At 46.2% G+C, this 144179-nt stretch overlaps 2 protein-coding genes and 1 non-coding gene across 4 annotated transcripts in view; 1 reads left to right on the top strand and 2 right to left on the bottom strand.

Annotated features, from left to right (window-relative positions):
* Positions 1 to 18958: 18958 nt before the first annotated feature.
* LOC138640019 (5.8S ribosomal RNA) lies at positions 18959 to 19112 on the bottom strand. Its single transcript, XR_011313541.1, has one exon. It is a non-coding gene; the product is annotated as a 5.8S ribosomal RNA (ribosomal RNA).
* A 14145-nt stretch (positions 19113 to 33257) lies between these two features.
* Positions 33258 to 91627, top strand: IRAK1BP1 (interleukin 1 receptor associated kinase 1 binding protein 1). Its single transcript, XM_069726466.1, has 4 exons — positions 33258 to 33564; positions 57172 to 57237; positions 89077 to 89207; positions 90407 to 91627. The coding sequence occupies exons 1-4, from the start codon at positions 33280 to 33282 to the stop codon at positions 90654 to 90656; spliced, it is 732 nt and encodes a 243-aa protein (XP_069582567.1). The 5' UTR covers positions 33258 to 33279; the 3' UTR covers positions 90657 to 91627.
* A 34649-nt stretch (positions 91628 to 126276) lies between these two features.
* Positions 126277 to 144179, bottom strand: part of PHIP (pleckstrin homology domain interacting protein) — a 298049-nt gene continuing 280146 nt past the window's right edge. For both annotated transcript variants that reach the window (XM_069726464.1, XM_069726465.1), the window contains exons 36-40: positions 139251 to 139403; positions 138925 to 139088; positions 138558 to 138808; positions 128432 to 128593; positions 126277 to 128294 (exon numbers count right to left, since the gene is read on the bottom strand). In XM_069726464.1, the coding sequence (XP_069582565.1) occupies positions 127549 to 128294; positions 128432 to 128593; positions 138558 to 138808; positions 138925 to 139088; positions 139251 to 139403 (1476 nt within the window). In that variant the 3' untranslated portion in view covers positions 126277 to 127548. The remainder of the gene's footprint in view (positions 128295 to 128431; positions 128594 to 138557; positions 138809 to 138924; positions 139089 to 139250; positions 139404 to 144179) is intronic.

The raw sequence follows: 144179 nt of genomic DNA, 5'->3' as shown, positions 1-144179 counted from the left end.
GTCCTCCATCCTGGGCCCCTTTCTGCTATATTGACTGCCATCCTGAGCAGGGTCGGACTGGCCCACCGGGATACCGGTGAAATGTCCGGTGGGCCCCGACCCAGGGAGGAGGAAATGGAGGAAAAAAAAAAAAAAAAAACAGACGCGGGCCCTTTAAATCTTCGGGCGGCGCCGACCGCCGCCACGACCAGGGCCCCCCCCGACCAGGACCCCCCGACCAGGGCCCCTTCCCCGCTGCCATCGCTGGCATTGGGCCCCCCTTCTATACTTACCTCTCCTGGTTCCTGCGGCTGCGCGGTAGCTGCAGCGTCTTCAGCGCCCTCTGACTCTGCGACGTCTCAGGGCAGTGGGCGCGATGACGTCATCACTGCGCGCTCAGCCTCTCTGTCCTGAGCGTTGCAGAGCCGGAGAGACGCTGAGCACCGGACCTGCGCTGGGAACGGGAGAGGTGAGGATTTAACTTTTTTTTTCTTTGTCTGTCTATGGTGGTAATATGCTGGAGACACTGGGGCAATGCTGGAGACACTGGGGCCGGGGGCAGAATGCTGGAGACACTGGGGCAATGCTGGAGACACTGGGGCCGGGGGCAGAATGCTGGAGACACTGGGGCAATGCTGGAGACAATGGGGCCGGGGGCAGAATGCTGGAGACACTGGGGCAATGCTGGAGACACTGGGCCGGGGGCAGAATGCTGGAGGCACTGGGGCAGATTGCTGGAGACACTGGGGCAGATTGCTGGAGACACTGGGGCAGATTGCTGGAGACACTGGGGCAGATTGCTGGAGACACTGGGGCAATGCTGGAGACACTGGGGCAATGCTGGAGACACTGGGGCAATGCTGTAGACACTGGGGCAGATTGCTGAAGACACTGGGGCAATGCTGGAGACACTGGGGCAATGCTGGAGACACTGGGGCAATGCTGGAGACACTGGGGCAATGCTGGAGGACACACTGGGACAATGCTGGAGACACTGGGGCAATGCTGGAGACACTACATTTCTAGAATTCGCCCTTTTCTTACTTTCGACTCTGCAAAAACTCTGACTGTTTCACTTATTCATTCTCGTCTGGACTATTGTAACTCTCTACTAATCGGCCTCCCTCTTGCAAAACTCTCCCCGCTCCAATCTGTCCTGAATGCTGCAGCCAGGATCATATTCCTCACCAACCGTTACACCGATGCCTCTACCCTGTGCCAGTCATTACACTGGCTACCCATCCATTCCAGAATCCAGTACAAAACTACTACCCTCATCCACAAAGCACTCCATGGCTCAGCACCACCCTACATCTCCTCCCTGGTATCAGTCTACCACCCTACCCGTGCCCTCCGCTCCGCTAATGACCTCAGGTTAGCATCCTCAATAATCAGAACCTCCCTCTCCCGTCTCCAAGACTTTACACGTGCTGCGCCGATTCTTTGGAATGCACTACCTAGGTTAATACGATTAATCCCCAATCCCCACAGTTTTAAGCGTACCCTAAAAACTCATTTGTTCAGACTGGCCTACCGCCTCAATGCATTAACCTAACGATCCCTGTGTGGCCTATTTATAATAAAAAAAATTTAAAAAAAAGTTCCTCGCATCATGTTCTCATACACTTTATGCAGTATTAGCCCTCTGTGTCTGTACTGCTACATACTGGTTCATGCAGCTTTACATGAACACCTGAGCCTTACACTATAGCTGGTCCGAATAACTAAAGCAATTGTTACCATCCACCTCTCGTGTCTCCCCTTTTCCCCATAGTTTGTAAGCTTGCGAGCAGGGCCCTCACTCCTCCTGGTATCTGTTTTGAACTGTATTTCTGTTATGCTGTAATGTCTATTGTCTGTACAAGTCCCCTCTATAATTTGTAAAGCGCTGCGGAATATGTTGGCGCTATATAAATAAAAATTATTATTATTATTATTATTATTATTATTATTATTGCTGGAGACACTGGGGCAATGCTGAAGACACTGGGGCAGATTGCTGGAGACACTGGGGCAGATTGCTGGAGACTGGGGCAGATTGCTGGAGACACTGGGGCAGATTGCTGGAGACACTGGGGCAGATTGCTGGAGACACTGGGGCAGATTGCTGGAGACACTGGGGCAATGATGGAGACACTGGGGCAATGCTGGAGACACTGGGGCAGATTGCTGAAGACACTGGGGCAATGCTGGAGACACTGGGGCAATGCTGGAGACACTGGGGCAATGCTGGAGGCACTGGGGCAATGCTGAAGACACTGGGGCAGATTGCTGGAGACACTGGGGCAATGCTGGAGACACTGGGGCAGATTGCTAGAGACACTGGGGCAGATTGCTGGAGACACTGGGGCAGATTGCTGGAGACTGGGGCAGATTGCTGGAGACACTGGGGCAGATTGCTGGAGACACTGGGGCAGATTGCTGGAGACACTGGGGCAGATTGCTGGAGACACTGTGGCAATGCTGGAGACACTGGGGCAATGCTGGAGACACTGGGGCAATGCTGGAGACACTGGGGCAGATTGCTGGACACACTGGGGCAGATTGCTGGACACACTGGGGCAGATTTCTGGACACACTGGGGCAATACTGGACACTGGGGCAGATTGCTGGACACACTGGGGCAATGCTGGACACTGGGGCAGATTGCTTGACACACTGTGGACAATTGGACATACTGGGGCAGATTGCTGGACATACTGGGGCAGATTGCAGGACACACTGGGGCAGATTGCTGGACAACCTGGGGGAAATATGCTGGACACACTGGGGCAGATTGCTGGACACACTGGGGGTAATATGCTGGACAACCTGGAGGTAATATGTTGGACAACCTGGAGGTAATATGTTGGACAACCGGGGGGTAATATGCTGGACACACTGGGGCAGATTGCTGGACACACTGGGGCAGATTGCTGGACACACTGTCTGGGGGCAATGCTGGACACTCTGGGGCAATATGCTGGACATACTGGGGCAGATTGTTGAACACACTGTCTAGGGGCAAATCTGGACACACTGGGGCAATATGCTGGACATACTGGGCAGATTAATGGACACACTGTCTGGGGGCAATGCTGGACACTCTGGGGCAATATGTTGGACATACTGGGGCAGATTAATGGACACACTGTCTGGGGGAAATGCTGGACATACTGGGGCAGATTGCTGGACATACTGGGAGTAATATGCTGGACACACTGGGGCAGATTGCTGGACACACTGTCCGGGGGCAATGCTGGACACACTGGGGCAATATGCTTGACATACTGGGGAAGATTGCTGGACACACTGGGGGCAATGCTGGACACACTGGGGCAGATTGCTGGACACTGGGGCAATATGCTGGACATACTGGGGCAGATTGCTGGACACTGCGGCTATATGCTGGACATACTGGGGCAGATTAATGGACACACTGGGGGAAATGCTGGGGCAGATTGCTGGACATACTGGGGGTAATATGCTGGACACACTGGGGCAGATTGCTGGACACACTGGGGCAGATTGCTGGACACACTGGGGCAGAATGCTGGACACACTGATGCAGAATGCTGGACACACTGGGGCAGATTGCTGGACACACTGTCCGGGGGCAATGCTGGATACACTGGGGTAATATGCTTGACATACTGGGGAAGATTGCTGGACACACTGTCTGGGGGCAATGCTGGACACACTGGGGAAGATTGCTGGACACTGGGGGCAATATGCTGGACATACTGGGGCAGATTGCTGGACATACTAGGGGTAATATGCTGGACACACTGGGGGCAGGACTGGAGGCATGGGCAGAATGTAGATACGGGGCATGATTGGAGACACGGGGCAGAATGAAATACATGGGGCAGGATTGGATCATGGGGCAGGATGGATACGATGGACACAGATGGGGCAGGATGTGGAGATCATATGGGGTAGAATGGATACTCATGAGGGCAGGATGCGAGAACATATGGCTGGAGCCAGGAATGAGACACACGGTGGCCAGGATGGGGAATATTATTACCATAGGGGCTAATTAAGGGATATTATTACTACAGTGATTTATTTATTTTATTTTTTGAGTATACTGTTTTAAATGGGGGACGGTCCTGTTACTGTGCAGAGTGACACTATATCACCTTTTTTTCTTCATGTGGTTTAATGTAGAAGTTGGGAAAAATTAAGTAATATGTAATTATGATGGAATATAGGCTGAACTGGATGGACAAATGTCTTTTTTCGGCCTTACTAACTATGTTACTATGTTACTATGTTCTGCAAGCGGAGCTTGAGATAACTGTGTTATTTCCTGCAGAGACAAGTCCTGGCTGGATGAAGTGATGGCGGTCTGTGCTGGATGAAAGATGAAGGACTTCACCTAGAGACGTCACTGGTGTGTCAGTGTTACCTATACACTGACACTATACACTGTATACTATATACAGAGCTCCTGTGTATAATACCACCAGTGATCTCTGTATTACCTCTACACAGACACTGCATACCAAGTACAGATCTCCTGTGAATACTGGCACTTATGGTGATAGTATTGTGTTTTTTTTTTATTATTACTGATCAGTATTGTAGTATTCAGTCACTATGTGGTGGTAATATGTGGTCTGGAAATGGTGCTGTGGTATTTGTCCCTTGTATGTGCTATTTGGTCACCAAGTGATGGTAATACGTGTTCTTCATATGGTGCAGTGGTATTTGTTCCTTGTATGTGATATTATTCGATCACTGTGGTTGTAATTTGTGGTCTGGTCATGGTGCGGTGGTATTTGTCCCTTGTATGTAGTATTATTCGGTCACTGTGGTGGTAATATGTGATCTGGTCATGGTGTGGCAGTATTTGTCCCTTGTATGTAGTATTATTCGGTCACTATGTGGTCTGGTCATGGTGTGGTGGTATTTCTTCCTCTATGTGATATTATTGGTCTTGGTATAGTGGATTGTGTTGTGTATGGCGGTAATTTGTTCTCTCAAATATTAATTAGGAGAAGATTCTTCATTTCCATTAGAGTTTTAATGCTTTGTACACAGGGGCGGAGATGCAATTACAAGGGGTTTCCTGTGGAAAAAAGTACCGTATATACTCGAGTATAAGCCGACCCGAGTATAAGCCGACCCCCCTAATTTTGCCACAAAAAACTGGGAAAACTTATTGACTCGAGTATAAGCCTAGGGTAGAAAATGCAGCAGCTACCGGTGAATTTCAAAAATAAAAATAGATGCTCCATACCGTTCATTATTGCCCCATAGATGCTCCATATACAACTGTGCTATATAGAATGCTCTGCACCGTTGATTATGGCCCCATAGATGCTCCTTATAATGCTGTGCCATATATGCTCTGCACCTTTGATTATGGCCCCATAAATGCTCCTTATAATGTTGTGCCATATATGCTCTGCACCTTTGATTATGGCCCCATAGATGCTCCTTATAATGTTGTGCCATATATGCTCTGCACCTTTGATTATGGCCCCATAAATGCTCCTTAGAATGCTGTGCCCCATATATGCTCTGCACCTTTGATTATGGCCCCATAGGTGCCCCTTATAATGCTGTGCCATATATGCTCTGCACCTTTGATTATGGCCCCATAGGTGCCCCTTAGAATGCTGTGCCATATATGCTCTGCACCTTTGATTATGGCCCCATAGGTGTTCCTTATAATGCTGTGCCCCATATATGCTCTGCACCTTTGATTATGGCCCCATAGGTGCTCCTTATAATGCTGTGCCCCATATATGCTCTGCACCTTTGATTATGGCCCCATAGGTGCCCCTTATAATGCTGTGCCATATATGCTCTGCACCTTTGATTATGGCCCCATAGGTGCTCCTTAGAATGCTGTGCCCCATATATGCTCTGCACCTTTGATTATGGCCCCATAGGTGCTCCTTAGAATGCTGTGCCCCATATATGCTCTGCACCTTTATGGCCCCATAGGTGCTCCTTAGAATGCTGTGCCCCATATATGCTCTGCACCTTTGATTATGGCCCCATAGGTGCCCCTTATAATGCTGTGCCATATATGCTCTGCACCTTTGATTATGGCCCCATAGGTGCTCCTTAGAATGCTGTGCCCCATATATGCTCTGCACCTTTGATTATGGCCCCATAGGTGCTCCTTAGAATGCTGCCCCATATATGCTCTGCACCTTTATGGCCCCATAGGTGCTCCTTAGAATGCTGTGCCCCATATATGCTCTGCACCTTTGATTATGGCCCCATAGGTGCTCCTTAGAATGCTGTGCCCCATATATGCTCTGCACCTTTGATTATGGCCCCATAGATGCTCCTTAGAATGCTGCTGGTGCTGCCATAAAAAAAAAAAATCACATACTCACCTCTCTTCTCAGGATGCCAGCGCTTTCAATAATTACCTGCTCCTCGTGCGGCTCCGTCTCCAGCACTGACGCTCAGCAGAGGGCGCGCACTGACTACGTCAAAGCGCCCTCTAACCTGAGCGTCACTGCTAGAGGACGCTGCAGACGGAGCCGCACCGGAGCGAGGAGCAGGTAATTATAGCGCTGCGCTCCCCTTACCTGCTGCGGCGCGGTCCCTGCAGTCCCTGGCTTCTCCGGCGCTGCGGCTTCTTCCTGTAATTGAGCGGTCACATGGCACCGATCATTTACAGCAATGAATATGCGGCTCCTCCCCTATGGGAGTGGAGCCGCCTATTCATTTCTGTAATGAGCGGTGCCATGTGACCGCTCAGTACAGGAAGAATCTGCAGCGCCGGAGAAGCCAGGGACTGCAGGGACCGCGCCGCAGCAGGTAAGTATGATTACACGGCCCCCGCTCTCCCTCCCCTGCTGACACCCGGGTATATGACTCGAGTATAAGCCAAGAGGGGGACTTTCAGCCCAAAAAAATGGGCTGAAAATCTCGGCTTATACTCGAGTATATACGGTAATCACCTCTCCACAGGATAAGTGATAACGCATTGATTGGTGGGGGTCTGACTGCTTGGACCCATTCAGCAAAATGTGGAACCTTTTATCCCCTTTAGACTGGAGTGGCATGTCCAACTAGATCACTGATCCATTCATTCACTCTGTGGCTGCACTTGTTTTTTTCTGGAAGCCCCAAAGAGAATGAATGGAGCTGCGGTCAGAAATCCCACCTGCCGCTGCATTTTAAAATAGTGATAAAAGTGTCCTGTCAGGGATAAAACTTCCCCATTCTTCCGATCGGTGCAGTTTCTAATGGTCGGACCTAAGTGATCACCTATTCTGTGGAGCCCATGGATCAGTGATAACTTGATTTAACCAAGAACCCCATTAATGTAAACTACCATAATTATACTTCCCAGTTATTTGGGCACACGGTAGATGTGCAGCAGCCGCCGGTGTTTTACAGCCGATGCTCCACTATAATGACAGATATTTGCTGTAGGGTGGGCCCCTAGAGTCTATTCCTCTGGTGGGCCCCAGACACCCCAGTCCGACGCTGATCCTGAGTCACTTCCAGAGTTTCAGTGTATCCTACTTGATGTATATACAGCTGTGTCAGTATAATTGATGTGATGTATATACTGCAGTCTTAGTGTATTGTATGTGATGTATATACAGCAGAGTCTTAGTGTATTGTATGTGATGTATATACAGTAGTCTCAATGTCTCCTCTGTGATGTATACAGCTGTCGGAGGAGGCAGCTTTTTCAGCTCTGCTTCATTCTAAATCTAAAAGCTCTGATTGTGTCAGAACCGCTGCACCCAGTAATTTAAGTCATACATCGTTGGATTCAACTTCTCTATGCAGACATTATGCTGCTCTCAGATGAGGTAGCAAAAATCTGCTGACAGATTCTCTTTAAGGCCAGAGTCAGGAAAACATATTTTAAAAAGTCAAAAAGAGAATAATCAGAAAGGTAGAAGGTAAAAGTTGACCAAGTGTTCCAGAAACTACAGGGTGGGCCATGTATATAGATACACATAAATAAAATGCTAGCACAAAAAGAGGATTCAGAGATCCTCCAAAAATTCAGAAAAATAGCACAAAAGGCAGAGATGCTTACCTGCCTAGGCCTCCAAACAAATGCACAGAAATACAGGTGCAGAAATACTGATGAGGCAGCCACTCACAGCCCACCAAATTAATGGTAGGCAGTGAGTTGCTGCCTCATTGGTATTTCTGCACCTGTGTTGCCCCCATCTTAACACATGCTTCCACTGCATCCTGATAGTGCATTTGTTTGGAGGCCTAGGCAGGTAAGCATCTCTGCCTTTTTTGCTACATAAATATGGGAATGGGAATGGTTGGTGATATCAACTTCCTGTTTGTGGCACATTAGTATATGGGAGGGGGAAAACTTTTCAAGATGGGTGGTGACCATGGCGGCCATTTTGAAGGCGGCCACTTTGGATCCAACTTTATTTTTTACAATGGGAAGAGGGTCATGTGACACATCAAACTTATTGGGAATTTCACAAGAAAAACAATGGTGTGCTTGGTTTTAACGTAAAGTTATTATTTCATGAGTTATTTACAAGTTTCTCTTTGTTTACAGCCATTGACATGTCACAGAGGTTAACACGTGATAGAAATTGTGTTGATGTCTGGTGAACGCAGTACCCAGGTCATTGCAGCAGATTTCAATGCAAGAATGCAAGAAAACTGTCACAAATTCCATGTTATAAATGGCCCACCCAAAAAAGTTTGCCTCATCACTCAACATAATGTTCTGTGTAAACTGTGGGTCCTGTTCCGATTTTTCCTTTGCCCATTCTGCAAATTCAGAGCGCCGATCTGGGTCATCCTCATTGAGATGCTGCAGCAGCTGGATTTTCTAAGGGTGCCATTTGTGAGTAGCTAATATCCGCGGAATGGATGTTCGACTGATGCTAGATCAGCGCCCTGAATTTGCAGAATGTGTGAATAAGGGCAGAGAAAAAGACCGAGCCCCAATCTATGGACACCAGTCTGGGGAAGCCTTTAAGTGTAATTTCCAGCTCAGGAGAGGAAGGCCACACTCCGGCTTGCACAGAATGCAAAAATACAAAGAAAAAAACACAAAAATTGAGCTTGGAATAAGTTGGTATACATGCAGGACATAAACGTATGTTCACATTTGCCATAAAGCATATAAAACCTACAAGAAACAAAATAAACAAAAACCTTCCTGTAACTAAATAAGTAAAAAGCAAAAGTGCTTTTGAATAACACAGTGTTCTCAGCAACAATGTCTTTGATCAGAAATAGCACAAAAGTTAACAAAAGTTACAGCAGGGTTTTTCGTTTATGTGCTGCATGGGAAGGTTTTTAATATTAGACAGTGTAGGACCGTCCCGATCAGGGCACCTTGACGATGGTGGGATGGCGTTTATGTTATTTTTGCTCAAAAGCAGTATTACTAAGAACCCTGAGTTATTTAGATGCACTTTTGCTTTTTACTTATTTAGTTACAGCAGGGTTTTTTGTTTATTTTGCTTCTTGTAGGTTTTATTAACTCCTGTGCCAGTTGCTAAAGAAAAATACATATTTGCTGCATTCCACACCCATGGGAGTGGAAAGCAGTGAATATTCATTTGTCTTTAACAGCGGACACGCTGTTAGCCTTAGCAGCCAGGTGCTTGCATGTGCCCCGGACGCGCATCACTCTGGACTGTGGGCTGTACCTTGCATAAGTAACAATTTTTCCAATATTTGTTTCTACTTGGCCAGTATATAATAATTATTTGTATGGATGCTACGGTTATCACAAAGGTGCTCAGTACCTTTACGCTATGCAGAGACTTTACCTTCAGCCACTCACCCTGCGCTAATATTTTTTTGTCAATTGTTGTATATATATTATTATATTAGGCATATTATAAACAGGATGATGTATTACATTCCACTTTGTCACCTGCCCAGGTGGGTGCGCTCCCGTTGTTACTGCATGTAAATTATGACTTGCAATACATATCCCTCTCCCCCTCACCAGTTGGTAATTTTTTATTAATAAAGTATATTTTGTTTACTTATCTTGGACTAGTCAATCATCCTTGTCCCTCTTTTTGCTCATTCATGTATCATGATGATAGGTCCGTATTAGTACAAGATATATATATACACATGGTTTATATTCTTGATTTAAGCACTACATTGTGAGTACTTTTACCATGTGCTTCTGTTGCATGAGTTTTCTATATAGAATAGTGTATGTGTATGAAATTTAACAAAGGGAATTTTTTAACGATTTTTTGGAGTGTTATATAACACAAAAAAGTGACACAAATCACGTAATACTCGATGGATTAAAATATATTCCATTTTCTCACCCCCCATAAAAGCCGCAGCTACAGTATATACAGGTGCATCTCACAAAATTAGAATATCATCAAAAAGTTAATTTATTTTAGTTCTTCGTTACAAAAAGTGAAGCTCATATATTAGAAAAAGTGATTACAAATAGAGTGATGTATTTCAAGTGTTTATTTCTGTTAATGTTGATGATTATGGCTTACAGCCAATGAAAACCCAAAAGTCATTAGCTCAGTAAATTAGAATACTTTATAACACCAGCTTGAAAAAATGATTTTAACATCCAAAATGTTGGCCTACTTAATTGTATGTTCAGTAAATGCACTCAATACATACTTGGTCGGGGCTCCTTTTGCATCAATTACTGCATCAATGCGGCGTGGCATGGAGGCGATCAGCCTGTGGCACTGCTGAGGTGTTATGGAAGCCCAGGTTGCTCTGATAGCAGCCTTCAGCTCATCTGCATTGTTACTGTCATGATCCATTCCAGGGTTTATTCCTGTCTGCCCTTTCTCTGGGGGGATCATGTCAAGGGTTAACTTTGCTCTGTCTCATTCTGGGTTCAGGTTTGCTATTTAGCGCCCTTGAATGTTGCTGGCAGTGTCGGCTATAGTTCTGCCTTCGGCGAGTGTACCTGACTCTGGTAACCCTTGATTTTTCCTGCTGCGATCCCTGACTTGCCCCGTGTCTGTTGTCGTCTTCTGTCTGCCCTTTTTCCAGCGCTTCTCTGTTTCTTGGTTATATTATCTGGTTTTCTGATTCGGCCTGTATTCAGATTTGTTTCTGCTTTCTGTCTTTGTCTTATCCGCTTTCGACTGTTGCTGAACCCCCTGGCTTGCTCCTAATCACGTATACTTCTTAGTCCTTTTTTGTACTTTGCATCTGAACGGTTTCTGACTTGGCTTGACTGACCACTCTCTCGCCCCTTGGTGGCGCTTGTGCGGCTGCTCTGTGGAGTTTCTCTGGTACGCAGTCTCACTTCCCTCCCAAGCTCGCTCTTGTGGAGGTTGTGTTACACTGCACTGCAGCAGCATGACATTTGGATCTGGTGTCTCTCATCTTCCTCTTGACAATACCCCATAGATTCTCTATGGGGTATTGTCAAGGTGGCTTGACAGAATGCAGCATTAGTGCTGCACAAGGTGGCTCTTTTAGTTAGGGTCCCTGCCAATGTTGAACTATTCGTTTTCATAATTTGCCCCTCATACCTGTAGTTTGTCCGGTGGGCATGTCTTTTCCCCCTGACACAAACGCCTCCCACTCAGGGCCTCCGTGTGCCGGCTCCACTTCCTTCATTAACGTCCCCGACGCCTGCTCTGTAAGTTTTTTTTTTTTCGGGCATGTGCAGTTTGCACTGCGCTTCGACTTCCATCACATGATGGGAACTTACAGTGCAGGCGCCGGGGACGTTAATGAAGGAAGTGGAGGCGGCGCCCGGCACACGGATGGCACAGGGACTGTACACACGCGCACATGGATGGCCAACAAAAAGCACATGAATAGTATACGCGTACATTTTTTAAGCAGACGTGTGAAGGGGGTCTAAGTTACAGCGGTACACCACATATTCTGATAGTGAAATCTATGTATCTTCACCTTGGCTCAATATGTTACAGGCTCACTGTCATTTGAAAAGCAGTTAACTATGATCAATTAGATTGCACAGAAAGCATACGCTAATAAACTTCATAGAACAGAATTACTGGTGGATTTTCAGAGAGAAAAAATGTTGTGCTGGAAGATGAGCTATGGGATATGAGAGGCCCATATTCAGTTCTGACACAAAAGTCCTTGTCCGCCATTGAATACGTTGGTACCTTGAGGGACGGACGGGCTCATGTGTTTAGCAGTTATAGCAGTAAAAATTGCGCTTTCATGTTCTAAACGCTACCTGTGCTCTACAGAAATAGAATTTTATTCAAATATGCTAATTAGGGTGCTTGTGTGGCAAAAACATCTCCGCAGGATTCCGCTAATTGGTTCTACATGCAACCCCTCCTCCCTCACTGGTGATTGACAGGCTTGCCTGAGCTTCCTCTAAAAACAGTGTACACTCCATGGCAGCACTGTCAATCATCAGTGAGGAAAGTGAGGGCTTGCAAAATCAGTGTGCCGAACTGTACACCAAGCATCCTAATTAGCATATTTAACTTCAGTTTCTGCAAAATGTAAGCATCGGTTTAAAGCATTAAAGGTGTGATTTTTAAAGGACCTATGTTCTTTACAAAGTTGTGTGCTTCCTTTATATTGTCGTTTGGGCCGACAGACTCCCTTTAATGCCGGGGTCAGAATTGCGGGGCAATTTGAGAAACTCGTGCGAGTCTGGCACTGTTGTCGGCACTCGGGACCGAAGCGTTCAGCTGCATAGAAATATATGCAGGCGCACACTCCGGTCCCGAGTGCCGGGTATTGACACGAGACACTCGCGCAAGTTTCTCGCATTGCACTCGCAAGTGTTACACTGGCCTAACACTGCATATATATTAAAAATTATATTATATTAAAAAAAATAAAATTAATTAACTGGTTCATGCAGCTTTACATGAACACCCAAGCCTTACACTATGGCTGGTCCGAATAACTATAGCAATTGTTACCATCCACCTCTCGTGTCTCCCCTTTTCCTCATAGTTTGTAAGCTTACGAGCAGGGCCCTCACTCCTCTTGGTATCTGTTTTGAACTGTATTTCTGTTATTCTGTAATGTCTATTGTATGTACAAGTCCCCTCTATAATTTGTAAAGCGCTGCGGAATATGTTGGCGCTATATAAATAAAAATTATTATTATTATTATTATTAAAATTATTATATACAAATCGTGGTTTCTGTTGTGGACCGTAAAATGATTTAGTCAGTGGGACTGCTTTAAACTTTATTAATCTTCTCACAAGGGAAGGCATAGATGTATACTTTTTGTACTTTGCTTCTCCACTTTTCTTGAATCTATTGATTTTATGCCCTACTTTTGGCCATATCTTTTCATTTTTGAAGAGTCTTTGATCTGGTGAATCTTTAGTAAGCCTTTATAGATTTTTTTTATAGTTTCTAGCATATTTCTTTAAAAAAAAATTGTATGTGTACTATCCACAGTCCTTTCTAACTATTCACTTGTGACAAACATATGGCACAAAAGTAACTGCCTGGCCCCCACATTACACAATTGTTACAGTAGATGGGGGGTTTCGAATGAAAAATGTGATACAACTATAAACTGGTTAGCCGTTCCTTGTTTCTCTGCTGTGCCCTTAGAGAATTCCAAGCATTATAGATCATTTTAAGACCATTTAAGATCTCAGATTGAGTAGAATTTCAACCATTTTACCACACCTTTCATCTGTCTTTTTGCTGTCCCCTGAAAGCTTGAAGTATTGATCCCGTTTTCTAGTTCATACTATATGTAACACTGCCATCTAACGGTGAAGAACTCAAACAATACATATTTTGAAAAAATCATATGTGCATGATAAAAAAGCAAGAACACTAATAAACATGTTAATTTCAGTACTCTTTTTTGGGGGGCAGCAGAATTAGGCTCCATTCGCACTTCCATGTGACACATTCAGGTTCTGTTTGTTTTTTCTTGGATAGCACTCAGACCCATGGAGTTTCATTGATCCATACACACACCACCTTTAAAAATGGATCTGTGGAGAACGTTAATCATACTCAAGAGATCATGATTTGGGAGTGTGAGGCCAAATTCTGTGCACTATGGAAGTGACACCATGCTGGACTAGTACATCTGCAGAGCAGCCATAATAAAAGACATCTAGAAAATAATTATAATGCTGGATATGGCTCTAAATCATAACTGAGAAGTTTGGGAGATAGAGGGACGTGACAGGACTACATAATATACTATCTGAATGATTATGGTTAGTGTTTTCACTGTAATATGTAAAATAATTTGTAGAGTTAAGCAAAAATATTCATAGCACTCTGCTGAAAAGGTCATGTCAGTGGTCAGTGGTTGACGGACACAAGCCCAGAAAACCTCTAACCTGTCACGCAATGCGTAGGAAAGGCTAAGTGCAACACAAAGGGATAAGGGAACCAAACACTAGGGAAGGGGGAGTGGAGACCCTTTACGCAGATATAATGTCACCCTGTCTGCCCTTTCATCCCTATTTAGGTTTCGCACCTATCACCGGATGCATAATCCCTGCCTGACCCCGGTGATAAGCCCTGCAATGGGAAGGACAGGATGAGCACTAGTCAATCCCCACTACCACTCAAGACAGATGGGATAAACAAACAAGGGAAATACTTAGCTTGAGTAGACTCAGGCTAGTTTCACATTTGCGTTTAAAAACGCAGCGTTCAAAACGCATCCGCAGGTGGTGAAAAAAAGCATGTAAACGCGTACAAACGCTGCGTTTTTTAGACGCATGCGTTTTCGTATGCGGTAAAAAAATCGCCGCGTTTTTACGCGTTTACGTTTGATACGCATGATGAGAAATTTCACAAGAGAAAAATCAAGATCCAGACACCGCCAATGGGACTACAGAGGGCGTGTGACATGACTCTGTGGACCAAAATATGGAAAAATTGTAGCTCTCAAAATGTGGTAATGCAAAAAAATTTTTGGGGAATAAAAAGCGTCTTTAGTGTGTGACAGACAGCTGTAAATAAAAATCAACTAGAAAACCCACTATAAATAGAAATGGCTAGGGTTAGGGTTAGGATCCCTAGGGTTAGGGTTAGGATCCCTAGGGTTAGGGTTAGGGGTTAGGGTTTGGATCCCTAGGGATATATCATCAACCCTACGGATGTTTAGCGGCCGTGGAGGTGCCACCCCCGGGGCTGACTCAACCCACGTGGTGACCTATATCAGAGTACGGCAAAACACATCCGGTTAATTTCAATCACCTTGGCTGGCGTCTTTCACCTGCGTGGCTGACTCGAGGAAAATCATTTTGCCACAGTTCAAGACACAGAGAAACACGGCACTTTAATAAACTATTACGAGACGCTCTGTTCGACTGCGGGAAACCCTTCGCAATGGAGCGGTGATTAGAAGACATTTGTCGGCCACATAGAGCCACATGAATGTACCTTGTAGTGGAGTTGTACACTTGCTGGCAAGGTGACCGGTTTTATTGCTTGTGTCTCCCCCGCAGGCACCCACGGACACCACTTACATGCCCCGTGTGCCACAGGGTAACCAAATATCTATCCACACATCTGAGAAGGGTATGCCTGAGGTCACACTGTGATTCGGCGATAAAAACCGCCATAGCCTCCGCCAAGTGTCAACTTCGCTGTATCGCTAACAAGGGGACAACAATCCAATTCAGTGAGCTCAAGCCCCTCCAATCCTTGGAGGAGACTGTCGCATTCTTAGAAGGTCGCGGCTTTTTGATAGCAAACAAGCCTAGGTTTGAGTCACAAATCACACCACTGACCTGTGAAGGGCCCGCTCAGGTACCAACTGACAATCCGGAGCTCCGCCCAGGCTCCATGCCAGAGCTAGATTCAGATGTGATGGATGTGCCTTTCCTTTTACGGCCGGTAGACAGTCTGGAGGGAGACCCGTGCCCCCTGCCAGAGCTAGATTCGGATGAGATGGGCGTGCCTTTCCTTTTACGGCCGGTAGACAGTCGGGAGGGAGACCCATGCCCCCCGCCAGAGCTAGATTCGGATGAGATGGACGTGCCTTTCCTTTTACGGCCGGTAGACAGTCGGGAGGGAGACCCGTGCCCTGAGCCTGACCACACAGGGAGCGTTTCTGACCGCATAGGCAATGAGGAGGTCGTGGATGGCAGCAATTTAAGTATTCAGAAAAGGGAATGGAAAGACAAAAACCGCACGGCTACCAAGGCCGCCGGATTGTACAAGCGTCACTCATTGAATCACCCCATGTTAAAGGGGTTCCACTCGTACCTAACAGTTACCCATGGGGTCCCAAACTGTCAACAGGAGGTATCAAACGTAGCACGGTTTCTATTTTTTGTGAACCCAAAATCTGTAACTCTGGAGTACCTCGTAAAACCAAACAAGGTTAATAATTTTTTTCAACAACTTGGAAAACTCCATCTATCGAGCCAGACCTCCCTCAAAATGTTGAAGCATATACGGAGATTTACCATCTATCAGGTGAGGGCTACCAAACTGAGACTAGAGAATCCTCAACTTTATAAGGCATGTGAAGTGTTTATGAATTTTACAACAGACCTTCAGAAATCATTGTACAAGGGCGCCTGCCGAGAGTCTGTAAGTAAAAGGTACACCGTTCAAAAGAGCCAATATTCAGCGCATTGTTACCAAACCTTGGATGTTGGTTAATTGCCTTTATTTTTCCCCGCAGGTACGATCTATTGATGAAGCCATCAAAGTCACCCAAGGACTGCCAGATTATACTGGAGGAGGCAAGGCCAACATTTCTAGCTAGCGTCGAGGCTGTGACAGATGGCGGATCGGAAGTAGATCGCCGGGAAGTGGTACTGTACCTCGAGGCCCTTCTGATTCTAAAACATCTCCAAAGACCAGGTGTTGTTCTTAACATGACGGTAAGTCGTCGGGCCCTGTGGGTCAGCGGTATTTGCTGAACCGGTTCAATATTTTTCCACCTTGTGTTTTCACATCGTAGGTTTCAGAGTGGAATGAGAGGATCCATCACACATACCAAGGAAGACGCAAGACAATTGTGGGTGTGAAGACTCACAAGTGCTCCACCTCTCAGGTAGCAACTTTTGTACTTTCAGAGGAAGAGGAATCGGTAAGCTTTTCTCAAAGCCAGGGAACACAGGCAACCCCACTCATTATGGGGAGCAAAACACTCTCTTGTCCCCATGTAAAACCTTTTGGAGGGGTGCCCCCTGGCTGGAGATTAACATACATTTTTTTTTCTTTTTCAGTGGTTCAATGCATATGCGGAATATGTCAGACCGGTCTTTACCGCTGGCCGAAAGATTATCACAAACTTTTTCGTGACATGTACCGGGAAGGTCATAAAAAATCCATCCGTGAGCCTCAGACGATACCATTCAAGGTAAGGTGGCCACAAGTCAAGTGACCCACAGCCATAAGTAGCAACCGGTACTAACAATGTGCTTTCCTCCGTAGCTACAACCTCCCAAACATCACCAGCCACCTTGTACGGCGGATTTGCGAGACATGGACTTTGTCACAATACACGGATTGCGAAAAGCGCTTATTTGCACGCTACTTGGCACATACAAACGATGTGGCCGAGAGAGTTTACCGGGAGAAGACCTTGACAGATATGTGCCGTGCCCAAGAGCTAGTGTTCAACGCAGGAAATTGTGAGGACGCCAAAATTATGTCACCAGTAATGGCATCAACCAGTGAATTGGATAACAAGGTGGTAGACCTCACGGAAAGTGATACCGAGTCATCCGAGTCTACTGAGGGGTATGGACTCAAGAATATTCGGCTTGTCCCAATCAGGAGAACAAAGCCCTTGTGAATCTGTCAATTTTTATATGCCATTAATAAAATTATTCAAATGTACATTCATCTTTGCCTCTTTGACTTGCCTCACTTTTCTCCCACTTTGGGGACCCTCTCGGGGTACTCCGCGACATATTGAAGCCCCTCTTGGGTGGGGGTAAGGGGAAATGTGATGTTTTTTTTTTTTCTCAGAAAATTGCCCAAAATTTTCTAAGTGTCAAGGACTCTTCCAGAAAAGCTTCCCCAGGCTTCTGGAAGTATCCTCGGTATACCTCCAGCGGTTTCCCCGCCTGGAAGTCTGACACTTGTCTGAAATTTTCAAAGTGTGAAAGTATGGTTTTTCACCCAAAATTCAACTTTCCGCCCATGAACCACAGACTTCACCCACACTTAGGTCACTGTCTTGGGGTACACCTCCAGTGCTCTGTCACGGTCGTCACTGTTGTCACAAAAATTAACTTTTGTTAAGGCTAAGCAATTTGAGGAAGGCACGGCATCCAGCAGCCCGTACGGTCCAGGGGTTGATCAGACCCCGGTACGTCCGGTCGTGGTCTCCGTGCCCCGAAGGGGTTCCCACTTCTCGCCTGCACCAGGCACGGCAGCCAGCAGACCGTACGGTCCAGGGGTGGATCAGACCCCCGTACGTCCGGTTGTGGTCTCCGTGCCCCGAAGGGGTTCCCGCTTCTCGCCTGCACCAGGCACGGCAGCCAGCAGACCGTACGGTCCAGGGGTGGATCAGACCCCCGTACGTCCGGTTGTGGTCTCCGTGCCCCAAAGGGGTTCTCGCTTCTCGCCTGCGGCAGGTACAGCAGCCCGTACGGTCCAGGGGTTGATCAGGCCCCTGTACGTCTGCCCGTGGTCTCCGTGAGTCTTTCGCCCCTATACCCAGGTCAGACGACCGATTTGCACGTCAGGGCCGCTGCGGACCTCCACCAGAGTTTCCTCTGGTTTCGTCCTGCCCAGGCATAGTTCACCATCTTTCGGGTCCAATCGTGCGCGCTCGTGCTCCACCTCCCCGACGGAGCGGGCAAGGCGGGCCGGTGGTACGCCCACCGTGTCAACCCCCCGGAGCGGGCGGTGGGATCCCACCTCGGCCGGGGCGCCCCGGCCTTCACCTTCATTGCGCCACAGGGTTTCGCGTCGCAACGGGGGGAGTGACGGATGGTAAACCCCATCAGGTGGGCCCAGGGCGGGTGAGTCTGGCCTTGGGGGGACGTAAGGGATAAAGGAGGAGAGACCATCGGGGCACGGAGCCTCGGGCCTCCCTCGTTGTCACCCTTGCGAGGGGACCCCAGCTGCGCCACGGAGGCGATAGACGGAGGGGCGACCCTCAGACAGGCGTAGCCCCGGGAGCACCCCGGGGCCGCAAGGTGCGTTCAAAGTGTCGATGATCAATGTGTCCTGCAATTCACACTAATTCTCGCAGCTAGCTGCGTTCTTCATCGACGCGCGAGCCGAGTGATCCACCGTTAAGAGTCGCGCTTTCTGGTTTGGGGACGCTCGGAGGCGCCCCCCTTTTCACTCTCGTGTCAGCCGGCCGCAAAAAACTGGGATGCTTCGGAGGGTTGTTTTCAAATCTCGGCCCTGTTGCCCGGGCGCTCGGCCTCCCCGTCCCTCCCTCCAGCGGGGAGGAGAATGAAGGAGGGCTCGAGGCTTCTCGACCTACCGCCCGGACCAGCATACCCCGGGGAGGGGTGTGTGAGCGCACGGGAGAATGGTACCCGGGACGGCCTTTAGCGTGCGCGGGGGGCTTCTTATTTTTCCTCGGCAGGCAGCGGCAGGGCAACAATCGTCGGCGCGAGGCCGGGCGTCTTTTTCCTGGGCGACGGAGCGAGAGGGGCTCCCCGCACCCTCCCGACGTCGCCCGCCCGCTGTCCTCACGTGCCCTCGCCGTCCCCACCCTGCGGAGCACCCTGGCGAAGCGGAAAGAGACCCACCACCGCCCCCATCGCGTTCAGTACCCTTCGGGGATTTGGCGGGCGGCTGGCCTGGGCTTCCTGCTCATAATCGGTATTTTTCACTCGCCCATTAATTATCCTTCCACAGGTTCATCTAGGGAAACCTTGTTACGACTTTTACTGTCTCTAGATAGTCAAGTTCGATCGTCTTCTCGGCTCTCCACCATGGGTCTTGGCCGACCCCGGCGGGGCCGATCCAAGGACCTCACTAAACCATCCAATCGGTAGTAGCGACGGGCAGTGTGTACAAAGGACAGGGACTTAATCAATCGAGGGAGAGAAGCCGGAAAGGAAGCCGCGCAGCAGGAAGAGCGCCCGAAGGAAGGGGAAATCCCCGTTGTCGTCCGTGCCAGCAGGCGGGCATCACCTTGCGGAGGAAGAAGGGAGCCTGAACAGCGAGTGCAGTGCCACTGGGGAGATTGTGCACGCTGTACGGTGCGAGGCGGCCGATGCGGAGGGTGTCTGGAAAAAACCCACCTTGCACAGAGAGGGCGAGGTGACTGGCCTCCGGAGGACGCCACGGCCCCCCTGCCTCGTGACCCACCGCTCCCGGGGCGACACACAGAGTCGCTGCTGGGGAGAGGGGCCAGGGCGGTGGGGGGCCTATGCGGCGCCGCCGTCTGGCTTAGACCCGGCCTCCCGATCGGAGGGCATCCGTTGTAAAAACCACCCCTTGCGCGGGGAGGGCCGTAGGTGACTGGCCTTCGGAGGACACCACGGCCGCCCTGCCTCGTGACCCACCGCTCCCGGGGCGACACACAGAGTCGCTGCTGGGGAGAGGGGACAGGGCAGTGGGGGGGCCTATGCAGAGCCTCCGTCTGGCTTAGACCTGCCTCCGCCGCGGGGGGTCCTCGACCCACCGGCGGACGGGCGCGAGGAGTGGGAGAGGGGGGCTGGCCGTCGGGGTCCACCGCGGCTCAGGCGCAGAGCCCGCCAGCGACGCGGAGGTCGCGCGGGGGGCGCAGTTGGCCTGGCCGTGTCGGTGTCGCCCTCCGGCGTAGTCCCTCGTCCCGGGCTCTTGCCCGTAACCTCAAAGGAAGCCAACCGAGCGGCGTCTCCCCCCAAAGCCGTGCCTCCGCTGTTGAGAACAGAAGAAGCCCAGGGCGTCACCTTGCGGAGGAAAAAAGGAGCCTGAACGGCGAGTGCAGTGCCACTGGGGAGATCGTGCACGCTGTACGGTGTGAGGCGGCCGATGCGGAGGGTGTCTGGAAAAAAACCCACCTTGCACGGAGAGGGCGAGGTGACTGGCCTCTGGAGGACGCCACGGCTCCCCTGCCTCGTGACCCACCGCTCCCGGGGCGACACACAGAGTCGCTGCTGGGGAGAGGGGCCAGGGCGGTGGGGGGCCTATGCGGCGCCGCCGTCTGGCTTAGACCCGGCCTCCCGATCGGAGGGCATCCGTTGTAAAAACCACCCCTTGCGCGGGGAGGGCCGTAGGTGACTGGCCTTCGGAGGACGCCACGGCCGCCCTGCCTCGTGACCCACCGCTCCCGGGGCGACACACAGAGTCGCTGCTGGGGAGAGGGGCCAGGGCGGTGGGGGGCCTATGCGGGGCCTCCGTCTGGCTTAGACCTGCCTCCGCCGCGGGGGGTCCTCGACCCACCGGCGGACGGGCGCGAGGAGTGTGAGAGGGGGGCTGGCCGTCGGGGTCCACCGTGGCTCAGGCGCAGAGCCCGCCAGCGACGCGGAGGTCGCGCGGGGGGCGCAGTTGGCCTGGCCGTGTCGGCGTCGCCCTCCGGCGTAGTCCCTCGTCCCGGGCTCTTGCCCGTAACCTCAAAGGAAGCCAACCGAGCGGCGTCTCCCCCCAAAGCCATGCCTCCGCTGTTGAGAACAGAAGAAGCCCGGGGCGTCACCTTGCGGAGGAAAAAAGGAGCCTGAACGGCGAGTGCAGTGCCACTGGGGAGATCGTGCACGCTGTACGGTGCGAGGCGGCCGATGCGGAGGGTGTCTGGAAAAAAACCCACCTTGCACGGAGAGGGCGAGGTGACTGGCCTCCGGAGGACGCCACGGCTCCCCTGCCTCGTGACCCACCGCTCCCGGGGCGACACACAGAGTCGCTGCTGGGGAGAGGGGCCAGGGCGGTGGGGGGCCTATGCGGCGCCGCCGTCTGGCTTAGACCCGGCCTCTCGATCGGAGGGCATCCGTTGTAAAAACCACCCCTTGCGCGGGGAGGGCCGTAGGTGACTGGCCTTCGGAGGACGCCACGGCCGCCCTGACTCGTGACCCACCGCTCCCGGGGCGACACACAGAGTCGCTGCTGGGGAGAGGGGACAGGGCGGTGGGGGGCCTATGCGGGGCCTCCGTCTGGCTTAGACCTGCCTCCGCCGCGGGGGGTCCTCGACCCACCGGCGGACGGGCGCGAGGAGTGGGAGAGGGGGGCTGGCCGTCGGGGTCCACCGCGGTTCAGGCGCAGAGCCCGCCAGCGACGCGGAGGTCGCGCGGGGGGCGCAGTTGGCCTGGCCGTGTCGGCGTCGCCCTCTGGCGTAGTCCCTCGTCCCGGGCTCTTGCCCGTAACCTCAAAGGAGCCCCAACCGAGCAAAAACTCTTTTTTTCCATCCTCCCTTCTCGCTCTGGGGCGTCCGCTTGGTCTCTCTCTCTCTCTCTCTCTCTCTCGCTCTCTCCCTCTCGCGCTCCCTGCCGAGCCGCCTCGGAGGACGTCGGACGAGCGGGGAAGGCGACGGCGTTCGGCCGGGCACATCACGCGGTGAGAACCCACTCCGCCTGCCTCCCCACGCGTCTGTCGTCCCCCCCACCGCCGCTCTCGCCGATGCCCACCGCGGAGGCCGCCCATCGGACGCTGGGTGGGGGTCGGCGCGGGCCTCCGCGGGCGAACTGCGCATCTGGAAGTCAAAGGGCCGCACTCGGAGAAGATCGTTTTGCTACCCCGCGCGGGGAGCGATTCGGACGGCGGGCCCCCACGCCGAGGTGGGTGGGCGCCCCGCCGTTCGCCCACGCGGGTCGTCGGACCCCTGCCGTACCACAGTTCGGGTCAAACTCCCCCTCTGCACGGCAGCCACCGTCCTGCGAACGGGAGGCGACTGCCGGCGTGCGCGCCCAAGGACGAGTGCCTGAATCCCGGAAGGGTAAAAGAGGAAGGAGACCGCCCGCCTTAGACCGACGCGGGCTCCAAAGCCCGGGCCGAGCGAGCGGCACCACCTCCCCACTCGGGAGCGCTGAGCCAAATCGATCGGAGGAAGAGCCGGTGGGGGGCATGGGTGAGAAACCCCACCCGCTGCCATCCTTCCCCTCGGGGAGACGGGGAAGAAACGTGCCCGATAGTCCTGGAGGTACCTCTCCGACACGCTACGGGCGCCCTCGAGACGGAATCCGGGTCACGGTGCGATTCTCTCATAGGTCTCCCCGGTGGCGTGGAAGCGGGAGACATCCGACGCAGAGAAACGCCAAGCCTGCTCTGAGGGGACCGAGTCAGGGGGTGCAATCCGCCCTCCTGGAGCCCTCCTCGGGACAAAGACTCCAGATCTGCCTCCCTTCTGACATCCGTCACCCTCGGAGAACCAGAACACGCTTGGGGAGGGTCCGTTCAGGCTCAGGCGACCCAGGAAACGCGTCTCTGACTTGGGGCAGACAACCGGCAAGAGTCCCCCTGGAGCCGCGGAAGCCTGGTGTCGACGCGAGGGCGGACTTCCATGCAAACAGGGGGGTACTCGCCAAACCGCCTAGCCGACTCGAGGAACCACGAAAACATCGGAAATCAGTCGGGCCCGAGAGGTACCCCTCTCTCCTATATCCTGCAGCTGGTGTGCAAAAGTGGGTATTTGCATGGCGAAACACCGACCCCCACTTTAAGGGAGCGAAGCCGAAAAGTGTCCGACTTCCTGGAGCTGTGCGGCGGATCCGGCGGCCAGAAATTCCCTCATTCCGGTTCTATTTTTTTTTTTTTCGATTTTGCGAAATTTGGCGGCCAGGCGGCGTAGCTGGGGCCTGGACTAGCCTGAAACACCTGGAACCGGCGAGCGGAACGAATTTCCCAACGTTCTGCGGCTCCCGGAAGCCAAAAACGCCTCGCCGAAAAATTTCAAAGTCCCAAGGACTCGTTCTTGAAAATCGATCCGGGGGCCATGGAAGTGTCCTCGGTACAGCCTCAGAGCTTTCCCCCCGCCTGGAAGTCTGAAAGTTCTATGTTTGTTCTAAGTGGAAAATCGCGTTTTTTTCAGTGTTCCACCCATCAGACCCAAACTTTGCCCACGCTTAGGTCTCTGTCCTGGGGTACCTCACAACATATTGACACCCCCCTGGCGTGGAAGTAGGGGAAAGGGGTCAATTTTCACAAAATCGTGATTTTCTGAAAATATTTCTAAGTGTCAAGGACACTTTTGGAAAATCTTCCCCGGGCTCCTGGAAGCCTCCTCGGTACGCCTCCGGCGGTTTCCCCCTGCCTGGAAGTCTGACACTTGTCTGAAATTTTTAAAGTATGAAAACGCGGTTTTTCACCCAAAATTCGACTTTGCGCCCATGACTCGCAAACTTCACCCACACTTAGGTCACTGTCCTGGGGTACCTCACAACATATTGACGCCCCCCTGGCGTGGAAGTAGGGGAAACGTGTCAATTTTCACAAAATCGTGATTTTCTCAAAATATTTCTAAGTGTCAAGGACACTTTTGGAAAATCGTCCCCAGGCTCCTGGAAGCCTCCTCGGTACGCCTCCGGCGGTTTCCCCCTGCCTGGAAGTCTGACACTTGTCTGAAATTTTTAAAGTATGAAAACGCGGTTTTTCACCCAAAATTCGACTTTGCGCCCATGACTCGCAAACTTCACCCACACTTAGGTCACTGCCTTGGGGTGCCTCACAACATATTGACGCCCCCCTGGCATGGAAGTAGGGGAAACGTGTCAATTTTCACAAAATCATGATTTTCTCAAAATATTTCTAAGTGTCAAGGACACTTTCGGAAAATCTTCCCCAGGCTCCTGGAAGCCTCCTCGGTACGCCTCCAGCGGTTTCCCCCCACCTGGAAGTCTGACATTTTTCACAGTGCGAAAATACGGTTTTTCGCTCAAAATTCAACTTTCCGCCCATGGAACGCACACTGTGCCCCCACCTTGGAGAGTCTCTCTGGCGTACTCGGGGTGACTATTAAGCCCTCAGACAACCTCCACAGGCCGACTATTAAGCCCCCTCTGTCTTCCGCAGGGCCGACTATTAAACCCTCCACCGACTTCCGCAGGGCCGACTATTAAGCCCCCCTCCGACTATTAAGCCCTCCCCCTCGGAGTCCACTCAGCCAGCGACTGAAACGCGGCGAACGGGGCGTGCGCACCCCGGCCGCGCCCAAAGTGCTTCACCGCGGTCATGGCTGTCGCCACCGAAAACGGCAAATGTTTGTTTTGGCCAAGCTGCAAGGATACACCTCGGAACACAAAAACCAAAACGGTGGGGACATCCTACAGAGAAACACCGAGCCTGCTCTAGGGGACAGGGAAAGAAGTGCGTCCGCCTTCCGAGAGCCCTCACCTGGGTGAGGACTCAAGATGTGCCCTTCTGACAGTGATAACCTCCAGAGAACCAGGACCCCCGTGGGAAGGGTCCTGCCAAGCTCGGGTCACCCAGATTCGCTTCTCTCACTCGGGACATGCGCCCAGCCAACGTCCGCAGAAGACTTCTGACAAACACCGAGCCTGATCTGGGGGGGGACAAAGACAGAAGGGTGTCCGCCTTCCGAGAGCCCTCACCTGGGTAAGGTCTCAAGATGTACCCTTCTGAAAGTGATTACCTCCAGAGAACCAGGACCCCCGTGGAAAGGGTCCCTCCAGGCTCGGGTCACCCAGGTTTGCCTCTCTCACTCGGGTCACATGCCCAGCCAACGTCCGCAGCAGATTTCCGACAAACACCCAGTCTGCTCTGGGGGGACAAAGACAGAAGGGTGTCCGCCTTCCGAGAGCCCTCACCTGGGTAAGGTCTCAAGATGTACCCTTCTGAAAGTGATTACCTCCAGAGAACCAGGACCCCCGTGGAAAGGGTCCCTCCAGGCTCGGGTCACCCAGGTTTGCCTCTCTCACTCGGGTCACATGCCCAGCCAACGTCCGCAGCAGATTTCCGACAAACACCCAGTCTGCTCTGGGGGGACAAAGACAGAAGGGTGTCCGCCTTCCGAGAGCCCTCACCTGGGTGAGGACTCAAGATGTGCCCTTCTGACAGTGATAACCTCCAGAGAACCAGGACCCCCGTGGGAAGGCTCCTGCCAAGCTCGGGTCGCCCAGATTCGCCTCACTCACTCGGGTCACGCGCCCAGCCAACGTCCGCAGAAGACTTCCGATAAACACCGAGCCTGCTCTGGGGGGACAAAGACAGAAGGGCGTCCGCCTTCCAAGAGCCCTCACCTGGGTGAGGATTCAAGATGTGCCCTTCTGACAGTGATAACCTCCAGAGAACCAGGACCCCCGTGGGAAGGGTCCTGCCAAGCTCGGGTCGCCCAGATTCGCCTCTCTGACTCGGGTCACGCGCCCAGCCAACGTCCGCAGAAGACTTGCAATAAACACCGAGCCTGCTCTGGGGGGACAAAGACAGAAGGGCGTCCGCCTTCCAAGAGCCCTCACCTGGGTGAGGACTCAAGATGTGCCCTTCTGACAGTGATAACCTCCAGAGAACCAGGACCCCCGTGGGAAGGGTCCTGCCAAGCTCGGGTCGCCCAGATTCGCCTCTCTCACTCGGGTCACGCGCCCAGCCAACGTCCGCAGAAGACTTCCGATAAACACCGAGCCTGCTCTGGGGGGACAAAGACAGAAGGGCGTCCGCCTTCCAAGAGCCCTCACCTGGGTGAGGACTCAAGATGTGCCCTTCTGACAGTGATAACCTCCAGAGAACCAGGACCCCCGTGGGAAGGGTCCTGCCAAGCTCAGGTCGCCCAGATTCGCCTCTCTCACTCGGGTCACGCGCCCAGCCAACGTCCGCAGCGGATTTCCGACAAACACCGAGCCTGCTCTGGGGGGACAAAGACAGAAGGGCGTCCGCCTTCCAAGAGCCCTCACCTGGGTGAGGACTCAAGATGTGCCCTTCTGACAGTGATAACCTCCAGAGAACCAGGACCCCCGTGGGAAGGGTCCTGCCAAGCTCGGGTCGCCCAGATTCGCCTCTCTCACTCGGGTCACGCGCCCAGCCAACGTCCGCAGAAGACTTCCGATAAACACCGAGCCTGCTCTGGGGGGACAAAGACAGAAGGGCGTTCGCCTTCCTAGAGCCCTCACCTGGGTGAGGACTCAAGATGTGCCCTTCTGACAGTGATAACCTCCAGAGAACCAGGACCCCCGTGGGAAGGGTCCTGCCAAGCTCGGGTCGCCCAGATTCGCCTCTCTCACTCGGGTCACGCGCCCAGCCAACGTCCGCAGCGGATTTCCGACAAACACCGAGCCTGCTCTGGGGGGACAAAGACAGAAGGGCGTCCGCCTTCCAAGAGCCCTCACCTGGGTGAGGACTCAAGATGTGCCCCTCTGACAGTGATAACCTCCAGAGAACCAGGACCCCCGTGGGAAGGGTCCTGCCAAGCTCGGGTCGCCCAGATTCGCCTCTCTCACTCGGGACATGCGCCCAGCCAACGTCCGCAGAAGACTTCCGATAAACACCAAGCCTGCTCTGGGGGAACAAAGACAGAAGGGCGTCCGCCTTCCAAGAGCCCTCACCTGGGTGAGGTCTCAAGATGTGCCCTTCTGACAGTGATAACCTCCAGAGAACCAGGACCCCCGTGGGAAGGGTCCTGCCAAGCTCGGGTCGTCCAGATTCGCCTCTCTCACTTGGGTCACGCGCCCAGCCAATGTCCACAGCAGATTTCCGACAAATTTTCACTGAAAATTCAACTTTGCGCCCATGAACCAGACACTTTAACCACACTTAGGTCTCTATCTTGGGGTACTTTACAACATATTGACGACCCATGAGGTTGAAGTAGGGAAAATGTGAGATTTTTTTACAAAATCAGGATTGTCTCAAAATTTTTCTAAGTGTCAAGGACCCTGCCTGCAATCCTTCCCCAGGATCCCTGGAAGTGTCCTTGACATAACACCAGAGATTTTTCCCTTTCTGAATGTATGACACAACAGGATTCGAACCCGAGACGCCAGCTCGGCAAGGCCGCAGCGCTAACAAGTGAGCCACCGTGCTTTGACTGGGATCGATGGATCCAGTTAGTACCACATCCGTTACAGATATGACTGATCGACAGCCGTGTAGGTGCCACCCCCTGGGGCTGAGTCATCCCCTGTGATGCCGTATAGGCGATTATGGCAGGTGGATCCGGTCAGGTGCCACCCCTGGGGCTGAGTCATCCCCCGTGATGCCGTATAGGTGATTATGGCAGGTGGATCAGGTGAGGGTTAGGGTTTGGATCCCTAGGGTTAGGGTTTGGATCCCTAGGGTTAGGGGTGGGGTTAGGGTTTGGATCCCTAGGGATTGGGTTAGGGTTTGGATCCCTTTATCACCTTGATGGTGGGGGGTGGCTTATCAGTGTGTAGACTTGTTTTTTTTCTATTGAAACGCATGCGTTTAAAAACGCAACCAAATGCATGGGCTTAAAAACGCATGCGTTTACATAGACAGCAATACGTTTTTTGCCGCAAAAAAAGCCTCTAGAAATTACTACATGTTGCATTTCCGCAAAAAAACGCAAGCATAGAAACGTTTTTAATGTTAAATATAGGGGAAAAAAATGTATGCGTTTAAACGCAGCGGCAAAAAACGCAAGTGTGAAACCAGCCTCAGAGAGAAACACAGACATCCTCCAAACACCAGAGAGGAAAATAGCCTACTGCTAGAGCTCCAAGCCACAATATGGAAGTGGAAATAGAAATATCAACCGCAACTTCCAGCAGCAAACTGGGAGTTATATACACCCTGGTCCAGGTGTGTCTACTAGAGCTGGGGGCGGTTGCCACTGGGTCCTAAAATCAGAAGGCCCATGAAGAAGTCTGCCAAGCAAACTGCTGAGACTTTCTGCAGTCAGATGCAGAGCGACAATCTGCAGCCTCTAACACACCGGTGACAGTAGCTCCCTGCAATTATTTTGCCCATAGTGAGCCCCTACTCAATGACTCTCCGATTCCATGTTTATGACTATACTTAGCCCCCTACTCAGTCACTCAAAGGTGACATATTCATACTCATTTACAGCCCCTACTCATTGACTTACTGGTCACATCTTAATGACCATACTGAACTCCTATTAACCCCACCATGACAGCGATTTTAAATTTTTTCCTTCCCTTCTTTCAAGAGCCATAATTTTTTTCTATTTGTCTATCTACATAGCCATATTAGGGCTAGTTTTTTGCGGGACGAGTTGTACTTTTGAATGATACCATTAATTCTTCCACATAGTGTACTAGAAAACGGAAAAAAAATCCAAGTGCATTGAAATTGTTTTTTGGGTTTTTCGTTTAACATGTTCACTATACGGTAATACTGTCCTTGCAATCTGATTCTCCAGGTAAGTATGAGTGCACAGATACCAAACATGTATAGTTTGTTTTTTATTTAAGTGCTAAAAACAAATTTGGATAGTTGAAAAAATAAAATTGTGCTTTTGATGCCAGGTTCTGAGACCCATAGCGTCTCCATTTTTGAGGATCTGGAACTGGGCGAGGGCTTATTTTTTTTTGTGCCGTGAGTTGACGGTTTTTATTGATACCATTTTGGGTTAGATACAATTTTACAAGTTTTGATCGCCTCATAGATTTTATTGCAATGCTGTATCGGTCAAAAAACGTAATTCTGAACTACTTGTGTTTCTCCCTTCTACTAACCTCACTCTACCCAACATCGAAATTACCCTGGAGGGTTCAACCATAACTCCTAAACAGCATGCCCGCTGTCTTGGGGTCATATTCGACACCGAACTTTCCTTTACTCCATATATCCGATCACTCACTCGCTCCTGTCATCTGCATCTTAAAAACATCTCCAGAATCCGACCTTTTCTCACCTTTGAAACTGCTAAGACTCTTACTGTCGCTCTTATTCATTCTTGTCTGGACTACTGCAACTCTCTTCTGATTGGTCTAACTCTTACCAAACTTTCTCCTCTCCAATTCATCTTGAATGCGGCAGCCAGGGTCATATTTCTGTCCAGCCGCTTCACCTATGCCTCCATCTTGTGCCAGTCAATACACTGGCTACCCATTCGGTACAGGGTCCAGTATAAACTCATCTCTCTCACCCACAAAGCTCTCCACAGTTCTGCACCGCCTTATATCTCTTCTCTCATGTCCGTCTATCGCCCTACACGTGCCCTCCGTTCTACAAATGACCTAAGACTAACATCCCCCGTAATCCGAACCTCGCATCTCCGTCTCCAAGACTTCTCTCGTGCTGCGTCAGCTCTCTGGAATGCACTTCCCCAAACGATCAGACTGATACCAAGCCCCGACCTATTCAAGCGCGCTTTAAAAACCCATCTCTTCAAACAAGCCTACCACATCAACTGCTTAGTAAACTAACTTTGCCCTGTTCCCTCCTTCCAAATATTACTCTGAATCTGCACCCTACTATTCATCTGTCTCCACACCCTCCATGCACATAACTGCACTTGATACTTGACTATTGCACTTAAACACACGGGCTGATGACTGGATCATGCAGCTTTATATGAAAATCCCTATTTATTATAATTGCCAGACCTGAAATAACAAACACTTTTCACCTATTGTGTCCCCCCATTTCCTTGTAGATTGTAAGCTTGCGAGCAGGGACCTCACCCCTAATGTCACTGTTTAAATTGTCTTAACTTGTACTGAATTTATTGTCTGTACATGTCCCCGCTTAATTGTAAAGTGCTGCGGAATATGTTGGCGCTATATAAATAAAAATTATTATTATTATTATTATTATTAATTCTGGTGTTTTGATTTTTTTTCTCATTATGCCCTTTACCAATCTGATTAACAACCTTTACATTTTGATAGATCAGACTTTTAGGAACACAGCAATAGAAAATGTGTTTATGTTTTGTTGTTTTATTTTTAAGGAGAAAAGGTAGCTGATTTGAACTTTAGTAGGGTTTTTTGATATTTTCAAAACTATTTTTACATTTTACTGTATTTTAAAGGGAACTAGAAGCTGAGATTGTCTGATCGCTAGTGCTATGCACAGAACTCCTACAGCACTGCTATGTATAAAGAAAATCATGATCACCTAAGAGCGCCAACTACAGGCTGGCTTTCACGGGAGTATCGTAATGACAGGCACAGGGGTCATCAGCAGATTCCTATCTGTCATGGCAACCCATTATCTGCCATCATCTGCTGGGAAAGGTGTGGGCTTGATGTGCAAGCTCGGATCAAAGGCAGGGACATGACATGATTTACATGTACGTCATCAGTCATGAAGGCAGTGATTCACTGCTGATGTCTTCATGCCCATACTAAGCTACAGTGGCTGAAAGCGGACAGCTTCATGACCATACCAGACCTTTACTAAGTGACTCAGAGGTGACATCTTCATGCTCATTTTGAGTCCCTACTCAGTGATTCACAGGTGACATCTTCATGACCATACTTCACTCATATCTAGAGACTAACAGGTAGCATCTTCATGACCATACTGAGATCCTATGCAGTGAGTCACAGGTGACATCTTCGTACCCATACTGGACCCCTACTCAGTGGCTCACAGGTGAAATCTTCATTCCCCTCCTGAACTCCTAGTCAGCGACTCACAGGTGGTGTCTTCAGGCCCATAATAAGTCTCTAATCAGTGATGCATTGGTGTCGTTTTCATGCCCATACAACTCACAACTTCATGACCGTACTAAGGCCCTAATTAGTGACTCAGGGGTCATATCTTAGTGCTCATACTCATACATACATAAGCCTCTACTCAGGGATTCACAGGTGACATCTTAATGACCATACTGAGCATACTCAGTGACTCATTAGTAACAATTTCATGTCGATACTAAGACCTAACCTAGTGACTCGCAGCTGACATATTGCACATTTTGGGCCCTTACTCATACTTCGCTCACACTCTACTAACAGGTGGCACCTTCATGACCATATCGAGCGCCTCCTCAGTAACTCACAGGTAACATCTTCATGCAAATACTGTGCTCCTACTGAATGATTCACAGGTGGAGTCTACATGGCTTTACTGAGCCCCTACTCAGTGATTTAAAGGTGACAACTTTATGCCCTACCTAGGGCCTTACAGGTGACTTTTTATACCCATCCTGAGCCCGCACTCATAGGTGATGTCTTCATGACCATACTGAGCCCTTCCCCACTGTCTCACAAATGACAATGTCATACCCATACTGAATCCCTACTTAGTGACTCAAGATGATGCCTTCATTACCATAGTGGGCCCCGACTTATGGGTGACATTTTCATATAGTTACATATTCGGGTTGAAAACATACTGTCCATCAAGTTCAACCTTTCTCCACCAGTTATGCCGACAACTGCTCACTCATAAACAGGATAGGTTTCTGATTGCTGCAGGTCCTGCAACTAGGACCACCACCAATCACAAGAAAGGAGGTCTTAAATCCCTGTTTGACTGGCACGGTAGTCGTCACGTGCCTTAGGCTACTTTCACACTTGCGTCATTTGGCCTCTATCGCAATGCGTCGTTTTGGGAAAAAAACGCATCCTGCAAATGTGCCCGCAGGATGCGTTTTTTCCCCATAGACTTGTATTGCCGACGGATCGCGATGTATGGCCATGTCGCGTCCGTCATGCACTGGATGCGTTGTGTTTTGGCGGACCGTCGTCATGAAAAAACGTTCAAGGGAACATTTTTGTACGTCGCATCCTGCACTTTGGAATGCGCATGCCGGGCGGAGATCTCTAGCTCCTCCCCGGGACTTTAGAATGGGCAGCGGACGCGTTGAAAAACTGCATCCGTTGCCCACGTTGTGCTGAATTTTAACAACGTCCGTCGGTACATCACGCCAACGCTTAGCGGCGGCCGCGTACCGACGGAAGTGTGAAAGAAGCCTCAAGTCTATGGGACTAATGAAGCCATTCACTATACTCGAGTCTCTCCGCCGGTCCCAGACAATGAATGTAGTGACAGTGAGTATACAATCACCAGTCAAATAAGGGACACAAGAACCTTGTCCTCGTGGTTGGTGGGGGAGGCAGTGGTCGGACCCCGGCAATCAGAAACTACTCCCTTAGCCTGTGAACAGGTAGTAAGATGTAATTATGGGCCAATAATCGGAGACTTTGGCGATTGCTATTTCAGGATCGCCCTTTGAAATGTTATTGAATCGTCTATGCGTGCAGGCAGCATGCGCATACGGGAGGCCATGGCGGCACATGGTGTACACTGGAGGGTAAGAGCAAAGCCCTCAGAGATCATAGATTGTTCAGTCACATTCCCATAGCCTGAAGAATCCCATGAAGTGTGATTCTGCGTGGTCTCTGGAGCCATTATGAATGGTTGCCACACTTAAAGAAATGTGGCTACTGCTAGCAATTATGAGGGACTAGCATAAGGCACACTATGGCTGCCATTTATAGCAGTTGTGCAATACAAGGTTTCCTATCCCTCAGCGCCAGCACAGTCTCACAAGCCTCAGCATGGACGCGGTGAGGACAGAAGAAGACACCATTCGCTTCATACTCTGGTCACGTGACAGGGACCTTGGCTCCCCCTCCCGTGTTTACGCCGCCGGGCGACACGTCACTAGACGCGAGCGTGCGGCGCTCTTGTTTCCATAGTGACAGTGAAGCAATGGCTGCTCCGTTGCCGGTATCACGGCTTTTCGAGTCTCTGCAGCCGGGAGATATGTCGCCTCTGGCTCCAGAGGAGACAGAGAACAAGCCGGGTATTGTGGTTGGGCACAAAGGAGGGCGCGAAGTGCAAGTGACGGGCACCGCTGAGCTAAGCGCAGCCCCGGACAGGGCCCGGGTGTGTGTACGGGTGTCCAGCAGCAAAGGGGCCGCTGCGGAGGCGAAGAGCAGCGTCGGTAAACGGCTGGAGTATATTGAGCAGACCCTGCGCCAGAGAGGGGTCACGGTGAGAGACGTTTATGTACGGAGGCCTGAACTAGAGGGCGTAATGGTACCTCTATACATGGCGGGCAGCGTTACACCCCGTGTACCCCTATATATGGCGGACAGCGTTACACCCCGTGTACCCCTATATATGGCGGACAGCGTTACACCCCGTGTACCCCTATATATGGCGGGCAGCGTTACACCCCGTGTACCCCTATATATGGCGGGCAGCGTTACACCCCGTGTACCTCTATACATGGCGGGCAGCGTTACACCCCGTGTACCCCTATATATGGCGGACAGCGTTACACCCCGTGTACCCCTATATATGGCGGACAGCGTTACACCCCGTGTACCCCTATATATGGCGGGCAGCGTTACACCCCGTGTACCCCTATATATGGCGGACAGCTTTACACCCCGTGTACCCCTATATATGGCGGACAGCTTTACACCCCGTGTACCCCTATACATGGCGGGCAGCGTTACACCCCGTGTACCTCTATATATGGCGGGCAGCGTTACACCCCGTGTACCTCTATATATGGCGGGCAGCGTTACACCCCGTGTACCCCTATATATGGCGGACAGCTTTACACCCCGTGTACCCCTATATATGGCGGACAGCTTTACACCCCGTGTACCCCTATACATGGCGGGCAGCGTTACACCCCGTGTACCTCTATATATGGCGGGCAGCGTTACACCCCGTGTACCTCTATATATGGCGGGCAGCGTTACACCCCGTGTACCCCTATATATGGCGGACAGCTTTACACCCCGTGTACCTCTATACATGGCGGGCAGCATTACACCCCGTGTACCCCTATATATGGCGGACAGCGTTACACCCCGTGTACCTCTATATATGGCGGACAGCGTTACACCCCGTGTACCCCTATATATGGCGGGCAGCGTTACACCCCGTGTACCCCTATATATGGCGGACAGCGTTACACCCCGTGTACCCCTATACATGGCGGGCAGCGTTACACCCCGTGTACCTCTATATATGGCGGGCAGCGTTACACCCCGTGTACCTCTATATATGGCGGGCAGCGTTACACCCCGTGTACCCCTATATATGGCGGACAGCTTTACACCCCGTGTACCTCTATACATGGCGGGCAGCATTACACCCCGTGTACCCCTATATATGGCGGACAGCGTTACACCCCGTGTACCTCTATATATGGCGGACAGCGTTACACCCCGTGTACCCCTATATATGGCGGGCAGCGTTACACCCCGTGTACCCCTATATATGGCGGACAGCTTTACACCCCGTGTACCCCTATATATGGCGGACAGCTTTACACCCCGTGTACCCCTATACATGGCGGGCAGCGTTACACCCCGTGTACCTCTATATATGGCGGGCAGCGTTACACCCCGTGTACCTCTATATATGGCGGGCAGCGTTACACCCCGTGTACCCCTATATATGGCGGACAGCTTTACACCCCGTGTACCCCTATATATGGCGGACAGCTTTACACCCCGTGTACCCCTATACATGGCGGGCAGCGTTACACCCCGTGTACCTCTATATATGGCGGGCAGCGTTACACCCCGTGTACCTCTATATATGGCGGGCAGCGTTACACCCCGTGTACCCCTATATATGGCGGACAGCTTTACACCCCGTGTACCTCTATACATGGCGGGCAGCATTACACCCCGTGTACCCCTATATATGGCGGACAGCGTTACACCCCGTGTACCTCTATACATGGCGGGCAGCGTTACACCCCGTGTACCCCTATATATGGCGGGCAGCGTTACACCCCGTGTACCCCTATATATGGCGGACAGCGTTACACCCCGTGTACCTCTATACATGGCGGGCAGCGTTACACCCCGTGTACCCCTATATATGGCGGGCAGCGTTACACCCCGTGTACCCCTATATATGGCGGGCAGCGTTACACCCCGTGTACCCCTATATATGGCGGGCAGCGTTACACCCCGTGTACCCCTATATATGGCGGGCAGCGTTACACCCCGTGTACCCCTATATATGGCGGACAGCTTTACACCCCGTGTACCCCTATATATGGCGGACAGCTTTACACCCCGTGTACCCCTATACATGGCGGGCAGCGTTACACCCCGTGTACCTCTATATATGGCGGGCAGCGTTACACCCCGTGTACCTCTATATATGGCGGGCAGCGTTACACCCCGTGTACCCCTATATATGGCGGACAGCTTTACACCCCGTGTACCCCTATATATGGCGGACAGCTTTACACCCCGTGTACCCCTATACATGGCGGGCAGCGTTACACCCCGTGTACCTCTATATATGGCGGGCAGCGTTACACCCCGTGTACCTCTATATATGGCGGGCAGCGTTACACCCCGTGTACCCCTATATATGGCGGACAGCTTTACACCCCGTGTACCTCTATACATGGCGGGCAGCATTACACCCCGTGTACCCCTATATATGGCGGACAGCGTTACACCCCGTGTACCTCTATACATGGCGGGCAGCGTTACACCCCGTGTACCCCTATATATGGCGGGCAGCGTTACACCCCGTGTACCCCTATATATGGCGGACAGCGTTACACCCCGTGTACCTCTATACATGGCGGGCAGCGTTACACCCCGTGTACCCCTATATATGGCGGGCAGCGTTACACCCCGTGTACCCCTATATATGGCGGGCAGCGTTACACCCCGTGTACCCCTATATATGGCGGGCAGCGTTACACCCCGTGTACCCCTATATATGGCGGGCAGCGTTACACCCCGTGTACCCCTATATATGGCGGACAGCTTTACACCCCGTGTAGCCCTATATATGGCGGACAGCGTTACACCCCGTGTACCTCTATATATGGCGGGCAGCGTTACACCCCGTGTACCCCTATATATGGCGGACAGCTTTACACCCCGTGTACCTCTATACATGGCGGGCAGCATTACACCCCGTGTACCCCTATATATGGCGGACAGCGTTACACCCCGTGTACCTCTATATATGGCGGACAGCGTTACACCCCGTGTACCCCTATATATGGCGGGCAGCGTTACACCCCGTGTACCCCTATATATGGCGGACAGCGTTACACCCCGTGTACCCCTATACATGGCGGGCAGCGTTACACCCCGTGTACCTCTATATATGGCGGGCAGCGTTACACCCCGTGTACCTCTATATATGGCGGGCAGCGTTACACCCCGTGTACCCCTATATATGGCGGACAGCTTTACACCCCGTGTACCTCTATACATGGCGGGCAGCATTACACCCCGTGTACCCCTATATATGGCGGACAGCGTTACACCCCGTGTACCTCTATATATGGCGGACAGCGTTACACCCCGTGTACCCCTATATATGGCGGGCAGCGTTACACCCCGTGTACCCCTATATATGGCGGACAGCTTTACACCCCGTGTACCCCTATATATGGCGGACAGCTTTACACCCCGTGTACCCCTATACATGGCGGGCAGCGTTACACCCCGTGTACCTCTATATATGGCGGGCAGCGTTACACCCCGTGTACCTCTATATATGGCGGGCAGCGTTACACCCCGTGTACCCCTATATATGGCGGACAGCTTTACACCCCGTGTACCCCTATATATGGCGGACAGCTTTACACCCCGTGTACCCCTATACATGGCGGGCAGCGTTACACCCCGTGTACCTCTATATATGGCGGGCAGCGTTACACCCCGTGTACCTCTATATATGGCGGGCAGCGTTACACCCCGTGTACCCCTATATATGGCGGACAGCTTTACACCCCGTGTACCTCTATACATGGCGGGCAGCATTACACCCCGTGTACCCCTATATATGGCGGACAGCGTTACACCCCGTGTACCTCTATACATGGCGGGCAGCGTTACACCCCGTGTACCCCTATATATGGCGGGCAGCGTTACACCCCGTGTACCCCTATATATGGCGGACAGCGTTACACCCCGTGTACCTCTATACATGGCGGGCAGCGTTACACCCCGTGTACCCCTATATATGGCGGGCAGCGTTACACCCCGTGTACCCCTATATATGGCGGGCAGCGTTACACCCCGTGTACCCCTATATATGGCGGGCAGCGTTACACCCCGTGTACCCCTATATATGGCGGACAGCTTTACACCCCGTGTAGCCCTATATATGGCGGACAGCGTTACACCCCGTGTACCTCTATATATGGCGGGCAGCGTTACACCCCGTGTACCCCTATATATGGCGGGCAGCGTTACACCCCGTGTACCCCTATATATGGCGGACAGCGTTACACCCCGTGTACCTCTATACATGGCGGGCAGCGTTACACCCCGTGTACCCCTATATATGGCGGGCAGCGTTACACCCCGTGTACCCCTATATATGGCGGGCAGCGTTACACCCCGTGTACCCCTATATATGGCGGGCAGCGTTACACCCCGTGTACCCCTATATATGGCGGACAGCTTTACACCCCGTGTAGCCCTATATATGGCGGACAGCGTTACACCCCGTGTACCTCTATATATGGCGGGCAGCGTTACACCCCGTGTACCCCTATATATGGCGGGCAGCGTTACACCCCGTGTACCCCTATATATGGCGGGCAGCGTTACACCCCGTGTAGCCCTATATATGGCGGGCAGCGTTACACCCCGTGTAACCCTATATATGGCGGGCAGCGTTACACCCCGTGTAGCCCTATATATGGCGGGCAGCGTTACACCCCGTGTAACCCTATATATGGCGGGCAGCGTTACACCCCGTGTAGCCCTATATATGGCGGGCAGCGTTACACCCCGTGTAACCCTATATATGGCGGGCAGCTTTACACCCCGTGTACCCCTATATATGGCGGGCAGCGTTACACCCCGTGTACCCCTATATATGGCGGGCAGCGTTACACCCCGTGTACCCCTATATATGGCGGGCAGCGTTACACCCCGTGTACCCCTATATATGGCGGACAGCTTTACACCCCGTGTACCCCCTATATATGGCGGGCAGCGTTACACCCCGTGTACCTCTATATATGGCGGGCAGCATTACACCCCGTGTACCTCTATATATGGAGGGCAGCATTACACCCCGTGTAGCCCTATATATGGCGGGCAGCATTACACCCCGTGTACCTCTATATATGGCGGGCAGCATTACACCCCGTGTACCTCCATATATGGCGGGCAGCATTACACCCCGTGTACCTCTATATATGGCGGGCAGCATTACACCCCGTGTACCTCTATATATGGCGGGCAGCATTACACCCCGTGTACCTCTATATATGGCGGGCAGCATTACACCCCGTGTACCTCTATATATGGCGGGGAGCATTACACCCCGTGTACCTCTATGGCGGGCAGCATTACACCCCCTGTACCCCTATGTATGGCAAGTAGCATTACACCCCGTGTATTCCTATATATGGCGGGCAGCATTACACCCCCTGTACCCCTATATATGGCAAGTAGCATTACACCCCGTGTATCCCTATATATGGCGGGCAGCATTACACCCCGTGTACCTCTATATATGGCGGGCAGCGTTACTCCCCGTGTACCTCTATATATGGCTGGCAGCGTTACACCCCGTGTACCCCTATATATGGCGGGCAGCATTACACCCCGCGTACCTCTATATATGGCGGGCAGCATTACACCCCGTGTACCTATGGCAAGTAGCATTACACCCCGTGTACCTCTATATATGGCGGGCAGCATTACACCCCGTGTACCTCTATATATGGTGGGCAGCATTACACCCCGTGTACCTCTATATATGGCGGGCAGCATTACACCCCGTGTACTGTACCCCTATATATAGCAGGCAGCATTACACCCCGTGTACCCTATATATGGCAGGCAGCATTACACCCCGTGTACTCCTATATATGGCGGGCAGCATTACACCCCGTGTACTCCTATACATAGCGGGCAGCATTACGCCCCGTGTACCCTAAATATGGCGGGCAGCATTACACCCCGTGTACCCTATGTAACGGGGTCTACCAAGCTGGGGTACCTCTTTCAGTACCACCCCGTGTTTCAGGAGGTCCACTCTGCTTTGGCTGGAGTCTGAGTGAAGGACGCTGGCTGGAATTGCTTGGTTACATAGGCGCATATAAAAGATCACTGCTTCTCCATGTATTTCCAGTCTGACAAAAACTTTACTCACAGGATACAGAATATATCACACAGATACAGAGGGCAGGCCAATAGAAAAGCGGCAGGCCAGACATACATTACAATAGCCGGAGCCTGCCGATATTTACTGTGGGAATTACAAAGGTGGGGGAGGACAAAAGGGGAATTTCGTGTCCCCTCTGCCCAGGGCGCAGCCTGTGGGCTGATGCATTAGGGACATGCATCTCACATGGAACCTATTATACATACATATAACTGCACAACATATTCTGGGTGCTGAGTGGTTCCGTAACACTTAAAACCCTATATATGGCAGGCAGCATTACACCCCGTGGACCCCTATATATGGCGGGCAGCATTACACGCCGTGTACCCTTATATATGGCTGACAGCATTACACCCCGTGTATCCCTATACAATGGGTATGGAAAATATTCAGACCCCTTTAAAATTTTCACTCTTTGTTTCATTGCAGCCATTTGGTAAATTCAAAAAAGTTCTTTTTTTCACATTAATGTACACTCTGCACCCCATCTTGACTGAAAGAAAAGGAAACGTAGAATTTTTGCAAATCTAATAAAAAAAGAAAAACTGAAATATCACATGGTCATAAGTATTCAGACCCTTTGCTCAGACACTCATATTTAAGTCACATGTGATCTTGTGATCTTCCTTGAGATGGTTCTACTCCTTCATTGGAGTCCAGCTGTGTTTAATTAAACTGATAGGACTTGATTTGGAAAGGCACACACCTGTCTATATAAGACCTCACAGTGCATGTAAGACCAAATGAGAATCATGAGGTCAAAGGAACTGGCCAAGGAGCTCAGAGACAGAATTGTGGCAAGCCTCATCTGGCCAAGGTTGCAAAAGAATTTTTGCAGTACGCAAGGCTCCTAAGAGCACAGTTGCCTCTATAATCCTTAAATGGAAGAAGTTTGGGACCACCAGAAATCTTCCTAGACCTGGTCGTCCAGCCAAACTGAGCAATCGTTGGAGAACAGCCTTGGTGAGAGAGGTAAAGAAGAACCCCAAAATTAGTGATGAGCGAGTATACGTGTTGCTCGGGTGGTCTCCGAGTATTTGTTAGTGCTCGGAGATTTAGTTTTTGTACATGCAGCTGCATGATTTACGGCTGCTAGACAGGCTGAATACATGTGAGGAATGATTGTTTGTTAGGGAATCCACACATGTATTCAGCCTGTCTAGCAGCCGTAAATCATGCAGCTTCTGTCGACAAAAACTAAATCTCCAAGCACTAACAAATACTCAGAGACCACCCGAGCGTGCTCAGGGAGACCCGTGCAACAATGCTATTCGCTCATCACTACCCAAGATCACTGTGGTTGAGCTCCAGCGATGCAGTAGGAAGATGGGAGAAAGTTCCACAAAGTCAACTATCACTGCAGCTCTTCAACAGTCGGGCCTTTATGGCAGAGTGGCCCGACAGAAGCCTCTCCTCAGTGTAAGACATATGGAAGTCCGCTTAGAGTTTGCTGAAAAACACATGAAGGACTCCCAGACTATGAGAAATAAGATTCTCTGGTCTGATGAGACGAAGATAGACCTTTTTGGTTATAATTCTAAGCAGTATGTGTGGAGAAAACCAGGCACTGCTCATCACCTGCCCAATACAATCCCAACAGTGAAACATGGTGGTGGCAGCATCATGTTATGGGGGTGCTTTTTCAGCTGCAGGGACAGGACGACTGGTTGCCATTGAAGGAAACATGAATGCGGCCAAGTACAGAGATATCCTGGATGAAACCTTCCAGAGTGCTCTGGACATCAGACTTGGCCAAAGGTTCACTTTCAAACAAGACAATGACCCTAAGCACACAGCTAAAATAACTAAAGGAGTGGCTTCAGAACAACTCTGTGACCAGTCTTTATTTGCCCAGCCAAAGCCCTGACCTAAACCCAATTGAGCATCTCTGGAGCAACCTGAAAATGGCTGTCCACCAAAGTTCACCATCCAACCTGACAGAACTGGAGAGGATCTGCAAGGAAGAATGGCAGAGGATCCCCAAATCCAGGTGTGAAACACTTGTTGCATCATTCCCAAGAAGACTCATGGCTGTACTAGCTCAAAAGGGTGCTTCTACTCAATACTGAGCAAAGGGTCTAAATCAGTGGTCCCCAACTCCAGGCCTCGAGGGCCGCCAACAGTGCAGGTTTTCAGGATTTCCTTAGTTTTGCACAGGGGTTGGAATCATCACCTGTGCAGATGATCACATTACCACCGATGCAATACTAAAGAAATCCTGAAAACCTGCACTGTTGGCGGCCCTCGAGGCCTGGAGTTGGGGACCCCTGGTCTAAATACTTGAACTGAATACTTATGACCATGTGATTTTTCAGTTTTTCTTTTTTAATAAATTTGCAAAAATTACTACATTTCTGTTTTTTTTCAGTCAAGATGGGGTGCAGAGTGTACATTAATGAGAAAAAAAATGAACTTTTTTGAATTTACCAAATGGCTGCAATGAAACAAAATGAAAAGGGGTCTGAGTACTTTCCATACCCAATGTATCTAGCAGCATTACACCCCGTGTACCCTATGTATAGAAGGCAGCATTACACCTCGTGTACCCCTGTGTATAGCACAGAGCTATACTCCCATGTACCCCTATGTATAGCTGCAGCATTACACCCTATGTACCCCTATGTAGCTATAAAAGGGACTCATGAAAATATTCAGCATATTAAGGGTATTGGTATATATCTAAATTATATCATGAAATTCAGCTTGCATAAATACCGGACCAAAATGCGGATCGGTCGCCATAGACATAGGAAGAAGGAGAAAGGTGAAAGAAGTTCACATGCCATGCTCCCTGACGAATGATAAGCATCCATAACGCACGTTGGGGCGGACACCCGGACCCAGTGTGCCCTTGCCTGCAGCCTAATTACAGGTGCTATGTAACTTCTGTTGCTAGCCACATTGGTCATTTACTTTTTGACACTATGTGATTACAATATATTATACATCTTCATTATGACGTACATGCAGGCTTTCCCACATGTAACTATATCTTTTTACTGCAATAATACACTGATGATTGATATAAATATGTCCATACTGTGGCACAACTGCTCCTGTGTGTCCCTTCTTGCATTTGTGCATGTAGTTCCAGGTGTAATTGTCCACTTGTTTCCAATACCCGTTACCCAATTTTCTAAACAAAGATGTTATTCTTTTACTCATAACAGACTTAGGCTTCTTTCACACTAGCGTCGGAATCTCCCTGTCGCAATGCGTCGGGGAGAGATTCCGACGCTAGTGTTTGCTGCATTGCACAATGGGTGCAGCGGATGCATTTTTCCGGCGCATCCGCTGCCCCATTGTAAGGTGGAGGTGGGGGCGGAGTTCCGGCCGCGCATGCGCGGTCGGAAAAAGCGGTCCGTCGGGAGAAAAAAAACGTTACATGTAGGGTTTTTTTCTCCCGACGGTCCGCCAAAGCACTTCGCATCCGTTGCAAGACGGATGCGAAGTGTGCCAATCCGTCGCAAATGCGTCGTCAATAGAAGTCTATGGGGAAAAAAACGCATCCTGCAAGCACTTTTGCAGGATGCGTTTTTTCTGCAACACGACGCATTGTGACGGATTTAAAAAAACCGCTAGTGTGAAAGTAGCCTTATTTGGTCGTTTGTGGTGGACTTCTTTCACCTTTCGTTTTCTCCCCATGTAGCTAGCAGTGTTACGCCTCATCTTACCCCTATGTATAGCTGGCAGCATTACACATGTATCCAGTGCCCCCATGTGGATGGAGCACTCACACCATCTCTGACAGCTCTATACACCGTGATTCACTGCTCCATGCACATGAAACAGACTAAGGACCTTTTTAAACGCTTAGGAAACCTATGCAGGTGATTTTTGTTAATTATGTGAACTTTTGATCAGGGTCATTTGATGTTTTGGGTTGTCATTATGATTTAAAAAGAGAAAACACAGTAGTTCGACAATAAATGGCTTCACCCAACCACTAACCATGAGTGGAGAAAAAGCTTTAGTGTTATCATTCATATTCTCCGAAAAAAGGCAAAGAAAGCAACAATTCTGCTGTGGGTATGCAAACTTTTGTGCACAACTGTAATCCTGCAATGGAGTAGTTTTCCTGCAGATTCTGAACAGATCCATAGATTCTATGTCTGTTTTTTTTGTGTCTCATTGTATAGCGTAAAGATTATAGCACTAAAAATAAATGATACATTCCTGAAGATCTCATTAAAGAAGCACTGCTAAAAAAAAATGTTACCCCCTTTCCATATATGTCTGTAACATAGTGTAGTTGTATTGTATAGTTACCGACGCCATATTCTCCAGTATCCAGCTTCGCTCTGGTCCTCTTATGGGGCAGGTGAACTCCCCCCTTCTTTGTCGGCTCACACAGGGACCGCCGCTACTTCCAGAAGTGTAAGCCAATGGAGACTTAGAACGAGGCTCCAAAGATTTGCATTCTGGTCCACACATAAACCCTAGTGTCATCTGGCTAGGCTGACTTGATGTCAAGTGTCCCAATAGAGGAGTGGAGCAACTCAGTAAGGCGGGGTTCACATTGCATTAACCGCAGCCCGTTCAACACATACATTAACGGGCTGCTGTTATCGCAAGTGCCGGTATTGGCATCGCGCTAGCGCAGATAGAGCATCTGCTAGCTCTATCTGCGCTAGCAGTGACAGACCCGGAAATGCTGCAGCCCGCGTCTCAGGTTCCATCACTCAATGACGGCACATCGCTAACGCACGCCCGGCCTAAGCTGGGAGGATATCAATGTACCATAAGTATTTTAATGTAACTACACTAGATTGCAGACATTTTTAGACGTTTTAGGGTATACCATTTTTCTTGGGAGTGATTCTTTAATGAAGCTGATGGTCTCATATCACCTTGGATTTCCAGAATCTAAAACATGCCTGTGGCCAGCGTGAGGGGACACCATTGATCAATGCTTGACCATCATAGCCCCCCTCTTTCAGCAGCTCTTCTTCAGTCTGTGGTGCTGCAGAATTGCTTGGCATTACAGGAGCAAAGTTGGTGCACTTCATCTCCATGTTTATTAAGCAGTGAATGATGGTAATTTTTATATCTAACTAGCTGAAGAGCCCGGCGTTGCCTGGGCATAGTAAATATCTGTGGTTAGTTATAGCACCTCACTTCTCTTATTTTCCCATCACGCCTCTCATTTTCCCAATCACATCTTTCATTTTCTCCCTCACATCTCTCATTTTCTCCCTCACTTCTCTCATTCCCCCCTAACACTTGTCATTTCGACCTCACATCTGTCATTTTCCGATCACTCCACTATTTTCCCTCACTCCTCTCATTTTACACTCACACCTTTTCATTTTCACCTCACACCTCTCATTTTCACCTCAGTATATACATGTTTGTCATCTCCCTTATATATAGTATACACCTGTATGTCATCTCCTGTATATAGTATATACCTGTATGTCATCTCTCCTGTATATAGTATATACCTGCTGTGTGTCATCTCCCCTGTATATAGTATATACCTGTATGTCATCTCCTCCTATATATAGTATATACCTGTATGTTGTCTCCTTCTATATATAGTATATACCTGTATGTCATCTCCTCCTGTATATATTATATACCTGTGTGTCATCTCCCCTGTATATAGTATATATCTGTGTCATCTCCTCCTGTATATAGTATATACCTGTATGTCATCTTCTATATATAGTATATACCTGTGTCATCTCCTCCTGTATATAGTATATACCTGTATGTCATCTCCTCCTGTATATAGTATGTACCTGTATGTCATCTTCTATATATAGCATATACCTGTCTCATCTCCTCCTGTATATAGTATATACCTGTATGTCATCTCCTCCTCTATATAGTATATACCTGTGTCATCTCTCCTGTATATAGTATATATCTGTGTGTCATATCCCCTGTATATAGTATATACCTGTGTGTCATCTCCTCCTGTATTAGACCTCGTTCACACGTTATTTGCTCAGTATTTTTACCTCAGTATTTGTAAGCTAAATTGGCAGCCTGATAAATCCCCAGCCAACAGGAAGCCCTCCTCCCTGGCAGTATATATTAGCTCACACATACACATAATAGACAGGTCATGTGACTGACAGCTGCCGTATTTCCTATATGGTACATTTGTTGCACTTGTAGTTTGTCTGCTTATTAATAAGATTTTTATTTTTGAAGGATAATACCAGACTTGTGTGTGTTTTAGGGCGAGTTTCGTTTGTCAAGTTGTGTGCAGGGCTGCCACTAGAAATTTCGGGGCCCCATACTGGCAAAATTTTCGGGGCCCCCTTGAGACTCCGCCCAGGCTCCACCCCAGCCCCGCCTCCAGGCTCCACCCCTCGAACTGTCCACAGTCCCACCGCCATCTCTTGGAAAATCTCCACTTCTCACCTATCACACATTAACAGTTCCCATCACCAGATCACACATATAGCCAGCAGCTTTTGTTTTGGCCAAAAGATTTTTTAAGCCGCCACCAGAACACGGTAGACACTTTTGGCCGGGCCCTACTCTACTGTAACCTACTAAATATTTGTTAAAATATGCAATACAAGTTAGGTATATTTTTATTTATTTTTCAATTTTTAAAATGACCTATAATACTACATACAAGGAACAAATACCACAGCACTATGACCAGATGACATATTACCACCACAGTGACCGAATAATATCAAACACAAGGAACAAATACCACAACACCATGACCAGACCGCATATTACCACCACATAGTGACTGAATACTACAATACTGATCAGTAATAAAAAAAAAAAAACCACAATACTATCACCATCAGTGCCATTATACACAGGAGATCTGTAATTAGTAAGCAGTGTCTACAGGTAATACAGTGATCACCGGTGACATTATACACAGGAGCTCTGTATATAGTATACAGTGTATAGTGTCAGTGTATAGTTAACACTGACTCACCAGTGACGTCTCTAGGTGAAGTCCTTCATCTTTCATCCAGCACAGACCGCCATCATTTCTTCCAGCCAGGACTCGTCTCTGCAGAAATAACACAGTTATCTTGAGTTCCACTTGCAGAATACATTACTTAATTTTCACAGCCTCTACATTACACCACATAAAGAAGGTGACATAGTATCACTCTGCACAGTAACAGGACCTCCCCCCGTTTAAAACAGTATACTCAAAAAATAAAATAAATACATCACTGCAATAATAATATCCCTTAATTAGCCCCTATGGTAATATTCGCCATCCTAGCCCCCGTGTGTCTCGTTGCAGGCTCCAGCCATATGTTCTCCCATCCTGCCCTCATGAGTATCCATTCTGCCCCATATGATCTCCCCATCCTGCCCCATCTGTCTCCATCGTATCCATCCTGCCCCCTCTGCGTCCATCACACTCTGCCCCCTCTGCGTCCAGCACACTCTGCCCCCTCTGCGTCCAGCACACTCTGCCCCCTCTGCGTCCAGCACACTCTGCCCCCTCTGCGTCCAGCACACTCTGCCCCCTCTGCGTCCAGCACACTCTGCCCCCTCTGCGTCCAGCACACTCTGCCTCCTCTGCGTCCAGCACACTCTGCCCCCTCTGCGTCCAGCACACTCTGCCCTTTCTGCGTCCAGCACACTCTGCCCACTCTGCGTCCAGCACACTCTGCGTCCAGCACACTCTGCACACTCTGCGTCCAGCACACTCTGCGTCCAGCACACTCTGCGTCCAGCACACTCTGCCCCCTCTGCGTCCAGCACACTCTGCCCCCTCTGCGTCCAGCACACTCTGCCCCCTCTGCGTCCAGCACACTCTGCCCCCTCTGCGTCCAGCACACTCTGCCCCCTCTGCGTCCAGCACACTCTGCCCCCTCTGCGTCCAGCACACTCTGCCCCCTCTGCGTCCAGCACACTCTGCCCCAGCGTTCTTCCCTGGGCCCCCGGATCGCCGCTCTCAAGAAAAAAAAAAAAAAAGTTCTTCTTACCTGCCGCGGTCCTGCAGCGGGCGAAGTCTCCACGCAGCTGCAGCGTGCATGCACTCGCCGGCGACTGACAATGATGTCAGACGCCGGCGACATGCACGCACGCTGCGGCTGACGTCAGCGCCTGCCAGCCTCAGATTGGCTGGCGGCGCCGCGGCTGTTAACTATTGACGTGCGGGCCCGCACCCGCACGTCAATAGCTTTAAACAGCTGCAGCGTCGGCGCTAAGGGCCCGGTTCAGCCTGCGGCTGCCGGTAGGGGCCCGGTGAGCAGATAAGACGGGGCCCGGTGCGGGCCCCCTCTGCTCAGCAGGCCCCATACGCCAGTCACGGCCGTCATGCCCAAAAGGCGGCCCTGGTTGTGTGTGTTGAGTTGCGTGTGGCAACATGCATGTAGCAACTTTTTGTGTGTCGAGTTGCATGTGACAGGTTAGTGTAGCAAGTTGTGTGCAGCAAGTTTAGCGCATGGCGAGTTTTGCGTGTGGTGAGTTTTATGTGTGGTGCGTTTTGAGTATGTGCAAGTTTTGTGTGAGGCAACTTTTGCATGTGTTGCAACTTTTGTGCATGTGGCAATTTTTCCGCGTGTGCAAGTTTTGCGTGTGGTGAGTTTTGCACTTGTGGCGAGTTTTGCGTGAGCCTAGTTTTTGCATGTGGCGAGTTTTGTGCGTGGCGAGTTTAGAGCGGCGATTTTTGTGTTTCGACTTTTATGTGGCGAGGTTGGTGTATGTGTGGTGAAATGTGTGCTGAGGGTAATATGTGTTCAAGCACGTGGTAGTGTGTGGCGCCTTTTGTGGGTGTGTTCATATCCCCGTGTGTGGTAGGTATCCCATGTCGGGGCCCCACCTTAGCAACTGTACGGTATATACTCTTTGGCGCCATCGTTCTCATTCTTTAAGTCCCCCTTGTTCACATCTGGCAGCTGTCAATTTGCCTCCAACACTTTTCCTTTCACTTTTCCCCATTATGTAGATAGGGGCAAAAATAGTTTGGTGAATTGGAAAGCGCGGGGTTAAAATTTCACCTCGCAACATAGCCTATGACGCTCTCGGGGTCCAGACGTGTGACTGTGCAAAATTTTGTGGCTGTAGCTGCGACGCGTGTGACATACAGGTATATACTATATACAGGAGATGACATACAGGTATATACTATATACAGGAGATGACATACAGGTATATACTATATACAGGAGATGACATACAGGTGTATACTATATATAAGGGAGATGACAAACATGTATATACTGAGGAGAAAATGAGAGGTGTGAGGTGAAAATGAAAAGGTGTGAGTGCAAAATGAGAGGAGTGAGGGAAAATAGTGGAGTGATCAGAAAATGACAGATGTGAGGGCGAAATGACAAGTGTTAGGGGGGAATGAGAGGTGTGGAGAAAATGAGAGATGTGAGGGGGAAAAAGTGAGGTGCTATAACTAACCACTAACCAAAAGTAAAGTAATTAGCTCATGCCACACAGTCTGCCATGCCATTTATACAGTGGCTCGACTAGACAGCGTGTCTCACCCAGCCCAGGTTCCATAAACCAGTAATGCACTGATGGCGGGACTGTCTGATCTATATACATAATTGTCTAAGGGGTACTTCCGTCTGTCTGTCCTTCTGTCACGGTTATTCGTTCGCTGATTGGTCTCGGCAGCTGCCAGTCATGGCTGCCGCGACCAATCAGTGACAGCCACAGTCCGATTAGTACCTCCCCTACTCCCCTGCACTCACTGCCCGGCACCCGCTCCGTAATCCCCTCCACTCACCTATCACACAGGGTTAATGGCAGCGGTAACGGCCCACTGTGTAACGCACTCAGTTACCGCTGCTATTAACCCTGTGTGTCCCCAACTATTTACTATTGATGCTGCCTATGCAGCATCAATAGTAAAAATATGTCATGTTAAAAATAATAAAAAGAACAAAAAACCTGCTATACTCACCCTCCGCCGCCTTTCTCGCTCCTCGCCACGCTCCCGGGACCGCTCCATTGCAAGCGGTAGCTTCCGGTGAGGTCTCTTCCCAGGGCTGGTGTGCGACAAGGACCTGCCGTGACGTCACGGTCATGTGACCGCGACGTCATCATAGATTCTGCTCACACCAGCCCTGGCACCGAAAGCTGGCGTTTGCAATGGAGCGGTCCCGGGAGCGTGGCGAGGAGCGAGAAAGGCGGCGGATGGTGAGTATAGCAGGACTTCAACGGGCTATAGGTGAGTATATATATATATTTTTTTAAGTCTCTATACTACGTGGCTCTGTGCTGGCCAATATACTACGTGACGGGGCAATATACTAAGTTGCTCTGCTATATACTATGTGGCTGGGCAATATACTACGTGACTGGGCAATATACCGTACTACGTGGGCTGTGCTATATACTATGTGGCTGGGCAATACGTGACTGGGCAATACGTGACTGGGCAATATACTACGTGGCTGGGCAATATACTACGTGGCTGGGCAATATACTACGTGGCTGGGCAATATACCGTACTATGTGGGCTGTGCTATATACTATGGCTGGGCAATATACTACGTGGCTGGGCAATATACTACGTGGCTGGGCAATATACCGTACTACGTGGGCTGTGCTATATACTATGTGGCTGGGCAATACGTGACTGGGCAATATACTACATGGGTGGGCAATATACTACGTGGTTGGGCAATATACTACGTGGCTGGGCAATATACTACATCGCTGGGCAATATGCTACATCGCTGGGCAATATGCTACGTCGCTGGGCAATATACTATGTGGCTGGGCAATATACTACGTGGACATGCATGTTCTAGAATACCCGATGCGTTAGAATCGGGCCACAATCTAGTATTATAGATCTGTCCGAGGGTTAGATCATCAATAGCCTAGTGGAAAACCCCTTCAAGTACCTGTATTCTGCACATCTGTAAAGCTAAGTTCAAACTAGGCGTTTTTGATGCGTTTTTATGCTCATTTTCAGGTGCTTTTTACAGTACCAGTGAAATTTGAGATTTCAGAAATTTCTTGCACACACTTTTTTTTCCATCATGATTTTGTCCTTTGCATGTTTTTTTGGACAGAGCATGTCACTTCTTTCAGCAGTTTTTTTCAGCGACTTGAATGGGTGGCGAAAAACGCACAAAAAAAGCAGGTATCAAGTTTTGCTGCATTTTTTTTGTGCCAAAACCTGATTCTAAGTATTGTATATACTCGAGTATAAGCCGACCCGAGTATGAGCTGACCCCCCTAATTTTGCAACAAAAAACTGGGAAAACTAAATGACTCGAGTATAAGCCTAGGGTGGAAAATGCAGCAGCTACGGGTGAATGTTAAAAATAAAAATAGATACCAATAAAAGTAAAATTAATTGAGACATCAGTAGGTTGTGTTTTTGAATATCCATATTGAATCAAGAGCCCCATATAATGCTCCATACAGTTCATTATGGCCCCACATAATGCTCCATACAGTTCATTATGGCCCATAAGATGCTCCATATACAAATATGCCCCATATAATGCTCCATGCAGTTCTTTATGGCCCCATAAGATGCTCCATACAAAATAGGCCCCATATAATGCTCCATACAGCTCATTATGGCCCCATAAGATGATCCATATACAAATATGCTCCATATAATGCTACATTCAGTTCTTTATGGCCCCATATAATGCTCCATGCAGTTCTTTATGGCCCCATAGATGCCCCATATGCTCCATGCAGTTATGGCCCCATAGATGCCCCATATAATGCTCTATGCCGTTATGGCCCCATATAATGCTCCATGCAGTTATGGCCCCATAGATGCCCCATATAATGCTCCATGCAGTTATGGCCCCATATAATGCTCCATGCAGTTATGGCCCCATAGATGCCCCATATAATGCTCCATGCAGTTCTTGCCATGCATTGTGCCACATGTAATGCTGCTGCTGCACTAAAAAAAGAATTAAAAAATGACATACTCACCTCTCGTCGCTGCCCGCTGCTCCTCAGCGTCCCGTCTCTCCGCACTGACTGTTCAGGCAGAGGGTGGCGCACACTAATACGTCATCGCGCCCTCTGACCTGAACAGTCACAGCAAGAGGACGGGAAGACGAGGCGGCGGTGGAACGTGGAAAGGTGAATATGACATACTTACCTGCTCCTGACACGGTCCCTGCATGTCCCATGGTCTTCGGGAGCGACAGCTTCTTCCTGTAGTGAGCGGTCACATGGTACCACTCATTACAGTAATGAATATGCGGTTCCACCCCTATGGGAGTGGAGTCCATATTCAGAACTTTAATGAGCGGTACCAGTGACCGCTGAACAGGGGAAGAAGCTGCAGGCGCCCGAAGACCGTGGGACATGCAGGGACCGCGTCAGGAGCGCTGGGAGCAGGTGAGTATTTGACAGGCGTCGCTCCCCCTCACCCACCGACCCCCCCCCCCCCCCCCCGCACTTCCATGACTCGAGTATAAGCCGAGAGGGGCACTTTCAGCCCATTTTTTTTGGCTGAAAATCTCGGCTTATACTCGAGTATATACGGTAATAGGCTTTTTTTTCAACACTAATCTTTATCAGCATGCGGGAGAGACAAATCTAGCATGCCAAAACTGCTGCTAAAAACGCAAGAAAAAACAAGGAAAACATGTTTTTTTCTGCAGCTTCTTTCTTGCCAAGAGATCAGGTTTTGCTGCAGAAAATAACGCTGAAAAAACGCTTAGTGTGAACTTGCCCTAAAAATAATTACCAAATAGCTAATCCCTTTAAAGCAGTATTCTAAAATTAAAGACACTCTGTCATCAGGTTTTTGCTGTGTAATCTGAAGACAACAGGAGATAGAGGCTAAAACACAATTCAGGGATGTGTCAGTTGTCACAGTGTGCACTGTTATTCACTAAAGGTACCGTCACATTAAGCGACGCTGCCGCGATCTAGACAACGATGCCGATCGCTGCAGCGTCGCTGTTTGGTCGCTGGAGAGCTGTCACACAGACAGCTCTCTAGCGACCAATGATCCCGAAGTCCCCGGGTGTTACAGAACCCCCTAGCACCAAGAATGTTATGCAGTATATGTATGTATAATAGTTTCCATGTGAAATGCATCAGTCCCCAGGCTGCGCCCCTGGACAAGATATTCTCTTTCTGACCTCCCCCACCTTTGTAATTCCCACAGTAAATAGCGGCAGGCTCCGGCCCACTGCGGCTATTGTAATGTATGTCTGGCCAGCTGTTTTCCTATTGGCCTGTCCTGTGTATCTGTGTTATATATTCTGTGTGCTGAAAATAAAGTGTGTTCTTTTAGACTGGAAATACGTGGGGTAGCAGTCAGCTTTTATATGCTCTCACGTAACCAAGGAATTCCAGCCAGCATCCTTCATTCAGAATCTAGGAAAAGCAGATTGGACCTCCTGAAACACGGGGTGGTACTGAAAGAGGTACCCCAGCTTGTTAGACCCTGTTACACCGGGTAACCAGGGTAATCGGGTTACTAAGCGCAGGGCCGCGCTTAGTAACCCGATGTTTACCCTGGTTACCATTGTAAAAGTAAAAAAAAAAAAACACTACATACTTACATTCCTGTCGCGTCCCCCAGCGTCAGCTTCCCTGCACTGTGTAAGCGCGCTGGCCGGAAAGCAGAGCGGTGACGTCACCGCTGTGCTTTGCTTTACGGCCGGCCGGCGCTGACACTGGGGGACACAGGGAAGCTGACGCTGAGGAACGTGACAGGAATGTAAGTATGTAGTGTTTTTTTTTTTTTTTTACTTTTACAATGCTAACCAGGGTAAACATCGGGTTACTAAGCGCGGCCCTGCGCTTAGTAACCCGATGTTTACCCTGGTTACCAGTGAAGACATCGCTGAATCGGCGTCACACACGCCAATTCAGCGATGTCAGCGGGTGATCCAGCGACTAAATAAAGTCCTGGACTTTCCCCAGCGACCAACGATCTCCCAGCAGGGGCCTGATTGTTGGTCGCTGTCACGCATAACGATTTCGTTAACGATATCGTTGCTACGTCACAAAAAGCAACGATATCGTTAACGATATCGTTATGTGTGACGGTACCTTAACTGTGAAGGATTTATCACTATAAGAGATTAACATTGCTGGACTACAGTAGTCTGGCAACCTCCCTCCAGTGATAAGCACCTCACTATAAATTTGTACATGGAGAGCCTGGTGTGGGCGGGGTTAGCTTCATCAGCTCTGCTTCATTCTTAATCTAAACACTCTAATTTTATCAGAACTGCTGCACTCAGTAAACTAAGAGATACATTGTTGGATAAACCTGACAGATTCCAGTTAAGGTACTCCAAGTGGCCAATTTAAAAGGAATGTCAGCAGGTTTTTGCTATTTAATCTGAGCAGCAGCATAATACAGGTTACGAGTGCCTGATTACAGGGATGTGTCATTTATTAGGCTCTTTGTTGTAGGTTCAGTACAATCAGTATTTTATTAGCTTGATCAGTGTTCCCCAACTCCGGTCCTCAAGAGCCACCAACAGGTCATGTTTTCAGGATTTCCTTAGCATTGCACAGGTGATTGAATGCTCGCCTGTCCAGGTGATGCAATTATCACCTTTGCAATACTAAGGAAATCCTGAAAACATGACCTGTTGGTGGCTCTTGAGGACCGGAGTTGGGGAACACTGAGCTAGATATTTTCACTGCCTGACTACATCTCGCATGCAGTGTAACCTCGCCCCCACCACTGATCAGCAGCTTGCTCACAATGCACAATGTACACGGGAAGCTGTCAGTCAGGAGTGTAGGTGGGATTATACACAGCCCAAAAGTCTTAGCTCTTATACAATTACATCAGGCAAAACAGGTATTTTATTAAAACTGCGCCAAGCAGCCCAGTAAGGGCTCATGCCCACTTGTGATGAAATCTGATGAATTCAATCTGATAAAAAAAACGGATTGAATTCGGACCAATGTTATTCTATGATTGTGTGTTCATCTGCGTTTGTTTTCCAGTTCGGATCGGATCATGAACGGAATGGGAAAAAAATCGCAGCATTCTGGACATGTATTTAATTAACAGATTGTTTTACGGAAAAAAATAGCGTTGGCTCCCGCGCAATATTCACAACCAGCAGAGGAAAAGCCAGCAACTGGGGGCAGATGTTTTTAGCCTGGGAAGGCGGTAATACCCATAGAGCTTCCTAGGCTATTAATTTCAGCTCACAGCTGTATACTTAGCCTTTACCGGCTATTAAAATGGAGGACCCCCCAAAAAAATGACGTGGGGTCCCCCCATAATTAACCAGCAAAGGCTATGCAGACAGCTGCGGGCTGATATTAATAGCCTAGGAAGGGGCCATAGATCTTGGCTCCCCCCTGGCTAAAAACATCAGCTCCCAGCTGCCCCCGAAAAGTTGCATCTCTAAATTGTGACAATTCCGGCACTTAGCCTCGCTCTTACCACTTGCCCTGTAGCTGTGGCAAGTGGGGTAATAGTTGTGGGGTTGATGTCACCTTTGTATTATAAGGTGACATCAAGCCCACGGCTTAGTAATGGAGAGGTGTCATTACTAAGGTTTACATTATAGGTGTCAATAAGACACCTATCCATTACTAATCCTATAGTTGTTACATGTTAAATACAGACACAATCAGAATAAAGTTTTATAATGAAATAAAACACAACACAGTTTTCCCATTTTATTGTTATTCCTAATCCATGCGGTGCCCTCGGTCTCCTGTAATAAAAATAAAAAAACAACAATATACCCATACCTTTAGTTGTGCCCCATGCTGTAATACATATCTGGGGTATATACAGTTTTCAACCAGGACGGTGCCAAGATGCGACTGCCCCAGCCGAAAACCACTGGTGAATGAAGAGATGCTGCCATCGCAGCTTCAGTGACTAGCAGTGCCGTCACTGAAGCTGCGCTCCCTTACAGCCTTACCTGCGCTGAACTCTGGAGCGTGGGAAAATGCCAGTTCATTTTAGCATGTGACAAATAAGGGTCTATTTATTAACCCCTTAATGACCACCAATACGTCTTTTTACTGACCTGAGATATAAGAGAATAGCATCCCCGTACAGGTGACAACCCAGCAGCTGTCAGCTGTCCACTATAGCTGACAGCTTACTGCATCAGCTACAATCAGTGTTGGCACCGTCCATATCTGTTTAACCCCTTAGATGCTGCTGTCAATAGTGACTACATCATATAAATGATTAACAGTGTGGGGGCTCCCTCTTTATCCCCATCGGCACCCTGAGATGATGATTGTGTGTTCCTGATGTTTGACATGGCACTTCATGGTAAAATAGCGGCCTGTTCCAAAGGTAGCGACATTTAGGGTGGTAAAAATACTCCTTTTCATTCCTGTTATGCCACTTTGCATTAATTCCTGAATAGCACCTGAAGGGTTAATAAACTACCTGAAAGCAATTTTGAATATGTTGAGGGGTGCTGTTTTTAAAATGGTATAACTTTTGGGGGTTTCCCAATATATAGGACCTCCAAAGTCATTCCAAACCTGAATAGGTCCCTAAAAAAATAAATGTTGTAAATTTCCTTGAAAAAATAAAAAAAATTGCTACGTTTTTTTAAACCTCCAAAGGTTATGTGCGCACGTTGCGGATTTGCTTGTGGAAATTCCTCCGTGGTTTCTGCATCTCTTGGCCGGTCACTAAAGGTACCTTCACACTAAACGACATCGCTAACGATCCGTGACGTTGCAGCGTCCTGGCTAGCGATATCGTTCAGTTTGACACGCAGCAGCGATCAGAATCCTGCTGTGATGTCATTGGTCGGGGCTAGAGGGCCAGAACTTTATTTGGTCGCTGGCTCTCCCGCTGACATCGCTGAATCGGCGTGTGTGACGCCGATTCAGCGATGTCTTCGCTGGTAACCAGGGAAAACAAAGGATTACTAAGCGCAGGGCCGCGCTTAGTAACCCGATGTTTACCCTGGTTACCATCCTAAAAGTAAAAAAAACAAACACTTCATACTTACCTTCCGCTGTCTGTCCTCCGTCGCTGTAGTTTCCTGCACTCACTGTGAGCACAACGGCCGGAAAGCAGAGCGGTGACGTCACCGCTCTGCTTTCCGGCCGTTGTGCTCACAGCCAGTACAGAGAAGCACAGCGCCGAGGACAGACAGCGGAAGGTAAGTATGAAGTGTTTGTTTTTTTTTACTTTTAGGATGGTAACCAGGGTAAACATCGGGTTACTAAGCGCGGCCCTGCGCTTAGTAACCCGATGTTTACCCTGGTTACCGGCATCGTTGGTCGCTGGAGAGCTGTCTGTGTGACAGCTCTCCAGCGACGCTGCAGCGATCCAGATCGTTGTCTGGATCGCTGCAGCGTCGTTTAGTGTGAAGGTACCTTAAGGGGTTAATGTTTGTACAATTTGTGGCCACTCCTCAGTCTGCAAAGTCCACACCAGAAAGACATCCCAAACTACTGAAAATGTAATTGTCTGAAAAATCATCTTTACAGAAATCAGCTTGCTCGGTCTGAAGAATTGAGGAACGCTTAGACATAACGTGCCTCAGAATAACTTGAACTTGACTATTTTTTTTCTGTTTTTTTAATGCCCAGGATGAAAACATAACTATATCCAAGGAAATTGAAAGAAAAGCAAATGCATATCAAATGGATGCTGAGGTATGATTGCAGAACACTCTCTCTCTACAAACAAACCATTGGTGGAATCATCTGTGCAACACTTTTTCAGCAAATCAATAGAAAGAAATACAGGGGCCAAAGACCCAGTCAGCTCACCAACAGACCAAAGGAGCACGTGAACCCGTCTTGACCCAGACGTAGCAGCAGCTTGAAGACGTAAGAAATGTGAAGATTATTCCAGCTCCTTTTCGATTAAAAGTCCTTTATTGATCTATATCCTTAAAAATCATCCCTGCACAAAAGGGAATGTGAACAGCGACAAAAACCTGCTAATAGCAACGCGTTTCAATCTAAAAGATCTTCATCATGGCTATCTATTAGCAGGTTTTTGTCGCTGTTCACATTCCCTTTTGTGCAGGGATGATTTTTAAGGATATGGATCAATAAAGGACTTTTAATCGAAAAGGAGCTGGAACAATCTTCACATTTCTAACTTTTTCAGCAACTTTGTCTTATAAAGTAAAATGTTAAGGGGGATCTCAGAGCATCAGTAAACATCTAATATATAATGGTGTGTGTGTGTCCGGGATTGGCATCTGCACCGTTGCAGCTACAGCCACAAAATTTTGCACAGTCACACGTCTAGACCCCGAGAGCGTCATAGGCTATGTTGTGAGGTGAAATTTTAACCCCGCGCTTTCCAATTCACCAAACAATTTTGCCCCTATCTATATAATGGGGAAAAAGTGAAAGGAAAAGTGTTGGAGGCAAATTGACAGCTGCCAGATGTGAACAAGGGGGACTTAAAGAATGAGAGCGATGGCGCCAAACAGTATATACCATACAGTTGCTAAGGTGGGGCCCCGACATGGGATATTCGCCACACACGGGGATATGAACACACACAAAAAGCGCCACACACTACCACGTGCTTGAACACATATACTACCCTCAGCAAGCATTTCACCACACATACACCAACCTCGCCACATAAAAGTCGAAACACAAAAGTTACGGCTCAAAACTCGCCACACGCAAAATTCGCCACGCGCAAAATTCGCCACGCGCAAAACTCGCCACATGCAAAACTAGGCTCACGCAAAACTAGCCACACGTGCAAAACTCACCTCATGGAAAACTCGCCACACGCAAAACTTGCACACGCGGAATAATTGCCACATGCACAAAAGTTGCAACACATGCAAAAGTTGCCTCACACAAAACTTGCACATACTCAAAACGCACCACACATAAAACTCGCCATGCGCAAAACTTGCTGCACACAACTTGCTACACTAACCTGTCACATGCAACTCGACACACAAAAAGTTGCTACACGCATGTCGCAACACAAAACTCATCTTACAAAAGTCGCTACATGCATGTCGCCTCACGCAACTCAACACACACAAGCAGGGCTGCCACTAGAAATTTCGGGGCCCCATACTGGCAAAATTTTCGGGGCCCCCTTGAGACTCCGCCCAGGCTCCACCCCAGCCCCGTCTCCAGGCTCCACCCCTCAAACTGTCCACAGTCCCACCGCCATCTCTTGGAAAATCTCCACTTCTCACCTATCACACATTAACAGTTCCCATCACCAGATCACACATATAGCCAGCAGCTTTTGTTTTGGCCAAAAGATTTTTTAAGCCGCCACCAGAACACGGTAGACACTTTTGGCCGGGCCCTACTCTACTGTAACCTACTAAATATTTGTTAAAATATGCAATACAATTTAGGTATATTTTTATTTATTTTTCAATTTTTAAAATGACCTATAATACTACATACAAGGAACAAATACCACAGCACTATGACCAGATGACATATTACCACCACAGTGACCGAATAATATCAAACACAAGGAACAAATACCACAACACCATGACCAGACCGCATATTACCACCACATAGTGACTGAATACTAAAATACTGATCAGTAATAAAAAAAACCACAATACTATCACCATCAGTGCCATTATACACAGGAGATCTGTAATTAGTAAGCAGTGTCTACAGGTAATACAGTGATCACCGGTGACATTATACACAGGAGCTCTGTATATAGTATACAGTGTATAGTGTCAGTGTATAGTTAACACTGACTCACCAGTGACGTCTCTAGGTGAAGTCCTTCATCTTTCATCCAGCACAGACCGCCATCATTTCTTCCAGCCAGGACTCGTCTCTGCAGAAATAACACAGTTATCTTGAGTTCTACTTGCAGAATACATTACTTAATTTTCACAGCCTCTACATTACACCACATAAAGAAGGTGACATAGTATCACTCTGCACAGTAACAGGACCTCCCCCAATTTAAAACAGTATACTCAAAAAATAAAATAAATACATCACTGCAATAATAATATCCCTTAATTAGCCCCTATGGTAATATTCGCCATCCTAGCCCCCGTGTGTCTCATTGCAGGCTCCAGCCATATGTTCTCCCATCCTGCCCTCATGAGTATCCATTCTGCCCAATATGATCTCCCCATCCTGCCCCATCTGTCTCCATCGTATCCATCCTGCCCCCTCTGCGTCCAGCACACTCTGCCCCCTCTGCGTCCAGCACACTCTGCCCCCTCTGCGTCCAGCACACTCTGCCCCCTCTGCGTCCAGCACACTGCCCCCTCTGCGTCCAGCACACTCTGCCCCCTCTGCGTCCAGCACACTCTGCCCCCTCTGCGTCCAGCACACTCTGCCCCCTCTGCGTCCAGCACACTCTGCCCCCTCTGCGTCCAGCACACTCTGCCCCCTCTGCGTCCAGCACACTCTGCCCCCTCTGCGTCCAGCACACTCTGCCCCCTCTGCGTCCAGCACACTCTGCCCCCTCTGCGTCCAGCACACTCTGCCCCCTCTGCGTCCAGCACACTCTGCCCCCTCTGCGTCCAGCACACTCTGCCCCAGCGTTCTTCCCTGGGCCCCCGGATCGCCGCTCTCAAGAAAAAAAAAAAAAGTTCTTCTTACCTGCCGCGGTCCTGCGGCGGGCGAAGTCTCCACGCAGCTGCAGCGTGCATGCACTCGCCGGCGACTGACAATGATGTCAGACGCCGGCGACATGCACGCACGCTGCGGCTGACGTCAGCGCCTGCCAGCCTCAGATTGGCTGGCGGCGCCGCGGCTGTTAACTATTGACGTGCGGGCCCGCGCCCGCACGTCAATAGCTTTAAACAGCTGCAGCGTCGGCGCTAAGGGCCCGGTTCAGCCTGCGGCTGCCGGTAGGGGCCCGGTGAGCAGATAAGACGGGGCCCGATGCGGGCCCCCTCTGTTCACCGGGCCCCATACGCCCGTCACGGCCGTCATGCCCTGATGGCGGCACTGCACACAAGACTGGTATTATCCTTCAAAAATAAAAATCTGATTAATAAGCAGACAAACTACAAGAGCAACAAATGTACCATATAGGAAATACGGCAGCTGTCAGTCACATGACCTGTCTATTATGTGTATGTGTGAGCTAATATATACTGCCAGGTGGGGAGGGCTTCCTGTTGGCTGGGGATTTATCAGGCTGCCAATTTAGCTTACAAATACTGAGGTAAAAATACTGACCAAATAATGTGTGAACGAGGCCTAATACAGGAGGAGATGACATACAGGTACATACTATATACAGGGGAGATGACACACAGGTATATACTATAAACAGGAGGAGATGACACACAGGTTTATACTATATATAGGAGGAGATGACATACAGGTACAGTACAGACCAAAAGTTTGGACACACCTCATTTAAAGATTTTTCTGTATTTTTATGACTATGAAAATTGTGCATTCACACTGAAGGCATCAAAGCTATGAATTAACACATGTGGAATTATATACTTAACAAAAAAGTGTGAAACAACTGAAAATATGTCTTATATTCTAGGTTCTTCAAAGTAGCCACCTTTTACTTTGATGACTGCTTTGCACACTCTTGGCATTCTCTTGATGAGCTTCAAGAGGTAGTCAGCGGGAATGGTCTTCCAACAATCTTGAAGGAGTTCCCAGAGATGCTTAGCACTTGTTGGCCCTTTTGCCTTCATTCTGCAGTCCAGCTCACCCCAAACCATCTCGATAGGGTTCAGGTCTGGTGACTGTGGAGGCCAGGTCATCTGGCGTAGCACCCCATCACTCTCCTTCTTGGTCAAATAGCCCTTACACACCCTGGAAGTGTGTTTGGGGTCATTGTCCTGTTGAAAAATAAATGATGGTCCAACTAAACGCAAACCGGATGGAATAGCATGCCGCTGCAAGGTGCTGTGGTAGCCATGCTAGTTCAGTATGCCTTCAATTTTGAATAAATCCCCAACAGTGTCACCAGCAAAGCACCCCCACACCATCACACCTCCTCCATGCTTCACGGTGGGAACCAGGCATTTAGAGTCCATCCGTTTACCTTTCCTGCGTCGCACAAAGACGGTGGTTGGAACCAAAGATCTCAAATTTGGACTCATCAGACCAAAGCACAGATTTCCACTGGTCTAATGTCCATTCCTTGTGCTCTTTAGCCCAAACAAGTCTCTTCTGCTTGTTGCCTGTCCTTAGCAGTGGTTTCCTAGCAGCTATTTTACCATGAAGGCCTGCTGCACAAAGTCTCCTCTTAACAGTTGTTGTAGAGATGTGTCTGCTGCTAGAACTCTGTGTGGCATTGACCTGGTCTCTAATCTGAGCTGCTGTTAACCTGCGATTTCTGAGGCTGGTGACTCGGATAAACTTATCCTCGGAAGCAGAGGTGACTCTTGGGTCTTCCTTTCTGGGGCGGTCCTCATATGAGCCAGTTTCTTTGTAGCGCTTGATGGTTTTTGCCACTGCACTTGGGGACACTTTCAAAGTTTACCCAATTTTTCAGACTGACTGACCTTCATTTCTTAAAGTAATGATGGCCACTAGGGTTGAGCGAAACGGGTCGTTCATTTTCAAAAGTCGCAGACTTTTGGCAAAGTCGGGTTTCATGAAACCCGATCCGACCCCTGTGCGGGGTCGGCCATGCGGTACTCGACTTTCGCGCCAAAGTCGCGTTTCAATGACGCGAAAAGCGCCATTTCTCAGCCAATGAAGGTAAACGCAGAGTGTGGGCAGCGTGATGACATAGGTCCTGGTCCCCACCATCTTAGAGAAGGGCATTGCAGTGATTGGCTTGCTGTCTGCGGCGTCACAGGGGCTATAAAGGGGCGTTCCCGCCGACCGCCATGTTACTGCTGCTGATCTGAGCTTAGGGAGAGGTTGCTGCCGCTTCGTCAGAAGCAGGGATAGCGTTAGGCAGGGTCCATTAACCACCAAACCGCTTGTGCTGTAGCGATTTCCACTGCCCAACACCACCTTCGGTGTGCAGGGACAGTGGAAGCTACATTTTTTTTTTTTTCCCCTCAGCGCTGTAGCTCATTGGGCTGCCCTAGAAGGCTCCCTGATAGCTGCATTGCTGTGTGTACGCCGCTGTGCAAACCAACTGCTTTTTTCAAAGCACAAATCCTCTTGTTCCTTCCTTTCTGCACAGCTATCTTTTTGGTTTGTACACACTTTTTATTTAATTTGTGCATCAGTCCACTCCTTATTGCTGCCTGCCATACCTGGCTGAGATTACTGCAGGGAGATAGTAATTGTTGGACACTCCCTGTTTTTTTTTTTTTTTTTTTTGTGGGAGATTAAGATTGACATTTCTGCTAGAGTGCCATCCCTGTGTGTGCCATCTCTCACTCAGTGGGCCATAGAAAGCCTATTTATTTTTTTGCTTGATTTGGGTTATAAAATCTACCTGAAAAAATCACTACATCAATCAGTGGGAGAAAAATATTGGCCTCAGGGCTTGTGTGCCACTCTTGACTCCTGTGTGTGCCATCTCTCAGTCAGTGGGCCATAGAAAGCCTATTTATTTTTTTTGCTTGATTTGGGTTCTAAAATCTACCTGAAAAAATCACTACATCAATCAGTGGCAGAAAAATATTGGCCTCAGGGCTTGTGTGCCACTCCTGACTCCTGTGTGCATCATCACTCACTCAGTGGGCCATAGAAAGCCTATTTTTTATTTTTTTTGCTTTATTTGGGTTCTAAATTCTACCTGAAAAAATCAATAAATCAATCAGTGGGAGATTAATATTGGCCTTTGGGCTTGTGTGCCAGTCCTAAGCGTGCCATCTCTCTCTCTCAGATAGTGGGCCATAGAAAGCCTATTTATTATTTTTTTTATTGGGTTTATAAATTTTCCCTGGAACAAAAAAAAAAAAGTGGGAGATTAATATTGGCCTCTGGGCTTGTGTGCCAGTCCTGAGCGTGCCATCTCTCTCACAAATAGTGGGCCATAGAAAGCCTATTTATTTATTTTTTTTTGGTTTTATAAATTCTCCCTGAAAAAACAAAGGGAGATTAATATTGGCCTTTGGGCTTGTGTGCCAGTCCTAAGCGTGCCATCTCTCTCTCTCAGATAGTGGGCCATAGAAAGCCTATTTATTATTTTTTTTATTGGGTTTATAAATTTTCCCTGAAAAAAAATAAAAAGTGGGAGATTAATATTGGCATCTGGGCTTGTGTGCCAGTCCTGAGCGTGCCATCTCTCTCACAAATAGTGGGCCATAGAAAGCCTATTTATGTTTTTGGTTGATTTGGGTTCTAAATTCTACCTGAAAAAAATCAATAAATCAATCAGTGGGAGATAAATATTGGCCTCTGGGCTTGTGTGCCACTCCTGACTCCTGTGTGCGTCATCTCTCACTCCGTGGGCCATAGAAAGCCTATTTTTTCTTTTATTTGTTTTCTAAATTCTCCCTGAAAAAATCATTTTATTTTATTTGGTTTCTAAATTCTTCCTGAAAAAAATCATTTTATTCTATTATTTTTTTTTCCTAAAGTCTCCCTGAAAAAAAAAAAAATCAAATCAGTGGGAGATTAATATTGCCCTTTCTGCTTGTGTGCCAGTCTTGACTCCTGGGTGTGCCATCTCTCTCTCTCTCTCCAATTGTGGGCCATAGAAAGCCTATTATTTTTTTTAGCTTGATTTGGGTTCCAAAATCTACCTGAAAAAATCACTACATCAATCAGTGGGAGATAAATATTGGCCTCTGGGCTTGTGTGCCACTCCTGACTCCTGTGTGCGTCATCTCTCACTCAGTGGGCCATAGAAAGCCTTTTTTTGTTTTATTTGTTTTCTAAATTCTCCCTGAAAAAATCATTTTATTTTATTTGGTTTCTAAATTCTTCCTGAAAAAATCATTTTATTCTATTATTTTTTTTTCCTAAAGTCTCCCTGAAAAAACAAACAAAATCAAATCAGTGGGAGATTAATATTGCCCTTTCTGCTTGTGTGCCAGTCTTGACTCCTGGGTGTGCCATCTCTCTCTCTCCAATTGTGGGCCATAGAAAGCCTATTATTTTTTTAGCTTGATTTGGGTTCCAAAATCTACCTGAAAAAATCACTACATCAATCAGTGGGAGATAAATATTGGCCTCTGGGCTTGTGTGCCACTCCTGACTCCTGTGTGCGTCATCTCTCACTCAGTGGGCCATAGAAAGCCTTTTTTTGTTTTATTTGTTTTCTAAATTCTCCCTGAAAAAATCATTTTATTTTATTTGGTTTCTAAATTCTTCCTGAAAAAATCATTTTATTCTATTATTTTTTTTTTCCTAAAGTCTCCCTGAAAAAAAAAAAAAATCAAATCAGTGGGAGATTAATATTTACATTTGTGCTTCAGTGACAGTCCTGCGTGTGTGGCATCTCTCTCATTTGTTGCCACCAACAACACAGTGTGTAACATTGTGCCTGATTTTCGTTGTGGTCTCACTCACCTGTAAAGGGGTAGCTAAATCATACTGAAGTTATAGCTCACCGTGTAAGTTGTGTGACAGCAACAAATACCGTTAGTTTGGTTACGTTTTTAAAACAATGAGGAAGTCTGGTGGAAGAGGTCGTGGCCGGGGGCGTTCATTGTCAGCTGGTAATGAGGGTAGTGGTGGAGCATCAGCTGGTCGTGGGAAAAAAAATATTGCACCTAAGTCTGGAGCTGTGGAGCCAGGTTCGTCGTCTGGCTACACAAGGCCTCGAACGCTCCCTTTTCTGGGAGTAGGAAAACCGCTTTTAAAGCCGGAGCAGCAAGAGCAAGTTTTGGCTTATCTTGCTGACTCAGCCTCTAGCTCTTTTGCCTCCTCTCGTGAAACTGGTAAATGTCAAAGCAGCGCGTCGTTAGTGGATGTTCACGGTCAGGGACAAGTCGCTTCCTTGTCCTCTTCAGCAAAAACAACAACAGAGAAGAATGCAGCAGGCGACACAACGGGTTACTCCATGGAGCTCTTTACACATACCGTCCCTGGCTTAGAAAGTGAAGCAGTTAACAGTCCATGCCCATTACAAGTTGAATCTGACATGGAGTGCACTGATGCACAGCCACAGCCAGACTACTATGCTGGTCCTTTGACTCAGACCACAACATTGCCCTCGCAGGGTAATGATCAAGAATCAGACCCTGATGAGACTATGTTGCCCCATCACGAACGCTATACCACCGACCGACACGGTGACACAGACGAAGTTGCACACGAGCTACAAGAAGAGGTAATAGATGACCCAGTTCTTGACCCCGATTGGCAGCCATTGGGGGAACAGGGTGCAGGCGGCAGCAGTTCTGAAGCGGAGGAGGAGGGGCCGCAGCAGGCATCAACATCGCAACAGGTTCCATCTGCCGGGCCCGTATCTTGCCCAAAACGCGTGGCAAAGCCAAAACCTGTTGGAGGACAGCGTGGCCATCCGGTTAAAGCTCAGTCTGCAATGCCTGAAAAGGTATCCGATGCTAGAAAGAGTGCAGTCTGGCATTTTTTTAAACAACATCCAATTGATCAGCGCAAAGTCATCTGTCAAAAATGTTCAACTACCTTAACCCTGCTGTTCTGTTCGGTCTGGGGAGACCTATTTTGAACTTTGGTATTTTTTGGGGTGTTCAAGATGCGGTTCTGAAACTTGTGGTTGATTGACTTAAATGAGGATGGGTCGGTCGGCCACGGGTTTCAGAGCCGCATCTTGAATATTTTAAAGAATATTGAAGTTCAAAGTCGGTCATTTTTGACCAACAGAACAGCAGGGTTAAGCAGAGGACAGAATCTGAAAAGTCTCAATACAAGTTGCATGCATAGACATTTAACCACCATGCATTTGCAAGCCTGGACTAACTACCAAACGTCCCTTAAGGTTGTAGCACCCTCGGCCAATGAAGCTAGTCAGCAACGCAACATCCCTTCCGGCAGTGTAGGGCCACCATTTTCCGCACCACCTGCAGTATCTGTGCAGGTTTCTTTGCCAGGCCAAAGCAGTCAGGGTCAGGGAATCACCAGTTTCGTAGTAGGAAACACTGCATCTAGGGCACCGGCGGCAACAATACCATCTCCCACCGTCTCTCAGTCTGCCATGTCCACCGGCACCCCCGCTAGTTCCACGATCTCCAGCTCTCCAGTCCAGCTCACCCTACATGAGACTATGGTTAGAAAAAGGAAGTACTTAGCCTCGCATCCGCGTACACAGGGTTTGAACGCCCACATAGCTAGACTAATCTCGTTAGAGATGATGCCCTACCGGTTAGTTGAAAGCTAAGCTTTCAAAGCCCTGATGGACTACGCTGTACCACGCTACGAGCTACCCAGTCGACACTTTTTTTCCAGAAAAGCCATCCCAGCCCTCCACCAGCATGTTAAAGAGCGCATCGTCCATGCACTCAGGCAATCTGTGAGCACAAAGGTGCACCTGACAACAGATGCATGGACCAGTAGGCATGGCCAGGGACGTTACGTGTCCATCACGGCACACTGGGTGAATGTTGTGGATGCAGGGTCCACAGGGGACAGCAAGTTTGGGACAGTTCTGCCTAGCCCACGGTCTAGGAAACAGTTGGCTGTAGCCGTTCGCACCCCCTCCTCCTCCTCTTCATCCTCCTGCAGAAGCGAGAGCTCGTCCACAGACCGCAGTCGCACAACCACTGCATCCGCAGCTGCCACTGTTGCACACCAGGTCTCCCATTATGGGGCAGCTACTGGCAAACGTCAGCAGGCTGTATTGGCTATGAAGTGTTTGGGCGACAACAGACACACCGCGGAAGTTCTGTCCGAGTTCTTGCAGAAAGAAACGCAGTCGTGGCTGGGCACTGTAGATCTTGAGGCAGGCAAGGTAGTGAGTGATAACGGAAGGAATTTCATGGCTGCCATCTCCCTTTCCCAACTGAAACACATTCCTTGCCTGGCTCACACCTTAAACCTGGTGGTGCAGTGCTTCTTTAAAAGTTGTCCGGGGTTATCCGACCTGCTCCTCAAAGTGCGTGGACTTTGCCCACATATCCGCCGTTCGCCCGTACACTCCAGCCGTATGCAGACCTATCAGTGTTCTTTGAACCTTCCCCAGCATCGCCTAATCATAGACGTTGCAACAAGGTGGAACTCAACACTGCACATGCTTCAGAGACTGTGCGAACAGAGGTGGGCTGTTATGTTTTTGTGGGAGGATACACATACACGGGCAGGCAGTAGGATGGCAGACATGGAGTTGTCAGGTGTGCAGTGGTCGAAGATACAAGACGTGTCAAGTCCTTCAGTGTTTTGAGGAATGCACACGGCTGGTTAGTGCAGACAACGCCATAATAAGCATGAGCATCCCCCTAATGCGTCTGCTGATGCAAAGTTTGACGCACATAAAGGATCAGGCGTCTGCAGCTGAGGAAGAGGAAAGCCTTGATGACAGTCAGCCATTGTCTGGCCAGGGCAGTGTACAGGACGAGTTAGCGGGCGAAGAGGAGGAGGAGGACGAGGAGGATGATGGGGATGATTATATTTTTAATGAGGAAGCTTTTCCGGGGCCACTGGAAATTGGTGGTGCGGCAAGGCCGGGTTCTGGTTTTTGGAGGGACACAAGTGACGTGGATTTGCCTGAAACTGCCCCTCAACCAAGCACAACCGCAGATTTGAGAACTGGAACTTTGGCCCACATGGCGGATTATGCCTTACGTATCCTCAAAAGGGACACACGCATAACTAAAATGATGAACGATGACGATTACTGGTTGGCCTGCCTCCTTGATCCTCGCTATAAAGGCAAATTGCAAAATATAATGCCACATGAGAACTTGGAACTAATATTAGCAACCAAACAATCAACTCTTGTTGACCGTTTGCTTCTGGCATTCCCTGCACACAGCGCCCGTGATCGTTCTCACACGAGCTGCAGGGGCCAGCAGACCAGAGGAGTTAGAGGGGCAGAAATAAGAAGTGGCGTTGGCCAGAGGGGTTTTCTGACCAGGTTGTGGAGTGATTTTGCTATGACCGCAGACAGGACAGGTACTGCAGCATCAATTCAAAGTGACAGGAGACAACATTTGTCCAGTATGGTTACAAACTATTTTTCATCCCTTATCGATGTTCTCCCTCAACCGTCATTCCCATTTGATTACTGGGCATCAAAATTAGACACCTGGCCAGAATTGGCAGAATATGCATTGCAGGAGCTTGCTTGCCCGGCAGCTAGTGTCCTATCAGAAAGAGTATTCAGTGCTGCAGGTTCAATACTAACAGAAAAAAGGACTCGTCTGGCTACCTAAAATGTAGATGATCTAACCTTCATTAAAATGAACCACAACTGGATTTCGAAATCTTTTGCCCCACCTTGCCCGGCTGACACCTAGCTTTCCTATGAAAAGGTCTTGCCTGTGGACTATTCTGAATGCCTTTTCCAATCTCGTAATTTTCTGCACCTGATTGTCCAGCATACGACATGTTTACACCTCACTAAATGGCCAAACTCCCCACACGGGGCCGTGGTATCGACACTTGGCGACAGCACCCGTGAGAGTGCTGTTTGTCTGAAGAGGTGGGTGTGCCCGCTTTTGGTCGACGGCACTGCCACTGGGTCCCTCCTAGTACAATAAAGTGTCTCTGGCGGTGGTGGTGCGCACCCAACGTCAGACACACCGTTGTAATATGAGGGGCCCTGGGCCTGTACCGCCGGCCACAAGACAGTTCCCCCCCCCCAGCTCAAACAGTGCTCTACCACTTGCAAAATTATCTCACAGCTCCACCAATGTTTAGTCTATGCGCTGACATCCTTCAATGCCTGCCACTGACAATACCATTGTATTGACATTTTTGTTATGTTAGGCCTTCGAAGCCTGTCTGCGGTCACTCCTTCCACTAGGCCTCCACTGACCACACCACTGCTGCCCGTGTACCCCTGGAACCAATTTAAAATTGTCTACAGCCATGTGTTATTATTTTAGGTCTTCGATGCCTGTCTGCGGTCACTCCTTACAATATGCCTCCACTGACCACACCACTGCTGCCCGTGTACCCCTGGAACCAATTTAAAATTGCCTACAGCCAGCCCAATTTTTTTATTTTAGGCCTTCGATGCCTGTCTGCGGTCCGTTCTTTCTACTACTACTACACTGACCAGGCCACTGCTGCCCGTGTACCCCTGGAACCAATTTAAAATTGCCTACAGCCATGTGTTATTATTTTAGGCCTTCGATGCCTGTCTGCGGTCACTCCTTCCACTAGGCCTCCACTGACCACACCACTGCTGCCCGTGTACCCCTGGAACCAATTTAAAATTGCCTACAGCCAGCCCAATTTTTTTATTTTAGGCCTTCGATGCCTGTCTGCGATCACTCCTTCCACTAGGCCTCCACTGACCACACCACTGCTGCCCGTGTACCCCTGGAACCAATTTAAAATTGCCTACAGCCAGCCCAATTTTTTTATTTTAGGCCTTCGATGCCTGTCTGCGGTCACTCCTTCCACTAGGCCTCCACTGACCACACCACTGCTGCCCGTGTACCCCTGGAACCAATTTAAAATTGCCTACAGCCATGTGTTATTATTTTAGGCCTTCGATGCCTGTCTGCGGTCACTCCTTACAATATGCCTCCACTGACCACACCACTGCTGCCCGTGTACCCCTGGAACCAATTTAAAATTGCCTACAGCCAGCCCAATTTTTTTATTTTAGGCCTTCGATGCCTGTCTGCGGTCACTCCTTCCACTAGGCCTCCACTGACCACACCACTGCTGCCCGTGTACCCCTGGAACCAATTTAAAATTGCCTACAGCCATGTGTTATTATTTTAGGCCTTCGATGCCTGTCTGCGGTCACTCCTTACAATATGCCTCCACTGACCACACCACTGCTGCCCGTGTACCCCTGGAACCAATTTAAAATTGCCTACAGCCAGCCCAATTTTTTTATTTTAGGCCTTCGATGCCTGTCTGCGGTCACTCCTTCCACTAGGCCTCCACTGACCACACCACTGCTGCCCTTGTACCCCTGGAACCAATTTAAAATTGCCTACAGCCATGTGTTATTATTTTAGGCCTTCGATGCCTGTCTGCGGTCACTCCTTCCACTAGGCCTCCACTGACCACACCACTGCTGCCCGTGTACCCCTGGAACCAATTTAAAATTGCCTACAGCCAGCCCAATTTTTTTATTTTAGGCCTTCGATGCCTGTCTGCGGTCACTCCTTCCACTAGGCCTCCACTGACCACACCACTGCTGCCCGTGTACCCCTGGAACCAATTTAAAATTGCCTACAGCCATGTGTTATTATTTTAGGCCTTCGATGCCTGTCTGCGGTCACTCCTTACAATATGCCTCCACTGACCACACCACTGCTGCCCGTGTACCCCTGGAACCAATTTAAAATTGCCTACAGCCAGCCCAATTTTTTTATTTTAGGCCTTCGATGCCTGTCTGCGGTCCGTTCTTTCTACTACTACTACTACACTGACCAGGCCACTGCTGCCCGTGTACCCCTGGAACCAATTTAAAATTGCCTACAGCCATGTGTTATTATTTTAGGCCTTCGATGCCTGTCTGCGGTCACTCCTTCCACTAGGCCTCCACTGACCACACCACTGCTGCCCGTGTACCCCTAGAACCTATTTATAATTGCATAGAGCATCCTTTTTTTAATAGTAGGCGTACAAAGTCTGTCTGCGGTTCACTATTGAAATTGTCCTCCACTGCCCAGAGCACTGCAGCTTGTGTACCCCTGTAACTTTTTTCTGCTGCAGTGAGCCACATTTTTGGTTTGAGTCCTACTACCTGTGTCTGTCTGCGCCACTCAATTCAGCTGTGTTCCTTTGAAAAAAGCTGAGCGTCAATAGTCTTGTTTTCAGCCTCTAGGAATTTTAAAACTGCATTGGGTGTACAACTTTGGTAGGGCCTACTAACGGTGTCTGCCTCCCCAAGGTGTTCCCCAGGTTTCCTCTCCATTGCTTCAATCTTCATGCTCTCGTTTAGTAGTTGTTGGAAACTACGCTGCATTAGGCCTACAAATTGGGTATGGGGTGTAGAGAGATGGTGTGTTCCACTCCAAGGTGTTCTCCAGGTTGCCTTTCCTGAGCTTCAATCTTCATGCTCTCGTTTAGTAGTTGTTGGAAACTACGCTGCATTAGGCCTACAAATTGGGTATGGGGTGTAGAGAGATGGTGTGTTCCACTCCAAGGTGTTCTCCAGGATGCCTTTCCTGAGCTTCAATCTTCATGCTCTCGTTTAGTAGTTGTTGGAAACTACGCTGCATTAGGCCTACAAATTGGGTATGGGGTGTAGAGAGATGGTGTGTTCCACTCCAAGGTGTTCTCCAGGTTGCCTTTCCTGAGCTTCGATCTTCATGCTCTCGTTTAGTAGTTGTTGGAAACTACGCTGCATTAGGCCTACAAATTGGGTATGGGGTGTAGAGAGATGGTGTGTTCCACTCCAAGGTGTTCCCCAGGTTTCGTCCACATTGCTTCGGTCTTCCGACTCTCGTTTAGTAGTTGTAGAAAACTACACTGCATTAGGCCTACAAATTGGGTATGGGGTGTAGAGAGACGGTGTGTTACACTCCAAGGTGTTCCCCAGGTTTCGTCCACATTGCTTCGATCTTCCGACTCTCGTTTAGTAGTTGTTGAAAACTACACTGCATTAGGCCTACAAATTGGGTATGGGGTGTAGAGAGATGGTGTGTTCCACTCCAAGGTGTTCTCCAGGTTGCCTTTCCTGAACTTCTATCTTCAGGCTCTCATTAAATTGTAGTTAAATGGAACAACTGCATTTGGCGTACTAGTTGGTTTGGGGCCTACTATCGGTGTCTGCCACTCCTTGCTGTTCTCCTCAACTGAACAAAGCTGGGCCGCCTGTTTACTACGGTTGCCAATTTTGAACTGCATGTCGACTACTTACTGATTTGGGCCTACTCTCTGTGTCAGCCTCTCATTCCAGTTGTCCTCCACTGCAATGCCCCCTGGTTAGTCCTGTGTTACCAATTTTGAACTGCATTTAGCCCACTTTATTCTTTGGGCCTATATCTGTGTTTCCTCCTCATCCTGCCCATTGCCCAGCCAGTGATAGATGAGTCTGCTGGTACATTGACCATAACGCAAAATTCCCCGTGCACGCTACACAGCAAGATTGTGACCCTGCTGAAAGTCAGGTTCCTCTTCCCGCATACCATACCACCTTACACGGGGACAAAGAGGAAGGTGCAGATGAAAGTGCAGGTTCCTTCATCAGGTGGGGGGAGGAATACTAGTTGGCGACGTCACTGGCACAGGGCCTCTCATAGTGCGCAAAAGTGTTGCTGCCGGTGGGAGGTGCCCCCGCCGTGCAAACACACCGCTGTACTTTGAGGGGCCCTGTGCCAATGCCAACGAGTGGGCCCCCCCTGCTTGCTCAGGATCACAGCACTTGCAAAGTTTAAAATACTTACCTCTCCCTGCTCCACTGCCGTGACGTGGTCCAGATTTACTGGGCCCACTAATTACTTGAACCAGCCCTACCCCCCACAACTTTAGCCAAATGACCCCCAATTTCAAATGCCTTCCAATTATTATAAGGTAAATTACGATTGACAAGCTTCTTTAACAAGAATGGATGTTTTTGCCATTAAAATGGGCAGTGTAGGTGTTTTCCTGGCCTCCACTCACTGCCGACTATGCTCCCCCATTGACTTGCATTGGGTTTCGTGTTTCGGGCGATACCCGACTTTTCGCGATAATCGGCCGATTCCACTCGACTCGACTTCTAAGATAGTCGGGTTTCGCGAAACACGGCTCGACTCTAAAAAGGTCAAGGTCGCTCAACCCTAATGGCCACTCGTTTTTCTTTACTTAGCTGCTTTTTTCTTGCCATAATGCAAATTCTAACAGTCTATTCAGTAGGACTATCAGCTGTGTATCCACCAGACTTCTGCACAACACAACTGATGGTCCCAACACCATTTATGAGGCAAGAAATTCCACTTATTAAACCGGACAGGGCACACCTGTGAAGTGAAAACCATTCCCGGTGACTACCTCTTGAAGCTCATCAAGAGAATGCCAAGAGTGTGCAAAGCTGTCATCAAAGCAAAAGGTGGCTACTTTGAAGAGCCTAGAGTATAAGACATATTTTCAGTTGTTTCACACTTTTTTGTTAAGTATATAATTCCACATGTGTTAATTCATAGTTTTGATGCCTTCAGTGTGAATTTACAATTTTCATAGTCATGAAAATACAGAAAAATCTTTAAATGAGAAGGTGTGTCCAAACTTTTGGTCTGTGCTGTATATACTATATATAGGAGGAGATGACATACAGGTATATACTATATAGGGATGAGGCATTAAATAAATACAGAAAATTAAATAAATTCTGTAAAAAGCAAATCAAGGCAGCAAAGATTGGGACAGAGAGACTCATTGCCAGAGAGTAAAAATAATCCCAAAATATTCTTTAACTACGTAAATAGTAAGAAACTATAAAATGATAGTGTTGGCCCCCTTAAAAATAGTCTGAGTGAAATGGTGGATGAGGATGAGGAAAAAGCCAATATGCTAATTGACTTTTTTTCATCAGTATTTACACAAGAAAATCCCATAGCAGACAAAATGACTAGTGATAAAAATTCCCCATTAAATGTCACCTGCTTAACCCAGCAGGAAGTACGTCGGCGTCTAAAAATCACTAAAATAAATAAATGTCCGGGCCCGGATGGGATACACGCCCTGAGTTCTGCAGGAATTAAGTACAGTCATTGATAGACCATTATTTTTCATCTTTAAAGACTCCATAATAACAGGGTCTGTACCACAGGACTGGCGTATAGCAAATGTGGTGCCAATATTCATAAAGGGGACAAAAACTGAACTCGGAAATTATAGGCCAGTAAGCTTAACCTCTACTGTGGGTAAAATCCTGGAGGGCATTCTAAGGGATGCTATACTGGAGTATCTGAAGAGGAATAACCTCTCAGCACGGGTTTACTAGGGACCGTTCATGTCAGACTAATCTGATCAGCTTCTATGAAGAGTTAAGTTCCGGACTGGACTAAGGGAACCCAGTGGACGTAGTGAATATGGACTTTTCAAAAGCTTTTGATACGGTGCCACACAAAAGGTTGATACATAAAATGAGAATAATGGGGATAGGGGAAAATATGTGCAAGTGGGTTAAGAGCTGGCTCAGGGATAGGAAACAAAGGGTGGTTATTAATGGAGCACACTCGGACTGGGTAGCGGTTAGCAGTGTGGTACCACAGGGGTCAGTATTGGGCCCTCTTCGTTTTAACATATTTATTAATGACCTTGTAGGGTGCATTCAGAGCAGAATTTCAATATTTGCAGATGACGCTAAACTCTGCAGGGTAATCAATACAGAGGAGGACAATTTTATATTACAGGATGATTTATGTAAACTAGAAGCTTGGGCTGATAAATGGCAAATGATCTTTAATGGCGATAAATGTAACGTCATGCACTTGGGGAGAAGTAATAAGATGTATAATTATGTGCTTAATTCTAAAACTCTGGGCAACACCGTCAATGAAAAAGACCTGGGTGTATGGGTGGATGACAAACTTATGTTCGGTGGCCAGTGTCAGGCAGCTGCTACAAAGGCAAATAAAATAATGAGATGCGTTAAAAGAGGCATAGATGCTCATGAGGAGAACATAATTTTACCTCTATACAAGTCACTAGTTCGACCACACTTAGAATACTGTGCACAGTTCTGGTCTCCGGTGTATGAGAAAGACATAGCTGAACTGGAGCGGGTGCAGAGAAGAGCGATCAAGGTTATTAGAGGACTGGGGGGTCTGCAATACCAAGATTGGTTATTACACTTGAGGTTATTTAGTTTGGAAAAACGAAGACTAAGGGCTGATCTTATATTAATGTATAAATATATGAGGGGACAGTACAAAGACCTTTCTGATGATCTTTTTAATCACAGACCTGAGACAGGGACAAGGGGGGCATCCTCTACGTCTGGAGGAAAGAAGGTTTAGGCACAATAATAGACGCGGGTTCTTTACTGTAAGAGCAGTGAGACTATGGAACTCTCTGCCGTATGATGTTGTAATGAGTGGTTCATTACTTAAATTTAAGAGGGGATTGGATACCTTTCTTAAAAAGTATAATGTTGCATGGTATATATACTAGATTCCTTGATAGGGCGTTTATCCAGGGAACTAGTCTGATTGCCGTATGTGGAGTCGGCAAGGAATTTTTTTCCCCAAAGTGGAGCTTACTATTTGTCACATGGTTTTTTTTGCCTTCCTCTGGATCAACATGTTAGGGCAGGTTAGGTTAGGCTATGGGTTGAACTAGATGGACTTATAGTCTTCCTTCAACCTTAATAACCATGTTACTATATACAAGAGGAGATGACATACAGGTACAGTTATATGAACTGTTGGACACAGTAATGTTTCTGCCTTGAAATGAGGTTTATTGTACTAACAGAAAATGTGCAATCTGCATTCAAACAAAATTTGACAGGTGTATAAGTATGGGCACCCCACCAGAAAAGTGACATTAATATTTAGTAGATCCTCCTTTTGCAAAAATAACAGCCTCTAGTCGCTTCCTGTAGCTTTTAATGAGTTCCTGGATGAAGGTATGTTTGACCATTCCTCTTTACAAAACAATTCCAGTTCAATTAAGTTTGATGGTCGCCGAGCATGGACATGCATGCCCTCTTCAAACGATCCCACAGATGTTCAATGATATTCAGGTCTGGGGACTGGGATGACCATTCCAGAACAGTGTAATTGTTCCTCTGCATGAATGCCTGAGTAGATTTGGAGTGGTGTTTTGGATCATTGTCTTGCTGAAAGATCCATCCCCTGCGTAACTTTAACTTTGTCACTGATTCATGAACATTGTCAAGAATTTGCTGATACTGAGAGGAATCCATGCGTCCATCAACTTTAACAAGATTCCCGGTGCCGGCATTGGCCACACAGCCTTAAAGCATGATGGAACCTCCACCATATTTTTCTGTGGGTAGCAAGTGTTTTTCTTGGAATGCTGTGTTTTTTGGCCGCCATGCATAACGCCTTTTTGTATGACCAAACAACTCAATCTTGGTTTCATCAGTCCACAGGACCTTCTTCCAAAAAGAAATTGGCTTCTCCAAATGTGCTTTTGCATACCTCAGCCGACTCTGTTTGTGGGGTGCTTGCAGAAACGGCTTCTTTCGCATCACTCTCCCATACAGCTTCTCCTTATGCAAAGTGCGTTGTATAGTTGACCGATGCACAGTGACACCATCTGCAGCAAGTTGATGCTGCAGCTCTCTGGAGGTGGTCTGAGGATTGTCCTTGACTGATCTCACCATTCTTCTTCTCTGCCTTTCTGATGTCTTTCTTGGCCTGCCACTTCTGGCCTTAACAAGAACTGTACCTGTGTTCTTCCATTTCCTTACTATGTTCCTCACAGTGGAAATTGACAGGTTAAATCTCTGAGACAGCTTTTTGTATCCTTCCCCTGAACAACTATGTGAAATAATCTTTGTTTTCAGATCATTTGACAGTTGTTTTGAGGAGCCCATGATGCCACTCTTCAGAGGAGATTCAAACAACTTGCAAGTGGCCACTTTAAGTAGCTTTTCTCATGATTGCATACACCTGGCTATGAAGTTCAAAGCTCAATGAGGTTAGAAAACCAAAAAAGTGCTTTAGTAAGTCAGTAAAAAGTAGGTAGGAGTATTTAAAACAAGAAAATGATAAGGGTGCCCATACTTATGCACCTGTCAAATTTTGTTTGAATGCAGATTGCACATTTTCTGTTAGTACAATAAACCTCATTTCAAGGCAGAAACATTACTGTGTCCAACAGTTATTAGATATATGAAACTGAAATAGCTGTTGCAAAAAAAACAATTTTTATAAAACATTAAGCTTAAGATTAATAGGGGTGCCCAAACTTTTTCATATAACTATATATATAATTGTCTAAGGGGTACTTCCGTCTTTCTGTCCTCAACTTCCGTAACGGAAATCCCGCGTTGCTGATTGGTCTCGGCAGCTGCCTGTCATGGCTGCCACGACGAATCAGCGATGGGCACAGTCCGATTAGTCCCTCCACTACAGTCACCGTGCTCGCTCCATACTCCCCGCAGTCAGTGTCCCCGGCGCTCCGCTCCATGCTCCCCGCAGCCAGTGTCCCCGCCGCCCGCTCCATACTCCCCGCAGTCAGTGTCCCCGGCGCTCCGCTCCATATACTCCCCGCTCCATGCTCCCCGCAGTCAGTGTTCCCAGCGCTCCGCTCCATGCTCCCCGCAGTCAGTGTCCCCGCCGCCCACTCCATACTCCCCGCAGTCAGCGTCCCCGCCGCCTGCTCCATACTCCCCGCAGTCAGTGTCCCCGCTCCATGCTACCCACAGTCAGTGTCCCCGGCGCTCCGCTCCATACTCTCCGCTCCATGCTCCCCGTAGTCAGTGCCCGCTCCATAATCCCCTCCAGTCACCGCTCACACAGGGTTCATGGCAGCGGTAACGGACGCACTCCGTATCCGCTGCTATTAACCCTGTGTGACCAAGTTTTACTATTGATGCTGCCTATCGGGCCACCATCTAGTACTATATAAAAGAGGAGATGACACATAGGTATATAGAGGAGGAGATGACATACAGCAGGTATCTACTATATAATTGGCTAGGGGTCACTTCCGTCTGTCCTTCTGTCTGTCTGTCACGGCTTTTCATTGGTCGCGGCCTCTGTCATGGAAATCAAAGTCGCTGATTAGTGGTCGCGGCAAAACAGCCACGACCAATCAGCGACGGGCACAGTCCGGAAGAAAATGGCCGCTCCTTACTCCCCGCAGTCAGTGCCCAGCGCCCGCATACTCCCCTCCAGTCACCACTCACACAGGGTTAATGCTGGCAGTAACGGACCGCGTTATGCCGCGAGTAACGCACTCCGTAACCGCTGCTATTAACCCTGTGTGTCCCCAACTTTTTACTATTGATGCTGCCTATGCGGCATCAATAGTAAAAAAAATGTAATGTTAAAAATAATAAAAAAACAAAAAACCTGCTATTCTCACCCTCCGTAGTCTGCTGAGCCACTCGCCCCTGCCTCCATCTTCCGTTCCCGGCGATGCATTGCAAAATTACTCAGAAAACTTAGCGGTCTCGCGAGACCGCTAAGTCATCCGGGTAATTTCGCAATGCATCCTGGGAACGGAAGATGGCGGCAGCCGCACACGTATTGCCGGAGCTTCGGTGGATCCTAGGGGGTGAGTATATAACTATTTTTTATTTTAATTATTTTATTTTAACAGGGATATGGTGCCCACACTTCTGTATACTACGTGGGCTGTGTTAGATACCGCGTGGCTGCCATTTACTACATAGGCAGTGTTATATACTATGTGGGCTGTGTTATGTACTGCGTGGGCTGTGCTATATATTACGTGGGGAGTGTTATATACTACGTGGGCTATGTTCTATACTTCGTGCTCTGTACTACGTGGCCAGTGTTATATACTACGTGGCTGCTATATACTGCATTGGCTGTGCTATATATTACGTGGCCAGTGTTATATACTGTGTGGCCAGTGTTATATACTGCGTCGCCTGTGTTATATACTGCGTGGCTGCTATATACTGCGTGGGCTGTGTTATATAGTACGTGGCTATGTTATATACTACGTGGCTCTGCTATATACTATGTGGCTGACCAATATACTACATACCTGTACAATACACTACGTGGCTATGTTATATACTATGTGGCTGTGTTATATACTACGTAGCTCTGCTATATACTACGTACGCTGTGTTATATACTACGTAGCTATGTTATATACTACGTCACTGTGCAATATAGTATGTAGCCTGTGCTATATACTACCTACATATTCTAGAATACCCGATACGTTAGAATCGGGTCACCATCTAGTATACTATATACAGGGGAGATGACATACAGGTATATACAATATACAGGAGGAGATGACATACAGCAGGTATATACTATTTACAGGGGAGCTAACATACAGGTATATACTATATACAGGGGAGATGACATATAGGTATATATATATATATACAGGAGATGACATACAGGTGTATACTATATATAAGGGAGATGACAAACATGTATATACTGAGGGGAAAATGAGAGGTGTGAGGTGAAAGTGAAAAGGTGTGAGTGCAAAATGAGAGGAGTGAGGGAAAATAGTGGAGTGATCGGAAAATGACAGATGTGAGGTCGAAATGACCAGTGTTAGGGGGGAATGAGAGGAGTGAGGGGGAAAATGAGAGGTGTGAGCGAGAAAATGAGAGAAGTGAGGGGGAAAATGAAAGATGTGAGAGGGAAAATGAGAGGCGTGATGGTAAAATAAGAGACGTGAGGTGCTATAACTAACCACAGAAATTTACTATGCCCAGGCAACGCCGGGCTCTTCAGCTAGTTAGGAAATAGAAACCGTTGTTCCCGCCTCTTAGGCTGGGTTCACACAGTGTTTTCTCCTACAGTGATTGGCTTTGTCCTTGCTTGCGTCCAAACTCCCCACAAAACGAGTTTCGGGTGTATGCTCAGACAGCGGTCAGAGTAAAAAAAAAAAAAAAAAACTTTTTTTTTCGTTTTGTGATTTTTTTTTAACCTATATTAAAAAATTATATATATATATATTATATATATACATACATACATACATATATTAAAAGCTGGTATCTGCCGAGGTCCGGGACACTGCAGGTCCGAAAAAGTCGCTGCCGTCCAGGAGGTTGGTGGTATGCGGTCTCATGCAGAAGACCTCTTTGCTATAAAGTCTCATGCTGACATGCAGCCCTGGGTCTGCGCAAGCTGTGACATGCTGGATTGGTGTGGCTGGGGTCGAGCGTGCCGGAGACATGGCCGCCTGGGTCTGCGCACACGCAGAGTGCACAAGTGATGTATTTGGCGCCCTGATGACGAAGCGCAGCGGTAAAATGCCGGGTCTGAGCATGCGCAGGGCTCGCCTGACAGCTCCCTGCACAAACGTGCCGAGGAGAATGTCTGACCCGAAAAAGGATTTGGAAGACAAGTGCTGGATGCTTGGCTGTGGTGGTCGCTCGTATTACAGTTATGACCACCAGTATGCAGATAGCTTTTCTCTTTTGCTTAGCATGGATATGCAGGAAGAACAGCAGCGTGGCAGGAGCAGCAGCAGCCATACAAGTGGCAGTAGGACCAGCCAGAAGACCAGGGAATGTCGTGAGTCCACCGCCTTCAGGTGAGAAAGATCATACGAGCTGCTCCAGCCTCCATCTCCGGTACCCTAGACTAAACAGCAGAGTGATGAGTGGTTTTCGTGAAAGTTTATCACGTTAAATAGGACCCCTTCTCTCTGTATTCTTACTGAGGAAGGAAGTGTAGCGCCAAGCTTAAAATTAAGGAATGCGTTCTGGGCTGGGATAACTTGCCCAGCACATAACCTGAAGAAGCTCTGCACAGATTGCATTCAGAAGACTCTCTGAAGAAACCCTCAACTTTGCCATGGATTTAAAATCTGTAAGTAGGACAGAAGTTAAGGACTTTATTAGATCACTCATTCAACAGGAAAGAGGGAAAAAAAAGAGAAAAAGAATTAAACTGAAGGCAGCAGATTCAGACAATTCTGTAATATCTGAAGATAGAGATGACTGATTTCTCTTCTCCCTCCTCCTCTGATATTGATACAGGTGGTAGACCGTGTTTTCCTGTATAAGGCACTGGTAAGGTGGTCAAAGCCTTTAGGGCCACCATGGGTATATTAGAGTATCGAACCCCTAGACCGATCCAGGACATTATGTTCAAAAGTTTGGAACAAAAGAAAAGGCACACATTTACTGTTAATGCGAAAATCAAGATGCTCATAAATAGGGAATGGAAAAAAAAAAGGAAACGAAAAGTCCACTGGCTCGTCATCCAAGGGGAAGTATCCATTTGATAAGAATTGGCCAACTGGGATAAGACCCCCTAAGATACATGTGGCAGTGACCAAATCATCCAAGAAATCTACCTTGCCTTTTGAAGATTTGGGCACTCTTAAAGACTCTCTTGCTAAGTAAGCGGATGTATATCTGAAGTAGACAAGAGAGTCTTAGGCAGGGGCATTAAAACCAGCAGTCTCTGCAACCTGTAGGGTCAGATCGATGATGTTTTGGTTGCGACAATTAGAAGATAAGATTAAGAGCAATGTTCCTAGGGATAAGATCCTGGCCAATCTCCTGTTAATGCAGGGAGCAGCTGCCTTTCTCTCGGACACCTTGGCAGACTCAGTAAGGTTGGCAGCCAGGTCAGCAGGCCTTTCACATGCCGCCTGTAGAGCGTTATGGCTCAAGCACTGGCCGGGGGACGTTCATTCCAAGGACTAGCTTTGCTCAATTACATGTGAAGGAGAATTTCTCTTTATAAGAGCTTTAGATGATATACTGGACAAAGCGAGAGATAAGAAAAAAAGATTTCCCAGCATATCTATGCCAGAATATAGGAAGTCCTTTCGTAGAAGAAGATACAAATGTACTAGACCCCTAGAGATCAAGGAATATGGAAGGATAGCAAACCGGAAAATAGAGGTTTCATGTTTGGAGGGCCTTCCACAGAGCCAAGAAGGTCTTCACAGTGACGGGGTTCCCCAGGTAGGAGGGAGGCTGTCCTACTTCCTTCCTGCCTGGGAAAAAATATCCAGTGCCTGGATCCTTGGAATAATACAGTCAGGATTGAGGCTGGAATCGAGGTCTGTTCCCCTACACACTTTCTGAATATCATCTCCCAGGGGTTCCAGAGAACAGTTAGCTCTGGAGACTAAAGTCTTGAACCTGGTGGAGATGCAAGTCCTGATGGCAGTGCCAGTGGAGGAGTAAGGGAAGGGATTTACCCCCCCCCCCCCCCCCTATTTCTAATAGAAAAATTAGATGGCACCTTCAGGACCTTAGTGAACCTGAGGGGGGTTGAACAAACTTCAAATCTACAGGCACTTCAAAATGGAGTCTATAAAATTGGCCATAATGATGCTGTTACCAGGGTGCTACATGAGCATACTAGACCTGAAGGACATCTATCCTATCCCAATCCATGTGGAAGATTAGAAGTTTTTGAGGGTAGCCTTGCTTGTAAACAAACAGGTCAAACACTTCCAGGCCAGAACTCTAGCCTTTGACCTGTCCATGGCTCCGAGGGTATTTACTAAAATTATACTAGAAGTAACAGTGCATCTCCGAGAACAGAATACCCTAATGATTTCCTACTTAGACAATTTTCTAGTGGTCGGCAGATCAACAGTGCATTGCCGGGGTAAACTGATGGAAGTTCCAGCCTGACTAGGTTGGGTTTACTTCTTACATTTATAAAAATCAAAATTAGAACCAGAGAGTTCAATCTTTCTTAGGTCATAACTTAAACTTGAGAGATGAGACCTGTCTACTTCTGGAAGAAAAGATCAAGATTAGACTCTGTGACACTCGCCAAGCCTACCGTGACTCTAAGGAGGTCAATATCACTACTAGGGTAGATGACTTTCTGTATTCCCGCAGTCCAATGGACCAAGATATTCTCCAGGTGATTGCAACAGGACATTCTAAATGGCGAAAAAAATATTCCACGGGCTGCTTAGAGGGAAAGGTAATCCTTTCCTCGGTAACTATGGATTCCACAGCATGGTGGCTGAAAATAGAAAATCTGTCACTAGGTGTCCCTTGGTGATATCAGATCAAGGATGCAAGAACAGCAGATGCAAGCTCGGATGGATGGGGAGCGCATGGATGGTGTGGTCCAAGGAACCTGGCTGAAAAATGAAAGAGAATATTTGCCAAAAATGAAAGAGCTGCTGGCAGTAAAGAATGCAATAGTGAAGTTCCCTTCCTTCCTGCAAGGTAATCCCGTTCATATCTTGTCTGACAGTCGGAGAACAGTAGCATACATCAACCATCAAGGGGGGCATGAGATCCCGCTTTCTGATGTTGGTGGCGGAGGAGATCTTTCAGATTGCGGAACCTCATTTGATACTAATAGCGTTGCTTATAAAGGGGAAGGTAAACAAAAGAGCAGATTTTCTGAGTCAGAACTAACTAAGACAAGGAAAATGGGAACTGAATCAATCAGTATTTCAGCAGATTGTGGATCATAGAATGTTAGAATTGGAAGGGACCTCCAGGGTCATCGTGTCCAACCCCCTGCTCAATGCAACATTCACTAAACCATCTCAGACAGATGTCTGTCCAACCTCTGTTTAAAGACATCCACTGAAGGAGAACTCGCCACCTCTCGTGGCAGCCTGTTTTACTCATTAATGACAATCACAGTCAAAAAGTTTTTTTCTAGCCTTTATTTGACTGCCTGGAGTTTGAGAGGGCATTATTGATTCAGAAAGGTTTTTCCCCGAACTTACTAAGTCTCTACTCTGCTTAAAAGAAGAAAAACGGTAATAACTAAGATATATGGAAAAACCTGGGAAGATTTTTGTCTAGTTCGGGGCAGACCTTGGAAGGTAGAATACCAATTAACGCAATATTAGAATTCCTCCAGAAGGGTATGGAAATGCGTCTATCTTAAGGTGCAGGTGTCGGCATTATGAGCCTTATATACCGACACTATAATCTAGTATCTGATAGGTGGATTGTTAGATTCATCAAGGCATGTAACAGATCCAGGCCAGTACCTGGGCCAAAAATACCTTCCTGGGACTTAAATCTGTCCCTGTAGGTGTTGACCAAGCCCCTCTTTGAACCATTGGAAGGATTGCCAGTCAGGACTCTCACCTTTAAAAACTGTGATATTGGTGAAATTGCTTGAGAGCAGGGAAATTGTTCTCTCCTACTCTTTTAGCGATCCTAAAAATGCAGAAGCATGGAGACTTCACACCCTGGTGAAGTCTGTGTTCATGCCTGAACAGTAGGTGTTTGGTACGGACCCCGAACTTTACTGTTCAGGGTTGCCAATCTCTACTACTGAGCATATACATAAAGTGCAGCCATAGATTCATCTGAACTAAATGCCGAAATCCTTAGATCAGGAATAGAACAGACATTTATAGGACATTTCATAGCTTTCCCAAATTCTTCTGAAAAAATATTCGGCACATACTGCATTTAAATACTGTACCCAATTTATTATTTTAGCAGTCTGTCCATTTTATTCTGATTCCACCAAAATGAACACCGAAACCACAGCCCTGCCCCAAGCAGTAGTTTTCCTCCACATATGGGGTATTGGTGTACTCAAGAGGGATTGCACAACAAATTATGTGGTCCATTTTCTCCTATTACCCTTTTATGGAAAAAATTACCATACATTTCTTTGTCCTTCCACATTGCATTAATTCCTGTAATACATAGTGCACACATAAAGTGATATATAAATACGACAATAGTAAGTAGAACTCAAAAATACTAATAACCACAATAGAAAAAGAGCTTAAGTACAAGATATGTGAAATTCATATAAATCTTTAGTGACCATTTTTTTAAAAAAGAAATTGCAACTAGAAAAAATACAAAATGCCAAATTAGAGGCCATAAAAAACCCAAGACAGTCTATGGAGCCCTTTAATTCATAAGCTCATAAGTAGAATCCTAATTAATTATTCATTATTTATTATTTTTTGTGTAATATATTAGTGAACCATTATTCATTTTTGAATTTGTATTCTTGTATTTTATTTATGTTTTATCACTTTTGTATTTTAATATATTTATATAAATATTTATATTTATTCATTAACTTGTTTTCATTCACATTGTAATTTATTCTTTTTCATATTCATGGTCTCACACTTCTTCATATCCAGTTTTCACTTTCTGTCCCCTTGGTTTCTTCTTTACCATTTTTCATCCACGTGCTTATTTTCTTTTTTATAATGCTCCAATACTTCTCCCCCTTATTTACTACATTAGTCTTTCAATTGAGGTTCTTGAACGCCTGCACGATGATTCTCTTGTGGGCGCTTCCGTAAGTGATCCATTTGGATGTCTGCGCATTTACTGTCGCATAGCGACGAGCCTGAGCTTGCGTTCCACCGGACCGCAAACGGAAGTGACCATTCCTATCAAGTCAGAGATTCATTGCGCATGCGCTGACTACGGACATATCCTGGTTTCATCATTCTGGCTGAAGTGATTGTACAACCCCTGGCAAAAATTATGGAATCACCGGCTTTGGAGGATGTTCATTCAGTTGTTTAATTTTGTAGAAAAAAAGCAGATTACAGACATGGCACAAAACTAAAGTCATTTCAAATGGTAACTTTCTGGCTTTAAGAAACACTAAAAAATCAAGAACAAAAAAATTTGTAGTCAGTATTTGGTACTTTTTTTTAACCAAGCATAGGGGACAAATTATGGAATCACTCAATTCTGAGGAAAAAATCATGCAATCATGAAAAACAAACAAAAAAACACTCCAAAACATCACTAGTATTTTGTTGCACCACCTCTGGCTTTTATTACAGCTTGCAGTCTCTGAGGCATGGACTTAATGAGTGTCAAACAGTACTCTTCATCAATCTGGCTCCAACTTTCTCTGATTGCTGTTGCCAGATCAGCTTTGCAGGTTGGAGCCTTGTCATGGACCATTTTCTTCAACTTCCACCAAAGATTTTCAATTGGATTTAGATCCGGACTATTTGCAGGCCATGACATTGACCTTATATGTCTATCTTCAAGGAATGTTTTCACAGTTTTTGCTCTATGGCAGGATGCATTATCATTTGAAAAATGATTTCATCATCCCCAAACATCCTTTCAATTGATGGGATAAGAAAAGTGTCCAAAATATCAACATAAACTTGTGCATTTATTGAAGATGTAATGACAGCCATCTCCTCAGTGCCTTTACCTGACATGCAGTCCCATATCATCAATGACTGTGGAAATTTGCATGTTCTCTTCAGGCAGTCATCTTTATAAATCTCATTGGATCGGCACCAAACAAAAGTTCCAGCATCCGCACCTTGCCCAATGCAGATTTGTGATTCATCACTGAATATGACTTTCATCCACTGTCCACGATTACTTTTCCTTAGCCCATTATAACCTTGTTTTTTCCTGTTTAGGTGGTAATGATGGCTTTCGTTTAGCTTTTCTGTATGTAAATCCCATTTCCTTTAGGCGGTTTCTTACAGTTCGGTCACAGTCGTTGACTCCAGTTCCCAGCCATTCGTTCATTTGTTTTGTTGTGCATTTCCTGTTTTGGAGACATATTGCTTTAAGTTTCTGGTCTTGACGCTTTGATGTCTTCCTTGGTCTACCAGTATGTTTGCCTTTAACAACCTTCCCATGTTGTTTGTATTTGGTCCAGATTTTAGACACAGCTGACTGTAAACAACCAACATCTTTTGCAACATTGCGTGATGATTTACCCTCTTTTAAGAGTTTGGTAATCCTCTCCTTTGTTTCAATTGACATCTCTCGTTTTGGAGTCATGATTCATGTCAGTCCACTTGGTGCAACAGCTCTCCACGGTGTTATCACTCCTTTTTAGATGCAGACTATCAAGCAGATCTAATTTGATGCAGGTATTATTTTTGGGTATGAAAATTTACAGGGTGATTCCATAATTTTTTCCTCAGAATTGAGTGATTCCATAATTTTTCCCCTATGCTTGGTTAGAAAAAATAACCATTACTATCACATTTTTTGTTCTTGATTTCTTTTAGTGTTTCTTAGGGCTCCTTCTCATTTGCGAGAAATACGTCCGAGTCTCGCAGGTTAAAACTCTCCTCTGCCACCGACACTCTGGAGCGGAACGTGCGGCCGCATAGCAATACATGGAGCTGCACGCTCCGCTCCATAGTGCCGGCGCCAGAGGAGAATTTTAACCTGCGAGACTCGGACGTATTTCTCGCAAATGAGAAGGAGCCCTTAAAGCCAGAAAGTTGCCATCTGAAATTACTTTAGTTTTGTGCCATGTCTGTGATCTGCTTTTTTTTCTACAAAATTAAACAACTAAATGAACATCCTCCAAGGCCAGTGATTCCATAATTTTTGCCAGGGGTTGTATACACGGGTTTCTATTATGTTATTGGTCACTCTGCCTTATATATGTGCTGAACCCCCTCCACAACACACGCCTCCTGAGGAAGTGACTATCACGAAACGTGCGTTGGGGCGACGGGAGCACCTGCATCAGACTGTACTCATACGTAAGTTTCCTATATTATGATTATGTGTGCACGTTATTGCTACAACACTTTTGGTTCTGAAAAAGCACTGGATATTATGTCTGTATTTTATATGCAGGCTTAAGCAACAGCATTTTATATATAAATATAGCACTTTATAAGATTACATACTTTTTGCATGCTCTTTAGCAGCATTTGTTTCTTTTCAAGCACTCTTTTAGCACTTTATATATGTTTATGCTAATTAGGATTCCACTTATGCACTTAAGATAAATTAAAAGGCTCCCTAGACTGTCTTGGGTTTTTTGCAGCCTCGGCATTTTGTATTTTTTCTAGTTGCAGTTTTCTTTAAAAAATGGTCAATAAAGATTTATATGAATTTTACATATCTTGTACTTAAGCTCTTTTTCTATTGGTTGTTAATAGTGGGTACATAGTAGTATATATTATCATAGAACTCGGTTTCTTTCTCCTCCAGACTAATCAGTCACTCAATATTTTCAATTCACAGGTTAAATCTATCTTCAGTGAAAACAGATTTTTACAATACAGACATTGATGACTGTTGCTGTTTGTTTCCTGCTGCTTGTCCCATTCTCTGGTTTTTATTTACACCCTGGAAGCAAGGATGTACCACATAGGCTACGTTCAGACTAGCGTTGCGCGCCGCTGCGTCGGCGACGCAACGCACGACGCACACAAAAACGCGGCAAAACGCACGCAAAAACGCTGCGTTTTGCAACGCGTGCGTCATTTTTTGCCGAAAATCGGACGCAAGAAAAATTCAACTTGCTGCGTTTTCTTGGTCCGACGCTAGCGGCAAAAAAGACGCAAGTGTTGCAAAACGCAACACACAAAAACGCATGCGTCCCCCATGTTAAACATAGGGGCGCATGAAGCGTGCGTCGCCGCTGCGTCGCCCGACACTAAGGCGACGCACACTAGCAGAACGCTAGTGTGAACGTAGCCATAGAGGCATCATTGCACTGGTCTGCTTTTGGTTGCTGCGGTCACATGCTAGTACGGCATCTGATTGGATTCTATCTCTTGATAAAAATTAAAAAAAGAGGACTGCCTGCAGTGCTGTCTTTTCAGTCAAATGTAATGGCAGCTGCAACAGAAGTTACTGATAGAACCTACTGATATAAATGTGACTATAGCCTTAGATAGATCTACACAACTGCAAATCAGTATCCAGCAAGGGTTGTTAGAATTGTATTATTACACGTAGGAATACGTCAAAATGTCGCCTTACACAGGTATGTTTCCACCTATCTGCTGGATAAATGGGATACACTGATAAGTAGGATCAGCATGCACCAGTCAACGACTGTGGAAGTCGCAGAACTGTCAGATGTATATTGCAACCTTCATAATTGTTTTAGTAACTGTTTCCACTTTTCATAAAGACACAAAATGGCATACCTACTGAACATATTTAGGCTAGGGTATGTTTTGTAGAGGTATAGTCTTCAGTATTTCCAGTGTTACGTTTTAATGTCTAAAGTTGTGGACCTATAAACTTGTTTTATTCTTTTGTTTTAGGTCTGTGTAGTATTTAAGGATTTTGAAACGCTGCAGAACGTTTGCAACATGCTTGTAGAAAAACTATCCAGTTCAGTTTGCATTTCTTCACCACAATTCTATCACTCTCCTGAGAACATGGAAACATTGAGGTATTTATTAATCTTATTATAATGACTGGACATGGAAATAAAATGATAATGTCATCCAGGGCTGCGTAGTGGGCAGAAAAACCATTTCAAAACATATCAGTTATGAATATTGGTTAATTGTTTAAAGGGGTTTCCAGTTTTGAAAAAATCCATTCCCCGGCTGCAGTCTGTTTTTAAAACGAACGGCTAGTCTGACCCTCACTGGGTCACGCGCTGAGTCTTCGTTGCTGCTCCACAAATCTTTTGTTGTCTGCATTGCTGATGCCATTTCAACAGCACTGCAGCCAATAACTAAGCTCTTATGTGTCCATATTCATTACCTTAATGAGTGGTACCACGTGACCGCTCAGCACAGGAGAGGACAGCTGCCGGCGCCACGACGACGGAGATGCAGCAACGGAGGAGGGTGAGTATAATGTCTGCTCCTCCATCCCCCTCCAGTGTTATGGACAATTGACTCGTGTATAAGCCGAGGGGGGCGTTTCGGTAAATAGTGCTTTTTATTAGCAAATTATTTTTGGATAACCAGTTGGTAAGAAAGTGTGTCAAAAAACAAACGAATGAGAGTCGTGCATGTCATCAGAACCACAATTGAGCAGGTGCCATCTTCATAGGATGTTCTTTTTAGGTAATAGTAGCACAAGACCAACCCGTTGTTACACATTTAACACAGAGAAAGTGAAATCTTAATACTCAAAACGCTCGTCGGGGGTCTTGTCATCCATTTTTTGACAGCCTGAGTTCCTCCACATAGGTAAGATGTACCCTTTCCAACCATACATTATTTATATCCACTTGGTCGGAGTTAAATATGTAACAATGGGTTGGTCTTGTGCTAGTCTTACCTAAAATTTAACCTGCTCATTTGTGGTTCTGATATCACTCATGGCTGTCATTCGCTTTACTGTCTTTTTTTTTTTATCAACTGTTTATCCAAAAACAATTTGCTAATAGAAATCACTATTTAAACCTTTATACTCCGCATACTCCTGTTTTGACGTGTGTGTAATATATATGTTACCATTTTTCATAAATCAATTTATTATTATTTATGACGGTGTTCGTGCTAGACAAATAAGAGTCGGGACCTTGGGTTTCCTACTCCTCAGCCTTGATGCACTTTATTGCTTGTCCATTGTTACTAGCATTAGAGAATGTAGTACAAAGTTACATTTCAACTGTCTAATTATGTTTTCAAGGAGGCAAGTATGTCTGAATGCAGTAAGTAATGCACGACGCAAAGCCCAGGAGGTTTGTCGACTTGTTGGCCAGTCACTTGGAAAGGCAATCCTCATCAAAGAAGAGGAAATGAAAGAATGGGAGGATCAAGCGGACTGTGCATCTTCTTCCATTCAACATAGAATAAAAGGTGCTACAGTTTACGCAATGTCAAAAGTATCTGCAACTTTTGAAATTAAGGGAAAAGAAAGAATTAAAAAGATCTGCTAAATATTTCATGTTACAGTGCACACTTTTTTCTGATTTACATCTATCATTGCTCTATTTTTATGATTAATTTATTTTCTAATTTTATATAATAAAATATATTAAGTTTGTCATTCCCACTTGACAAGTTTTATAAGCTTTCAAATTTAAGATTGCATCATAATGGTGTACAGTTTTTGTTTAAAGGGCTTGCCTGGACTAGATAAAGGTGACTATTATCTTTAAAGGGGTTTTCGCACAAATAAAAGTTATTATTCACTAGATCTTGGAATAATAATAACTTCTACAAATGGATTTGATTAAAACAAATGTCTCCGTGCTGAGATAAGATTAGAAATGTGCCCCTGCTGTGTACTGTGTAATGGCTGTGTCTGACCGTACAGGGACATGGTCTGATCATCCCAGAACAGTACTCGAACCCCATTCACTTGTATAGGGGAACCGAACATCCAGTGTTTGGCACGCTGTCATGTGCATGACAGCGCAGCAAACACTGCTTCTGATCGACGGTAAAATCATTGCCGCTGGGCAGATGGTGCCAAGATGTGACCATCCAGGCTTAGAACCACCGGTGAATAAGTTGCTGCAAGTGCAGCATCAGTGACTAGCAGTGAAATCATCAAGGTTACTGCCGGTCGCTGAGGCTGCACATTAGTGACCTCTGTGAGATCACCGCTAGTTCCAATTCTCCCGGTGAACTTGCCTCTGCACTGTGAGACTTTCTCACGGTGCTAGCGGGGTTCTCACAGCTGTTCAGCCCTGCTGGGAACGCTGCCTCAGTGATGCTGCGCATCAGCTCATTCACCAGTGGTTCTCAGCCTGGATATTCACTTCTTGAAAACGGTTTATCCCCCATACATGGATTACGGCGTGCGACAGAATGATGAACAGGTGAGGGATATTGTTGTTTTTTTATTTTTGTTTTATTACAGAAGACGAGGGCTTCAGCGTAATTAGGCGTTACTTTTTTATTTAAAAAAAAAAAAAACTAAAAGTGTTTTGTTTTATTTCAAATGAAAACTTTATTCTGGCTGTGTGTTTACTTACCATACAATAATACAAAGGTGGCATTAATCTTACAACTATGAATCCCATTTGCCACCGCTACAGAGCAAGTGGGAAGAGCCTGGCAAAGTGCCAGAATTGGAGTATTTTCTGGGTGGCTGCGGGCTGCTATTCTTACTCTGGCTGGGGGGAAGATGGGGGCCTGAAAGCCATGTCCTCTTACCAGCCCGAGAATACCAGCCCCCAGTAGTGAGTTTTGCCTGGCTGGTTGTCAAAAATTAAGGGGAACCAATGTCAGGTTTTTGTTTTTTTTTGATTATTAATTTACAGAGCAGGAGTCAGCTGACGAATACTCCCATCAGCCGCTTCTGCTCTCGCGGTTATTAGTAGCAGGCGTCTGCTGATGGGAGCAGTAGTCTGATCAGCCGACACCAGTGACCGGAGGTAAACTTTATACCTCAGATCACAGCTACTTCGCACATACACCATGCTCGTTGCAGGTGAAAAAGAGGCATAGGCAAATAAATGCATTATAAAAACATTAGTTTATTTAACATTAATATAAAATAAAACAAGACAAGGAAATTTCATAACTACTGAGGGTAAACCAGGAAAAAATGGAAAAGCTAAGGGGATACCAAGTACAAAAACTTCCATTTAAACGCTGCTATGTGCAGTATGGCTCATTAGATAGTATTTAATCAAATTGCATAGTGCTAGTTTATCCTAAGAGCAAAATATTATTGATTTCTTGCAGCAAGTTATTAAAGTGTCTAGTGCAGAAAGAGTGCTTCAATAAGCATTATCCTCCCTAGCCCATGTATCCTCTTACTCACATAAGTATATGTCCTGCCTGGATGCCCGTCAGTAACCCCGACAGCGCCGTTTCGCCTTATTGGCTTCCTCAGATAGAGGCATCACAGCTGCACACTTACACGGTCTTTTGACAGCATGGGAACCACAGCTGTCGGACCGGCGGTGATTTTACCACCTTTCAGAAGCGGACTTTGGTGCTCTGTCATTCACATGACAGGGCGACAAACACCCGGTGTTTGGGGTGCCGAACCTGAATAATAACACCGATTTCCTGGTGAAGTCCGTGTTCGTGCCTGAACAGTAGGTGTTTGGTATGGACGCTGAACTTTACTGTTCTGGTTCACCCATCTCTACTCTTTTTTTGTCATGCTACATTTGTCTCTTGTGCATGCTGATAAACTTTAGTGACAAAAAAGCATATTCTACTTCATAAGGTTTTGGCACAAAAAAAATCGCAGCAAGAACTGCTGTTTTTCAGCATTTTTTCACCACTCATTATTTTCAATGGGTGAAAAATGCTGAAAGAAGCGATGTGCTCTATTCTGCACAAAACAAGCAAAGCACAAAATACTGAGGGCAAAAAAACAAGCTGTGTGCATGAGATTTATGATATCTCAGACTTTGCAGGTACTGTAAAACGCAGCTGAAAATTTTTATAAAAACAAAACACGTGAACAAACCCTTAGTGTTCACGTATGGCATTTCTGTAGCAATGAGAGTCTGCCTAATTTATGGGTGTATGTCTCTAGAACCATGAGCCGAGCACTACCTCATACTGGGCACTACAAAGTACTGGTGACTACAACGGCAGGTTTCTATTTTCACTCATCAACATCCACTGCTGCTACATCCATGGAGTCAAAATCATCACTACACCTGTAGATAAATTCCCAAAGGGGTATAATTTCCAAAATTAGGTCATTTTAAGGGGGTATTCTGCTCTTCTAGGACTTAGGTCAACAAACTATTCTAGTAAAATCTGCGCTCCAGGAGGCAAATAGAACTCCGTTGCAGCGTATGGCTAAGTAGTACATCACAGCCACATACGTGGTATTTCCACATTCAGCAGAAATTGTCATTGCCATTTTTACCCAGTTTATCTTGTGAAAATGTAAAATCCGTGGTTAAAACAACATTTTGGTGGTCAATACCGTATTTTTCGGACTATAAGACGCACTTTTTCCCCCCAAAAAAAGTGAGGAAAATGGGGGGTGCTTCTTATAGTTCGAATGCAGGCTTACCGGCAGTGGTGTGGCGGCGACAGAGGTGCGGGGATGAGCGTGAGCAGGGTCCCTTCCACAGGTGAGGTGACGCCGTGCCGACACAGAGTTCGCAGATTGAAATCTTGGCTTCAGGAAAATGGCCACCGCGATCTCAATCTGCGCACACGCGGCCATTTTCCTGAAGCCCCGGGAAGCAGATCACTCAATCTGCGCACGTGCGGCCTCAGGAAGATGACCGCCGCCACCGAGAAACAGGTGATTAACCCGGCTGCTGCTCGCCTTGGATACTGGGCCCTGACCTGAGGAGGTGACCGCACCTCTACTGCCGCCACAGCACTGCCGCAACCTCCCTCATGGACACTAGGCCGTGACATCGCCCACCTAAGCAGGAAGGGACCCTGCTCTAGTATCCGCCGTACCACCCACTGCGCCTCAACATCACTGCACCTCTGCTAACACCATGCCTCCTGTGACCCTTCTCTGCCACTGCCAGCCCTCAGGTAAGATACCTTAAATTCGGACAATAAGATGGACCCCAATCTTTATAAAAAATATTTTTTTCTGCAATTTTCACCCCAAATTTGGGGTGCGTCTTATAGTACGGTATGTAATTATTTTTTCTTCACTGGCATAAAATTCTGTGACACACCCATGGTGTCAATATGATCATTGCACCCCTAGATGAATTCATTGGGGGAGTTTGGTTTGTAAAATGAGGTCACACGGGGGGGGGGGGGGGGGGATTACTATTCTGGTACCTCATAGACTGCCAATGTGACATGGCACCTGCAAACCATTCCAGCAAAATCTGAACTCCAATATGGCGGTGCTTCCCTTCTGAGCTTTGCACTGTGCCTCAAAAGTAGTTTTCGACCACAGATGGGGTATCGGCGTACGCGGGAGAAACTGCACAACACATTTTGAGGTCCAGTTTTTCCTGCTATTCTTATGAAAATGTATTTAGAATTGAGAGTCCTCAATTTCTATCCACTGGCTAACACGGTACCAAGATATATTTCTTTCCTGTATGAAAATGTGAAAATTTGGGACTAAAACATTTTTGTTGGAAAAATATTTTTTAATTTTCACAGATCAGCGTTGTAATTCTGTGAAGCACCTGGGGGTTCTAGGTGCTCACCCCATGTCTAGATAAATTCCTTGAGGGGTCTAATTTCCAATATGGGGTCACTTGTGGGGGTCCACTGTTTAGGCAAATTATGGGCTCTCCACACTTGACATGACACCCGCAGACCATTCCATCAAAGTCACCATCATTCTATGAGAGTTCCAATTCGTCACTCCTTCCTTTCCGAGCCCTGCTGTGCGCCCAAATTGTAGTTTTCCCCCACATATGGAGTATCTGCATACTCAGGATAAATTGTACAACAAATTTTGGGTTCCATTTTCTCCTGTTAGCCTTGTGAAAATAAAAAGTTGGGGCTACAATAATATTTTTGTTGGAAAAATTACATTTATTTTCACAGCTCAACTTTTAAAATTTCTACGAAGTACCTGGAGGGTTCAAGGTGCTCACTACACATCTAGATACATTGCTTGAGGGGTCTAGTTTCCAAAATGGGGTAAGTTGTGGAGGGTTTACATTACTTAGGCACATCTGGGGCTCTCCAAATGAACTTGAGGTCCACTAATGATTCAAGCGATTTGACGTATGTGGCTCCAGGTCGCTCCAGAGATGCTCAATTGGATTTAGGTCAGGGCTCTGGCTTGGCCAGTCCAGAATGGTCACAGAGTTGTTCTGAAACCACTCCATTGTTATTTTAGCTGTGTGCTTATAGGGTCATTGTCTTGTTGGAAGGTGAACCTTTGGCCAAGTCTGAGGTCTAGAACACTCGAGTAAATTGGGGAGACAAAAAGCGCATATAGGGTCTTATCCTCAGATTAAATGCAGTTTTGTTTTTTTGTTTTTTAACAGGGAGCTGCTCACCTGATGGTGTAGACTCGCAAAAGCATGTGCGTATCGGCTGCTGCAGATCCATAGGCCGTCCACACGACCTTCTCAGAGACGTTGTGCAGGATAGTTTGTTTATTTAGTCCATGCTGCCACAATAATACAGATTCAAATGTAATGAAAAACTCTGGTGGTTTATTCAATGCGTTTCAAGGTCTATCTGACCCCTTCATCAGGAAAATACCACAAAGACATACAGAACTGTTGACGTTATGCTGCTTAAATACATTCAAATTTCAAAAAAGAGGCGGGAAAAGGACCTCCTGACATGTGACATCCATGTGACCTTGAAACGCGTTGAATAAACCACCAGAGTTTTTGTGGCAGCGCTGTCTAAATCCACAAACTATCCTGCACAGCGTCCAGAACACTCTGGAAGAGAATATTTCTGTACTTAAATCCCCAGTGCACACAATGTTAATCAATGGGAATTTCAAAAACGCTGTGCACATGCTGTGGGAAAAAAAACGTGCGGATTCGCAGCGTTTCTTTTACTGCAGGTCAATTCTTTGTGCGGAACTGCAGTGTTTCTGCACCCATTGACTTCCATTGTGTCAGGCCAATCCGCAGCAAACCCGCAGATGTAAAAAAGATCTGCACTTTTGCTGCGGATGTAGGTGTGAGAAACGCTGTGGCCCAGGAGGAGGGAAGTGTGTGGGCGGTGACTGTGTGAGTTGGCGGGCTGTCCGTGGGTCTGCATGGGCTGTGTCAGTGTGTGTGCGCGCATTGTCCGATGGAACTACAAGTCCCATCCGGCTATGCCGGCTACAGTGAGAGTGATTGACACATTAGCCAATGATGGGACAGTAGTAGTCCCATAAACCGGGCTAAGGTGTTGAATGTCCAAACAAAACGCATACACTACATATATAGTTCATACTCACCATCTACACCTAATCTCCGAAGCTCTCGCTCACCTGAAAAAAATTAAAATAATAAACCAACAATATACTCCGTGTCCAACGTAATCCAATTAATACGACTGTTCCACGACGAGCTCTCGTGGAGAGCTGTAACATCAGCACTGTATCTCTCCGCCGCTGTAAGTACAGTATAGTTCATACTGTCACTTGCGGCACAGCTGCGTGGGAAAATTCCAATGCAGCATTGCCATAAAGCGAGACAATGAACTAAAGTAACCTCTTCAGTGATGCACTGCAGGAGCATTGTCTCCTGTCACTGGAGGCCCTATAGAGCGGCGACATCACCTGATATGACTGTTCTATAGGTGAGATCGTCGTGGGACATCCGTTATTAATTGGACTGCGTCAGACAGTGAGTATACGGTTGGTTTATTTTTTTCAGGCGATCGAGGGCATTGCAGGAATTAGACGTGGCTGTAAGTATGGTGAAATTAAGAATATTAAAGTACTTTTTTCTGGCTGTCTTTTTTTTAACACTTTCACTGCTATAGGATTAGTAATGGATAGGTGTCTTATTGATGCCTCTCCATTACTAACTGGGCTTAATGTCACCTTACAATAGCAAGGTGTCATTAACCACTTATTACCCCATATGCCACTGCTACACGGCAGTGGGAAGAGAGGGGCTAATTGCCAGAATTGCCATTTTGGGGCGGCTGCGAGCTGGTGTTTGTAGCCGGGGGGCCCAATATCCATGGCCCCTTCCTAGGCTATGAATATCAGCCCGCGGCTGTCTGCGTAGCCTTTCTGGCTATAAAATATAGGGGGAACCCACGTTTTTTGGGGGGGGTTTCCCTATGTTAATAGTGAAGGCGATGCAGACATCTGCAGGCTGATATCCATAGCCTGGGAAGGGGCCATGGGTATTACCCCCTTCCCAGGCTACAAATATTTGTCCCGGCCGTCGGCTTTCCCCCACTGGCACAGAAAATTGCACGGGAGCCCATGCCATTTTTTTTAAACATTAATAAACATCGGCCTTGCTATTATATATCTATCGATCTATCCCATATCTAGCTATCCAAACTTCTTCCATTTAACCCCTTTCTGACATGACGTACTATCTCGTCGAGGTGGGGTGGGCCCGTATGACCACCGACGGGATAGTACGTCATACGCGATCGGCCGCGCTCACGGGGGGAGCGCGGCCGGGTGTCAGCCGACTGTCGCAGCTGACATCCGGCACTATGTGCCAGGAGTGGTCACGGACCGCTCCCGGCACATTAACCCCCGGCACACCGCGATCAAACATGATCCCTGCGTGCTTCCCTGAGACGATCGGTACAAGGCGATGTGCTCACCTTGTACCGAGCGTCTCCTCCCTTCAAGCCCCGGATCCAAAATGGCCGCGGGGCTACTTCCGGGTCCTGCAGGGAGTAATTCCGGGTCCAGAGCAGGCGCCTGTAAGCCTGCAGCAGGGCACGTCAGATCGTTGATCAGACACAGTGCTCTGCAAAGTGTCAGATCAGCGATCTGTCACTATACAGTGATGTCCCCCCTGGGACAAAGTAAAGTAAAAAATAAATTTTTTTAGATGTGTTTAAAAAAAAAAACCTAAATAAAAATATATATATATATATTGTTCCCATCAATACATTTCTTCATCTAAATAAAAAAAAAAAACAATAAAAGTACACGTATTTAGTATCACCACGTCCGTAACGACCCCACCTATAAAACTATATCACTAGTTAACCCCTTCACTGAACACCATAAAAAAAGAGGCAAAAAACAACGCTTTATTATACCGCTGAACAAAAAGTGGAATAACACGCGATCAAAAAGACGGTTATAAATAACCATGGTACCGCCGAAAACGTCATCTTGTCCCGCAAAAAACGAGCCGCCATACAGCATCATCAGCAAAAAAATAAAAAAAGTTACAGTCCTCAGAATAAAGCGATGCAAAAATAATTATTTTTTCTATGAAATACGTTTTTATCGTATAAAAAGTGCCAAAACATAAAAAAATGATGTAAATAAGGTATCGCTGTAATCGTACTGACCCAAAGAATACAACTGCTTTATCAATTTTACCAGACGTGGAACAGTATAAACCCCCCCTCCAAAAGAAATTCATGAACAGCTGGTTTTCGGTCATTCTGCCTCACAAAAATCGGAATAAAAAGCGATCAAAAAATGTCACGTGCCCGAAAATGTTACCAATAAAAACGTCAACTCGTCCCGCAAAAAACAAGACCTCACATGACGCTGTGGACCACAATATAGAAAAATTATAGCTCTCAAAATGTGGTAACGCAAAAAATATTTTTTGCAATATAAAGCGTCTTTTAGTGTGTGACGGCTGCCAATCATAAAAATCCGCTAGAAAACCCGCTATAAAAGTAAATCAAACCCCCCTTCATCACCCCCTTACCACCTCTCGTGTCTCCCCTTTTCCTCATAGTTTGTAAGCTTGCGAGCAGGGCCCTCATTCCTCCTGGTATCTGTTTTGAACCGTATTTCTGTTATGCTGTAATGTCTATTGTCTGTACAAGTCCCCTCTATAATTTGTAAAGCGCTGCGGAAAATGTTGGCGCTATATAAATAAAAATTATTATTATTATGGTTAGGTGTTATGATACGGTGGTCTAGGAGCAACATGGAACGAGCTCTGAAGGAAGTGGTAACTGTACTGACCGCAGTCCCTAAGCTCAACACAACACTAGAAGTAGCCGTGGAATGCTCCTAACTCTCCCTAGGCATCTCGTCACAGCCTAAGAGCTAACTACCCCTAAAGAAAGAAGCAGGAAAGCTATCTTGCCTCAGAGAAAATCCCCAAAGGATAGATTAGCCCCCCACAAATAATGACTGTGAGTGGAGAGGGAAAAGACATACACAGAATGAAACCAGGATGAGCACAGGAGGCCAGTCTAGCTAAATAGATAGGACAGGATGGAATACTGTGCGGTCAGTATAAAACACTACAAAAATCCACGCAGAGTTTACAAAAAAATCTCCACACCTGACTAAAGGTGTGGAGGGCAAATCTGCCTCCCAGAGCTTCCAGCAAGACAGAATTAATTCACACTGATAAGCTGGACAAACATAGAAAGCACAGAATGGATAAGTCCACAATCTATGGACAGAAAAGAGCAAGCAAAAACTGGTCAGGATAACAGGGAACTCCAAAGAGATGTGAATCCAACCAGGAACCATTTACCAGTGGCACTGGCTGAAGAAAGAGCCAGGCCTAAATAGCCGAGCAGAAGAGGCGATAAGTGGAGGCAGCTGATGACAGCTAACTCCAAGGAGCAGGCATACCACTAGAAACCACAAGAGGGAGTCCAAGAGCAGAACTCACAAAAGTGCCACTTACAACCACCGGAGGGAGCCCAAGAGCGGAATTCACAACAGTTAGGGCTACAGTTAGGGTTGGGGCTAAAGTTAGGATTGGGGGCTAAAGTTAGGGTTACGATTACATTTACGGTTGGGATTAGGGTGTGTGTCAGGGTTAGGGGTGTGGTTAGGGCTATGGTTGGGATTAGGGTTAGGGGTGTGTTTGGGATAGGGTTTCAGTTAGAATTGGGGGTTTCCACTGTTTAGGCACATCAGGGCTCTCCAAACGCGACATGGCGTCCGATCTCAATTCCAGCCAATTCTGCGTTGAAAAAGTAAAACAGTGCTCCTTCCATTCCGAGCTCTCCCGTGCGCTTAAACAAGGGTTTACCCCAACATATGGGGTATCAGCATACTCAGGACAAATTGGACAACTATTGGGGTCCAATTTCTCTTGTTACCCTTGGGAAAATATAAATTTGGGAAGGCTAAAAAAACATTTTTGTGGGAAAAAAATTAATTTTTATTTTCACGACTGCGTTATAAACTGTAGTGAAACACTTGGGGGTTCAAAGCTGTCAAAACACATCTAGATAAGTTCCTTAGGGGGTCTAGTTTCCAAAATGGTGTCACTTGTGGGGGGTTTGTACTGTTTAGGTGCATCAGGGGCTCTGCAAATGCATCGTGACGCCTGCAGACCAATTCATCTAAGTCTGCATTCCAAATGGCGCTCCTTCCCTTCCGAGCTCTGCCATGCGCCCAAACAATGGTTTACCCCCACATGTGGGGTATCGGCGTACTCAGAACAAATGGCACAACAACTCTTGGGGTCCAATTTCTTCTCTTACCCTTGGGAAAATAAAAAATTGGGGGCGAAAAGATCATATTTGTGAAAAATTGATTTTTTATTTAGACGGCTCTGCATTATAAACTTCTGTGAAGCACTTGGTGGGTTAAAGTGCTCACCACCATCTAGATAAGTTTCTTAGGGGATCTACTTTCCAAGATGGTGTCACTTCTGGGGGTTTCAATGTTTAGTCACACCAGGGGCTCTCCAAACGCAACATGGCGTCCCATCTCAATTCCAGTCAATTTTGCATTGAAAAGTCAAACGGCGCTCCTTCCCTTCCGAGCTCTGCCATGCGCCCAAACAGTGGTACCCCACATGTGGGGTATCGGCGTACTCAGAACACATGGCACAGCAACTTTTGGGGTCCAATTTCTTCTCTTACCCTTGGGAAAATAAAACAAATTGGAGCTGAAGTAAATGTTTTGTGAAAAAAGTTAAATGTTCATTTTTATTTAAACATTCCAAAAATTCTTGTAAAACACCTGAATGGTTAATAAACTTCTTGAATGTGGTTTTGAGCACCTTGAGGGGTGCAGTTTTTAGAATGGTGTCACACTTGGTTATTTTCTAACATATAGACCCCTCAGAATGACTTCAAATGTGATGTGGTCCCTAATAAATATTGGTGTAAAAATGAGAAATTGCTGGTCATCTTTTAACCCTTATAACTCCCTAACAACAACAAAAAAAAAATGGGTTCCAAAATTGGGCTGATGTAAAGTAGACATGTGGGAAATGTTACTTATTAATTATTTTACATGACATATCTCTGTTATTTAAGGGCATAAAAATTCAAAGTTGGAAAATTGCAAAATTTTCGCCAAATTTCCGTTTTTTTTTTCACAAATAAACGCAAGTTATATCGAAGAAATTTTACCACTATCATGAAGTACAATATGTCACGAGAAAACAATGTCAGAATCGCCAAGATCCGTTGAAGCGTTCCAGAGTTATAATCTCAAAGGGACAGTGGTCAGAATTGTAAAAATTGGCCTGGTCATTAACGTGCAAACCACCCTTGGGGGTAAAGGGGTTAAGGATTATAGAGGCCACTGCTCTTAGGAAGCTTGAGTACTGCAGAAATTCTTTTGTAACCTTGGCCAGATCTGTGCCTTGCCACAATTCTGTCTCTGAGCTCCTTGGCCAGTTCCTTTGACCTCATGATTCTCATTTGGTCTGACATGCACTGTGAGCTGTGAGGTCTTATAGACAGGTGTGTGCCTTTCCAAATTAAGTCCGATCAGTTTAATTAAACACAGCTGGACTCCAATGAAGGAGTAGAACCATCTCAAGGAGGATCACAAGGAAATGGACAGCATGTGACTTAAATAAGAGTGTCTGAGCAAAGGGTCTGAATACTTATGACCATGTGATATTTCAGTGTTTTTTTTTTAAATATGCAAAAATTTCAAGATGCAAGATAGGGTGCAGAGTGTACATTAATTTTGAAAAAAAATGAACTTTTTTGAATTTACCAAAAGACTGCAATGAAACAGAGTGAAAAATTTAAAGGGGGTATAAACACTTTCCATACCCACTGTATCTAGATGTGTGGTGAGTACCTTGAACACTTAGATGCTTCACAGACATTTATAATGTAGACATGAAAAAAATATGTGTATATATATATGTGTATATATATATATATATATATATAGTATGTATATATATATATATATATATATATATCTATATATATATATATAATTGTCTAAGGGTTTTTCCGTCTGTCTGTCTGTCTGTCCTGGAAATCCCGCCTCTCTGATTGGTCGAGGCCGCCAGGCGACGATGATGTCATAAAGGACGTAGACATCCCGCGTCTGATTGGTCGAGGCCGCCAGGCCTCGACCAATCAGCAACGGGCACAGTATCGACGTAGATGTGATAATGGTTGCCATGGCGACGATGATGTCAAAGGTTGCCTCGACCAATCAGCGACGGGCAGTCTGCCGCGAATTCTGGAATCATCATTGTCCATATACTACGGGGACATGCATATTCTAGAATACCCGATGCGTTAGAATCGGGCCACAATCTAGTATATATATATATATATATATATATATATATACATACTAGATTGTGGCCCGATTCTAACACATCGGGTATTCTAGAATATGCATGTCCCCGTAGTATATGGACAATGATGATTCCAGAATTCGCGGCAGACTGTGCCCGTCGCTGACTGGTCGAGGCAACCTTTATGACATCATCGTCGCCATGGCAACCATTATGACATCTACGTCGATACTGTGCTCGTTGCTGATTCCAATCAGAGACGCGGGATGTCTACGTCCTTTATGACATCATCGTCCCTGTGCCCGTCGCTGATTGGTCGAGGCCTGGGGGCCTCGACCAATCAGAGACGCGGGATTTCTATGTCGATACTGTGCCTCTTGCTGATTGGTCGAGGCCTGGCGGCCTCGACCAATCAGAGACGCAGGATTTCCTGGACAGACAGACGGAAAAACCCTTAGACATACATATATATATATATATATATATATATATACAGTGGGGCAAAAAAGTATTTAGTCAGTCAGCAATAGTGCAAGTTCCACCACTTAAAAAGATGAGAGGCGTCTGTAATTTACATCATAGGTAGACCTCAACTATGGGAGACAAACTGAGAAAAAAAAATCCAGAAAATCACATTGTCTGTTTTTTTTATCATTTTTTTTGCAATTTATGGTGGAAAATAAGTATTTGGTCAGAAACAAACAATCAAGATTTCTGGCTCTCACAGACCTGTAACTTCTTCTTTAAGAGTCTCCTCTTTCCTCCACTCATTACCTGTAGTAATGGCACCTGTTTAAACTTGTTATCAGTATAAAAAGACACCTGTGCACACCCTCAAACAGTCTGACTCCAAACTCCACTATGGTGAAGACCAAAGAGCTGTCAAAGGACACCAGAAACAAAATTGTAGCCCTGCACCAGGCTGGGAAGACTGAATCTGCAATAGCCAACCAGCTTGGAGTGAAGAAATCAACAGTGGGAGCAATAATTAGAAAATGGAAGACATACAAGACCACTGATAATCTCCCTCGGTCTGGGGCTCCACGCAAAATCCCACCCCGTGGGGTCAGAATGATCACAAGAACGGTGAGCAAAAATCCCAGAACCACGCGGGGGGACCTAGTGAATGAACTGCAGAGAGCTGGGACCAATGTAACAAGGCCTACCATAAGTAACACACTACGCCACCATGGACTCAGATCCTGCAGTGCCAGACATGTCCCACTGCTTAAGCCAGTACATGTCCGGGCCTGTCTGAAGTTTGCTAGAGAGCATTTGGATGATCCAGAGGAGTTTTGGGAGAATGTCCTATGGTCTGATGAAACCAAACTGGAACTGTTTGGTAGAAACACAACTTGTCGTGTTTGGAGGAAAAAGAATACCGAGTTGCATCCATCAAACACCATACCTACTGTAAAGCACGGTGGTGGAAACATCATGCTTTGGGGCTGTTTCTCTGCAAAGGGGCCAGGACGACTGATCCGGGTACATGAAAGAATGAATGGGGCCATGTATCGTGAGATTTTGAGTGCAAACCTCCTTCCATCAGCAAGGGCATTGAAGATGAAATGTGGCTGGGTCTTTCAACATGACAATGATCCAAAGCACACCGCCAGGGCAACGAAGGAGTGGCTTTGTAAGAAGCATTTCAAGGTCCTGGAGTGGCCTAGCCAGTTTCCAGATCTCAACCCTATAGAAAACCTTTGGAGGGAGTTGAAAGTCCGTGTTGCCAAGCGAAAAGCCAAAAACATCACTGCTCTAGAGGAGATCTGCATGGAGGAATGGGCCAACATACCAACAACAGTGTGTGGCAACCTTGTGAAGACTTACAGAAAACGTTTGACCTCTGTCATTGCCAACAAAGGATATATTACAAAGTATTGAGATGAAATTTTGTTTCTGACCAAATACTTATTTTCTACCATAATATGCAAATAAAATGTTAAAAAAAACAGACAATATGATTTTCTGGATTTTTTTTTCTCAGTTTGTCTCCCATAGTTGAGGTCTACCTATGATGTAAATTACAGACGCCTCTCATCTTTTTAAGTGGTGGAACTTGCACTATTGCTGACTGACTAAATACTTTTTTGCCCCACTGTATATATGTCAAATATTTCCCATAAGTGTTTTTTCGCCCTCATTTTTTTTTATTTTCACACGGGCAACAGGAAAATAAATTCATCAAAGGATGCAGTGATCATATTAACACAATGGGCGTCACAGAATTTTAAACCAATGAGAAGTTAAGAAAATATATATTACATTTTTACCAAAACAATTAATTTTAGCCCCAAATTCTACATTTTTCAAATGGGTAAAAATGGTACCAAAATTTGTCACAATTTCTGCTGAACATGGCAATACTCCATATGTGGCTGTGTAGTACTGCTTAGCGACTGAGACTCGGAACGGAAGGAACGCTATTTGTCTCCTGGTGATCAGATTTTCATAGAATAGTTTGTGGACTCCATATACAGAGCCCCTAAGTGCTAGAAGAGCAGAATCCCACCTCAAGTGACCTCATTTTCAAAATTATACCCCTGCCAAACGTTAACACTAAATGTGGTCACATTGTGAGGCTCGGAAGGGAGGAGGGCATTTGGGAGTTCAGAATTTGTTGGATTTCTTTTGGGGGACGAGGAGCCATAGGGCTTTTTCCTGAGCCTTTGCACTAGCAGTAACATGGAAGCCCCCTATGTTTACATTGACACATGAAAGACCTGAGTGGGGACATTTTTTGTGGACAGAGTTGAAGATTTTGTTGAGAACGTTTTACATAACATTTTAGCTCACATTTACCCTGCAGTGTACGCTGAGCACTTACATCAGGGTTTCTGTCAAAATCTCCTAGTGACTAAGTTCACATCCCCCTGAGGGATCCATTCATTACAATGAGGCAGCAGTTACTCTGTCTGGCCTCTTCAGCAGTGTCCTTTTCAAACTGTGACCGACCGCACTTTTATGCACGCCTAAAAAGACGGACACTGCCAGATCATAGGCCAGACGGTGTCCAGTGCTTCCATCTGCCTCATGATAGGGAATCTTCCGCTAGAGTTTCTGCGTGAACAACATATTTCAGAGATTTACACGTAAACTCCGATGTAAGAGCTTAGTGCAGGAAAAATGTGAGCCTAGCCTTACTATGATCTTTGGGAGACAGAATGAAGAAAAAAAAATTGAAATCAACAGCAGGTCAAGAAATGGCTTTATTTTTTATGCCGTTTTTGCATCACATTTTGAGAGCTATACTTTTTTCCATATTTCTGCGAACAGTCATGTGAGGATTTCTTTTTTTGTTGTTATAGGTACCATTTTCGGGCACATGACATTTTTTTGTTCACTCTATTCATTCTGCCTTCCAAAAATCGGAATACAAAGACTAGCAATTCAGGAATTGTTTTTTGTGTTTTTTTTTTACTTATTAAACGATCACATCACTGAGTGCAGAGACCAACGGCATGGGTCCCTGCACCTCTTCCTGTGGCACTGTGCTGACACCGATGACTGTTCAAAGTCACGGCAAACATAGTTCCCACACCATGATGTACCATGTCAATCACTAGTCTTAAAGGGGTTAGAGCATCACTACCAATTTTGTTTTGTTTCTTAGTTCAGCGGTGGAGTGGTGCAAGTAATCTAAAGTGTCTGACTAGTATTGTACTTACCAGCTGAATTCTTCAGCTGTCCCTGTTATCCCCTTCCCACACTGCCATCTCGTGACTGCAACTTCAGACGAACTGAAAGTCAGAGGTAACATATACAAGTTCTCAATGAAAGGCCACAGAGTATTTTGTCATTATTTTACACCACTATTTGTAAGCCACAACCAGGAGTTGGTGACAAATACAGTAGTGACATGTTTCTATTGTACTTTTCCTCCGATTGTTCCACCCCTGGTGTTGACTTAGAAATACTGATGTAATATACTAACCAAAGTCTGAGACTCTCATTCTGGCTCTCAGACATACACAGTAGTGACCTTCAGCTGAACCAGCAAAAACTGGAGAGATCGAGCCGGTCACAACCTGCAGCAGACGACCAGAGCAGAAAAAGATGGCGACTTAAAGGGAACCGGTCACCCTCAAAATCGATGGTGAGCTAAGCCCACCTGCATCAGGGGCTTATCTACAGCATTCTGTAATGCTGTAGATAAGCCCCCGATGTATCCTAAAAGATGAGAAAAAGAAGTTACATTATACTCACCCAGGGGTGTTCCCTGCTGCGATCTGGTCCAATGGGTGTCGCGGTCCGGAGCCTCCCATCTTCATCAGATGACGTGCTCTTCTTGTCTTCACGCCGCAGCTCCGGCGCAGGCGTACTTTGTCTGCCCTGTTGAGGGCAGAGCAAAGTATTGCAGTGGGCAGGCACTGGGACTCTCTGACCTTTCCCGGCGCCTGCGCATTGCAGTACTTTGCTCTGCCCTCAACAGGGCAGACCAAGTACGCCTGCGCCGGAGCTGCGGCATGAAGACAAGAAGAGGACGTGATCGTAAGAAGATGGGAGGCCCCGGCGGACCGCGACACCCATCGGATAGGACAGCCCGCCCTGGTGAGTATAATCTAACCTCTTTTTCTTATCTTTCAGGTAACATCGGGGGCTTATCTAAAGCATTACAGAATGCTGTAGATAAGCCCCTGATGCCAGTGGGCTTAGCTCAACTTCCATTTTGGGGGTGACAGGTTCCCTTTAAGTATAAATTGATATCCGGTGTAAATCCAATGAATAAAACATTGTATGTAGGAAACAACTTTATCCCTTCTTCCAATATTAGTAAAAATTCAAAAAACGCAAGTGAAGCTTAATAGCCGTGCAATGCATTAATCAAAACACTTCTCTTTCAGTTTATTGAAACTGCTCTGCTGACTCCAACTAGAGTAAGTAATTTCTGCCTTTTTCTCGCTCACTACATGGAGGTTTGTTTGTTACAGGACACAACTTGGGTGTAACTGGAAATAGACATATGGACCAATAGGTTGTCAAGTGCTGCATATTATTCACAATATCCACATTTAATCATGAATGGCACTTCCCATATAAATCAGACACCCAACTCACTAAATATAGAGGACAGAGTACTGAAGAGATACAGTACAGACCAAAAGTTTGGACACACCTCATTTAAAGATTTTTCTGTATTTTCATGACTATGAAAATTGTACATTCACACTGAAGGTATCAAAACTATGAATTAACACATGTGGACTTACAGGTCCTTCTCAAAAAATTAGCATATAGTGTTAAATTTCATTATTTACCATAATGTAATGATTACAATTAAACTTTCATATATTATAGATTCATTATCCACCAACTGAAATTTGTCAGGTCTTTTATTGTTTTAATACTGATGATTTTGGCATACAACTCCTGATAACCCAAAAAACCTGTCTCAATAAATTAGCATATTTCACCCATCCAATCAAATAAAAGTGTTTTTTAATAACAAACAAAAAAACCATCAAATAATAATGTTCAGTTATGCACTCAATACTTGGTCGGGAATCCTTTGGCAGGAATGACTGCTTCAATGCGGCGTGGCATGGAGGCAATCAGCCTGTGACACTGCTGAGATGTTATGGAGGCCCAGGATGCTTCAATAGCGGCCTTAAGCTCATCCAGAGTGTTGGGTCTTGCGTCTCTCAACTTTCTCTTCACAATATCCCACAGATTCTCTATGGGGTTCAGGTCAGGAGAGTTGGCAGGCCAATTGAGCACAGTAATACCATGGTCAGTAAACCATTTACCAGTGGTTTTGGCACTGTGAGCAGGTGCCAGGTCGTGCTGAAAAATGAAATCTTCATCTCCATAAAGCATTTCAGCCGATGGAAGCATGAAGTGCTCCAAAATCTCCTGATAGCTAGCTGCATTGACCCTGCCCTTGATGAAACACAGTGGATCAACACCAGCAGCTGACATGGCACCCCACACCATCACTGACTGTGGGTACTTGACACTGGACTTCAGGCATTTTGGCATTTCCTTCTCCCCAGTCTTCCTCCAGACTCTGGCACCTTGATTTCCGAATGACATGCAAAATTTGCTTTCATCAGAAAAAAGTACTTGGGACCACTTAGCAACAGTCCAGTGCTGCTTCTCTGTAGCCCAGGTCAGGCGCCTCTGCCGCTGTTTATGGTTCAAAAGTGGCTTTACCTGGGGAATGCGGCACCTGTAGCCCATTTCCTGCACACGCCTGTGCACGGTGGCTCTGGATGTTTCCACACCAGACTCAGTCCACTGCTTCCTCAGGTTCCCCAAGGTCTGGAATCGGTCCTTCTCCACAATCTTCCTCAGGGTCCGGTCTCCTCTTCTCGTTGTACAGCGTTTTCTGCCACATTGTTTCCTTCCAACAGACTTACCATTGAGGTGCCTTGATACAGCACTCTGGGAACAGCCTATTTGTTGAGAAATTTCTTTCTGGGTCTTACCCTCTTGCTTGAGGGTGTCAATGATGGCCTTCTTGACATCTGTCAGGTCGCTAGTCTTACCCATGATGGGGCTTTTGAGTAATGAACCAGGCAGGGAGTTTATAAAAGCCTCAGGTATCTTTTGCATGTGTTTAGAGTTAATTAGTTGATTCAGAAGATTAGGGTAATAGGTCGTTTAGAGAACCTTTTCTTGATATGCTAATTTATTGAGACAGGTTTTTTGGGTTATCAGGAGTTGTATGCCAAAATCATCAGTATTAAAACAATAAAAGACCTGACAAATTTCAGTTGGTGGATAATGAATCAATAATATATGAAAGTTTAATTGTAATCATTACATTATGGTAAATAATGAAATTTAACACTATATGCTAATTTTTTGAGAAGGACCTGTATATACTTAACAAAAAAGTGTGAAGCAACTGAAATTATGTCTTATATTCCAGGTTCTTCAAAGTAGCCACCTTTTGCCTTGATGACTGCTTTGCACACTCTTGGCATTCTCTTGATGAGCTTCAAGGAGGTAGTTACCGGGACTGGTCTTCCAACAATCTTGAAGGAGTTCCCAGAGATGCTTAGCACTTGTTGGCCCTTTTGCCTTCACTCTGCTGTCCAGCTCACCCCAAACCATCTCGATTGGGTTCAGATCTGGTGACTGTGGAGGCCAGGTCATCTGGCGTAGCACCCCATCACTCTCCTTCTTGGTCAAATAGCCCTTACACAGCCTGGAAGTGTGTTTGGGGTCATTGTCCTGTTGAAAATAAATGATGGTCCAACTAAACGCAAACCGGATGGAATAGCATGCTGCTGCACGATGCTGTGGTAGCCATGCTGGTTCAGTATGCCTTCAATTTTGAATAAATCCCCAATAGTGTCACCAGCAAAGCACCCCCACACCATCACACCTCTTCATCCATGCTTCACGGTGGGAACCAGGCATGTAGAGTCCATCCGTTCACCTTTTCTGCGTCGCACAAAGACACTGTGGTTGGAACCAAAGATCTCATATTTGGACTCATCAGACCAAAGCACAGATTTCCACTGGTCTAATGTCCATTCCTTGTGTTCTTTAGCCCAAACAAGTCTCTTCTGCTTGTTGCCTGTCCTTAGCAGTGGTTTCCCAGCAGCTATTTTGTCATGAAGGCCTGCTGCACAAAGTCTGTTGTTGTAACAGTTGTTGTAGAGATGTGTCTGCTGCTAGAACTCTGTGTGGCATTGACCTGGTCTCTAATCTGAGCTGCTGGTAACCTGCGATTTCTGAGGCTGGTGACTTGGATAAACGTATCCTCAGAAGCAGAGGTGACTCTTGGTCTTCCTTTCCTGGGGCGGTTCTCATGTGAGCCAGTTTCTTTGTAGCGCTTGATGGTTTTGCCACTGCACTTGGGCACACTTTCAAAGTTTACCCAATTTTTCAGACTGACTGACCTTAATTTCTTAAAGTAATGATGGCCACTCGTTCTTCTACACAACACAACTGATGGTCCCAACCCCATTTATAAAGGCAAGAATTCCCGCTCATTAAACCTGACAGGGCACACCTGTAAATTGAAAACCATTCCTGGTGACTACCTCAAAGCTCATCAAGAGAATGCCAAGAATGTGCAAAGCAGTCAACAAAGCAAAAGGTGTCTACTTTGAAGAACCTAGAATATAAGACATATTTTCAGTTGTTTCACACTTTTTTGTTAAGTATATAATTCCACATGTGTTAATTCATAGTTTTGATGCCTTCAGTGTAAATGTACAATTTTCATAGTCCTGAAAATACAGAAAAATCTTTGAATGAGGTGTGTCCAAACTTTTGGTCTGTACTGTTCATTAAAAATAATTTTAAATTAAATAAACCATTTATAAAACATTTAAAAAAGCAGGACATCCAACAGGGTACAGTAGTGTGACCAAACAAGTATGTGCAACCAAAATGCTAGAGAATATGAGAAAGTATATAAGGGGATTTAAAAAAATTCCGGAAGTGTGACCACCCACTCCCCCACAAATAATTTTATGTCTATGACACCCTGTATTTAATTAAGTACCTGAGATTGGAAATCCAATAAATGCCAGCATGATGCCACTTTTGGGAATAGCATGAACTTTATACCTCCCGCTTGCATGACACCTATTTACATCATCCTGGCATGTATTGGATTTCTGATCTCAGATGCTTGAGTTTATGTCTAAGTCACCCTGTATTAACGTATTTGTAAGGGAGTCATAGTACCGGAAGTTTTTCAAATCCCCTTCTATACTTTCGCATATTCTCTAGTATTTTGATTGCACATACTAGTTTGTTCACACTATTGTCCCCTGTTGGACATTCTGCTTTTTTAAATGTTTCATAAATATTTTGTTATTTCAATAAAAATTCATTTTTAATGGATCTCAAAAGTACTCAGTTCTCTATATTTAGTCCGAGCTGGTTGTCCATGTACTATATATGCCTATGGCTCCTACACTATTGCTATGTATAGTGACCCTGCTAAAACTTTATTAGTGGCAGAGACTATTCTTTACACATCGAACTTATAGATTCATTCAAAATTAATTCATATTGAAAATCTGGAAATTAAGTGACATTGGCCTCATACATGATCGATAGCAGTCAGCAAGGTAATGGTTCAGCCAACAGCTCCCTCCTTACTTTTCCATACACAATATGTAATGCTTGTTTTCTCTACGAGACAGATTCGGTGGGTGCAGTGAACGTTAGTCTAATGTATAAGTGTGTCTTTACTGTTCAGTCTCAAGTTTTATTCATCTCCCCCATGTATTTTTAAACGCATCACACTCACTCAGGGATTGTACATAGAGCGCTGTCTTTTATACACATGGATGAACCGTCTGCTCCACAAAAATCCAGGAAACATTTCTGAGGATTGATGGCCTGTTCTGATCCAGACATTGCATGCAAAGACCCCATTTCCCACCTCAGATCCTGTCCTGGCGATGTGTGAAAGCGAGGCGACAGGCGCAGTCGGGGTGACGCTGGGAAGGAAATGTAGCCATATAGTAACGATAAAAATGAGACGCCTCTCTTCAGCTACCTCACCAGCCCGGACTGCACCTTACTGGAGGTCATGCTGCCCCCTTTATTACCCCAGACCTGTGTGCAGCTGCTCAGCCTGGACCACCCTAGAATGGGTCCGCTTTCTGAATATAATACTGCCAATACAGATCACACAAATACCGCCATATAGATCACACATAATACCGCCATATAGATCACACATAATACCGCCATATAATTCTCACATAATACTGCCACATAGATAGATCACACATAATCGCACAATATAGTTCTCATATAATCCCGTCATATAGTTCTTATATCATTGCACCATACTGATCAAACATAATACAACCATACATATCACATATAATAATGTCATATAGATCACACAATGCCATCATACAGGTCACACAATAATTAGCGGCATCAAGTGTGGTCTATATGGCAGCATTATGTAAAAAATATACATTATATGGTGGCATCATGTTTGATCTATTTGGCAGTATGTAAAAAATATATATGGCAACATTACGTGCGGTCCATATTACAGTATTATGTAATAGATATCTGGCGGCATTATATATGACCTATATGGCAGTACTATGTAATAAATATATATGGAGGTATAATGTGTGGTCTTTGAGTATTATGTGATAAAATATATATGGCGGCATTATGTATGACCTATATGGCAGTATTATGTAATAAATATATATGGCAGTATATTTATTATGTAAAGGCAGGAAAGTTGTGAGCTATGCCATTCTGTGACCCCCACAATTATTATTATTATTTTTTTTTTTTGGGGGGGGCAATTAGACCTTATGCTATGTCGCCCTATGATTTGTATGTACGCCCCTGGTGACTATCCTCACAGCTTGTCCTGAAAGACAGCAGGCTTGGGGTGTCGGTGAGATTGAGGTGGATTTCAGGGAGCACGAGATGGGTGTCGGGGCATGGGGTGGGTCAATGAGCTTAGGGTGGGTGTCAGGGCCCAGTCTCAGTCTTTCCTCTTCTGCTCCCTGGATCACTAGTCTCAGACTGCTGCCACCTGCCCTCTGCTCTGCTGGGACTTGTAGTGACACAGCAGCTAGAGCTTGCTGAGTGTCATCACCCCCTGGGGTCTGCTTCCTTGTGCCAACCATAGCCCAAGTGTTAGAACAATATTACTGTGCCAACCATAGCCCACCTCTTTACACTGTGCAAACCTCCCACCTGATCCATAGGTGAAGCCCCCAGGCTGCTGCCTGCCTGCACACTGATCCCCTTGCACCATGCACAGCTGCAGGCAGGGAAGGGTTAACCATTACAGGCCAGCCTGTACAGCCCCTTGTAACCGGGAGGGATCCCCTGCTGCAGAGAATTGCTCTATTTTTAGAAACATGGGGCTTCAGTCTACACAGACAGTCACTGTGTCAGGGTGATGAAGTGCAACATGTCCAGGCTCCAGCCACAAATCAGTGCAGCACAGAAAAGCTGCAGACATGACGCTCCATGTACAGGGAGACACACTGCTGCTGCTGCTGGGTGATTTCCTGCCCCTGGACTGAGGGAGGAAGCTTTCAGCAAGACAGCGCAGGTCGGCAGTGATCGCAGCCTGTACTGTAATACTAAGTACAGGCTGCGATCACTGCTAGTGCTGCAGATACTTACCCCGAACCCTCGCTCCCAGCAGCTTCTCCTCAACATCTTCCGTCATCGTAGCCGAGCCCACAGCAAACAAAATGGCCGCGATCTCCTCTCACAGCTGTGACGTAGCAGCCCAGTGGGCGTGCCCAAGTCACAGCTGAGAGGCAGGAGAAGCAGCCTCAATGTAAGAGATGCGGTCGGGTCCGACCGTTGGCTCCTATGTCCATGTCTGCCGTAAGTGAGGAGTGCAAGTGTCGTTCCCAGACACACACACCCCCACTAGTCAAAATGGCAGCCCCCAGTGGCACACACAAATGTCAATAAATAAAAAACTATTAAAGTAGTTAATTTAATTTTGTATTAAAAATAATTGATTGTATAATCAATAATTACAAAAATTAAAATCACGGCACCTTCCCTTTAAATGGAAAGATAACCAATTGTTCCATTTTTTATGAAATTGAGCTATATTATTATTAGATGTAGCAATTTTCTTTTCTGATAGGCAATTCTCGTTGATCAGTGGCACGGCCTCAGACAGTGAATGGCATTTGGAGTTTTTCCAGTAACGAGCAATTTTGATTCTTGTTGCTACAATAATATGTACAATCACTGTACGGAACTCATAGGGAACCGAGTTCAAATCAATAGCGAGTAACGCCTGCTGTGTGCTAAGTCACCGGTATACCACAAATCTGGAACATCAGATGATCTATGGCTTCCCACAGACGTCTAATTCTGTCACAACTCCACCATATATGTGGCATGTCTGCACTGGGGTCTCCACACCTCCAGCACGTGTCTGGGGAACTGCGGAACATCCTAGACAATCTATTGGGAGTGAAATGCCACCTATATAACAATTTCCTTGCATTTTTCTATGTGGTTAGTACATTTAGATTGGCTTCCAATAATTGAGAAAGATGCCCTCCACTGATCCGGTGTGAATGTGCAGTTTAGGTCTTTTTCCCACTTTTGCAGGTATGTAGTTAGAGAGGGCAGGGTATTCTCCAACATAGTCGTAGCTTGTGGACAGCACCCTAATCCAATGTTCCAGTGTCTCTATGGGAGCTTTGAGAAATGCGGTTGTATAAGGCCTAATTTATTAGTCAGCACTCTCCATAGCTCCAGAGCAGCGTCTATTTGTTGGGGACATTTTTATGTTATTAGGGACTTTAGTTTGATGTGCATGGTAAAAAGCGGAGACATGGGAGGTTCTCATCGGATGTATTTCAATTGCTATCCAGTGCCGGTTGTCATCATTATTCCACATGAATCGTAACTGTTTGAATAATGCGGCCCTGTAGTACCGGACCACTGAGGGGCACCCTAGGCCACCCTTACTCATAGGGATGTAAAGCATGTCCGCTTGGACTCTGGGTTTTTTCTCTTGCCAAACGTATTTTAAAATCATTGCTTGAATCTCTTAATATTTTCATTGGGAATATGACTGGGAGATTGCGAAACAAATACAGTATTTGTGGGAGAATGAACATTTTCACTGACGCAATCCTGCCCAGCCATGATAGTTCGTGTTTCTTCATGCGTAACATGTCAGTTTGGATTTTCTTCCTTAGAGACTCATAATTCAATGATAACATTTTATCTGCTGAGAGTGTTAGCCGAATACCTAAATACTCAATATGGTCATTTTTACATTTAAAAGGGTACTTATTCTCAAAGTTTTTTGGGTGTTTTATGAATGGGGTTAGGTTTAATACCTGGCATTTAGACTCGTTAAGCTTATAATATGATATTTTAGTATAGGATTCGATTATTTGCATTGCTGCCTGTAATGACTGTCGGGTTAGTTAACGCTAGAATGATGTCGTCTGCAAATAAACGTATTTTGTGTTCCGTTTTATTCACCTGAATTCCTGATATCATCGAGTTTGATCTAATTTTCTCCGCTAGAGGCTCAATCACCAAAGCGAATATAAGGGGTGATAGCGGACACCCCTGTCTCGTCCTGTTAGTAATAGTAAACCTATCCGACATCTTTCCAGAGACAGAAACCGACGTTGATGGGTGAGAATATAGCAGAGTATATTAACAATATTACCTGTAAATCCGAATCTGGCCAGAACCTCAAACAGGTATCCCAAATGCACCCGACCGAATGCCTTCTCCGCGTCCAGGGATAGGAGCAGAGAAGGCGATGAGGTCAATCATTCGTCTGGTGCTGTCCAATGTCTGTCTAGATTTGATAAATCCCACCTGGTCTCTGTGCACCATGGAAGGGATTACATCGGAGATTCTATTTGCTAAGATTTTAGAGTACAGCTTAAGGTCAGTATTTAGAAGGGATATTGGCCTGAAATTACTTGGGTGGCCGGGCATTTTTCCTGGCTTGGGGAGAGGAACTATAGTCACTTGTAACATTTCTTCTCTTATTTTGCCAGTTTCAAATATATTTTGGAAGACTAATAATAGATTTGGGGACAATATATGGTTGAATAACTTCAAGTATTCATTAGTTATACCATCTGGTCCTGGGGATTTATTATTTATTGTTGCTTGAATGGTTTGTTGGATTTCTTTTTGGCTTATAGGTTGATTTATTGCCATCAACTTATCCTCTGGGATTTAGGGTAAAGATATGCTATTCAGGAAATTATTAGCTCAGCGTTGGGTTGTGGGATAAGGTTATCGGTCTTAAGATTTGAGAGTGAGGAGTAATATCTTGCAAAAGTATTCGCCATTTCTTTAGGGTTGTATATTTTGTTCTTTTGATCATCTTGTATGTGAGCTATTTTTTGCTTTGTTAATCTTGCTTTAATCTTATAGGCAAGTATTTTGTTTTATTCCTCTTCAAATTATGCTCCTATTTATATTGGAATAGCTGATATAGTTCGTATCTTGCCTTTTGTAGTTTTCTATATACTGTGGGTGAGGGACTATGTTTATGGGTGTTTTCCAATGTTGCTATATTTTTATGAAGCTTATTTGTCGCATTCTCAATTTTTTGTGTTGCGCTGCTATCTGTATTAGCCGCCCTCTTATATAGGCCTTATGGGCACACCACACTGTGGTCGGGGATATGTCAGGGGTACTATTGATATCAAAAAATTCCTGGAGAAGGTCATTTAGTTGGGATTTGATATTATCTGAGGCTATTAAAAAGTTATTCATTCTCCACAGGGAATAAGTTAAATTGTACGTCTCTTTAATTTGGCATGTTACAGGAGCCATTTATCCACTACTATTAGATCTATTCTTGAATATACTTTATGTGGGTGGGAGTAATACGTATAATCCCGTTCAGACGAATGAAGAACCCTCCACATGTCATACAGTTCTCCTGACATAAGACACTGGGACAACGCATGGGATTGGGACTTTTTCTTGAATTGTGTGCGTATATAGATGCAATTGTATACACCTTATTATTGATATTACATATCAATATTACATATCTGCCTTCATCATCCAGAAGGCTATCAACAAGCTGGAATGCTATAGTGTCGTTTATTGCAATTGCTACCCCTCTCTTCTTTTTCGCCGCATATGACACATAGATATGGGGGTAATTTTTATGTTGTAATCTATGTCTATCTTCACGATTTAAATGAGTTTCTTGGACACATAGTATAGCCGCTTTGAATGCCTGGGCTTCTTTCCATAATAACGATCTCTTGAAAGGGCTATTTAGGCCTTTTGCATTAATGCTAGATATCTGAAATACTATTGGTTACAAAAAATAAAAATTCAATCAGTCACCAAATACAGGATAATAATAAGGGAAACAAAGGGGTTAAAGTTATTAACAAGTACAACTTGTTCAACTCAGAGTCCGTTTCTACGTGAACCAACTGGATAATCGTTCCTATCCAGTATTAAAGAGGGGAGAGAATAGAAAAAGCGAAAGCGTCATTCACATGACCCTTTAACCTGCCAGCCAGGCAAAAAAAAAAAAAAAGAAATACCAGTGTGGTGTCCCGGCTAGGCAGATAGGGGATACATGCAGTCACAGAGTACTTGCGTGAGTATCAGGTCCATTCTTTGTTCAGCGTCGGGGGTCTTTTCTTTAGTGGGGAGCTGGTGTCTTCATCCACTGATGTCAGGAACCATTCCTGGAGCAGGGTCATGGCCTCTCTGGGAGACACAAGGACGTGTGAAGTTCTGTTTTTTGTCACGATGAGCTTTACTGGATATCCCCACTTATAGACAATATTGTTGTCCCGCAGGATCTTGGTTGCGGATGAGAATTCCCGCCTCCTGTTCAGGGTTGTCGCAGACAAGTCGGTGAACACTAGGATGTTCTGGAATCTTTCTGGAAGTTCTTGCTTTGCTGTCACTGCATTGGTCACGGCCTCCTTGAAGTGGTAGAAGTTCAGTCTACCTATCACGTCTCGCAGTGCGGAGCTGGGAGCAGACTTTGGTTTGGGGATCCGATGTGCCCTGTCAATCAGCAGGTCTCTCTGTTCTGCCAACGGCACCAGAATTGTAAAAAAATCCATTAAAAACTCATTTAGTGTATCCACTGACACGCTCTCAGGGATTCCTCTGAAACTTTGGTTATTGCGCCTGGAACGATCTTTTAAGTCTGCAAGCTTCAGTTTCAGGGCCATGATTTCGTCTGCTTCATTATGCGTGTCTACTAGTTGGTTGTGCGCCGTAGTATATTCCTCCAGTTTCCCCTCTGTGTGTGAGGTTCTGTCGCCACTCTGCGTAATTTCTTTCTACAGCGCAGTGAAAGCCGTTGCGATATCAGTATGAATGGCTTGCTTCAGGTCTCCCAGCAGGGATCGGAGTGTGGCTACAGTGACTGCAGCAGAATTGGAGTCTTTAATAGGAGAGTCTGAGGAGACGGTCAAGGCTGTGTTTAGTGGTTGTAAATCTTCAGGCTCTGGACCTTCAGCATTCCTAGCAGGGGGGAGGAGCAGTGAATAGCTCTGTGTGGTCAGGGAGCTTGCAGCTTTGCTGTGAGTTTGGGGCTGTTGGGAGGGTTTCATTGTGCAGCTCTGACCTTTGCCTCACACTGCTGTTACACCTGCTGCTGCCAGCCGCCATGTGGTGAGAGCTGCGGACGCCATCTTGGATCCAGCTACCGGTCACTTCAAAGACCGGGTCATTCCATAAAGTGATCCAAAAATGAATATTTTTTTACCTGATGTCTTTAGATTTTTTTTATTTTTTGTTTTTATGAAGTACAACTTTAGTTAATTACAAATTAAAAGTTTTGAATTTTTTTCTTCATCAGTTAATTTTTTACAGACTTCTAAAGTTGTTAAAAAGAGCGAATTTTGGCCTGGTATGGCTTTACATTTTTTTATCATATCTTGGGCTAGAGTTAAGATACAAAGGTGGGAGAGGCATCATTTTTCTCAGAACGGTAACGGCTTTCATTTGATATGTCACAAGACTGTTTCTTTACATTTTGTTTTTGAGAAATCAAATTCATAATTTTGATGCGCAATTGTGAAAAAAAGTATGTTTTAAAATGGTAAAGAAAATGCATGTGCGTTACTTGTGTTCTTGTTTATATTTGTACAGGGATTCAACTTGGGACCTATCAAATTTGTATTTTTTTCTTAAGCCTTGAATCATCAGATTTTATGTTTGTGAGTTTATTCCTTTTTTCTTTTCAAATTACAACGTATTGAACTCAACATTTATATGTAACAATAAAGAAACACAAAAAACGAATCCTGAAGTGCCAGAATAAATCCATCTTAATAATCATAACACAACTTGCTCAGCATTTTAAACCTTAATACATTGAACAAACCAAAAGAAAAAAGGTGATCATATCCTCAAGTGTGATTTTCTAAGTGGTCTCATCCTAATTATATGTTAAAAACAAGATTAAAAGAACCAATATTTTTACCACCTATTTATACATGTAACAATTCATCACTAAACATGTCATTTATGAAGTGTTTAAGAAGAATAGTACAGTAGTTAAATCCTCGTTTTAAAAAATATGAACTAATCAAACAATTATTAGTAGGTTTTTAAACTGGCCTTTTATCATCAATTTGTCCCTTCTAGTGGGTGAAATGTAATCTGGTCCATAAGCGCTTAGTAGCAATGGCCATTTCCTTTTGTGTCAAAGAGTATGTGCGGCTGGTCATGGTGTTGGGCTCCACCTGAGTTAAGATCTGATTTTTGTTAACTTTTAAAATCTCTGGTTTTCTTGGATACACAAAGGACGGAGCTGGACCAGAAGGATGCAAAAAGTCACTTCATTTTCACAATTTTTGGAGAGTGCAGTAGCCAGCCGCCAGTGCCGATCATATTCACAGGTCACATAACCAGTTATGTCATCCATTGCCAATCTTGTGCCGCCTTCATGCACTTCACTGTCTTTGCTGAATGAAAAAATCCTTGTTTTTGTTTCACTACATGGAATGACAGTGTGGTATTGCTGAGTCCCTTTGATGTGTTCTGCTTCCTGTAACCGATGCTTTAAACTCTCCTCCTCTTTGTAGTCCTGGTTTGTACAATACATGAACTGGATGTTAAGAATATTTTTCACACTCCATTTAAAAAATTGCATGGGTGTTAAGATTTGGTCTGAATATGGCCTCTGAAGGCTAGCCCGGGCTGCAAGGCGCTTTACGGTGCCTCCTAAACCATCACATACACCTTTGCCATGAGCAGTGGCAAAAAAAAGTGCCATTCAGCTTCCACTCCAAAGTCTTTCTTGTGATGGCATACATTTATAAAGTTTTTCCTGTTTTTATACTGTGCAGAAGAGCCATCCGAGAAGTAGTAGACCTTGCTCAAACTTGGTAGGATGTCTGTTTTTATCACTGAAATCAATTTTTTGGGGAACAAATGAACAGCTATTGAATCATGAAGTAAGCACTCAGATATCATAACTACACTTTTGTACTTTATTTCTCCATTCTCATTGTAATAGATCGTAAAAGGGTGCACAGTTGCTTGTTCATTGTTCCAGTGAAATGACTGTGCTTCATCCTGAACAACAAAGGAATAGTTCTCTGAAAAGTCTAAGCTTATTACTGCCTCGTTCTGTTTGATGCTTTCTTTGAGGTGATTGTAGTAGTCAGACTGTTGGCGAGCGATAAATGAGTGTTTCTTAAGGACCATCAGCTGTTCACAAAAACATTCTACAAAAAGTTCTGCACTTTTAAAAACCGTGTCAAAAGTACATCTGTCAACAGATATCCACTGTTTATAAGTTATATTATCTACCATAGCCTCTTCAAAATAATGTAATATTTTTTCTTTGAGAGCCAATACTGAAGGACATTTTTTTGCAAATATTGAGGTAACAAGTCCAACTCTTTTCTCGACACAATATTTGAGACAGACATACTTTGTAATCGCCAAGGTTGGACTCGCCAATCTGAATATCTTTCAGCTTACCCCCTTCAATCATGAGCTTAGTGTTCTGCTGTATTGTACACACGCATACTGAGTGTGCACCACTACCACCAGCTAGGACACAATTCTTCGGTCGCAGGTCAGCAAATTTTGAAAATCCAATTTTGGCAGAAGTGGAATTTTTTTCTTTAAAAAGTTCATAGGTTTCTTTTAAATTGGTAAGAACCAGCCTCTTCTGGACAGGAGTTTTCTTACCGCTCACTTTTATAGACACACAATCTTTCTTGCCAGGCATAATTGGGCTCACCATCACTATTGTAAAAATCTTTCACTTTACCCACTATAGCCTTCATCTAATGTTTTGCCTGGTTTAGGATCAGGACAAGACATGAAACCTTTTTGTTCAACTAGAGATTTGGCTTTTCTAGCCATTCTATTGCTAACGTTAAATTCATTTTCTATTCTTTTGCATGTCCAACTCTTTGGTAGTGTAGTCAGTATCATGAACTGTTCACTTCTGCTGTGGGCGGATTTAAATTTATCTTTAAGCTGCAGAATGATCTCTGAATCAGTGTCATTTTTTCCTTCACCTTCTACTGTTTCACCTGCCAGCTCAAGGGTCAATTTTTTTTGTAACTTTTTCTATTTTTTTTTTTTTTTGCAATAACCTGGATAATGGATTTTTTTTTTTTGCAATGGGTGATTCTTCAATGTTAGAAAGTGATTTATTCAAATACTCTCTCAAATCAGGATTTATAAAATCCTCTGTGTTGGAAGTTACAGGTTCTTCAAAATTTTCTGCCTGCAGAGTATTTTTCTCTTTTGCAAGTTGATTTCTACAACTGTCACAAATTTTCATGCCTGCATTGATTGATGGATTTATATGAAACATCCAATCTTGTACCGGCCTAAGATTTTTTTCTTGTGTGTCCAGTTTTTTCAAAAGGATTGCAACAGCATATATTCTAAAATGCTGTTCTTTGAGAAGTAGCAGCCATTGCTGTGTGAGAAAAATACAGTTAATATTATGTAAGGAAGATGGGTAATAAAAATAAAGATTTACAGTACACTTGAGATATAACTTACTATAGAGTGAGTATTAGGGCTAATGCACACACAGCTTTTTCTGTCTGCGGATAAACGCTGCGGTTTTGGCACATTTTTCTACCGAGTTTTCTCTATAACTGAATTAGTCTTTTTAATCGCTAGTGAAAACGAAGGCAGCTTTTTATATAGTGAAAAATGCGTTTATTGCAGATCAAAAAGTAGTGCAAGCAGTGATTTACTCACTCTGTTTCAAAAAACGCTGCATGTGTTTAACCCCATTGAAATCAATGGGGGGCATTTTTCTGAACGATGATCACTCAGAATAGCGCTGTGTGTGTATTAGCCCTTAATAAGAAAAGCATTAAACTATTAATATAAGTTTACTCAAACATTAAACACACTCACCAAGATTGTAGCACACAGACTCCCTTGATGCCTGTGTAGAGACTATTGTTTGTTCAAGACTGAACATGTCAGGACATGAAAGCGCCATCTTACTTCCTGACTGCGGTGGGCAGATACTCAACATGACTGACAGAGCTGCTGGCCTTTCATTTGCTCTGCATTCACTGTCTACCCATGTTCATTCTCAGGCTGAGCCCTAACAAAGCTTTCTCCTCTGTCCTTTCCTGCTTTTAAGCTGTAACATACTAAAAAATACAGTAATATCTAAAAATCATGGATTATTTGGTAAATATAGACCCCACACTTCTAGACCACAGGCTGAACAGATCTGAATTCCAGATTTTGGAATTGACACTGTATAGTTTAATTTTTTTAAATATGATCCCATCTTGAATTTTGGTTGAGATGTGGCTAGGAGCATAGCAGGTACATGTGCAGTTTTTGAAATTTCTAAACTTTTTTTCAGAAATGCGGTTTAAACTTTTGCGTTTGCATTCGCATGGGTAAAATATGAACAAAGATACTCTGATGACATATCTGGTCAAAGCCTGTACAGTTCTGGGTAGACTGGTGTTTATTTTGTTTGTCTATCTTTTTTCTAGCCTGAGTTATGAGGAGAAATGTTAAGGCAGGCAACACCGAAATTCGCACTTTTTCTGAACTTTGAAAATCAGTTAAAAATTTTTAAAAAATCTAGAATTTTTTTTCCTTCACATTTTGCATTCTCTGACACTATTACCAAATAACAAAATCTCAAAAGAATTAAAAATATAGAGGTAAAAATCATTGGTTCACTTGACATGGAATGACCCGACCCTGCTGGGCGCCTTCCCCCTCCCTTCATTCCTGCTGAGCACCACTGCCTCGCTTATCTTATCTCCCAATCTGACCTCCTCCAGTCACTTCACTGTGCTTTGAGCCACTTATGATAGCTGGTGGTTAGGGAGCTAGAGCCTTGCACGTTCGTTCAGCTCCACATCCGGTGACGCCCCCCCAAAATCTATGAGATTTCTGAAATCTCATACACACAGTTTACTTTTTCCTGACTGAATTGGAAAAATGCGGGTCAATTCTTTTAGCGGTTTTTTTCACCCATAGAAAGCAGTAAGTGCAAATATGTTGCAGCTTTTAGTGGGGAAAAAAAAGCAGGTACAGAAGGACGTGAAACCCATTTATTTTTGTGGTTTTAAGTTTAAACCAAAACTTAATTAAGTGACATGTGTGAAAGTAAAGAATGCCTGACCAATGTGTGAAAGTGAACAGTGCCAACCTACAAAATGCACTGCTAGTGTCTTAAAACTATTACTGATAAATTCAACTAAAGGCCCCTTCACATTTAGCGACGCTGCAGCGATACCGACAACGATCCGAATCGCTGCAGCGTCGCTGTTTGGTCGCTGGAGAGCGGTTACACAGACCGCTCTCCAGCGACCAACGATGCCGGTAACCAGGGTAAACATCGGGTAACTAAGCGCAGGGCCGCGCTTAGTAACCCGATGTTTACCCTGGTTACCATGCTAAAAGTAAAAAAAAAAAAAACACTAGATACTTACCTACAGCCGTCTGTCCTCCAGCGCTGCGCTCTGCTTCTCTGCTCTCCCCCTGTACTGTCTGTGAGCCGGAAAGCAGAGCGGTGACGTCACCGCTCTGCTTTCCGGCTCACAGCCAGTACAGGAGGAGTGCAGAGCACAGCGCTGGAGGACAGACGGCTGTAGGTAAGTATGTACTGTTTGTTTTTTTTTTACTTTTAGCATGGTAACCAGGGTAAACATCGGGTTACTAAGCGCGGCCCTGCGCTTAGTTACCCGATGTTTACCCTGGTTACCAGTGAAGACATCGCTGGATCGGTGTCACACACGCCGATCCAGCGATGTCTCCAGGGAGTCCAGCGACGAAATAAAGTTCTGGACTTTATTCAGCGACCAACGATCTCCCAGCAGGGGCCTGATCGTTGGTCGCTGTCACACATAACGATTTCATTAACGATATCGTTGCTACGTCACAAATAGCAACGATATCGTTAACAATATCGTTATGTGTGAAGGTACCTTTACCCTCCCCTGCCATTTTTACATTTGCAGTTGTGTATTTTTTACTGAACTCATGATTTATTTTTTTTTGTTCAAATTGACTTTCTTCAGAAAATGTTACATGGTTTATCATATGTCTTGCATTGTTGGCCTAACACCTTGCATTGCTCATGCTTGTATGGTGGAAGCAAAGCTTAAGTTTGGGATCCTGAAAAACACAGAAAAAGTGCAGCAAGCAGCGAAAAGAAGTCAGCAAAACCTGCCTTTTGTCTGCAGTAATTTTTTTTATTTTTTCAACAGCCAAGAGATTAGGTTTTGCCTGTAGAAAAAAAGCAACGTGTGAACACAGCCTGACAGAGGTAACAACTGAAATATAGGGTTATTGTGAATACATTACTTCTGCTAGGCTGCCAGCAAGTCTATGATGCTGCCTCGATCTTGTGTTTTTTGGATTCAGTGGAAATGGATGAGCCACTTGGGCTACATCCAATCACAGAGCTCAGAGGCTTCTGCCATTTGCATCAGCAGAACCAATGATCTTATTGATTGACTGCAGCGCTTTCATCATGACTTCAGTGCGTCACCCAGACAGGAGAAGCAGCAGAGCGCTGGACCCGAGAAAAGCAAGTAAAGCGCAGTTTGTTATTTTGCAGCTAAGACTATGGAAATAGTTTTGAGAGCTGACAACCCCTTTAAATAGAATCTGTCCAGGTTTTTCTCATTAAAGTGGCTTATGAGAACTGACAGAAGATGAGGGTCACCATCTACAACTATTGCTTGACCTTAGTATCTGAGTGAAAGACCAGAAAAATCTTGGTAAAAAAAATAGCCGCAGGTAAAGGCCATTACCGTTATAGTAATTTGTTTTAAACATGTGCAGCAATCTAGTAGGATGTTCAGTGCTGTAATCACTCCTCCAGCTCCAAGACTGTCAACCTACTCAGTATACAAGCTGGTTGTCAGTCAAGGAGCAGTGGGCATGATGACCGCACGCTCACTGTGCAGAAGGCTGACATTCCCTGGCAGTTTGACTGGAACAGAGTGGCATCAGGGAGAATATAACTTCACTTTTTCCCTGCAGCTGAGGTTCCAATTAGACTGGCTGCATGTGTTTAAAAATTACCATTGCAGCACTAGATAAATGTTTTGTCTTTTAAACAGTAGTGTTAATATTTGTGAATCTCCAATGCCAAAATAAAAATAGACTGTGCCCTACACTGATCCTTATTAGAAGGATACAAAATTATTATTAAAAATAACATGCAAGTATCTAACTGGAAATAACCCCAATATATTCACAGGCAAGAAAAAGGTGTAAAACATTTACTAAACAGTCTGTCTTTTTTTTTATACAGAACAAACAGGATCAATTCCATAAAACAATAGGTTTAAAGCTGGAGTGTATCATAAATGATTACGAATGTTCCTTATTTAACAACAGCATACAGTTTTAATACAGTTAGTTAAAATATAGAAGTAATTTGAATAAACATGGTTTGAGGAAAAAAAATACAAGGCACAAAAATTAAATTATATTTTGCCGAAATCCCGTTTACTTGTCAGTGTGGTATGAATGTAGGAAAAAGCATTGACAAAATAAAATAAAAAATATAACAGTGTGCATTGACATTACCTTGTAAAATCAAACTACCCAGCCTTTAAAGTCAAACTATACTGTGACATTTTAAAATTAGTTTTTTTTTTTGTTTTGTTTTTTAATTCTACATATGTCTAAAAAATCATGTAAAAGTTTGGATACTTGGATTAAAAAGGTGTAAGGTGTAAAATGCTGTATTACACAGACTTGTATACACATATGTACATGGTTTATTATGTACACATTTTGCAGTTAAACATGTGAGAAAATAAACATTCATAGATGGTAATTTACCCACAAAGCAGTACAACCTCAAACCCTAAAATGCTCACAATACTGATTATCACAATATTGCCAATAGGTTCATAAAAGGTTTCCCGATTTCTTTATACGTCTGTTAAATATACATGTAAGGTTATATTTTCTTTTCTCCCTCCTGCCTATATACAGGAATAAGAAGTACAATTAAACTTGACTGTTTTAGGTTGGGCAAAAAAAAATAAAAAATTCTAGGCAACATGAGGATACCAATAAACCAGTACATCTAAAAATCACATTTAGCTGGACAACCCAGCGGGTGGGAAACACCAAAATATATAAAATATATATGTATATAGACTGCCCCATTTACCTTTCAAACTATTACATATCTAACAGTTTAAAAAGTCTCTTAAAAGAACCCTGCAACTGCATCTTAACAAAAGTACCAAAAACAGAAAGTGAGCACAGCTTACACTATCTTCAATGCAATATACAAGTTATTTTGTATGTCTGTTATATACAGAGATTGTGCGCAATTCTGACCATCAGAAGTTGGAGGCTTTAACTGCATTCAGTCTCAGTCTTTGGCACACTAATCTGATTTATTGATTGGTACTAGAATAGAGGTCTGAAAAATTAGACAAATGAAATACCTTCCAATGTGGATATATAAGTATATATATATCGATATATACTAGTGTACGTATATAGAGATATATGATTTTCACTGCCTACGTACAGGATAATGCACAAAGCCTGGGGATAGAATTACATTATTTTACCCACTTGTTCTTTTGTATTCGTCATGCTGTATATGACCAGAATCCCTCGTATGTCCAATATTTAACATTTGTGCAGAACCCAAAAATGCATTTACAAGTGGGTGTTTAGATTTAGGATGGGCTTTTGTTCCACCTGATCTTTCTGAGGCTCAGAACCACACATACTAAAATGCTTACAATTGGATCCATAGGCAATAAATCGCAAACATTTTAAAATAAGAAATGAAACACCTATGAAAATGTCTCCTTCCCCTGGAAGAGTTTGTCTATTATAGCAGCAAAGAAAAAAAGTAGATATACTTCAGTAAAGCTGCACTCAAGTACATTTACCAGCCTATTAAATTTGCTTTTGCTTTCTCTGTTAATTTTCGTACCCTTCCTCTGCTTGAGGTTCCAAAAGTCAAAGAAGTGTCTTCAAACAGCAGCTGTCTTTGCTCTTCCTCAGAGTCTTCTTCATTGTAAAATGCGGTTCGTCTTCCCTGATTTCTAGTTGTCATTTGGGATTCAGAATGATTTTGTCCCTCTGAAGTGTTGGGGGATTCACCCATGGGAGCTTCGGGCTTTTTACACTTGCTTCTTGTTTGTATTTTAACGCTTTCTTGTTTAGTCTGCTCTGGTTTGGTTGGTGTTTGTGCAGGAGGAAGGGGAAGAGGGGAAGGTGGTGGTGGAGCATTTGCCTCCAATAGCTCCGGTTTTACTTTTGGTTTTCTGCCTCTCCGTTTTTTCGGTACCTCGTTTTCACTTTTAATGTTTAATTCGGTGTGAGACTTGCATATGGAAGCAGTAGGTTGCTCTTTAATCTTTTTATCTGGCAATGCAACAGGCCTATTTGGATTCTGGGGTACAATTTGTGATTGATCATCAATCCTGGGATATTTTGGTTTTCTGCCTCTTTTCTTGGGTACGACTTGAACTGCATTGTTTGAGTCACTGCTACTTGTTGCATTATTTACGACCACCTTTGGTTTACGTCCAGGACGTCCTTTCATAGCTGGCTTGTTTGGCAGGCTGCCATGTCCATTAACCTGAACACTTGTTGGTGGCAAAATGGCTTTATTTTCAGCTATTTTTTCTTTAAAACAAAATAAAAAAAACAAAAAGCAGTTTGATAAATTACAGTTATGGAATAAGAAAAAATACTACTACTCTAATCATCATCTCAAAGCCAATCTAGCAGGCAAATTATATTTTAAGAAAGCTATTACCAACCTTGAATTGGACTGGACAGTCCTTTCATCCTGCGTTTCAAAGGTTTCTCTTTCTCCAAAGTGTCCTTGGATAAAGCATTCTTTGCTGCCTGGCTGCTGGTCGGCTGGCTAGCACTGGTGACTGCAGTCTGACTTCTGGCAGGTTTTGTAGAGTTTTCAGATACTAAGAATGGATAAATCACACAGTCAATGACAAGTTTCTCTCTTTAGGGAATTTTGAATGAATAAAAATGATAAAATGCATGTAAATGGGTTAGTGGTAACAATTTCATAGGACTAGACAAGGATATGACATGACTAAGGCTTTTGACCTCTAAGGAAGTGCTCATAGAAGGGTTTTCTAAGTTGGGTAAATATACATAATGCTTGCTAAAAAAAAACAAACAGGATTTTTGGTTGCTTACCGTAAAATCTGTTTCTCGGAGCCTTCATTGGGGGACACAGGAACCATGGGTGTATGCTGCTGCCACTAGGAGGCTGACACTATGCAAATAAAAAAAGTTAGCTCCTCCTCTGCAGTATACACCCAACCGACAGGAAGTAGGATATTCAGTTAGTGAGAAAGCAGTAGGAGAAGCAACGTGTAAAAGAGAAAGAATAATAATATAATAATAATAAACTTTATATAGCGCCAACAAATTCCACGGCGCTTCACAGATCAACAGTTTCAAACACTCAAAGAGTGTTCAAAGAACTCAAACGTATACAGTAAACAGAGCTGTTCAACTTGGGAGGGTGCTGTGTCCCCCAATGAAGGCTCCTAGAAACAGATTTTACGGTAAGCAACCAAAAATCCTGTTTTCTCTATCGCCTTTCATTGGGGGACACAGGAACCATGGGACGTCCCCAAAGCAGTCCCTGGGGTGGGAACAGCAGAAAAACTCCATTCAGGTCGGATGAATCACCGCTGCCGCCTGCAAGATCCTTCCGCCTAGGCTGGCAACTGCCGAAGCGTAGGTATGGAGCTTATAACCCCTTGGCAAAGGAGTGACCGGAACACTAGGTTGCCACCTAGCAAAGATATAGGGCGGATGCCCCATGGTGTACCGCCCAGGAGGCGCCCACCGCCCGGAGCAGAGGGAGGAGTCACTCTGTTCTTGATCCGGTGAGCCTCCAGAATGGCAGGTCTGATCCAGAGAACAATCGTAACCTTGGAAGCCGGCAGGCCACTTGGCGTACCGTCTGGAATGACAAAAAGACAGTCCGTCTTCCTAAAGAAGGCGGTCCTAGACAAATAGATCCTCACCGCCCTGACCATGTCTAGCCTGTTCAGAGAACGCCCCAGAGAATCGATCGGAGCAGGACAAAGGTGGGAAGGACGATCTTATTCAAGTAAAAGGAGGACACCACCCTGGGAAGAAAAGGCGACGAAGGCCGTAAAACTACCCTATCCTGGTGAAAAACCAAGAAAGGGGCGACAGGAGAGAGCCACCAACTCCGAGATGCGTGGAGATGGCCACCAGCAAAGCCACCTTGCAGGACAGAGCAGACAGTGAGGCTCATGGGGAGGCTCAAGGGGGAAAGTCCACTGAGCCTCCAGAACAAAACTGAGGTCCCAGGGATCCACGGAAGTGTGGTACGAGGGAGCTGCATGCGCTACTGAAGAAAGGTTCTGATCTGAGAACGGGACGGATATAAATCTTCGTACCGTGATAGCCAGTAGCGAAGGACCTCTGAAAAGTGACTTCAGAAAAAGGATGGAAAGGGTTGCTATCTGACCCTTCAGAAAACTAAGGGCAAGGCCAGCATCAAGTCCCGCCTAGAGAGAACGGCCAAAAAGGAAGGTTTCAACAGCAAAGCTGTTAACTTGAGACACCAAGAACTCTGCGGCAGATGGGTCCCTAGTACAGAAGATCTGACCTGACTGGGGCCTCCAGTGAGAGTCCGCGAGGAGATAAACAATCTCAGCGAACCAGAACCTTCTGGGCCAATCTGGTGCGGTCAGAATGACCGGCACCCCCTCCGCATAGATCTTCAACAGCCTGGGAAGAAAGGGGAGGGAGGAACAGAAAGGTAAGTACAAATGGCGACCCAGGAATGGTCAAGGTATCGGTATCCACAACAAGAGGACAAAACGGTGGACCCTTCCTAAGCAGTCGGGCCACCAGGAGATCCGTGTCCGGAGTTCCTCATCCAAGGAAAATTTGAAGGAAGACCTCCTGAGTCGGGACCCCTGTCCTGCCGCAAAGCCCTCGCGGCAGAGAAAACACTGCGGCCTAGTTGTCCACGCCGGGGATATGCACTGCGGATAGTGCCGAAACCGTCGCCTCTGCCCAGAGGATCCTGGATACCTCCGCCATTGCCAAGAGACGGATTCCCTCCCTGGCGATTGACATAAGCCACAGCCGAGGCATTGGACGTCTGGATTCTGACTGGCAGACCTCTGAGAAGCCTTTCCCAGTGACTCAGGGATAGAAGAAAGGCCCCTATCTCAACGTTGTCGATCGGCGGAGAGGACCATTGCTCCGACCAACACCCCCTTCAATGACAGATGGCGAGAAAACGCACCCCAGCTGGGAAGGCTGGTGACCGTCGTCACCACCTGCCTTGGGGAGGACCGGACATGAGGAATGAGAGGGGATGACAGCCACCAGTTGAGAGGCTATTAGAATCGGATGGAAAGTTGGATTGGAGGGTCCAGAGACAGCACAGACGTGTCCCACTGAGGAAGGATGGCCTGCTGAAGTGGTCTCAAGTGGAACCGCGCAAAAGAGAACGCTTACGGAGCTGTCACTATGCATCACAGGACCGTTGTAGCTGACAGAAGGAAGGCCCTGCAGAGAGCGAACTCCGTATGGAGAATTGCCCACTTCTCAAGAAGAAAAACCCCTGGCGGTGTCGAACAACATGCCTAAGAGGACGAGACGCTGACTCGGAACAAGACAAGACTTTGTTCTGTTGGCCAGCCACCAGAAACGGGACAGGGAGTCTAGGACGATGGTCAGACCCTCAGGGCCTGAGAGAGGGGCAGAGGCTTGTAGAGGATTACTTCAAGGTATGGAATGAGCACTAAGGCCCCTGATCATCAAGGGAAATCAGGACATGGAGCAAGGCCTCTTGGATATCCATGGAGCACAGGAATTCCTGTGGGTCCATGGAAGCCAGGACTGAACAGAGGAACTTCATCCTGAAATGCTGCACGCGGAACCTTCTGTTCACTAACTTCAGAGACAGAAAGGGTCGAACTGCGCCGCTCTTCTTCGGCACTACAAGCAGGTTTGGATAGAAACCTGGGAAGCGTACCTGCTGTGGGACGGAAACAATAACCTCCGAACAAAGAAGGAAGGTAATGGACGCAAAGAAACCTGAGATCAGAGGAGGATTTTTAGAGGGCGGGATTCAAAGAAGCGATTCCGGGCCGCTAAGTGAACCCTATCTTGTATCCAGAGGATACCACCTCCCTGATCTAGGCGTCCTCCACCGAAGCCAGCCAAACATCCCTGAAAAAGGCAGGAGATGCCCACCCAAACTGGAAGAAACGCTGGGCCGTTAGCACGAGTTATTATGCCGAAGAAGATCTGCCAGGTCTAGGCCTGGTGGACCAACCATGGGAGTTGCGGGCACACCGGGAAGGGATAGGCTTAAAGGAAGCCTTTTCTCTAGCCAGACGAGATCGCAGTCTGTGTTAGCTAGAGGAATCTTCCGACGCCGCAAAACAGCGAAGGGACAAAGGGAACTCGTGCCTCCCGTGGCGTCATTAATAATTTGTTCCCTCATGTAGCCAAAGAGACAGGTCCCCTGGAAGAGGCTGTGTGTAGAGCCGAATATTCCGTTGGATGGCCTCCATAATGCTCGATGCGTGAGCTGCACAAGCTGCGCATCTAGGGAGGCAGATACCAAATATTTCCCTACATAGGAAATCTGGTCCGTCAGGTCGGCTAGCTCCCCCGGAGGAGCTCCAGGCGGGGTGCTCTTACAAGGCTGTTTGGTCCATCTATCTATGGTCCTTGAGACCCAGGTAGAGGCAATGGCCGAGGCAAAAGTAGAAGCAGCCGTTACAAAAGGCTGATTTTTCCAGCGGTTCTATAAAAGTATCCTTGGAACCCGTGCCAAGCTGGTAGACAGTCTGGGAACTGACGAGTCCAGAATTGCCCGCTTCCTGCCGAGGAATCAGTCCAGTTAGCGATGAGCTCAGGAGAGAAGGAATATAGGATGCCGAGACGCTTCCCTATCTGCAAGCATCTGGTATGGCTCGCATTTCTCCTGGCAAGTAACATAGTAACATAGTTAGTAAGGCCGAAAAAAGACATTTGTCCATCTAGTTCAGCCTATATTCCGTCAGAATAAACCCCCAGATCTACGTCCTTCTACAGAACCTAATAATTGTATGATACAATATTGTTCTGCTCCAGGAAGACATCCAGGCCTCTCTTGAACCCCTCGACTGTACCACCACATATTCAGTGTGTGTGGGGCAAAGATCCTCGAAGGTGGTTTGACCGTCTAAACGAAAAAACGCCTATTCTGCGGGTTCCGTAGAGGTATCCATGATGCTTAGGGTCTGGTTGATCGCAACAATAAGGCTATCCAAGTCTGAAACTTCCTCTGCAAACATGACCGAGGAAGCCCGTCTCTCTCTCGATAGAGAGGAGGATCAGGAAGAGGGATCTCACCGGTCCAGACCGGAGGGCAAGATGGAGTGGGAAAGAAAGGTGTCAGACGTCCATGGGGCTGATGGTGGACGTCCTGGTCTCCTCCAACCAACAGGCTCTGGAGGGCGAGTGGGTGGGGAATGGAGCTGGGACCGAACATCTAAGCACGCTTGTGTGCTAGGATCATGGTCCTGCTGTCGGATCTATGAGGATACGGGGTGGCAGTACACGCCGTACTCATAGTCCATAATGTGGGATTGCAGGTGTGACTGTTCACCCTGTATCCCTCTGTTCTGTATCTCTTGTGGCCCAAGTTGAACAAGGCTGGACGGAGAATCCTGTGACCCACTAGCGATTGCGGACAGGCACGGATACCAAGGTCGTGACATCCTGGTGAGGTCCGCCCCAGACTGAGACAGAAGGAAAGCCCACCCAGGGATAGGGGTCTCGGCCTCACCCGGGTTAGGGACTCCTGGACAGGGAGTTGCTGCAGCTGACAAGAGGAAGCAGGAGGACGGGAACGCTCTTTTTATAGGATTAGGCCTGGGAGCAGACCCATGCCCGAAGGTTAGGGGAACAGGAGAGGGAAGTAATAGACTGCTTAGCAGAGCTACTCACAGTAATAGTAGAGCCCTGTAGACTGCTCCTGGCTGTAGCTGCGACCGGCATCATGGCACAGGTCCAGGGCACCAGCGATGAGATGGCAACCTAAGGAGGATGCAGGGGACCCCGCCGGAGAAAAAAGGACCTGGCTGCAGTCTGGATGAACCGCAGAAGGAGACCGCTGAAAAGGGCGCTGGAACGTGCGCCCTGCTGCGATGTGGCGCTAAGCAGTCGGCGTAGAAATCATGGGCCCAGGAGCACCAAGATGGCGCCGGTGGGCAGGGAGTAAAGAGATTGTCGGGCGGGAGAAAGCCCGCCCGATGAAAGCGGAAGTGGACGGAGCGCGGCACCGGAAGTAGGCCCGGGCAGAAGCCGGGGCCTAAATTACAGGCCAGCGACCGCCGGAGGAGAGCCGCGGCGCCGGATCACTGCGCCGAAGGTAGAAAAACAGCGCGTCAGCCTGCCAAGGCTGTCACGCTGGAGCGGCTGCTATGAAACACCCGTGGCGCCAGAGCAGTGCGCCGCAGGGAGAAGCGGCGCGGCAGCCTGGAGGGCTGTCGCGCTGGAGAAAGAAGTGTAAACAAGGCAGCACACTGCAGCGCTAAAACATGTAAACTTGAAAACACGAAACTTGAACTGCATTACTGCACTAGAAATATGAAAAACGAGAGCGTTTAGCGCACAAAAATGGCCAATTTTATGTGTACCTGGTAGCCCCTTTACGGCATCTCTCTTATACCAGGTCCTAAACTTGCCTTACCTCGCTGAGAATAAACGTCTCCATCTGAATGGGTACATGTGAAACCTCTTCCTCAGAGAGAGAATTTTAGTCTAGGAAGAGGTTTCACATGTACCCATTCAGATGGAGACGTTTATTCTCAGCGAGGTAAGGCAAGTTTAGGACCTGGTATAAGAGAGATGCCGTAAAGGGGCTACCAGGTACACATAAAATTGGCCATTTTTGTGCGCTAAACGCTCTCGTTTTTCATATTTCTAGTGCAGTAATGCAGTTCAAGTTTCGTGTTTTCAAGTTTACATGTTTTAGCGCTGCAGTGTGCTGCCTTGTTTGCTTGGCTATATACGAGTTGGCGACTCTGGGTTCAGCACCTGTTCACACTTAGTCTATGTTTGGATGTGCCGGTCAGGTTTTTGAAATGGAGAAAGAAGTGTGGCCCCATTAAAACCGCGGCGCCGGGGAAGCGCGCCGCTGGCCCTTTTAAAAACCGCGGCGCCGGGGAAGCGCGCCGCTGGCCCCATTAAAACCGCGGCGCCGGGGAAGCGCGCCGCAGAAAGAACGGCAGGACAGCTAGTCAGGGCCGTCTCACTGGGGAGAGTGGAGGAAGCGGCGCGGCAGGCTGTAAAGGCCCTGTGCCGGAATAGAAGGCAAAGGGGGCTGCATGGGAACAGTAATCCCGGGCCGTGCTGCGCAATCTGGGAGCAAGCGTTGACCAGGTAATGTGGGAGCCCTAACAAGAACCCCCCTTGAAAGATTTGGGATGGGATGGGATGGGAAATACTCACCTCAACTTCCCACGCCGATCCTAACCTGAAGAGGAATGAGACATCCAGGGAGCTGATGGACGTCCTCGTCTCCTCCAACCGACAGGCTCTGGAAGGCGAGTGGGTGGGGGACGGAGCCAGGACCGGACTTCTGAGCACGCTGGTGTGCTAGGATCATGGTCCTGCTGTCGGATCTATGAGGATACGGGGTGGCAGTACACGCCGTACTCATAGTCCGTATTGTGGGAGTACAGTTGTGACTGTTCACCCTGTATCCCTCCGGAAACCTGAAAAGAAACGACGCACATTGAGGTAGATAAGGGTCTAATGAAAGACCCGTGTCCACCTCCTACTGACACTAAGCTAAACTGAATATCCTACTTCCTGTCGGTAGGGTGTATACTGCAGAGGAGGAGCTAACTTTTTTATTTGCATAGTGTCAGCCTCTTAGTGGCAGCAGCATACACCCATGGTTCCTGTGTCCCCCAATGAAAGGCGATAGAGAAAAAAGCAACTTTGCAATTTTTTTTCTATTTGAAATGTGGCTAGCTCCTTGAATAATTGGTTTGTCATTGCCAAGTGGGCCGTCCATGACTGCTAGATAGAACATGCACAAGGCTTATAAGCCATTTTCTATGGAGTTTGCAAGCATTGCTTTGAGGCTGGGATCTCTCGCCTAATCCCAGCCACCTCTCTGCAATGCCAGTGTGTTCTGACACTACAGAAGCATGACTGCACTACATAACAGCATCAGAGCACAGTTCAGACCAGTCGCAAAATGAGCTAGCCTGAACTGTCAACCAAGGAGGAACACCATCTCCCATACCAATCAGAAATTCTGAGGGGGGGAGGAGGAGGGGGGTTGAGGAGCAGTGCATTCATATATCTCCAGTACCTTTAAACCCTTCCCACTGAAGCCAATTTTTCATTTTTGCACTTTAATATATTTTTTTCTCTTCTTCAAACAGCCATAATTTTGTTAATTTTTCCGTTAAACGCGAAAAAAAATTGTTTTGAATTAGACCATTTACATTACTATATAATGTGCTGAACAAAACCTCCACGTTCGGTGAAATGGTAGATAAATATGCAATTCTGCCACTGTTTTTTAGGTTTCATTTTTATAGTATTGATTGTTTTTTTTCTATTATCTTAGTGGTTTTAAAAAAATTACATATGTATATATCATAGCGCCATTTTCAGAGACTCATTTATTTTTCAATCAATTTAGTAGTGCGAGTACATGTTTTTTAATCTGTAGTTTCCAAATCATACCATTTTGGGGTACAAAATATTTTGATTGCAATTTCTGGCAGATGTGCATTGACTGAAAACTAGAAATTTTGATTTTTACTTTCTTTACGCTTTCATAATAGGTTAAAACATTTTATATTCTCATAGATTGGACTTCTGATGCAGGTATATCAAATATGCTTTTGTTTTTTTTTTTTTTATTTATTTTCAACTTGGTGAAAGGAGGTGATTCAAACTTATTTTTATTTAGTTTAAACTAAAGGAAAACACTTTTAAATTATTTTTTTTTTTAAGGCCTCATGGGGAACCTGAATTTGTAATTGTTTGATTAATATACTGCAATGCTTCAGACTTGACGTCACTGGAGAAGCAAAATGGTGGCGACGGACCAAGTCCATTAGTACCCTCAGGATTGCATCGTAGGGTACAATAGGTGCTGGAATGGAAACACCACCAGTATGATTTTTCCAGCTTTGGGGTTAATTATTCTTGGTTTCCCTGTCTGTGATCATAAATAAGTTGAGAGGAGTTATAAAAAAAAAAAAAAAAAACAGATTTAAGAGTTCCAAACTTCCCCATCAGACCATCATAGCGCTGACTGATGGCTTTTCCCACTTAACTCATTCTGCACTCAGCAAAAGACACTGCAACAGAGGCTATAGAAGGTATACAGAGCAATTTTTTGATGAAAAACAACTGCAAAAATGATTTTTCAGCCCAAATGTATATTTCCCTGGTTGAGAATAAAAAAGTCCGCAGTCACTGTTGAATCGTGTTCCTTTGCGTTGCGAACGCATGACTCCATGTATTTGATCTGTATACTCACGATACATTGACGACTAGACTCTCCTCCACTAAAACATTGACACAAGCAGAGGAAAGAGTGATCGTCAAGAGACCGCAAATATGTAAATCGTATACATGCTGTCACATAACCGCCCACCTACAACGAAGAGTGACATAGATTTAGAGTGACTGCAGACTTTTCTTCTCAGTCCAGAAAATCCTTTTCTACAGTCAGGTTGTGACTCTGGTTTGATGCTGTTAGATTTCTGCTGTCAGAGACAGTTGGCGGCTGTATGACATGTAGCAGGAATACAGGGGATTATCCCACAAATAAAGGGTGTCCTAATAAATAGATTTTAAATAATAAGTTCCACAATTTGATTTGTGAAAAATAAACATTCCTGTACTGAGATAGTCTTATAATTGTGCTCTGGATATGTGCGGTTTTATTTCAGATGTCTGACCATACAAAGTTGCTCTGGGGAAGGAAGTGGATAAAGTATACAGGAGACCCAGTAGGGTCTCACAGCTTCTTTCTGTGAAGCAAGACATATTCCTGCCCGTTTTATCACAGAAGCAAGTGTTTCCGCTTCCAGTCTTGTGAGATCATCAAATAAAACCAGTGAAGTGGGAGATCCAGGAGTCACTGAGCTCATAGGTTACCGACTCCTGTGGTAAAACAGGCAAGGAAATGTGTTACCTCACAGAAAGAAGCAGATGCGAGCTCCTGGTGTGTTGTCTGTATAATCGCATATGCTTACTCCTCTAGTCAGGAGCCCTGGTATATGCAGATCACGAATAGAGATGAGTGACTTTGATCAGGTTCCTGCTTATTCGGCAAGCTATAGCGCTTACCGAATAAGCTGCAGAGGGAACCCGGACATGGAGAGCGCTGATTGATCAGCTGTTCGGTGCCACAGCTGCATGTGTCAAAGTCACAACACATGCATGGAGAGCCAAACATACAGGCTCTCCATGTATGTGCGGTGACTGACACAGCCGCGACACATGCAGCTGCGAAGCTGAATGGCTGATCAGCGATCCAGGAAGCCGGGTTCCCTCTGCAGCTTATTCAGTAAGCACTATAGCTTGCCGAATAAGCAGGAACCTGATCAAATTCGCTCGTCTCTAATCACAAACTGAAGCAGCTCTGCATGGCCAGACAAAGCAAAGTAAACATTACGTAACAGGAGTACATTTATAAGATTTTTCACACATCCTGTGGAAATTATTATTCCAAGTTATATTAATTAAAATGTACTTTGTTCGAGTGTCTACCACTTTAAGAAGCATAAACCTGAAGATATAAACAAAAAATACATCAAACTACCCTCATGGAAAAAAAAGACTTAAGATTCTGGAGAGAAATCTAATACCAGTTTACAGGTGTACCTGTTTTTCCTGGAGTGGCAGTATTATTATGTTTCAAAGCCAGAATTTTAGGTGTAGAAGAGGTGGATGGTTGACTAGGAGAAGCAGGCTCTATGTGACGCTTGTAGCTCCTTGTCCGTGCCATAGTATTTGATTCTACTCCCTTTCCATTTATCTGGGCAGTTACTTTCTGTGGAATGGATCGTGAAGGTGCTGCCACTGTGCTTTCTTGTTTTTGCTGATGTCGTACATATTTTCTTTTCCTTTCAGGACTAAAAAAGATATACATTTAAAACCAAATGCAATACAATGTCAAACAAGATCATGTACTTCTAAAAGTCACTTTATAAAAAGCAAATCTGACGACTAAGTAAGTTCTCTGGCCTACCTTGATGCTGCACTACTATTAGAAGAGCTGCTTCGATTCCTTTTCTTTTTATGCCTAGTTATTGTGTTCCGTTGATGGAATTTGATGGCTGCTTGATAGTCGGATAGTATAGTACTGGCACGCTCTTCAAAGAAAGCAGAGAGACGCAAACTCATGCTGTATATCTAAAGGGGATAAAATGAATTTATTAAAAGTGGCATGCATGATTACAATAAATCTTGGTATGTTACCAATGACAATCATGGTTATCCAGCTAGAAATGTCTTCGTATGGTTATATAGGGATAGAATGTGCAAATCTGAAATATATATGAAAATCATGCTCACCTTTGATCTCTTGCTTGGAGTATAAGCCTTTGAGTTGCTGAAAATCAACCTTACATCTTTGCAAAGTTCAGTTGGAGAATCGTAACTGCCAGCATCTAATTTCTGTTTAACGGTTTCAAAATCCATTGGAGTGTCAATAATATCTCGATAGTCCTAAGAAGAGGGACAAAAAAAAAAAATGAAAATCACAAAAAACAATATCATAATATTTACCTGAAAAATGTACCAAGATTTTTTTCTACATTCAGAAAGGTCTTGAGATCCAAGAATCCCAGTGTAATCCATTTAATGCAGATTTATACATCATCAGTAGTGTCCAGACTGCGTCAAGTACAGTACAGCTTCCTTATACATGTAGAGGGATTACACAAGGTGTTTGGTCATTGGGCCAGAATCATCAAGACTGGCAATAGTCTTGCTGGTCTTGATGAAGGAGCGTAGTGGAGTCAGACACTCGTGATTCGTTAAGAGGAACACGTCTGACAAACCAGAAATCTTATAGCAGGACAAGACTAGCTGTGGCGTCACTCCCCTGTACCGCCCAAGTTCTGCCCATTTTAGCAAAGCTGGGAGAAACTGGCATGAAAAAGCCAAAAAGTCGCCAAATTTTTCGCACAACTCTGAATTGCTCCAAAATGTTGTGACTTTCCAACATAATTTATACCAGAATGCTATCAAAATTGCTTTGATGAATCAATGCCTTAGTCGACAATTGCATTTTGCAAATTTGTGAATTCTAGCCCAGCAGGGCATTGATTCACCCAGGCTAATCCTCCCTCTGATTTTGTAAGCAGCAGGGCTGTGGAGTCGGTAAGCCATGCCTCAGACTCCTCAATTTCCATGACACCGACTCCACAAAAATTGGCTCCAACTCCAAAACCCTGGTAAGCATGCACCCCCTCCACCCTCAAAAGGCATGATTGATATAATAATCTTTATTTTTATATAGCGCTAACATATTCTGCAGCGCTTTACAGTTTTGCACACATTATCATCACTGTCCCCGATGGAATGTGGGAGGAAACCGGAGTGCCCGGAGGAAATCCATGCAAACATGGGGAGAAGATACAAACTCCTTGCAGATGGTGTCCAAGGTGGGATTAGAACCCAGGACCCCAGCGCTGCAAGGCTGCAGTGCTATCCACTGAGCCGATATGATTTGTAAGAGCAACGTCTCCGTTGGGGAGCCACCGTTTGGGCGCATGGCAGAGCTCGGAAGGGAAGGAGCGCCGTTTTGGAATACAGACTTTGATGGAATGGTCTGCGGGCGTCACGTTGCGTTTGCAGAGCCCCTGATGTACCTCAGATGGATCTGAGTGTCTTGGTGCAGCACATATAATCCTTTTAGTATGCTTTCTCACCTATGAGCTTGTTTCCATGACCTGTTTTCATGTATCCCATTGTGTGATCCTGGCATCTCTTTGAGTGGTCAGTCTTACCCCTCCCTCACTTTATGACCTTTGCTTAACTCTCTACATCTGGTCTCCCATACCCAGCCACCCCCTCATTCACACCTGATTGCCCTTAACTGGGGATATATTCACATGCAGGAGTCTGCTATAGACTCAGTCTGCTGCAAATCATCTTTTAACTTCCATCTTTTAAATTACATCTTTTTAATTATGATTCTGAATTAGACTGAATTACATCTTTTTAATTATGATTCTGAATTAGACTGAATTACATCTTTTTAATTATGATTCTGAATTAGACTGAATTGGACTGGAATTGACTGGAAGGTAACAGAACACCAACCACTACAATGTTTCGGTTTCTTTTCTCTTTCACCCCCATACTACTTTCCTTCTTACAATCTCCTGCAATCCCTCCTCCTAGTAAGGAACTAGTCATTTCTTCCTCCATACTCCCCAGCCATCTCACCTTCTCCTCAGAACTGTTCCTCCACATACAATCCTTTTTCTCCAGACACACACGGCCGCATCATGTCCTATCCTGCTCCCACCTTCTAATGATCTGTCTGTTACTCCTCATTGCTGGTGACATATCCCCAAATCCCGGCCCTCCTCAATTCATCCCCACACTCGTTTCTAACCCCCTGCCACGATCCTCCGCATGTTTTCCCAACCACGACAACCTCATACCCATTCATCCAGCCCCCACTCCCCAGCTCCCCCTACTTGGAGCACTATGGAACGCACGCTCCATCTGCAACAAACTGACATTTATCCATGACCTCTTCATCACCAACAAACTCTCCTTCCTCGGCCTCACTGAAACCTGGCTCACCCCCTCTGACTCGGCCTCTCCAGCTGCGCTCTCCTATGGCGGATTCCACCTCTCTCACACCCCTCGCCCCAGCAACAAACGCGGTGGAGGAGTTGGCTTGCTCCTGTCCGACACCTGCTCCTTCACTCCAATCCCGCTACCACCCTCCGCTACTCTTCCCTCGTTTGAGGTGCACTCTGTCCGCATCTATTCCCCCTCCAACCTCCAGCTGGCTGTCATCTACCGCCCCCCAGAACTAGCCATCTCCACCTTTCTCGACCACTTCACCACCTGGCTACTTCATTTCCTCTCTGTTGACATCCCCACTATCATCATGGGTGATTTCAATGTCCCCATTGACACTTTCACCTCAGCTACTTCTAAACTTTTATCGCTGACTGCCTCCTTTGGCCTCACTCAATGGTCCTCTGAGGCCACTCACAAAGATGGCCACACGCTGGACCTCATCTTCACCCGCCTCTGCTCCCTTACTAATCTCACTAACACACCCCTCCCCCTGTCTGACCACAACCTACTGACATTCTCGTCCCTCTCCTCTCCTAGTGTGCAACCCCCACTCCACAAACTCACTCACCCTCGCAGAAATCTCAAACATCTCAACTTACAATCACTCTCTGAGTCCCTTCTCCCTCTCACAGACATAGCTTCCCTTCATGACACAGATGCTGCTGCCACTTTTTATAACACCACAATAACAACAACACTCGATTCGGCCGCCCCACTCATGCATAGTAAAACTCGTACAATTAACAGGCAGCCCTGGCTGACCAGCCTGACCAAAGAATTGAGACGGGCTTCCAGGATTGCTGAGCGGAGATGGAAGCGATCCCACTCTGCCGACCACTTCACTGCATACAAGCAGTCCCTCGCCAGCTTCAAGTCTGCGCTCACTGCCGCAAAACAAACTTACTTCTCATCCCTCATATCCTCCCTGTCTCACAACCCTAAACAGCTTTTCAACACTTTCAATTCTCTACTCCGTCCCCCCGCACCTCCTCCCTCCCCCCTCATTTCTGCTGATGACTTCGCCTCTTTCTTTAAACAGAAGATCAATACGATCAGAGAAAGCTTTGGCCCACAGCGCCCACTGCCCCTCTTAGCTGCTCAACCCTGCTCCTCCAAAACCAGCTTCTCCACCATGACAGAAGATCAGCTCTCCACCCTCCTGTCAAGATCACACCTCACCACCTGCACGCTTGACCCGCTCCCATCCCACCTCATCCCTAACCTTTCCACGGTCTTCATCCCAACCCTAACGCACCTCTTCAACCTCTCACTCACAACAGGTGTCTTTCCCTCATCCTTCAAGCATGCCAAGATCACACACATCCTCAAAAAGCCCTCCCTCGACCCATCCTCTGTGTCTAGCTATCGCCCAATATCTCTTCTCCCTTATGCCTCCAAATTGCTGGAGCAACACGTCCATCTTGAACGGTCCTCCCACTTCTCCTCCTGCTCCCTCTTTGATCGGTTACAATCAGGCTTCGGTTCCCATCACTCAACTGAAACTGCCCTAACTAAAGTCACCAATGACCTAACTGCCAGGAGCAAGCGACACTACTCTGTCCTCCTTCTCCTGGACTTGTCTTCTGCCTTTGACACTGTTGACCACTCCCTTTTGCTACAAATCCTCTCATCCCTTGGCATCACAGACTTGGCCCTTTCCTGGATCTCGTCATATCTGACAGACCGAACATTCAGTGTCTCCCTCCCCCACACCACCTCCTCACTTCGCCCCTTGTCAGTCGGTGTTCCTCAAGGCTCTGTTCTAGGACCCCTACTCTTCTCCATCTACACTTTCGGCCTGGGACAGCTCATAGAATCCCACGGTATGCAGTACCATCTCTACGCCGACGACACGCAGATCTACCTCTCCGGACCTGACCTCTCCTCCTTGCTTACCAAAATCCCGCACTGTCTGTCTGCCATTTCAGCCTTCTTTTCTGCTCGCTTTCTACAACTGAACATGGACAAAACAGAATTCATCATCTTTCCCCCATCTCACTCTACCCCTCCACCACATCTATCCATCAATGTCAATGGCTGCTCACTATCCCCAGTCCCACACGCCCGGTGCCTCGGGGTGATCCTCGACTCTGCCCTCTCTTTCAAGCCACATATCCAAGCCCTTGCCTCCTCCTGTCGTCTCAAACTCAAAAATATTTCCCGGATCCGTGCTTTCCTTGACCGCAACACTGCAAAAACGCTAGTGCATGCCCTTATCATCTCCCGCCTCGACTACTGCAACCTCCTACTCTCTGGACTCCCCTCTAGCACTCTGGCACCACTCCAATCCATCCTACACTCTGCTGCCCGACTAATCCACCTGTCCCCCCGCTATTCCCCAGCCTCTCCCCTGTGTCAAGCCCTTCACTGGCTTCCTATCGCCCAGAGACTCCAGTTCAAAACCCTCACACTGACATACAAAGCCATCCACAACCTGTCTCCTCCATACATCTGTGACATGGTCTCCCGGTACCTACCTACACGCGACCTCCGATCCTCCCAAGACCTCCTTCTCTACTCCCCTCTCATCTCTTCTTCCCATAACCGCATCCAAGACTTCTCCCGTGCTTCCCCCATACTCTGGAACTCTCTACCCCAACACATCAGACTTGCGCCTACCATAGAAACCTTCAAAAAAAACCTGAAGACTCATCTCTTCCGACAAGCCTACAGCCT

Source organism: Ranitomeya imitator, chromosome 5 (genome assembly GCF_032444005.1).
Source record: "Ranitomeya imitator isolate aRanImi1 chromosome 5, aRanImi1.pri, whole genome shotgun sequence".
NCBI lineage: Eukaryota > Metazoa > Chordata > Amphibia > Anura > Dendrobatidae > Ranitomeya > Ranitomeya imitator.
The sequence above is the reverse complement of the archived record's forward strand: the minus strand, read 5'-3'. Positions and strand labels throughout refer to the sequence as shown.

Bases quoted from the DNA above. Each gene is read 5' to 3' on its own strand.
- IRAK1BP1 (XM_069726466.1), top strand. From the start codon at position 33,280: ATGGCTGCTCCGTTGCCGGTATCACGGCTTTTCGAGTCTCTGCAGCCG. The intron at 57,238-89,076 runs GTATGATTGCAG...CTTTTGTTTTAG, and splicing joins CATATCAAATGGATGCTGAG to GTCTGTGTAGTATTTAAGGA. The intron at 89,208-90,406 runs GTATTTATTAAT...TATGTTTTCAAG, and splicing joins GAGAACATGGAAACATTGAG to GAGGCAAGTATGTCTGAATG.